A 144,179-nucleotide genomic window follows, 5' to 3' on the forward strand; every position below is an offset into this window, starting at 1 on the left:
TTTTCAACTGTTGCTTTTTCATCTACCTATGACGTTTTGCTTCTCAGGCACAGAGGTCATGAATATTTGCAATCTCTTGAAGGTGCCAAATATTTGACTTTTTCTTCTGGATCTGAAAGCAAATAATTTTCAGAAGTATTTCCTTTCTCTGAACTTTCCAACTATTTTTTATCCCAAACTATTTGTTTGTAGACCCCATGTTTTCTTTTCTTTATTCATACACAAGTAAGAGGAGACCCTTTCAGATTCAGTGTGCCAACAGAGTATGTAGGCTGCCTTTAGTCCCAACTTCTATTCACTGAGGTAGTGGCTCCACTCCCTTGATAAATCTGCAACTGGAAAGCGGGCAGGTTGATGGACCCAGCTTCCAGTTCACATTTCATTTTCTAATAGGCTTTCCCTTTTTTGTACTTGAATGTACTTTGCTGGTATCTCCTTACTTCTCTCATCTCATTCTCTGGTTCTGGAAACCAGTGGTGGTATGTGAAACTCCTTCCTATCTCTGTTCAGCTATAATGAATGAGGAAGGATATGCTTTATACTACGACCAGTCTACCCTTACTTCCTGCCCAGTTTATTACTGTGCTTTGTTCTGTCTCAGTGGAAAAAGTGGGGGGAGTGGATGTAGCTCAGTGGTTGAGCGCCTGCTTTCCATGTACAAAGTCCTGGGTTCGATCCCTGGTACCTCCTAAAAACGAAAAAAAACAACTTTCATTGGGAAATGGATGTAGCTCAGGGGTTTAGCACCTGCTTCTCATATATGAGGTCCTGGGTTCAATCCCCTCTACCTCCAAAAAAAAAAAGACAGTGGGTAGATGGGGACAAGGGGAAAATTCAGGAACAAAACTGCATGCCTTACAGTATAGTTCCTTGGAATTGAAGGGGAGGAATGCCCAGTTGCCCAGTAAAGGTCTGAATTTCAGAGTCAGGACACAGATGGTGGAGCAGAAACAGTGTCCCATTTAAAAATTTTTCTCCAGCTGCTTTCTTTCATGAAGGGAAGCCCGAGTATTCCATAAGGTGAAGTATGGATATGCTTTTCTCCGTCTAACTCCATTTGCCTTAAAATATTTTTCAAGGTTGCTTATATGGTCTGTCAAACTCTCGTTGTTTTAATGGGTTTTTATTTTTTTCCAGTAAGGTCATGGGGTATTTGAGTGGAAAGTTGGGAGGAGTTTCACTGGGAGCTATAAGATCCAATTTTTCCTCTTATCCTCTCTTAACAAAGAAATCTGCAGATCCACAGAATATTTATGAATATAATTTTTTTTCACTTGACATCTGCTTCCATACTCTGTCAGTGAGGAATTCATCATTCCCAAAGCATTCCATATGCTTTTCCACTCTGCATTTACCCATGCAATTTCCCCTGGCAGAGCTCCTCTTCATTTTTTGCCTCTAGCAACTCAAGAACAGGATGTTTCAACCCTCCCTTGTTTTGAGCCCAAGGACACTGTGCCTCCATGTTTGTGAGGACAAACATTTAAATCAGAATTATACCAACATTCATGAAATTTGATGAAGAACATATTTTCCTGAGCTAACTCAAATCAACTTAATTTCTTGATATCAGTTTTCTACATAATTCAGGTAAAATGTTTCTGGTATTTTTTTCATTTTCTGTTTTACTGAAATTATTGTCATCTGGACTTTTCTTACTCATATAAATGTCACCATGAAGATTTGTTTCAAAATGTGTCCAGGTACATTCTTGTATTTGTTTTAACTTTCTTACAAGTGAGTTGGCTTTTATGGCAATTATTTCTACCAGGTCAATTTCCCTTGCAAATTCTACAGGTCTAAATTTTGTCCAAAAGATATGACTCTTCTTGTAGTTTTTAGTTAATAACAAATGGAGCAGTCAGTAGTGGTGCCCATTCAGGGTGAGGGTGGTGGCTGGCATACCAGTGCAAACAGCTGCACCTCTTCACCTGAAGGCTCTCTCAGTCAGCCAGCTTGGGCCAGGAGTGCCAGGGAGATAATGTCCCTGGAACAGCCCTGAGCTAATGACAGATGGGAGTTGAGGGATACCCCAGCTTCCTCATCCCTCTGGTGCCATGACTCTGAGGCAGGTTCTACACTGTCTTTCTGACTTCCCCAGGGAGACTGAACCCCATTGCCCCCAGTGGAACCCTGCTTGAGTACTGGCTTCATTCCTATCCCTGTCTTAGTTCCTCCCTCCCCTACTGATGCTTCCTGAAATTACCTCAAATAAATTACTTGTACTCTGTCACTGCAGGGTCAACTTCCAGGGGAGCTGAACCTAAGACTACAAATTAAAAGTTTTTGCCATTGCTGGTTATACTGTGTGGGTTATTTTTATCAAGTCTAATTTGTCCATGCTCGGTAGGTTTTTTTTAATTCTGAGAGTTAAAGAAAGTTTAAATGAGTTTAAAACGAGTCTTCAGCCTTGGTTTCATTCATAACATATTTTACGATGCAGTGTTGTGTTGATTGTTTCTACCAGTACTAGTCATTATACGTTGAATAGAAGATTGATGGAGTTTTAACAGAAGCAGAAAGGCATGGGATCTGGGCGCATGCCTGGGTTAGAATGCCCTGCCTCATGTGACCTCCCTGTGCTTTTGCACATCCTCTCTTGACAACCCTTTTCTATATTCTCTATGCAGAGAAATCCTACTTAATCTCCATGACCAAGTAGACATGTTAATTCTGCCACGAAACTTTTCCTGATTCTCAGTAGTAATTGTAACTTTCTAAAGCTCTTAACGCATCCTACTTTTTCCTCCAAATTTAGCACCCTGTTCTGCCTTGAGTTTGAGTTATGTTTCCTCATTCGGTTGAGAGCAGAGTAGATCTTATGGGGTCTTTTGTTGTTGTTTTTAAGAGGCACTGGGGATTGAACCCAGGACCTTGTACATGAGAAGCAGGTGCTCAACCACTGAGCGACACCCGCTCCCCACTTTTATGGGGTCTTTTTCTACTCCCACCTAACTTCACTCCCACTTAATTAGATATTCAATCAATTCAAATGTATGCTTCACTACAAAGAAACTTCTCATACCCCAGATCTAAGTAAAATGCTTTAATTTTTGAATAGGATTTCTTTTGAATCTGTAATGTATTCCATGACTTTCTCACTCTCTTCATCAGTTTGCCCTAGCTCTCAATTTATTTATTAATCACTTTGCTCCATCAGTAAAATTCCATCCTCTTTCATATTTCACTTTCCACAAAGAATAAAATTTAAGTATACAATTTTTTTAAATTGCCACAGCAACTAAAGATACCTAGTCATTGTTTAGAATAGTATATGCAAGTGTGATAAAGCATAGAATGATGAAGAATCCTTAAAACTCCATAAAGAAACACCAAAATACTGTTGAAAAAGGCCTAACTGACATGAACAGGAATTCACAGAACATGGCAGAGATGTGAAAAATTACTCAACACTGACTATAATCAAAGAAATAAAAATTAAAATACCATTTTCACCCATTAGATGGCTAATGATTTATTTCTTAAGTATAACACCCAGTACTAGTGAGAGTGTCTACCAATAAACTTTTCCTCACTGCTGATGTGCATATAAAACTACCATTCCCTGGACCTTAAACCAGCAATGTCTGTAAGGGACTTTGAATAGTTTATATATTAAACTCAAAACTGCAGTTTTAGAAAATTACACTAAGGATATAACCAGAAGTGTGGACACTAGATATATAATGAAAAAGGAACTTTAAAAATATAGTAAGTCTCACAATAAGGGCATGGTTAGAGAATTTAAATTATGCTATAGTCCTATTATGGATTGCTTAGTAATCACCAAGAATATTTTCAAAGAAATTTTAATGACTTGTGAAATTGCTTACAATAAAGTTTCATGTGAAAATCACATGATACAAAACTATAATTACACTATGATCTCAGTTACACTCTGATTCCTCTGACAGTTTTCTATTGACTGTTTATTTTCCTGTGTATGGGTCACACTTTTCTGTTTCTTTGCATGTCTCATACTTCTTGTTGAAAACTGGACATTTTAGGTAATATATTGTAGCAACTCTGGATTCTGACCATCTCCCCCCAATCCAGGGGTGGTGGTTCTAGCTGTTTTTTTGGCTTGTTGCTTTTTAGTGATTTGCCTGGACTAATTCTGTGGGGTCTGCCCCCTCCCCCCACACACACACAATGCAGTGTACAGCCACTGATGTCTCTGCTGTTTTTGTTGTTGTTATTGTATTTCTAAGCCTGGATTCCCAGGGATCACCCGAGTTAGCATAGCTTAGTGGTCAGCCAATGATTGGTCAGAAGTTGTGCTTATGCGCTTTGAGCCAGTAAGGCTTCCACCCTTTGCTGATTAATCTATGTGGCTTGGGGAATGCATTCAAAATTTGGGCAGTTTCCAAGTTGATTCTGGCTTTTTTTTTTTCCTCCCTGGTTTGTAAGGCCTCACATTCAGCCTGGGGCAAGTAGCATACTAGGGCCCTCTTTGGTCTCAGGTATACATCGCCTTGTGCAGGAGCACAGCCTTCCAGACCCCAGGGGTTAAATAGATCTTTCCAAGGCCCACTTTGGCTGCCTCATTCCCAAGATCTCCCTGTTAAATTTTGTCTGCCAGTCCAGTCTATTACTAACCCCAGTCAGTATTGAGGCCTTGGGCTTGTTACAATGTTGGCCTTTTCTTATTTCTTGCCATGACATTTGGAATTTTACAGACTCTACTCCAAATAAAGTCAGCCCCCTCCGATGGCCCTAGTAGAACTTCTGCACCACAGAGCTGGGGGCGGGGAGTTGGGATGGGAGCAGCCCCTGGCTAAAACACTGCAGACCCCGCTGTCCTCATTGAGGTCCAGTAGCTTTTCTTGAATAAACACTTTTGAAAATTTGTTGTATTCCTTTGGTCAATGTCCAGAGTCTTTAGATGCTCCTTAAATCATACAAAAGTTGTACAAAATAATTATACAAATTCATCCTGCTCCGTAGGACCTTCCTAATAGCAGGACTTCTCAAAAGCTTGTTAGTTGAGATTCTCTAAGAAAGAGAAATGATATGTAGCATTTCCCAAGATTATTGTGACCACTGACCACTCCATCCCCGTACATTTTGTGGGATTCATGTTCTGCAAAATACCCTGGGGTCTATTTTACTTGAAAATTTCAGCCTGGATCATAAATATGGGAAGAGGTATGTGTTGACAACTGTGATAGCTATATGGATCAACCTTCTAGGTATGGGAGTAGTGGTACTGGAAATGACTGGAAGGAAATCCCCCAGGGAGGTCAATTTTGGTGGACCATCAAGACTCTCTAAAACAGGTGCCCGTCCTCCTCAGGCACATTTTATTGGTAACCTTCCAAGTTTCAGAGTTTTACTTTTATCAAGGAGGACTTACCATGTGCCAGACATTAAGTCAGATTCTTGGGGAATAAAGACACAGAGTTTGCCCTTCAAGAAGTACAGTTAAGAGTGGGATATAGAAGACAATTAAAAACAAGTGTCAGAGGAGGTATAGTCTAGGCATCCATGAGGTGCTAGGGTCTAGGAGACAGAGTTAACCTAGCCCGAGAGATTAAGAAAGACTTGATAGAGGCCATGCTGCCTGGGCCAGTTATTGAAGGCCAGGAAAGGGTTAGCCAGGAAAGGAAAAGGGGAAGAGCATGTAAAAAGGCACAGAGGCTTGAAAAAACATGATATATTCAGAGCACTCTAAATAGCTTGCATAGTTAGAGGACAGGGTATAAATGGGGCTGAGCAGGGACAAAGGCAGCAAATCATAAAGGATGACCTTGGATGACATGATAGTGAGTCTGGACTTTATTCTCACAGTGAAGAGGGATTATTAAAGGCTGTTGAACACAGAATGTCAGGACCAGATTTGTCTCTGGCAGCAGTGTAGAAAATGGATTGTGGAGGTAGAGGATCAGAAAGAAAGCTTTGGGAGGAATCCGGCAAGAATGATGAGGCCTGAACTAGGGCAGTATGGAGGAAGAAGAGAGGGAAGCTGAGGGTTGAGAAACTGATAGGACTCGATGAACTCAGATGTTGGGATGAAGGGAGAATTACAAGTACACAATTCCCAGGTTTCTGACTTGAACAACCCCCAGGCAATGGTGATGCCACTTACTCAGAGAGGAAATACAGGACGAGGGGCAGGCAGGATTTTTCGTGGCTGGGGGAGGTTAGGTAATGTATTCAGGTTTGTACTTGTTCAGTTTGAGATTCCAATGAAACACGTGAGAGATGGAGAGATGACTAGAAGTCTGGGTTGAGAAATACAGATTTGACAGGTATTGGAATAAAAGTTGTAGGTGAAGCCATAGGTGTGGATGAGAATGCAAGGAAGGTACAGACTGAGAAGACAGCATGGACAAAAACTGTGGGGAATGGTAATATCTCCCTTTTCTGAATAACTACAGCATTTGTTGCAACTCATATGGAGTAAACATTTAGCTCAGTGCCTATTGTGTACAAACATCATGCTAGGTATGAGGGTACACATTAGAATAAAGAAGTTCCTTTCATACAAGGAGACTATAATCTAGTTGTGAAGAAATAGTCTCAACTATTATGAAAATGAAAGGCAGTAAGAGCTATAAATGTGGCGAATGTAGAAGAGGCAATTAATTCAATGGGACATAGGTTTCATGAGGAGAGAATGTGAGCTGGGCTTTGCAAAGTAAGTGGATTGTGGTAAGCAGGGAAGGAGAAGGCAAGGCAAGTAATTTGATGTGGCTTCGGAATGGAGTGTAGGAAGTGATAGAACAAGATGAAGCTGGAAAGGGAGCTTGAGAACAGGATCTAGCAGGTCTGGAATCCCTCTGAGGTTTCTTAGGAGTTCATTTTAAAGAAGGCATGTGCCTATGTATATCCAAATCCCCACAGTGCAACAAATTAATTTCTGCCTAACTTCAGGAATTCTTTTAAGAACAATGAGTCAAAAATGCTAAAGACAATTTAAAAGCCACCAAACGAAAGCCTGAGGTTTGAAAATGTGTTTTCTTGATTCTTTATTTTAATCATGCAAAATTCTGTCAGTGGAACCTCAATTATTTGGGTTCATTATAAAACTGCCACTGCCTATAAGGGTATAAACTAAACAATTTCACTCCCATGCTCTCATTTAAATCTGTGGCTGAAAGCATCAGGAGAAATCATTTTCATGGCATTTCCCTGGCATGTTGAAGGAAAACAAAATGTATACTGCTAAACAAGTCATTAACGACTTTGAAAGTAATGGATTATATAAAGATAGCAAATAATAGAGATAAAGTATATTTTAAAGATTAAAAATATTTTATTTAAACTTTTCTTCATAAACACTTTTAACATTTTTTTTCAATTTAAAAACAGAATGGATAGCATAAACATGTTTGAATAGATTATATCCACGGCTTGGGAAAAATTACCTGACAAAAATGTAAAGGCTTTCAAAACAGGTATAAAAGGCAAACCTTAAATTATTCTAAGATTTTTATATTGGCCCAAGGATTACTTGACTACTGGCCCAAAAATGTACCTAAAAGGTCAAAATATTTTTCTATAGACAAAGTATGCCCAAGAGGTATAGAGCATATACAAGTTAGGTAGAAAATAACTTCTCTGATCACCTCACTGGAACATTCCTTCAGAAAGCAAACATCCAATCCTTACTGGTATACTGATTAATAAAAGTATTTAATGTAATTGTCCCCAAAGATGTAAAAAGAAAATCCAAGAATATTAGGGGGAACAAAGCTGATGGCATTTTCTCAATGTTACATGTATAATATTGAAGTTATACTGGTATACTGAAAGGACCTGACTTCCATGAGTTTACCTACTCCAGTCTATGCCTATTGAAAATTGACTTTATAAGCTCTTGATAAACTAAATTTTTCAGGAATTTCATTTTTTAAGATAAATCTCTTTTTAGAAGATAGTTATTCCCAAACCAACTCTAATCCAATTGAACTTATGATCCCTAAAAATGTTCAGAGTACAAAAAAAGGTCAAAAATGTATAATAGGCAAACAAGAAACTGGCACTAGCAGTTTTACTGCCATATAGCCCTCAATTATATCTAATTTACACTATTATCTATGTTGTGTTTTACTTCAGTCTAAAACTTTAAATTATGTATTCTCAGAAGAGCTAGTCTTTTCTGAGAAATAGCTTATAAACTGAAACAATTTATATTATAAACTGAAATGTTATGACCTACCGCAACATATACATATATAAAAATAGTCCCACTGAACGTTTAACATGTTTAGATTATGCAGCTCAAATAATTTGTTATAAAATATTTTAAAGCTTAGTTTCATGTAATTAAGACAAAACTCTCCATTTTTACTACTTCTCCCCACACAACTGTGTGTCCTCCTTTACTATGACTCGAGCAGGCTTCCTAGAATGAGGTGTCCAAAGGTGCTGCTTTAGAAAGGATAAATGAAGGGCTCAGTCATTATTTCACAAATTGTTATAGTAACACTCACATAGAGCAGAGTAATGAGGACACAGAGAAAGCTGTCTCAAGAAAAGCTAATATTTCTATTAATTAAGCTTTGTTTTTTAAAAACCAGTAGTATTTCTTCCAATACAAAACCTTCAATGTGAGAATTTATGAAAAGGTTGTAGTGCAAGGAGTTTTTTAAGAAGATTAAAACCAAAATTTTTATGGTCAAAGACATGGAAAGAAAGAGAGCAAACATTTCTAATTAATATGCAATTAATAAAGATCAGTTATTTTTGTAAAGTCTGGCATTTAAAAATGTTAAGCAAAAATTAATATATACAAAGATCACAACAGTTACACTGTATAGTTTTGAACTGCCTAAATGAATTTTTAAAAACGACTTTGAGCACGTACAATGTATATAAACAAAAATTGTGCCAAATAAAGCACACAGAAAATAAACTTGAAAAAAATTCTATGAAAAAAATTTCCATAGTTTAGTATAACAAAAATAAATCTCTTTTAGCAATTAAATCATAATTTTAAAAGGGAATGTAGGTTAAGCATGGATTTAAAATAACCTAATTAGAACTATGTATAAACAGAAGATTTTTCTCATACATTCAGAACCCAAGCAAAGAGCAACTATTCTTAAAGCTCAAAATTGATTACAGCTAACATCAGGTCAGACATGACTTAGGTGAAGCTGAACCCAGAGTTAGTTCAAGTTAAGATTTCACAAAAGTTTACAAAAATTGAACTTTGACCTTGGCCTTGTATCTTTAAAATGTAAGACCAAGAATAATCAATTGTTTGCCCAACTCTTATCCTAACTAGGACCATGAAGTCATGTTTTAGCATTAAAAGAGAACCACCACTGAAGCATAAAAGTCTTTAATTAGCGGATTCCCTCTCTGATGATGAATCTTTCAGTCTTTTCCAGCAAAAGACATCAAAAAGGAAAATGATGATGATGCTATTTTCTCTGAAGCAAAACAGCACACATAAACACCAAATCAACTAACACTGGTTTTAAAAAAAAGGCTAACCTAATTCCTAGTTTTCAAAACTAAAATAAAGATATTCTTAAAATGTAGAAAAGACCTTTATCCATATTTGAAAATAAAAAATTTCATTTTTAGCAACTGAAAGTAGATGGGTCCCCTTAATGAAAATTAAGTCACTTATAAAAAAGAATAATTACATAACCTGATTTCTAAAACCAATGCCATCTTTTTTTTCAAAACCTAATTGTACACCTGTTTCTTAAACTCAAATGCCTCCAGTTGTGGTGTTTAAAATCAGGTTTTACTTCATACTACTAATTGAACTGCACAAAAAAAAAGGCTTCACATTTCCATGACTTCATTTTTCCATTTTCTATTCAGTTCAGTGGTGGCAGCAGCAAAAAAAAAAAAAAAAAAAAAAGTGAGACTAGAAAATTTATACAACAGCCATACAGAAGGCTTTGCAATATTGCACCAATATCCTAAGACCTGGCAAGTTCTGCCAGTTTAGCTCTAGTCTGTATCAGACAGCCTCTACTCATGAGAAAATGGCATCAATGTGAATGATCTGCTCCCTGGTTATTACTCAATTTTGTCAACTGTATTTTTGACTTTGAGTTCAAAGAGCTGAAAGGTGCAGTTAATCCTAAAACACTTACTATAAATGCTTTTCAATGACTATTTTTGACCCATTCTGAACTTTGGGGTTAGTATCCTTCATGCTAGTAGCTTTCAGTAAGTAAAACCAAAGCTGAGGGCTTACATACCCAATGCTGCTGCAGTATTCTGCATTCAATGAACAAGTAGATATGACCAGCAGTATTACAATTCTATTCCTTACCTCTAAGTCAAAAACGGAGTTCAAATTTTCTAAGGATTGCTACCTTCCATTCAGTAACAGATGCAGCAGCCTTCCTTAATGCAAAGAATGGGAGTTGCACTTACTTTTAGGGGGCTCTTTATTTAGGAGTCTGATATTACCTAAATTCTCTTTAAAAGTGCTTGCACGCTGCAGGGTCAGGGCTTGTCATATGCCACTCCAATTCCCACTAAAAACAGGGCGACATTAAACAGACTGCAATGAAAAACATTTTAAAAAGGAAAAGACACACATCGATAAGAAACATTAATGCTTACTTTTGAAAATAAAATATAAACTGTTAGTTTTTCATAAATCCATACATGTTTCAGGAATATAAAGAATTAAAATATTACTGAATCTGTATGGACTGAAGATAGGCTTTTGATACCAAATGAGAACTCCAGTCATTTTAACTTTCTAAAAATATTAATACATGAAAAGATGTTACATCTAAAATTCAACAAGTATGGCGAACCGTGTGTGCAAGTGCACTAGCTTAAAAATATAGAATCCTAGCAACACATAAAAGGGGATGTGCCTTATATATTTATAGGATGTATGCAAGTATGGATATGCTCTCACTAACACAATGCGGATAAGAGAAGGCAGCTTAGAAATAGTGTTTTGAATATAAAAAGTTAATTTAGTAGAAAATTTATATTTTTGCATTTTCAGCAAAAAGCCATGCAAAAAAGGTCAAGAGTTTTAAACTTCTAAATAATAAAACCAAAAAGTCTTAAAAGACTGAAAAACACTGAAATAAATGTCCAAAAAGATTTCATATAGAGATAGAAACTGATATCACATCCAGTAACACTTATCGGGTCTTCTCTCAGAAGATTCATGAATCCTACACTGACATCTTAAAGAAATGTTTAAAGCGTAAAATCAACTTCCCAGATAAGTGGATCATTCTATTTAACTGCTTCTGGAAGTAGTTTCAAGAGCTAGCACTTAGAATTAACTTATTGCATGAGTTTGAGGCCACTAAAAAAGAAGGGGAAAAAAAAGATGCTAGCACAAAATGAAAATTTCTTACAATATTAGACCAATGGCTTTGATAATAAAACTGGTGAGGCTCTTCTTTATGTTTTTAAATTAACTACTATATCACAAACAAATGCTTTGTTTGCCTTTTTTAGAGAGGAAGATGTCCTTAATTGCACCGTCTAACCTCATCCAGAACATATTCAGGGAAATGCAGGTTGCACACTTGTAAACCATCCAGCTTGCAGGGCATCCGAGGGTACTCATCTTCCTTCCATTTATTTTCTTCCGGATCAAAAGTGAGGATGGAATCGCTGTAATGACCATTATAGCAAAGGCCTCCAAGAACCATTATTTGTTTGTCCAGCACAGTCACACCATGACCACTTCTACCAATTGGCATGGATGCCAAGATGGTCCACTGATCAGTCTCTGGGTTGTACATTTCTGTGGAAGGGCATCCCTGAGATTCAAAAGAGGCCCTCAAGATCACACAGACACCACCGAAGACATAAAGCTTGCCGTTGTAAGAAATCATCTTGTGAAAGCATCTTGCGTAATTCATTTTGCTCTTATTCTCCCAACAGTTGGTAACTACTTGAGTTCTCCTGGTCCGCTGTTCCACAGTCCCTTCTTTACTGGGGTCAAACACGCACACTTGTTTGGAAGTGGAAGACGAGGTGATTCCACCAGTGATAAACAGCTTGTTATTGAGCACTGTCCCCTCATGTCCGTATTTGTTGACGGGATAAGGATCTACGAATTCCCACTTGTCACTGGTAATGTCATATCTCTCAGTTGAATAGAAGGTCTCATCTCTGGTTCTTCCTGCCACAGCATAGATGAACTTCCCAATAACGCCAACTGCAAATTCGGAACGTGGTACAGACATGTCTGCCATCCGCAGCCAAGAATTCTGTCTTGGGTCATACCTGAACACTTTGGAAGAAGCATGGAATTCACCATCTGGCCCCAGTTCTTCCCCACCCAACAAAAACACAAAGTTATTGACAATAGCCAGGCAGTCTGGTCGTAGAGGTACTTGTGGGCCCTCCAGCTCCCACCAGACTCTTGGTTTCTTTAAGAGGAGTATTTTACTGTTTACCATGCTATGTCCAATCATTCCTCGGAATACTGTAGTTTGGGGTTTGGCAGAACGGATGCGGCTGGATTTTGTTTCCATCAAAGGTTGCTGGTGAACATTCTGAAAGTAATTCAATGCTTGGTCAACTTCATACCGCAGCTGTCGGGAGTATCTATAAAATTCTGATGTCTTAACCTAAGAATACAAGTAAAAGAATTTAACCAAAGGAAAAAGCATCAATGGCAAACAAAGTATTAAAGCCCACTAAGATGATTAGTTTATTATTTTAGGCACAATTTACTAAAACTTCTTTTCCTGTTAAGATCACATGCTCTTTTTTTAAACAAAGCTTGTTTTAAAAAATCATATTTGCATTTGTAATTTGTATTTATTATAATCTGTACACATTCTCAAGCTTTTTAAAGTAAGTAAATTATTTTCCACACCCAAATGGTTCTTCCAGGCTTAAGAAAATGCATTTAACAAAATGTATTAAACAGCTATTATGTCAGATCGTGGACTACAAGTGGGGGTATATGAGGACAAATATGTTGCTTCACACTAGAGGAAACCATGTCCATGGTTTTCTTAACCAAAAGTAACACTGTAAAAATAACCATGACTGAATAATTTGGAGAAAACTTAGGGAAAATTTAAGTATATGCAAAATTCCCAGTAGGTTTCTGACACAGAAACTTAGTCTGACATCATCCACTCCTACAGTAACAATTCAGTAAAACAAGAATAAGTAAAAAATTTTCACATTTCTTTATGGAACCAGAACTATCAAGTTATGATTAATGTTACTAAGATCTTATAAAACACTTTTAAGTCTTGCCCTAAATTCTGAGAGGAGATACAAGATGTTGTCCATTTCCTCAAAGAACTTAGAATATATTTGGGGAAACGAAAACAAATACAAATTGATAAGTAAATGAGTCAGTTGAAAATTAGGTCTGAAGCTGTTTGGCACATCTATGAATGCTGCAAAACTTTACAGAACTGATCAAAGTGGCCTCAAAAACTCAAGAGAGAACTCTGAAAGAGGCAGGAAGTCAGAGACCAAGCAGAAAAAACCTGCAGCATAACATGGCAAGGATGAGATAAGAGGGTCTTAAATTTGGATAGTATAAATGAGAAACTGTAGAGATAAAATCTACAGAATCCCCTGATTTGAAGTAGGGAAAGGGTGAAAACATGAGGATTTTAGGATTTAGATTCAGGTGATAAAGTGATATTATCATTAAGGGAAACAGGGGAGACAAGCTGGTTTGGGAGAGGTATTCAACTTCACTGGTGATGAATCTGAGTTGCTGGTAGGATGCTGAGGTAGAAACATCTAGGAACCAGTTGGAAATCTGGGATGACAGCTTGGGACAGAGTCAAGACCTGGCATATATACTTATAAGCTTTCTTTCCTTCCTTTCTCCCCTCTTTCCTTCCCTTCTTCATTTCTATCTCTTATTCATTCATTCCTTTATTCCCTGCTTTAGTCCAAAAAATACCGGAAACAGAAAGCACCACAAATTTATTTTTAAAGTATTTTGTTAACTGTACTTCAGTATAATTGGTTTCCTTTATAATCCTACGCATTTTATTTTATGCATTTAAAATTATTATTCCAAGAAGGGGTCTTTCATGGGTTTCACCAGCCTAGCAAAGGGGTAAACAGCACAAAAACGTTTTAGAATGCCTTGTATAAACTACATAAAAGAGAGAAAACTGACATTATTAGTGCATGGACTGGGTGTTTTACATGTGTATCTCATATTAAATTATTCTTCCTGTGAGATAGCAATAACCATCCTGTTTTCCTGGTAAGAAAACTGAGGTTTAAAAAACATCAAGGGGGAAGCAGATTTGGCTCAATGGATAGAGCGTCTGCCTACCAAATGGGAGGTCTAAGGTTCAAACCCAGGGCCTCCTGACCTGGGTGGTGAGCTGGCCCATGTACAGTGCTGATGTGCTCAGGGAGTGCCATGCCATGCAGGGGTGTACCCCACGTAGGGGAGCCTCACGCGTAAGGATTACGCCCGTAAAGAGAGCTGTCCCATGCGAGAAAAGTGGAGTCTGCCCAGGAGTGGTGCCGCACACACGGAGAGCTGATGCAGCAAGATGACACAACAAAGAAAGACACAGATTCCCAGTGCCACTGACAAGAATACAAGCGGACGCAGAATACACAGCGAATGGACATGGAGAGCAGATAACTGGGGGGGGGGGGGGGGAATAAATAAAAATAAATCTTTAAAAAAACAAAAAACAAAACATCAAGGAATTTGCCCAAGGTGTTCACCTGACTAAAACCAGTAGAGCCAGGATCTGAACCTTGAACCAGGACAATCTACCCCAAAGCTCATGAAATTTCCAATATGTTACAACAGTTTCCATTATTCTTTAGAAAAGTCTTTAAATGACGTACTCATTTATTAAAAACACTTTGTGTCTAACAAATGAGCCTAATGACCCCTCTCCAAAAAAAGATGATATAGTTGCACTTATATCAACAATAAGAATCAATCATATAGGTCACAATGATTAGGCATCCAGCCAAGCAAAATAATAACTGTGGGAGAAATCATAGCAAATAATGACTAAAGGTAAACAAGTAATTCCAATAAAAATAATAATGACATAAGAATAAAGCAAAAATACGAAGAAGATCTGAGGTCTTAACCTTTACTACTTTTACTTCACATATAAAGTATGAACAAAGGAAACAAACTGAAGTCAATCTCTTATAAGAAACAATGGAATGCTAGACAGCCGTTAAGGATAACATTATTGAATATTTATTAACATGAAATGATGTTCACAATATATTGTTTTTATGCATGTAATTTGTATTTTTATTGTATTAACAGTACCTTTTCAGTGAGTAAAATTTTAATAATAAAATCCACTTTATCAATTTCAAAAAAAAATCAACAGTACTCTAGTATCCCGATAAAATAAAATATTTTGTGTGTTTGCTTATGTTAGTATGGGATCATCTCTGGAATTTCACAAACATTTTTACATTCTTTGTTTTCCACATATCATAGTTCTAAATAAAAAAACAGAGTTCTTGCCATTTAAAAAACAGGTCTCCTAAAACCATCAAAAATATATTTGGTGTGGAGTGGGTGTAGCTCAGTGGTTGAGTGCCTGCTTTGCATATAAGGTCCTGGGTTCGATCCCTGGTACCTTAAAAAAAGAATATATATATATGTATGTATGTATGTGATTGGTGAAAATGAGCATCTTTTCATACTTTCATTTTCCATTCATTTCTTAATGAATTGCCTATTATATGCCTACCCATTTTTTTCATCTTTTTCTTACTGATTTGTAAGAGCTAAGAGGCAACATCCTAGAAATCGAGGAGAAACATAAACCTCAAATTAAATATTTAAGTGCCTACTGTGCACAGCCAGTGGTCTGAGAGCTGCACAAGTTTTGAAGCAAAAGAATCTTGTCCAACATAGTAATTAAGTACCACATCAAACAGCACAGTAGAGTGATTAAGAATCCGATTTAGGAAATGCCTGACTTTGCCACTCACAAGCTGTGATCTCGGGCATGTGACTCAACAGCCTAAAGCATGTTTCCTCATCTGTATTATTGGGATAACAAGAGCACCTCCACCTCATAGCCCGATGGAAGGAGTCAAGTGAGATAACCTATGTGTAAAGGACCTCGTAAGGTGCCTGTCAGATGGTAGTGCATAAAAAATATTAGCTGTTATTAGCTATTATTATTGACCAGGAGACAGCTGTGGAAGTCAATCAGCTTAAACTGGTATATCTGATGACATGCTTTTTTCAGTCTGTGCAAAAATTCTGTCTCTCAGAAAGCAGAAGAGAAATGAAACTGTTACTTTGGACCTAATAATCCTCACCAGTAAAACTTGATAGGGAATGTGCAAATAGAAACCTTTAGAGAAAGCCACAATGTTATTTGGAAATCAAGAAAGGAAGAGGAATGCTGCACATATTGGAGAAACAGATTTCAAGATTTTCAAAGAAAAATTAGGATGGATTCCAAGATCAGAAACTGTAAAAAAGCTTGAGAAGGCTTGGAGGCTCTCAGAAGCATAATACTGATGGTGTAACTGAAAAATACACTGACGAGGGGGCAAAAAGGGAAAAGTATGTAAAAAATTGGATGTGGCTGTAGAGCGCTTTCTGGAATTCAGATATTAAGAAACTGTTTACAACACATGGTTTTAGAAAAACAAAAGGCACATAAATCAAGTATAAAGAATGAAATTGAGCTATAAGAATATTGTAAATAAGGCTAAAGCCTTGGGATGAACTGTGGCTTTACAAAGTACCCAATATTGAATAAATGGCATTTTAGAGGTTAAAGTTAAAAAGTAGAGAAAAAAGCAAAGTTTTCCCCCTCCTTGCTCCCCACCCATGGGGGAGGTTACTGTAATATTAACAAGTGACAAAGAAAAACAGCCTTACTCCTAGTTTATTTCCATTCTTGGCTAAAAAGGTTTTATTCTTTCCAATCTGAACATCAAATACAATTATTAGAAACAAACGAATCCAAAATGGCTGAGAAAAAATAAAAAACCAGCATCTAGTTATTCTAACAGAGTTCAAGTCATTCGATCTCACGAATCACGTCCTGGTATACTGAGAGGCTCTACAGATAAGGTGGCTTAATTGCTTTCTGTAATCGGTGTGAATAGTGAAGAATGGGAGAGGACTAGAAGCCAGAAAGATTTCTGAGCTACAGACCGGACAGCTTGAGGTTGATCCTGGACTGCTAAAAAATATAATGAACCCTTTAGAATAAGAAAGTGCTAAACACTAGGAGGCAGCACAGACTCACTAAGTAATGCCAACACCAACCCCGTTTCCTGTTTCATTTCTGACGATGTAACAGCTCTGGTAGAGAAAGAGAAAGCCCATGACTTCAGCAGAGTAATGAACAAAGGCTAATCATAAAGAAAAGAGAACCAGGACCCATGAACCACCTGAAATTGCAGCAATATTTGTGTATTAGTGCATTGATGAGGTGTAAGTTGGGGTGGTGATGAATCCACTTCTTTTATCAGATGTTCAAGGGATCCACGAACTCCATATGTAAAGCTTTAACTGACTGGCTCCTCACTGTGAACTAACAATGAATGTGATATGGCACCCTTAAAAGCTAATAAAATCATAGACTAAATTAAAAGAATACAATGTCCCACCCTCCCTACTCAAGTGAAAGCACAACTGAGACCTATTGTCAGTTCTATCACTACACTTTAAAGTAGACAAAGTGGACCATGTCCAAAAGATGGTGAAAGGATCCCCAATCTAAGAATGGGAATGAGGAATGTTTCAACCCAAGAGAACTCAGGAGAAAAATAGCTACTGTTTTCAGAACCAGTAAGTGGAAGTTAGAAAGATTTTAGGCCAGTGTAAGGAAAAGTTTTTTAATTAGAACTGTCAAGGCAATGGATGCTCATTTTATTATTATTTGTAATAGCATAAAAACTGGCAACAACTCAAATATCTATCAGTAAGACATTGGATAAATTGGTATATACTATATGCAGTCATCGAAAATAATGAGGTTAATCTATATGCACTATCTGATACTCGAAATGTTAAATGAGAAAAACTAGAGAGCAGTATATATAATATTCTAACAAATAAAAATGGACTGTTTTAAATAATCAGCAGTGTATACAGGGAAAAACTTTTGTATACATGTACAACATACAGTTACCAGTGAGCTCTTGGGGAATTCGCCCTTTTTAGGTTCTACATAGGTCTTTTGGTTTTACAAGGACCATGTATCTCTTTTGTAGTCAGAAAAAAAGGTCTGCCTCTGAAGTCAGTGAGCATGTCACCACTGGACATATTCCAGGTAGGTGAAGAAGTGCTGGAGAAGATTCCAGTGTCACACCAAGGACAGGGCTAAATGGCCTGACAGCCTCCCACCTTCCAACCCCAGGCTCTTGTAGATTCCATCAAATTGGTCCAGCTTAACTCTTAGACATTTTCTAGTCTTTCATTTTATACCTGATATTCTGGCTCCTTTGTTCTCTCCCTATTCATGCTATTGTGTTCCTTTGAAACCTGGATTCCAAAGAGTATAACAGAATCACTTCAAATCTTTGTTAAAGTCCAAATAAAAGCTAAATATCTTTATCTAATTTGTTCTAAGCCCCCACTAATTTGTGTCTTTGATAGCTCATTTTTCCATACTAGGTCTTCTAACCAAGAAATTTAGTTCCTATTTCTCTCCACCAAGCTGAGAAGTTCTAGATCTGCCTTGCCCTTTTTCCAGAACTATTTATTACTCTAATTCTCCTCTAAAACCATACATTATCAATGAGCATAACCAGTTTTTCCTTTCATTATAGAAATGGGGAATTAATGCCTAACAATTCTGGACAAAGTAACTATAGATACATTCTACTTGAAAGCAAAAAGATTGGGGCTAAAACTTTCCATGTAAACGGAATCATTTAAAACTCATTAATAAAAAAAAACAAGCAAACAAACAAACAAAAAACTAAAACAAAACTCATTAATGAAGGGAGCCATCCAAAAAGAAACCTGTGGCTCACTTTTTCATAGGAAAAGTATTTCTCCCATTCATATCACAGTTTAACTATCTGTGTATCAGGTGCTCACAAAAGAAAGCGATATGGAAAGAATGACATTTCTTTCATGTTCTGAATTACTTTCCTAATCCTTTCATAGAATTTTTTAAAAACCTGTCTTGTTTTAAAATTTGGAAAGAATATAGTCCTTCATCACTTTTTTTGCTTCGATACTTTTAAAAAGTTGTGTTATGAAAGCATTTTGTCTTATTCTGAATACCAATAGCCAGAAAGTGCATTACCTCTTAGAAACAGTGATCTGAAAATTTAAATCACCCATTTCCTGCTCTAATCTTTTTTTGGTTTAATGTAACTGTGTGCATGCACATATGCATGTAGTTAGCAAGGGAGAAAATATGAGAAATGATTAATTCTGAACGTGGTTCCTGTAAATATATATTAAATCAGAGAAATAATAGCATGAGCCCATTTCCACTGGGCAAAAATTCTGTTTCTCCATTCACCATCAAAATGTTATATAACTCATATATTAAACTCCTAAGTTATTAAAGGTAATCTTTATATATCACTCTTCATTTTGAGAGAATTCAAATGTAATTTGCAATGAAATTAAAAGAGTCACATTCACAGAGCTTACTACCTTTACTTGACAAAAAATCTGAAATTTAAAAAAATCTACTAAAATTGACTACAATCTAAAATTATTTTAGACTTTCAGCTAGCCAACTTAAAATATTATTGGCTATTTCATCTTTTAGAATGAGTTTTAAAATGCCCAATACACTTATACTATACAAAAAGGGGGGGAAAATGCCTCTTATTTATCCATCAATGTCAGGCAGGAGAGGAACAGTCCCTGAACTCAAGATACCCGGTCTTGGGCTTGACACTGTTTCTAAGTCACTGTGAAACCTTGGATAAGCCTCCAGTTTAGATATTTTCCCTTTTATGAAAGAAATTAGTTGTATAAGCAGACAACTTTCGGGCCCTTTTCATATCCAAAAGGCTAATTTAATTCTCAGAATGGTGAATGTAAGGTATCACGTAGAAGACTGAGTCCTAGTTGTCAGTTTTCATCATCCCTTCTTTACTGTGACCCAATCTTCTCAAAAGAAATATCCAGAAACAAAGCATTTAACTGTCATGGGGCTCCACTTAAACCTAAGTTCTAAAACAAATTTATATCTCTGGGAACCACAGCTACATTCGATATGATTTCTATATTCAGTAAAATGTGGAGCAGGTCTTTTTATGTTGTATTGTAAAAGCATCTACCCTGGTATGAGGAATCTTTATAAAATCACGCTAAAAAGTAAAGCTTACACTGACTTATGTAAAACAAAAATCACAAAAAAAGTACAAATTACCCTTAATTAATCCCTATGTCCTGAAAAATTGAGTTAATGATCAGGAATCAGGCTATGAAAAAATTAGTTCATGCTAAACACAAATCCTTTCAGTAATATTGTAATCAGTCAAACACCAAAAGGTAAAGACAAAATTTAATAAGAATTTACCCATCTTCTCTTCTCCAAGCAGGCAAGAGGCTAAAATATTGAATTGAATCTCAGAGGTAAAGTGACAAGGGTGAAAGGCCTCTCAGGACAACACTCTAATAATTAGAATTTCAGCACAATTTGGTTAGTCCCTCTATACCTTCAACATTTACATAAAGTAAAAAATACGTAATTGAAATATAAATGTACTTAGAAAATCTAATTTCCTTCCAATTTTGGTGTAATAGTAATAGAGTACTATTAGAAATTAACAGTTTACAAGCCCAAAAAGGTAGAAAAGAAAGTAATTTTTGGGGAAGTGGATTTGGCTCAACTGATAAGAGCATCTGCCTTCCACATGGGAGGTCCAGGGTTCAAACCCAGGGCGTCCTGACCCGTGTGGTGAGCTGGCCCACGTGCAGTGCTAATGCATGCAAGGAGTGCTGTGCCATGCAGGGGTGTCACCTGCATAGGGAAGCCCTATGCGCAAGGAGTGCACCCCATTAAGGAGAGCCGCCCCGCACAAAAAAAATGCAGCCTGCCTAGGAATGGCGCCACACACACGGAGAGCTGACACAGCAAGATGACTCAACAAAAAGAGACACAGACTCCAGGTGCCGCTGAGAAGTGGACACAGAAAGCAGACAACTGGGGGGGAGGGGAAGGGAAGAGAAATAAATTAAAAAATTATAATAATAAATAAGTCTTTTTAAAAAATGTATTTTTTAAAAAAGATTTAAGACCACCTTTTATTATCTGATTATGCCAGTAATTAGATGGTACAACTTACTTTTTGAATTCACAGTTTATAGGGAGTTTTCCCTCCTATTTATGGAAATAATCTCAACTATGTAAATAATTTTATTTATAAAAATGGTAGGGCAGAAGGAAAGTCAAATAAAAGGCTTAATCATAAGACTAACTTCTGAAGATTCTCTAACAATGTTTACCTATGACAAGTGGAGTTCTCTGGATAAAGAATAAATTTGAGACTTCAGAATTTAAACTACTTTCTTAATAGCTAAAGAAAAATCAACTATAAAATCTTAAATGCAAAGCTGATCTAATGTATTGTTTTTTATTTTTATAGGATTTTAAAGACTTTTCCCTTTGGAAAAATGATTTTTATTATAATTTGACGATACTTTACATATTAATACAATTTCTAAGGAGATCATTGGTATGCTGAGTCTTACCTTATGCATATTTATGACACTGAAGATGCCCTGGGTTCAAAAATATTAAAATGTCACTGTACTAAAGAATCAACATATGGATATTTTAATGAATAATTTAATTTTGCAAACATTTTTTCTGCACTAAAGTCAAGTGTAATACGCATTTTGCCAAATACATATTTACTTCATAAAATGTTTTCAATAAAGCAATAATTGTCTTTTAAAAACCAAAATACCAAAGAGAGCAAAGTTTAAACTATTTAAATCTTCATATCACTGAAATTTAGAATGACAAATGTCAAGCCTTATCTCTGCAAAGAACATCAGAGCTAGTATAAAAACATGCCACAGATACCTGCATAAGTAAAAACTGAAACTGTGGTCTAGTTTTCAAACTAGGACTCTACTACAGATTAAAAAAATGAATCATAGGAAGAATTTTTTTATATCAAAACATATTGAAATGATTTTTATTTTTATTTTTTTAATTTTTTTTGTGGGCTGAGAGTTTATTTTTTTATTCATCTTTTAAAAATATTAATAGGAAGAATTTTTAAACTACATCAAAAGACAAGATCCTTCAAAAATTTATTTTCAGATTTGATTATTACAGTGAAAACCTCAGAATTATGCTTTTGCATCTTAAAAATTTCCCCACATCTTATACTTTTCTCAATGCCATTAAATTGTTCAGGCTATAATATTTCGTTCAATGCAAACACATTAGAATTTTTACAACTCTAACAACTTCTAAACCAAGCAGGCTGAGCCCCAGGATAACTACACGCTTCCTGCATCTGACATCTGCAAAAGGAAGCCCCCAGGATCAGGAAGCAAGCAGACTTGGGGTCCAGTATGGACAGTGCCATTTGTTCTGGGGTAAGATTCCTAGCCTTTCTGAGCATGTTTTCTTATCTATAAAATGGACATAATATATAAACTTTACTTATGCAGGCAGCATTCAGTGCATACCTGGCACATACATAGATATTTCAGATAAATGCTCTCACTGCCTCTAAAGAAGTCTATGAGAACATTTGGAAGCCCTGGTCTCCCTGATGGTTCCAGAAAGTACTCAGTGTAAGAGTCAAGACATCTGTTTTCAGCTGGGGAGAAAGTCCAGTAGAGGACTAGGAGAAAAGATAGTGCAAAAGAATAAACCCAAAGTTTTCAGCACAGCTACAGGGCATGATGTAGATCCCTGCAATCAGTGGGGACTCTTCCTTAGCAAGAGGCAAGACACTCTCTTTTGCCTTACTCTGATGCCCCTGCTCAGATCTGATCATTACCACCAAAGGAAGAATTAAAATATCCACCATGGATATATGTACAGTGGATATTTGTACAGTGGCTTTTTATTTTCCTGAGGCCAGAAAAAGGATTCTGAGAAAGATACTATATTCAAATAATGGGTATCTTTATCAGAAACTCCATGGAACAGTTTAAGTTCATTTAACAGTAATTGTAAGGAACATTTCAAAAGATAGAGACCCAGGAGAGAAGTTACATATGTAAAAAAGGCTGTTTACTATATGCATATGCAGAGTTTCTAACAAACAGCTCACAGGAAGCAGATTTGGCTCAACTGATAGAGCATCCGCCTTCCACATGGGAGGTCCAGGGTTCAAACCCAGGGCCTCCTGACCTGTGTGGTGAACTGGCCCACATGCAGTGCTGATGAGCACAAGGAGTGCTGTGCCATGCAGGGGTGTACCCCGCATAGGGAAACCCCATGTGCAAGGAGTGCACCTGCAAGGAGAGCCACCCCACGTGAGAAAAGCGCGGCCTGCCCAGGAGTGGCGCCGTACACAGAGAGAGCTGTCACAGCAAGATGACATAACAAAAAAGACACTGATTCCTGGTGCCCCTGACAAGAATGCAAGTGGACACAGAAGAACACACAGTGAATGGATACAGAGAAGAGACAATGGGGGGGGGGCGGGAATAAATAAAAATCTAAAAAAAAAAAACCCAGCTCATTTCCTGAACTTCTAGAGCAGCGCTGTGCAATAGAAATATAACTTGAACAATACATGCAAGCCAAGGTGTAATTTTAAATTTTCTAGTAGCCACAATTAAAAAATTAAAAAGGTAAAATTGAATAATATCTTTTATTTAACCCAAAATATTATCATTTCAACACATAATCAATATAAAAATTAGTAAAGTAATTTACAACCTTTTTGTCATTTCAGTCTTCAAAAATCTCAATAGCCACAAGTGGTAACCGTATTGGACAGCGCAGTTCCAGAGTCATAGACACACACTAATTTTTTATAAGAAATAAGCTTTCAATTTAATACTTTAGCTAGTTTTAATCCCAACAAACAGAAATAAAAGGGCTCTAAATTTTTTAAAAAGTGGGGAGGGAAATTTTATGAATCTCAAACATACACAGAGCAGTGTGAATAAAATTCTTAATGATTTTAGCCATATGACTGCACTACTCAGCTTCCTAATATGAAAGAATTTGAAGTTTGAACAGAGAGATGCTGTGTGGTTTTCTTCTGCCATTACAATATTTCTCCTATAATTGTTCCTAAAACACTTTGTCTCATAGCAATAATAAAACACAATGCTAAAAAAGTAGATGTGCTAACATAACAGGACACAAAAGGAATAGAGGACCTAAGTTAACACCTACATAAGGAAGTACTCAGATAAATCCAGAATGTGGGACACACCATGAGATGACTGGTGGGCTGGTCTTTTTTCAGAAGAAGGGAAAAAAAAAGGTGGGGAACTATTCTTTAGATTAAGAAAGACTAAATAGACATGATAACTAAAAGCAATACATAAACCTTCACTGGATTCTGGTACAATTTGGGGATAACTGGGAAAATTTTAATATGGGCTAGCTAGTATGAGTCTTACTGTTACTTTTACTAGGTGGAATGTTGGTATAGTTAGGTAGGGGAAAGTCCATATCCTTAGGAGAGGGATGCTTAAGTATTTATGGGTAAGGTGTCATGTTACAAAGGTTCAGGAAAGAAAAACAATTCTATTGAAAGCAAGTATGGCAAAAAATTAAGAGTTCTTCAATCTGGTGTTTGTTACACAAGTGTCTGTTATACTATTCTTTCCATTTTTTGTATGTTTGAACATCCTCATGACAAATGGAAAAAAGGAGACAATTCTGGATTAAGAGGGACATAACGTGTTGTGTGAATCCTGATTAAATCCTGGTTCATGAATTACAGCTAAAAAAAAAGGTTTCTCAGGACAACTGAGAAAATTCTACAAATTGGCTATTACATGACATTAAAGAATTACCATTAATTTTCCTAGTGTGACAATGGCATTATGGTTATGTAGGAGAATATCCTTACTCTTGGAGATGCTTGCTGAAGTATTTAGGGGTGAAGTGTCATACTGTCTACAACTTTCTTTGAAAGGGTTTAACAAAAAACAAAACTAATTATGCATACAGACATACATACCCCCTACCGGTCTAGCTAGCTAAAGCAAATATGGCAAAATATTAACAACTAGTAACCTACATGGAGATTTCTGGGTGATCATTTTACTATTCTTTCAACTTTTCTGTATGTTCAGAAAATCTCATAATAGGAAATTTTTAAAAGTTTAAAGCTAAAAATAAAGAAAAAGCACATACCAAAATTCCATTTTTCTAAATTTCAGCAAATGGGATAAAATCACAACTCAAAACTGCCTCCACTTTTCCCCAGGTAGATTCTCTTACTAAAAAAGGACCAGCAAAGATGTAACATATATCTTTATGCTACATGTGCCCTCTCTGGTGTGGTGCATATATAGTGGATGTTAAAATGTCCTCTTGTTTCTGCAGTGTGCTGAGTATAGGAGGAGAAAAGAGAGAGAAAAAAAAAATGGGCCCTATTTTCAAGGAGCTCAAAACAGTATGGTGTAAAATATTCTAAATTCTCCCCTTTTCCTAACCAAATTTTCCTTTTTTTTTTTTTGGTAAATGAGTTTTTGAAGTTTTATTTCTAGAGATGATCTATAAGTCCCAAATCTGCCTCAGTGTTTTTCGTTACTTAGAATACAATAGATTCCTTTGATAAACATTAAAATCTCACATATCACTAAGGCAAGAATATTTACTATCTTCTGTATTTGTCTTATTAGGATTTGATTACTAAAAACTGAACTATTTATATTACATTACAAAAAAATTCAGATTTCTCTATGGCCTGATCCTTATAAGTTTTCCTAAGAAATTAACTCAAGAAGGACACCTTAACAACATTTTTATTCTGATGAGACTCCCAATACCTGGCCAATGGACAATAAATATGCCTGAGGCTGAATATGCAAAAGCAATCCATCAGTGGTACCAGTGATATTTTATACAATTTACAAAATTACCCGACAGTATTAACTTTCAACCAACTGTCACAATCTTCTGCCTTAATCTGATAATTGGAATATAAAAAGTTTCTTCCTGATCACTTAAAAATCATTTACTGCTATCAATTATCCAAAATATTTTCCCACAAGGGGGGAAATATTATTTTCTATTTCACGAGTACTTCCATCTAGACTGAAGTTGCAGGGGTTTTGTTTGTTTTGGTAGTAGGAAAGCATTTGCATTAAATGTATAAAGACAAAACAGGGCTCCCCAGGGAAAGAGAGCAATAAAAACAATAGTAAGAAACAAAATCAAAACATCACGTACAAATGATTTACATAGTTGATGTGGGGCTGATTATCACTGAACAAAGAATAATTAAGAAATGTATTTAGTTTCAATTACTTCTACCAAATCAATACATCGCTAGAATAAAGACAAAATCCCATAAAACTGAGTTCTCTATGAAAAATATTAAGTTGACATTTCACAGCATTTCAGAGGGGAGAAAAAAAACCAAACATGCCAAACTGCTGGGTGTTACTCAACGGTGCAAATTTGTTTATTTTTCAAATGGTGTAAACAACTCTCCTCTGTAAATATTATATTTTTATCACCAGGTCTGGTAACTAAAGTTGAGGAATTGTTTAACATAAAGGGTATCTATACCAAAGTTTTAAATGTGCTTTCTAGAAAGAAGAAAAGATGTAAGAGGTAAACAGAGCCCCAGAGGTAACCATGTGATTAGAAACCAATTAAGTTAAGCAATTACTGAAACTGCTTTCTCTCCTTTGGGCAAGAAAAGATCACAAGTGAGACTGATATAAAAATGAAAATGCTTACATGTAAAAAGGCCAAGGCTGTCTTGGAGAGAGACTATTTAAGATAGCAGAACTATGAAAATGGTAAAATATGTGCAGGGATGTTTGATCAGTTTAGACAGAGGATTTATAGTCTATTGGTTTAGAAAGGACAAACAATGTTTTCAGACATATCAAATAGGTTTTCATGGTCAAAGTTAGTTAGCATTCACAGTGAAATGGGGAAAAACAGAACTAGGTGGAAAGTAGGAAGGAAAATTGCTACTGGTGCCTAATGGTTTTCAAGAGCTATTTCATACATCCTTACTCAGTCATTTTAGAGGAATAAGAAATTGTATTAAGGTACATTATTCAGAACTATAAAACTCCTCTCAACTTCAATTTCAGCATGTATTATTCAAATTTGTTTTTACAAAAAGGGACAGCTAGCCTGATCCGGTTCAGATTTAATTACTTTGTGAAAAGAAAAGCTGAAGCAAACTTTCAATAGTTTGGGTTAAATAATAACCCTTCAACTTTAAAAGTACTTTAAAATGAAACTACACTACCACCTACCTGGTTCATTTTTCACCCACAAAACGTGTTTTAAAAACCTAAATGCACGAACTACAACAAGTTAGTCTTCTTATACATAAACTATTCTTACTATTTCATTCTCTTTTTGGCTCCTGACCAGTCTGAGAATCTTATCTATAAAGACATACTACTGCCTTAACTAAATGACGAGTCCTGTCTATTGCTTTCAAATGCACTAACCTTCTCAAAAACACTGGATGGTGTCATCAAACAAAACCTGATGTTCTGAATGATGGTATCGGTATGTCTCCAGCGTCTTCTATCATGCCGCAGCCAAGACTGCACAGCCTCGTACAGCTCTATCTCTGGGAACCTGCTCAGATGATCATTATCCAAATAAGACATGAGCTTCTCAAAACTTAGATAGGACAAGAAGTCAGGCCTGGACATGAGTGGCACAAAGTTGTCTAGCAGAAAGGCGTCCAACTTCTCCCTGACTCCCTCGATGTTTACACCGAAATCATCTAAGAGTCTCATAATTTCTGCACAATTTTCTAAGCAGATTTTCGCTAATAGGAAAGAGCAGCAGAACTTCACCACTTCTATAAGTTGGACATACATGGCAGCCTGTAGAATCTCATGAACAGTATTCATACTCAGTTCTATAGTTCCATAGTACATAAATTGCAGGACGTGGCTGAAACCAGTAGCAGTTAGACCTTTTAAATGGATTTTGTCCTGATCTCGCTCCCTCATGTCAGCAGTAAACATAATCCTGAAGTAATCACTCTGGGTGGCCAGGAGTGCTTTATGGGCCTGGAACTGATGATCTTCAATGACCAGAGTGACATCAAGAAGCAATCCCTCCTCATACAGTGCTCTGAACCCAGCAGAGACACTGGTGTCATGGATGGACGAACAGAATCCTTCCACGTCCCCTGCCATGAATCACCTGGAAAAAAAGTAATCAAAGAAAACCGTGTTAATCATTTCCATCCGTTCTGAAGACATGATTAACCTAGAGCTTAAACAATTTTTATAATTATCTCATTTCCACTGCCTAAGTCCTAAATGTACAAGCCCTTTGGGAGAAGTCAACATAAAGGTTTGCAGGGTAATGTTTTTGGCTTCCGTATCTGGGGGGAAAATCTGTGAAATATCTACCAAACAATGGCAAATTGTTAACTTACAAACCATATATATCTTATGGATCTCAAAGTGTTCATCGAACTTAAACATGACCCCAAACTTGTGACACAAAAAAGGTCTCACAGCTAAATGCTAAATTTTAAGAGACAAAAAAGGAATTAAACCACACTGACCTCAAAACTCCTTCTAGAAATTTATCCAAAGGAAAAATCAGATAAATATGCAAAACTGTACCTACATAAGAGTTTTTTCTTTGTAGCTTTATAATAAAAATTGGAAAATATTCAAAAGCCCAACAATAGATTATTAAATATGCACGGTCCTATAATGTACTACTTACTATAACTGTTAAAAATGATGGCAATAATCAACCTTTATGACAGAGAATATCAGATGTTACTATGTGAAAAAACAAGCAGGCAACCACAGTATATCCAGTATATTTTCAAAAACACGCTTACATAAGAAAAAGTCTGGATGAATATATACCAAAATGATGTCTCTGGATAGTGGGATTTCAGGAGATTTTGAGGTTCTTCTTTTCCTTTTTACTTATCCCATTAGCTTTACTTTTAAAAACAATGATTATGTATTACTTATATATTTAAAATATAAACATAGTTTTTAAAGGAAATTAAACTACATATTTGCATATCAAAGAAAAGAGGCTAAGATAGTGGAATTGTAATTATATCTCTTAAGTAAAGCAAAATAAACTAATTCAATCTATTAGACTATTTATGAAGCAAAGTAATTTTCTCCTTTTCACACGATACCGCCCCCTAGACCATCTATCCTCTCTCAGTTCTCATCCTCATACAGCACCAAGCTTCCTCCCTGATGACCTCCCCCATCCTCCAATTCCCTCCCAACCTTTTCCACTGTGCCCTGTGGAACCTTGTTCCAATGTAAACAAACTCCCCTATATGCTCATGTTAGACACAGAAAGGACCCTCCACCCCGATTTAAGTAAGACAGAGTTTTCCTCAAAGTCACAACTTCCAGGCCTCCTGCTTCCTATCCCTATCCCCAGCAGCACCTATCCTAGGGGGTAAAAAACCCCACTCTTCTATAGCTTACAGACCTACTTTCTAACCTTCTCTTAGCTTTCTATTTTCTAAAACTTGCCCTTTTGCTCAGAAAAAATTCCCATCTTTTATTCCCCCTTATCACTTATTATATATAGACCTCCTGATCAATTCCACATTTATAGTCATCTTCTTCACCTTTCAAATGTGCACATAAGATCACCCGTCCAACAACCAATCCAGTGTCCACATAGAAGAGGTGGCATTGGATTGGGAAAAGTGGACATAATGGACAAAGGGTATGGGGAAAGGCAGGAAGAGATGAGAGGTGGAGGCGTCTTCGGGACATGGAGCTGCCCTGGATGGTGCTTCAGAGGTAATCACCGGACATTGTAAATCCTCACAGGGCCTACATGATGGAATAGAGGAGAGTATGGGCCATGATGTGAACCAATGTATATGAGGTGCAGAGGTGCCCAAAGATGTACTTACCAAATCCAATGGATGTGTCATGATGATGGGAACGAGTGTTGTTGGGGGGGGGAGAGGGGGGGTGGGGGGGTGGGGTTGAATGGGACCTCACATATATATTTTTAATGTAATATTATTACAAAGTCAATAAAAAAAAAAAAAAAAAAAAAGATCACCCGTCCAAATCCCAAGAGTAACAGTTCCCTAATCACCTCAACTCGTGCAACTTTGCCCTTACTCCAGTTCTAAACCCTACTCCCAAACTCCTCAGACCTTGCCATGATCCAGAACTATTTTACTTTTTTTAACTTAGAGTACATAAATGCTACATAAAAATATAGGGGATTCCCATATTCTCCCTCTCCCCACACCTCCCACATTTTCCCACATTAACAACATCCTTCATTAGTGTGGTACATTCATTACAATTGATGAACACATTTTGGAGCATTGCCAATAAGCACGGATTAAAGTTTACATTGTAGTTTAAACTCTCTCCAGCACAATTTTGTAGGTTACGGCAAGATATGCAATGTCCTGTATCTGTCGTTGTAATGTCATTCAGGACAATTCCTAAGTTCTGAAAATCCCCCCATATTATACCTGTTTTTCCCTCTCCCTGTCCTCAGAACCTCCAGTGGCCACTGCCTCTACATCAATGATATAATTTCCTTCCAGAACTGGTCTTAACTACCAACTTCCTGCTCTGTGGCTTACCCTTCCTCCTCTCTTTTCACTTGGTCTATCATCTAACTCTCTCCCTCTCCAACCTAGATCTTCTGATACCTCAGAGCAACAACTCTCTTGCCAGGGCCTTCATTACCCTTGCCCCTTTGCCTGTCCTCTGTAACTGCCCTGCTAACCTAAAACTATATTAACTGGTATTGTTATAAACTTATGGGCCTTTAATCTCAGGTAGACCTTCAGTGCCTATTGGCATTTTTTTCCCTTTCAACACTTATGAGGGAATTCCCTGCTGATATACGCTGATGCACAATGAGAAATGTTCCAAACTGAGGACAAGTCTCTGGGATACTACAGCCATTTTTAAAGTATTATCTGGAATACCTTGAAACCATGTGTTTGAGTTATTTGATGACGTGCTATCTAGACTGTGCCAGCCTAGAAAAAGGCAATCGAAGGATGTGGCAGCCAACATCTATAGCTCTTAATCCTGTTGGTGAAAATGCTGGGACCAAATCTCCTAAATTCACTCCTTTCCTTGGCTGGGCCTTTGGATGGACATTACAGCAACTGGCAGCGTGGCTGACTACAGTCACATACTCTACCTCCTTCATCGGGGAGGCTGTCACTGCCAATCTCACCACTCTAATTACCAATGCCTCCTCCCTTATTTAATAGAAGGATGAGTACTTCTGTGTGCCAGGCACTATGGTAGGTGTGTAGGTATGTGCCTTTCAGGAATGCCCTCTGTATCTTGGATTTGGAAGAGCCCTCTGTAACTGAGAGGAAAATGCAGCTGCTAAAGGCATCACATCTCCACTCTTGTGAGTAGGTTATCGCTAGTTTTCACTATTTTATTTCATCAATATGTTGCCATATTAACTCATTAACTCAGCAGTTATCCCAGTCTGAGATTATCTCAGAAAACCATGTTAATAAATAAGAAAAAAGTCTGAGAGGACAATATACCAAAATGTTAAAAATGGCTATCTTTGGATAGTAGAATATCAGGCAGTTTTACTTTTTTTCCTTTTCTGCTGATGTGTTTTCTAATTTATCTACAATCAAAGTGCATTCTTGTTTTAAAAAAAAGGGAGAAAGAAAGAAAGAAAAGAAAAAGTTCATGAAAAAAATATGTAAAGAGCCCCTACTTGCCAAATTCAACAGTTAAATTCTAGTCCCTTTTTTCTCTGGATCTTTCTGCAGCATAATTTACTTCCTTGGCTCATTGTGCTCTCGGCTTCATGACACCATTCTCTCCTAATTCTCCTCCTGTTCTTGGACTGCTTCGTGAACTCATTTTTCTTGTTTAAGGGGTACCTTAAACACTGGTTTTCCCTGGGGTTCTGTTCTTGCCCACTTTCTCTTACCATCAAAACAATGTGCTCTCCTTAAAGGATCTCATCTAAACCGATGGTTTGTACCAATGCCTACTTCTATCAATACTTGGACAATCTCTATTAAATCTCTATCCTTATTACAGTCCTATCTACATCGAACTGCCTATTAGACATGTCTCCTGGATGCCCCACAGGGCAAAAACTGATGTCTGAAACAGAATCATAATTCTACCCTCCCCCCAAACAGTTTTTTCTTTTGTATTCCCCATCTTATCAAGGGCATACTAGGTGTATAGACATCCATTTGTCCCTAACCTGGCTTTAAGTCCTATTGATTCTAACACATATTATGTTCACTTATCTGAGACAGCATATACACAAGACGAAATTAATATCAAATTTTTATTAGTACTCCATTCATCAAAAAGCAATCTATGGGAACTCTATTTTTCTGTAAACCTACAACTTTTCTATTTTAAAAATACTTTAAAAAAGTGATCTACTTTCAATCTACTTTCATTTCATTTCAATTACAGACGAGGGCTGTCTATAATTCAAAAAATAAACTTAAAATCTATTTGAGACACTGTAATCAATGCTTGGCAGAACTACTTTACTAACACATTCAAAATTAAAGTGAGCTATTCATTTGGTCTTATTTATCTGAATTATTTTTAAAGGTAAAATTAACGAGCTTAGAATTTTCCAAGTGATAGAAGGCATATGTACACAAATAAATGTACTGGGAACAAAAGAACACTATACACAATGTAGTGTTCTGATTAATCAAGCATTCTGGTTAGAAGAGGGCTATTAACATCACACTAATTATCAATTTTCAAAATAATCAGAAAAAACACAAATTAAACTGTATGAAAATTTTGCTATTTTATCATTTTTTCTCAACATCTTGGATACCAATTATCACTCTGACTGTCAAGATACATTGGTCACATGTACTGGAGATTTAATAATAGAAGGCTGAACATAAGTGTTCATATACTTGAGAGTAGTACTGCTTTGTGTTTCATTAATCTGTTATTTTGACAGTGCCTAAAACACCATATATTTCACTTCTTGTCAAAGCATCCCTCTCTATTCAACAGTTATCACAGACATCTGAAAATACCTCAAACAGCTAATATTCACCTTTCTGAAAAACACACCATGTAAAGGAAATTTTGTAAAGGAGCTACTAGGCTCTCTTGCACTCTCTCTCTCTCAAAAAAAAAAAAAAAAGCAATTCAGGATCCAGATACTCACTATGGTGAAAACATCATACAGCAAAGAAGGGGGATGGGGTGGGGTATTGGTAAACTGTAAGTCAAAAGACCCCAAAGATGTAAGGACAGCTCCTGCCTGAGTGCCCAAATGATCTTCGGTGGACTCCCAGCCCACCAAGGTAGATTCCTAGCAGGCAGACTTCCAGTGTGATCCTTTCCCCGGTCACGTATGGTCAGACTGGATAGGAAATATGAATCACGATGAACACCCTTTTCTCAAAAATTTAGAAATGCAGAGGGGAGAGAAAGGGAGACATGCGCTCACTGTGTATGGCTGGAACCGGAAGTGGAACATGTTAAAGAGAAGCCGTGGGCACCAACTTCTGCCATGTGGGCTGAGTATCAGGGAAAGCCAGTCAACTGAGAAAGAAGAATAATGCAGTTGTGCAGAGAGAAGCCAAGAAAGGATAGGGAGTGCTCCCTAAGGCCTGCATTTTGCCAGTGCTTAGACCTAGCTCTATTCCTACCTTTGGGTTCAGAGAGAAGAAATGCCCCCTTTTTATTACCTTAGATCCGGGGTTCTTAAAACATTTTTTCTTCCACAGACCCCTTTGCCAGTCAGGTGAAAACCACGAACCCCTTACTAAGTCCACATATAATGTGTATTACTTAAGAAATATATCACATCCACACCAACATGTCCCCATAAGAATAATCCTTTTTTGAATTTCAATTCAAGCTCACGGACCCTTTGTTAAGAACTCCTGTCTTAGATTGAATTTTCCTTCTAATAATCAAGGGTCCTAACTAATACAATTTTGAAACAGAAATAGCTACACTTTGATTATATTACTCAAATTTTCTTGGTCATGTCTTTGTACCTGTAAAGTGATGGCATTAAACATGACCTCAAAACTCTTTTTAGCATAAAATTCTCATTTTTTTCTCCTACCTTTTATATGATTTTACAGATGTGTATATCTACTTATATAGTATGCAGAGTAAATAAACTATTACTAATTTTTAGTCTCAGCAGTGCATTGATGTTTACCTGATCTAAACTGACTTCTAAAACTAATGTGACAGCTGAGACATAAACAGTAATTTCTTACCTATATGAAAAAGCTTAGTGCATCTATCAACAATAGCTTTAGAGCTACAGCAGTATTTTAATAGTTTTATGGGAAGCATGTATGAAAGTAGAAAAAAATGAAATACTCAAGGATTAACGGACCAATATGATACAGTCTTTAGACAGAAGCAGTGAGGTAAGAGTACAAGTGAGGAGTCAGATGCCTAGGTTTGAATCCTGGTTCTGCCTCTTATTAGCTGTGTGACCCTGGAACACACTTTTTAGCTTCTCTGTGCTTTAATGTCTTCGTCTGTGAAATGGGGATACTAATATTAGGAAAACCTATCTCATAGATAGCCATTAGGAGTAAATGAGTTAATACAGGTAAAGCACTTAAAAAAATACAGGGCCCTTAAGTACTCCATGATATTAAGCCTTATCATCCCTTTGCTTGGTGCTAAGGGAGCCAATATCATAAATTTGACCCTTTAATGGTCAAGTTAACTTCTAAGAACCCCTTCTCCCTAGTAACAGCACTTTTAATCCTAGCCCACACCTTCTCATATAAAGTCTTTTTCGGGACCCAGCCCAACTTTAATTTGACAGATGAAGAACTTTAAGGTCCAGAGAACTGACTTTTTATTCAAGATCACACAACTAGTTAGAAACAGAGTTTAAGTCTAGAATCTGATTTGTGGAACATACAAAATAGTGTGGTTGGAAAGAGCAAAGCCTTTGAAATCAGCGCACATACTAATACTTAGCACCTGTATGACCTGGAAAAAATTAGTTAACTTCCTAAACTGGGTTTCTACCCATATATTAAACACCATCACTATCATCCCCTTACTAAATTGGGTGCTGACTAAATGGATTAATGCAAGTAAAACATCTAGCCCAAAGCAAGGCACCCTACCAGAGTTCAATCAATGCTGGCTTCCCTCAGCTCCTACACTTTGATTTATTGGACTTACTCCACTCAGCTAACATGGAGTTGAAGAAGGTCAACCACCACAACATGGAGCCTAGAGTGTCTACAACTGGAAGCGGGAGGAGTGCATCCAGTACCCATATGGAATCTAAGCCCTCACTTGACATAGATGTGCAATGGACACAACCAATCCAATGCCCACAGAGAAAATGTGGAATGGGTGTGGGAACGGTAGCCATGGTGGCTGCTGGGTGTGGGGAACGGGAGGAAGAGATGAGATGTGGAGGTGTTTTCGGGACGTGGAGTTGTCCTGGATAGTGCTTCACGGACAATTACGGGACATTATAGATCCCCCCAGGGCCCACTGGATGGAACGTGAGAGAGTCTGGGCTATGATGTGGACCATTGACTATGGGGTGCAATGATGCTCAGAGATGAACTTACCAGGTGCAATGGATGTGTCATGATGATGGGAGAGAGTGTTGCTGTGGGGGGAGTGGGGGGCGGGGGCGGTGGGGTTGAATGGGACCTCATATTTTTCATAATGTAATTTTAAAAAATAAATAAATAAATGATTTTTTAAAAAATGCTGGCTTCCCTGGTTCAATTCTTATCTAATGTTTTTCACCCACAAGACCGCAGGGATTTGAGACCCCTCAATATCCTCTTTACAGACCCCACTCCTCCCTAGTGGTTTATTACAATGCAGGTATAAGAGATCAGGAGATGTACTGGTAGTTAAAACACTTGACTTCATTTCACAATGGCACTGTTCTCCATTTTTTCTCTCTTTGCACAAGTATAATTTTCTAGCCTTGGAAATGGGCTTCTCAGACTTTTTTTGAATTAACCAGAGTACAGAGCTACTCTATACCTGTGCTGTTCAAAATGGAAGCCACTAGCTATGGGGCTATTAAGCACCTGAAATGTGACTAGGCCAAATCGAGGTGGGCCTTAAGTGTAAAATAAACACCAAAGCTTGAAGACTCAGTACAAAAAAAAGAATATAAAATATCCATTATATATATATTTTATATTGATTGTTGAAATCACATTTTAGATATACTGGGTTAAATAAAATTAATCTCACCTGTCTTTTTTTACTTTTTTTTTCCTGCACTACTAGAAAATTTTAAATTACATATGTGGCTTGCATTGTATTTCTATATATTCTGTATTTCTGATCTATAACATCAATGTTAAAGGCATCAAACAACCAAACTTACAGATGAACACGTGAAACAAAACCAGGTTTGTTCACAAACCATACCCTGGAAGTTACAAAGAAAAGAAAAACAATGACTTAGAATGAGGCTTAAATTAAAACAAAACAAAAACACACGTAAATAAATAAAAAATAACTAGAAAAAGGAAAGTGTAGGAAGAAAACAAAAAGCATAAAAAAATCTTATGCATAAGAATTCTCTAAATACAGAATGATACCAATTTAAGGAAGAATTAATAATTATGAGAACTAATCATTGTACAACTAACAGAGAATTTAAATAAGAACTTTATAAATCAATGAGGAATGGGGAAAAAAATCCTTTAAGAGACTTAAAGACATTTACTGACATACAAAATGTGCAATGTATAGAAATTCTGTATCCTCACTTTTCAAAATGGATTATCAGATTAAGGAAAACTGTGGCTTATAAACCTGTATATAAATATGGAAAACTTCTACACTTGGCCTTCAGAATTTCAAAGAGAAGGTTTTTTCGAAACGGTAACAACCTCAATTAGACTAAATGACAAGGCAAAGTTATACTACTAGGAAAGAAGTATTTAAGAGTGTCTTGTTTTGTAAGCTTGGCACTGACTAAAGAAAAAAGAAAGACTTATATTTTCAATGCATAAAAATGATTACTATAGTAATTCTCAAAGTGTGGTCCAGGGACAACTGAGGTCCCAATCCCCTAAAAGGGCCATTGTGAGGTCAAAACTATTTTCATAAGAATAAAAAAAGTTATTTGTCTTCCTCTCATGAGTAGAGGCTACATGATATAGGATATTGCGACAGACTGAATACAGAAGCCGATGAGAAGCCCACTGTCTTTTATTAAGCCAGACCATAACAAAAAGATGTAAAATGATGCCACTTTTCTCGCCAAGTTTTTATTGCTTTGGAAAATAGCTATTTTTTTACTAAAATGTTACCCTGTAATGGGATTATTATTACTTTCTAAAATGAATTTTTAAAATTTCCCAGTTTTAATTTCTAAGATGGTAAGTAGAAGTAGATATAACCCACATAAAACACAAACTCTTTGGAAGCCCAGTAATTTTTAAGCGTATAAAGAAGTCGAGAGAACGAAAGGCTTAAGTATCACTGAAAGTATGGTAAGAGATAAATGGCAACATGCACACGCACACACATATACCTACACAAAACAACCTCTTCTCATCTCTGTCCTAGAAGACTATTGCTACTATCACAGAAATTTCTAACAGTCCAAACTCTCTGGTGACCAGTAATGGAAGATGTCTGGTGGGGGTAAAATTGGACAGGAAATTAAAGGCAAAGAAATTAAATATTTCCTTTTCAGTTAGAAGGCAGTCATTTGGACATGAAGGCAAAAATCTAAGAAATTAAATAGAAGATGTTCCAAAATTAACTAGCCTCCATGTTTATGCCATAAGCAATAATCTGATGCTTTCACATTCCTCCCACAGCTACTTGAAAATTCATACAAAACCCTAAGCTATTCAGTACAAAAGCTAGATTCTCAGAGGTTGCTATAATACACTGATTTTCAGTTTTTAAAAAATTTATTTCATACTAGCTTCATCCTCAAACTGTTATCCTACTAAAAGTGATGACTATGCAGAAAATGACATACTTGCTTATTAAAGAGAATGCAAGGCTTACTACGGATAAAAATAGAATGATTTCTGAGTCATAAAATTTCTCATAATTTCTGTAACGTATAAAGTAGAAAATTTAAATTCAACAGTCTCAAAGTGGCCAACTCCTCAAAGTGCCAATCTAAAGGGAAAGAAAATTTTGAAAGGAGACTATGAGCACACACTCAGATACACTACTCAAACTGAGAAACAACTGTTTAATATGAGAGAAAAGGCTGCATAAGTTAACTTTAATTTGTTTAATTCTGGAAATTCTTTCTTGTCCATCAAAATATTTTTATAATTCAGTACACCAAATTGCAAAATGACCATTTAACTAAGCTATTATGAAAGTTCTGGGTTCTCCAGCCTCCAGGTTGGCACCTATTATCCAAATTACTTCACTTTTCAGGTATGTTTAGCACTTAGTCATCCTATAATACAAGGCACCTTATAAGAAAAAGAAAACCTGCTTCGGTACTATTTTTCATCAGGCGACTTTTATCTAATTTAATATTTCTCTGCTTATTTCTCACTTCAAGTAGTAGTCGTCCAAGAGTGATGTCATGGAAAACAGCTTCCTTTGCCTTTAGAGATCGGATCCAGCGAGAATTCTAGGAAAAGCCTCTATTGGGGAATAAAACCCTAAATCTTTTAAGTTACATCCTAACATGAAATCACAAATACTGTAATGTTAGCATTTTCATTTTCCACAGCAATTATACAACAAAGCTAAGTCTTTTGGAAGGTCTTGATGTTATGATACAGATTTTTTTTTAAGTCCACAATGCAGAATTATAGTCAAGGATCTTAGAGATAAAGGATACATTTTTTTAATCCATTCTGATTTGCCTCAACAATTCAGCCAGATGAGCTTTAAGGTCTAATTTTGAAAACAGAAAATCTGAGGAAATATCTTGCCCTTTTCTAGTTTCTTTATTCCAAATTTAAATTTTCTAATTTTGAAAAGGGTCTTTCAGTTTTGGACCAGCAGCAACACAACATATACCCATGGCAGAGTCTTGTGGTTACAAGACTGTCCGATGATTCCCAAAATGGCAATAATAAATACCTGCCCCAGAAATACTGGCCTCTTTGCAGATGTTCCATGTAAACTAGCTACGCTCTCACCTCCAGGTTCTGCACTTGATATTCCTGCTGCCAGATGGCTCCATCCCCAGATATGTATGGTTCCCTTCAGGTCTTCCTTACTCTTTACTCCTGTCATCTTCTCAGTGAGGCCTTCCCTTAACTCGATTTAAAATTGCAAATCCCACCCCATCAACCAGATAATCCCCCTCTTCCTTCTCTGCCTTATTTTTCTCCACAGAATATTAAGTGGCGATATATACTATCTATTCTACTTAATTTACTTTCTGCTTCCAAAAATATGGGTGGTGTTTCGTTGACTATATTATATCCCCAGCACTCAGAAGAGGGCTTAGCTCGTAAGTGCTTAATAAATATTTGTTGGGTAAATTAAGATTTAATCCTCACGACCCTTCATATTGTAATCATCCTTGATTTAAAGAAGAGGAAATCCAAGCTCACAGGTTAAGTAACTTGCCCAAGGTGATGATTCATAAGTGGTGGAGTTGGGGTCTGCCTGATTTCAGAGTTTTCACACTTAACCACTATACTACACTGCCTCACCACTAACTTTCATTTCTCTTCAATAAAAAAGTCCACACGAGCTACAGCACTCCAATTCAAAGGAGATATATACTAATGCCCTAATACAACAGCCCTTCCCCTGCCCCCAGTAATGTAAAGAGTCATTCTCCTCATAAATTCACTCTCAAAACATTTACAACAGGAAAGGGCAGCTACATAATTTGTGGGGTCCAATGTGAAAAGAAAACACGGGGTCCCATGTTCAAAAAGCAGGGAAAAGTGTCATTAAAAGTACTAAAATATAAAGCTTTTTCCTTTCTCCAGAGGTTTCTTTCAACTTGCCATGTTTTTTAATTGGCTGACTGTCATTCTAAGAAAAATTAAAAATTTAAATTACTAGTATTGTTTAAATTATGAGCAATTTCACCAAATCACCAAATCATCTTTTTTTGTGCAATGCTGGTTTTAAATTCAGACTATTAAACCAAACGTGGGACCCTTATGAACATTCACAGAGCTGGCCCTGATTCTGAGATTTGAGCCCCAGATACCCCAAATGAAGGCAGAGAGAAGGTCAAACCTTGAAATTCCCAATTAAGCAGTGATTTGCCAAAATTTTATCTTCAGAGCAAATGGTAAGTCCAATGTGTAAAAGCTGCCATATTAAAGTAGGTTCTTCCTTTTGTTATATTAATCCTGACCGCCTTACATTATTCTATCTTTTCGCAAAACAAAAATGTGTAGCCCGAAAGACAACTGGTATTCAACTAGAGGATTATAAATTTAATAAAACATCTAATTACTCAGTAAACCATATTAGCTAGAAATAATAATGTACTAGAAAATGCTTCTCTTTCACATTTCGTGGACCATTTTTTTCAAAGTCAAACCACACTACATTTTTGAAGTCCAAGTATAGAATGATTCCATATTGACCTGTTATGCATGTAAAATATAAAATTGGTAAATAAACTCAATTTTTAAACCAGAAATGTTTGCTATCCTATTTTCTCCCCAAGTTAATCAACAATAAAGGGAGCAAATTATGATCCTCTACCACTAAAAAACTGTGACTCTAAGCACCTACTAAGTATTGCAATGATTAAAAATTGGGAATTACATTACATAAATATATTAAGTGCCAAAAAGTTGAAATCTTTACACATTTCCAGACCTCTTAAGAATTACAAAAATATGACTGCATTTACAGGCTCTTTAAAATCAACTTTCGAATTAGTAGAGGTATTCAGGCACTCTGTTCCCTAGATATGAAAGATAGCCAATAAAACTAGGATGCACCTAAAAAGCATTTTCTAAATTCGAATTTAACCAGCCTAACCAAGGTGAAATTACATCGGAAAATATAAGAAACCAGGCAAATATAAGGTGCTAAATAAATATTCTGAGTAAGAAAAACGGCAGAAGTGGCCTAGAAAGATGAATAGTACAGCACTACAGTAATGTTAAATTTGAATTAAAGAATACCGTTATTTAAATAACCAGTTAGCATTTCATAGGAGGAAAGCCAAGCAAAGGGACTATTATATATCTAGTCGATTCACAGCACTGCTTTGCTCTTCCGTACTTACTGCTTATAGTTATCATACAGAAATTTAAAAAGCAACAGTTAGCCACTACAACATTAAACACTCTGGCAAAGATTACTTTAACAATTGCCTCGCATTTGTATAATGCTTTACGACTATGGATTATTTTCACACGTATGACCTCATATAGTCCTCACTACCCTGTGATGTGGGTACTACTGACTAGATTTCATAGATAAGGAAACCCAGACTCGGTAAGGGGTTTTCTGAGAATCACACGGTCGAACCCCAGACCTTCCGATTCCACATTTCACGCCTCGAATTTCCTATAGTTCTATTTCAGGCAAAAAGAGAATTTTCAAAGGAGCGAAACGGGTTAGGGAAAAAAATAATCATGGTACCTGCAGCTGTGTGCTGCAAAAAATGGCTGAATTATGCTTTTTTTTTTTTTTTGTCCTTTCTCTGAAAAAAAAAGATTAAATTTCAAACAATTTAAATCAGCTCAAAAGAAGACAGATTAGGTACCGGCGTCTACCAAACGTTTTTCACCTCAGGTCTGTGGAGATCGGGATGAGACTCCGCAGAGGCCACGGAATCGGTGCCTAGTACGGGGCCGCGGACGAAGCCCGGGTCCCCGAGGCCGGCCGGGCAGGGGCGGGTACGCACCTCGGGGGTCCTGTCCAGCCTCTAGTGGACGGCAGCAAGCATGAGGAAGAAGCGGGCCGGTCGGTGGGCGGGCGGGGTGCCGGAACGGCACGCGACAGGCTCCTCGCACCTCTACAAGGGGCCGCTCCCGGGTCGGACCCGGGCGCTCCAGCGGGGGGAGAGTCTGCGCGCCTGCGGTCCCCTCCGAACCAGTCCTGAGAAAGAAGACAGCGCTGAGTGGCAAGTCGAGACGGTCGGACTCGACGAGGGAGGGAGGCGCGGCGTCGGGGCCGGGCCCAGCCTCGCCAACGCCGAGGGCCTAGCAGGGCTCGGAGGGAGGGCCGATTCGGGGCTGCGGGGGGAAGGCAGAGGTTCAGGGGCCGGGGGGAAGCGGCAGAAACGCCGGCGGCGACGGCGTCGACGACGGCGTCTCCGGGCTTCTGCCCCGAAGCGCGCCGAGCCTCACGATCACCCACGCCGGGGGTGGAGGAAGGCGGGAAAGGGGCGGGAAAGGGGCGGGGCTTGTGGGGCCACGAGCCAGGGGCCGCTCCAGGCCGCGCGCCCCCTGTGGGCCGCGGGAGCCGCTCGGGGCCCGCCCAGGGAGGCGGGGCCGTCCGACCGGGGGCTCCAGGCGCCGGACTCGCGACGCGGAAGTCCGCCACGCGGGGAGGGAGGCGGCCGTGCGGGGCTCCGGGGGGTGGGGAGCGGGCCGGGGAGGCGCCTTCGGCCCCCGCCGGCGCCTCCAGGGGGCCCAGGCGCTCGCGGGCCGCAGCCCAGAGGGTGTTTACCTTGCCCCTGGTCGAGCGCCAGTACCGCCATCTTTCAGCCCGGCGTTGGCTAGGCGGGCGTCACTTCCGGCGCCGCGGGAGCGGGAGCGGGGTGGGGGGAGGGCTGTCCCGCGCCTCTGGCGTCCCACGCCGTCCGGCCCGCCAAGTCCCGACGGGCGGCCCGCCGCGCCAGCGGTCCCCGGCGGCCCCGCCGTCGGGGCGAGGGACGCTGGGCTGGGCTCGTGCCCTGGCAGCGGTCTCTGTCCGCCTGCACGAGCGATGGGTCGAGCCCCTGCGGGCCGCCCGCCCGCCACCAGATGAGGGTTTGGAAGCCCGGAAAATGTCTGTCTGCCTCTTGGACACGGTGGGGGTGGGGACTCGAGGACAACGTGGAGGGAGCTTTGCAAATATCGTCGTTATTAAAGTGACTGCCTCTGCGCCAAATGACATCATTTTTGCAAGGCAACTTGCAGTGGATTATTGCGTCATAGTTCCACTTGCCTTATTGCACAACAGTTACATGGTTCAGACGTACATTTCCCAGAGGTGGAAAAATTCATAGAAAATGGCATGTCTGCACCACACAGAGAAATGCCGGATCTAAAAAAGCTGTTCCGTTTCTATTTGCGTCAAAATAAGATGGCAAGAGCAGTCGGAGGACTGGTGATGCGTTCAACCAGCTATCGAATTCTGGTTAATGCTTTGCGAATATCACATTTTCCTGGCCTAGAAATATAGCACTAAAGCATAGGGCTGTTTTGTAAATGTCGTGTTGTGAAAGCCCTGTGGAAAAAGTGGAGATGACAGAAATAAAAGAGTTGGAGGCCAGTGGTTCTGCAACTAACCTTAAATTAGGGTGTCCATTTTCTGATCCTAAATGGAGGTATCATAGCATTTCTGCTCACCGCACCCCCACCCCTGCCGCCATTTCTCACTAGACCATTCTCCAGATAAACTTTGAGTGAGATGTGAAGTTAAAAGCAATCATCCCTTTCTAGCCAACTTGAACATGCCATATTTCCCAAGAGGCTAAAAAAGCACATTACTTGCTTGGTGGGGAAAATAAGGAGAAGCACCTTAATCTTTTGGGAAAAAAGATCCCCTTCTCGGATTTAAACTATAAAATAAGCTTTAAACTAACACATGCACACACCACTGTAAACCCTAAAGTAAACTTAAAAATTGTGTACATTAACTGTTGAACATTTGAATTTTCATACATTATTCTTGGACATTTGTAAATCACTGAATTTTTACTTTCCTACGTTAGTCGACCGAAGTACATTTTGAGCTGTACATTACATGGTGTGTCACTGACCTGTCAGAAGAGAGGCTTCTGTCCTTCGTTCAAGTAGGAACTGAAATGTGTGTGTTCCCTGAAGCAAGCAGAATTCTCCAGTGAGTGATGCCTTGAGTCATAAAGATCAGTGTTAACCCTTTAATATGACATTCCATATATGGCATTTCATTGTGACTTAAGATGCTTTCTTTTGAAACTTTACTGTTTCTGGAACTGGGATGGGTCTTACAATCAATCTACATATTTAATAGGTACAGATTACTCCCCCCACCAAAACTGTCATTAAATCAATGACGCCGCTTACACTCATAGTAAAAAAAAAAAAAAAAAAAAAAAAAGTGTTTCACGGAGGGTCTAGTACCGTACAGAGACATTTTGTTCCTCCAAGACCAAGAAAAGTAAAACCATGTCATTTAAATAAACTAACCCTTCTAGATATTTCCTGTCTTCAATCACTTTTCTTGCCAATTTCTGGAAAGCAGTGGAGGCTCCTAAATACTCTGAGGGCATCCTTTCACCCTGGTAGAGCCCCAAAGAGCAGATGGAAGCTGTCTTTCCCTAGGCCGCTAGCCTAAGTATTTGAGAATACACATTCCTCAAATCCACTCTCTATTCAGCAGCAGCGGATGTTCAGAAGCGTGCTCTAAGTTAAGCGCCCCAGGAGTGGTGGTGGAGGTGGAGGAAGGGTTTCATCAGAGATACTGAGGATATAGGATACGGTGTGCTCCCGCCCCGCTCCCCCACCCCCGTTAAAAAAAAAAGAAAAGAAAAGGAAGTTGAGGCTTTTCGGAATTCCAGTGCCTCAGGTAGTTATTTACCTCGGTAATCGTTTTTCATGAAACTAACCCCGATCTCTGGGCACCAAAGAGTAATATCCTTAGCAAATTCTAAGAAAGTCCGTTACTTCCTGTTCCCTATCCCAGACGGAACCTCCAAAATGTAACCTCAGGGTCCCCAAATTGTTCAGCTTCTTAAGTTCATGTTCTAACAACCTTGAGCCTTTATGCTGGATGACTAACGGGAAACCGGTGCCTTCGTGAATGCTGGAGGAATCCCGGCTAACTATGACACATCTTGGTCGTCGCGGGTCACCTTTGACTTGGAATGCCTCCTCTTGGCCTCTCTCCTATTGTCTGTGGCGTTCTGGTCTGACACCAGCTCTCCATGTTTCTCCAGCTCCCTCGGTCCACTTCTTCACAATTCATAAACCCAACTCTCCCTCCACTTCCCTAGGCAAAGCGAAAAACGAAGACTATCACAAGGCAACTCCGATGCAGAAAAGAAAATGACTCTGTAAACAGGTTGTGGCCTCTAGAGATCCTCACATAGGGATTTCTGCGCTGGCCATCTCTAAATCATGTCTGTAGTCATATTGGTGCGTAGCAATTGCTTCTCCCATCTCTCTTCTTTTCCAATCCTGTGAGCCCCAAACCCATCCCTTTGGCCCAGCTGGAGGGATACCAAATCCCTAAACACCCAAAAGGAATGGGGGTGCAAAAAACAAAACAAAGCAAAACAAACTTCCAGGGATACCCCTCGCACAAAACAGAACGTGTCTGAAGTATTGACCTTTGTATTATTTCACCAACATTGGGGGCGGGGAGGGTTACGTCAAGGAAAATGAATTGATAACTTGATATATCTACATGACTAAGAGGACTGAAGGACGTGATTCCTCCCGGCAAAAAAATGCCTGGCCACAATTTCCCTTCCACCCTTAAAGCCCTAGCAAGCAAATATCCACTGGCAGTTTTAGAATAACTGCTTTGCTCCTGCGGTTCGCCATGGAGAATTCAGAAACACTAAGGTTTGGTTTCAGAGACCCCCCCATCCCACCCCCAAGGTTTAAGCAACATGGGATGCTGTGTGAGTGACCACAAAGAAATGGGACCTAATCTAGGCCAAATCAAGGAAGGCTTCTCAGAGGTGGTGATCTCTGACTTCAGTCCAAAGGGAAGAAGAGGGGGAAAGGGAGAGAGTAAAGGGCACTCACAGGGCAGTGTGCTACAAGCCTGGGAGAGGCAGCAAGAGACCTTTAGAAAACCGGTGATAATTCAGTACGGTTGCAGCACAGAGTTGCAGGGTAGGACAAAAAGGAAGGGAGTGGGGAAAGAAAGAAAAGATCAGGAAGGCTGCTAAGTGTGGACTGTGGCAGTGTGTACTTCTACCCTCCTGCCTGGCCTCTCATCTCATGTTCTTTCCACTGTACCATGTTATTATGCTGGTATAAAATGATCTTCACACTGTTGCATTTTTGTTCACACTTAATTCCATAAATTGTTAATTTTTAATCTACTGCATTATTTTACTTTTTCATCCCATCGGTATCTATGAGTTCCCACTACATGCCAAGTCCTGTTCTAAGCACTGGGGATCTATCAGTGAAAAAGCATTTAAAAAAATCCTTTCCCTCTTAAAGATTGCATTCTGGTGGTGGGAGTTAGGTAATAAACAAATAAGCAAATTACATAGCCTATTAGAATGTGATAACTGCTATGAAACTAAGAGTAAGGGGAGTAGCAGTGTGGAGAGGGAGGGGTGTTCCAATTTTAACTGAGATGATCACGGTAGAAGATGTCACTTGAGCATCGACTTGAAAGAGATGAGGGGCCAGACTGTGTAAAGTCTTGGAAGCCATTGTAAGGACCTCGGCCTTGGAAAAATGGGCAACCATTGGAAGTTTCGAGAAGAGGAGCAATATGATTTCACACACTTAGGCTGCTGCATTAAATAATAGAAGGTAGGCAGAGAGCAAGGATACGGGTAAGAAAGCTATTACAACAATCCAGATGAGAGGTGACGGTGGCTGTAGCCGGGATGGTGTGAAGTGGTCAGGCTGTGGAAACATTTGGAAGGTAGAGCCAACAGGATTTCCCCGGTGTAGGTCTAAAGGGGAAAAAAGGAGTCAAGAATGATCCCCAGGTTTCTGACCTGAGCAATTGAAAATTTGTGATTTCTTGAGATTGGAAAAACTGCAAGAGGAGCAGGCTTGAAGGGGTGGGGGAGATAAGAGAAGTTGCAAGGACTGGGCCCTAGGGGCATGCCATCATTAGGGGGTCATCTGGGAGAACACAGGGGACTGCTCAATCATACCAGACCAAGAGTGTGGCATGCTAGATGTCAGATAGAAAGATACATTAAGCTGTTAAATATCCACGATCAAAGAAAGCTGCCACGAATGTCGTCCTTTTAAATGAACATATTTACTTTGAAACCAAGTGTAGACAATACCCCCCTGTAAAAGACAATGTTAAAAAGAACAAATCCCCCTAAAAGTTCATCATGTTTGTGTTCTTTATGAACTAATGGAAAGTAACACTGGGCTCCAGAAACCTCATGATGCATGAGGTATTTATGAGATTACCAAGGCGCTGAGTGTAAATGGAGCAAGGACTGAGCTCTGGGGCCTGCCAATGTTAGGGAGTCATCCGGGAGAAAAGAGGCGGCAGAGAAGGGGTAGCCAGTGAGATAAGGGAGAAACAAAGCGTGTGGTGTGCTAACAGCCAGATAGGAAAACACCGTAAATTGCTAAACATCCACTATCAACAAAAGCTGAACTTGTCACCATTTTAACGGAATAGATTTACTTTGCAACAGTGTAGACAATGCCCTCTTGTGAATCAGAACGTTAAAAAGAACAAATACCCCAAAAGGTTAATCATTTTTATGCTGTTTATGAACCAATGAAAAATAACACTCTACTTTAGAAGCCTCGAGATACAAGCCACATATTCATAAGTACTGCACTTCAGAAGATGTACATACGAACACCCACACATCCTAAGTGTGGGGGCCAGAGTTGAGGTGAGTGGTGGTGAAGAAGAGCTACTATATGGTATTTGTGAGATGAAAGAAGTGGAAAAAGCCACCAGTGATGGCTGTTGCCAGAAGCACAGCTTTAAGGTTTGGAGAATTGGTTAAGGATAGAAACAGGATTGAATTTAGACTCGGGGGTCATTTACTGGTTCTGAAACTAATTCTTGAAAACAGAGCGATCACATAACTATCTTGATAGGGACAAAATTTCTTTGTAAATATAGGGCAGAGAGGAACCTCAGGTAAGTCAGTTCTGGACTCCTCAGCTTTGGGTGGGGAGATCTGAAGGAGAAGCAGAGGTATAGCCTCACATGTGAATAGCTGGGCTCAGATCTGGCCGAAAGGAGAGCTGAGTTTCACGCTCAACAGTGCCTTGGGAGTAGAAGAAGCATTGCCGTGATGAGGGCTATTAGCCTGCCAACACATAGCGTTAGGTAAAATAGCACTCTAGGACTGCAAGTCTTGATATTGTTAAGATAGCAGATCTCCCCAAGTTGAGCTACAGATTCAAAACAGTCCCTATCAGGGAAGCAGATGTGGCTCAAGCAACTGAGCTCCCACCTACCACATGGGAGGTCTATGGTTCAGTTCCTGGTGCCTCCTAAAGAAGACAGTGAGCTGCCATGATGGGCAGGCGTGGCAAGTTGACACAACGAGCTGATGCAACAAGAGACATAAGAAGAAAAACATAATGAAAGACACAACAAAGCAGGGAACAGAGGTTCCTGGTGCTTCCTAGAGAAGATGGGCAAGACAGCGAGCTGACATGACAGGCAGGTGCAGCAAGCTGATGCAACAGATGATGCAGCAAGAGACACAGAAGGAAGAACATAATGAGAAACTGAGCAAAGCAGGGAGGGGAGGTGTCTTAAGCGAGTGGGCACCTCCCTCCCACACAGGAGGGCCCAGGTTTGGCTCCTGGTGCCTCCTAAAGAAACAAGGAAGACGAACAGACACAGCAAGTACAAACAACCAGGGGATGGGGAGATACAAATAAATCTTTTTAAAAAAACGCAACAGGGAAGTAGATTTGGCTCAACTGATAGAGCATCCACCTACCACACAGGAGGTTCAGGGTGCAAACCCAGAGCCTCCTGACCCATGTGGCAAGTTGGCCCATGCGCAGTGCTGATGCGTGCAAGGAGTACCATGCCACGCAGGGGTGTTCCCTGCGTAGGGGAGCCCCATGCCCAAGGAGTGCTCCCCGTAAGGAGAGCTGCCCAGCGCAAAAGAAAGTACAGCCTGCCCAGGAGTGGCACCGCGCACAGAGAGAGCTGAGGCAGCAAGATGATGCAACAGAAAAACACAGATTCCCAGTGCTGCTGACAAGCATGAAAGTGGACACAGAAGAACACACAGTGAATGGACACAGAGAGCAGACAGCAAGCAAGCCACAAGGGAGGGGGGATAAAAAAAAAAACCAACACAGGGAAACGGACTTGACCCAGTCCGTCTACCACATGGGAGGTCCGCGGTTCAAACCCCGGGCCTCCTTGACCCGTGTGGAGCTGGTCCATGCGCAGTGCTGATGCGCGCAAGGAGTGCCCTGCCACGCAGGGGTGTCCCCGCGTAGGGGAGCCCCACGCGCAAGGAGTGCGCCCAGCGCGAAAGAAAGTGCAGCCTGCCCAGGAATGGCGCCGCCCACACTTCCCGTGCCGCTGACGACAACAGAAGCAGACAAAGAAACAAGACGCAGCAAATAGACACAGAGAACAGACAACCGGGGGAGGGGGGGAGGAATTAAATAAATAAATAAATCTTAAAAAAAAAAAAACACACACACACACACAACAGAAGAGTCCCTTTCAAAATCCCAGCAAGTGTTTTCTGCAGAAATTGACAAGCTGGTCCTAAAATTTATGTAGAAATGCAAAGGTCCTAGAATAGCCAAAAGAATTTTGAAGAAGAACAAAGTTAGAGAACTTACCCTTTCCAATTTCAAAACATACTATAAAACTGCAGAAACCAAGACAGAATGGTGTTGGCAAAAGGATGCCCATATACATCAATGGAAAAGAATTGAGAGCCCAAAAATAAACCCTTACGTTTATGGTCAATTGATTTTGATAAAGGTGCCAAGGCTATTCAATAGGCAAAGTATATTCTTTTCAATGAGTGGTACTGGGAAAATTGGATATTTACATGCAAAAAGATGAATTTAAAACCTCATCACACACCGTAGACAAAAATTAACTCAAAATGGATCATAGATCTAAATATAAGAACTAAAACTATAAATATTTAAGAAGAAAACCTAGGAGTAAATCTTTGTGACCTTGTATGCCAGTTTGAAGCTGGGTGGACCCTAGAAGATCATGTCTTTAGAGCTAAACCCTTTCTGTGCATGTAAACCTGTTGTAGGTGGGACCTTTAATTAAATTACTTCAGTTAAGGGCCTTTGATGAGATTGTGTGAACCAGGGTGGGCCTTATCCTCTCACTGGAGTCCTTTACAAATGGGAGAAACAACTGGCAACAGAGAGGAACCCAGAAGCTGAAAGAGAAGACCCTGGGAGCCAGAAGCTGAAATCAATGGAACACAGAAGCTGAGAGGAAGCCCCATTAGCCAGAAGCTGAAGGCAACGAGGCCCCAGTGGAGAGGGGAGAGATGGGCAGATGCCACAATGTACCCGATGGCCCACAGCTATAGCTTGGGGAGAAGGCATCTGATGATGATGCCTTGATTTGGACACCTTCATGGCCTCAGAATTGTATGTAAACTTCTAAGTTAATAAATCTCCATTGTAAAAGCTAACCCATTTCTGGTATATCGCTTTGGCAGCCTTTAGCAAACTAAAATACCTTGGTTAGGCAACGTGTTCTTAGATATGACACCAAAAGCATGATCCATTAAAGAAAAAATTAATCAATTGGATTCCATAAAAATTTAAAACTTTTGCTCTTCAAAGATACCATTAAGAAAATGAAACAGCAACAAAAATGGAATTTATTTCAAGCTGAGTAGTCTGAGAGCCGAGGACACAGCCATGTATTATTGTGCCAGTGAGAGGAAGTCAAGGTTAGCCTAGACACAAGCCTCTTCTCAGTGTACAGGAGGGGGCTGGGCTGCAAGGGGCGCCCAAGACCACCAGGCAGCACTCAGGGTCTAAACCCAGGGGCAGGTGCAGATAGGAGCTGGGGAGGAGTTTCCTGGCCTTATCTAGGGTTCCCCCTTCTTATTTCACAACATGTAACCTCCAGAGAACCCCATTTGCATCATTTCTAAGAAAAGCAGGGAGATATCCAAGATTCAAACACAGAGTATATTTCTAATGATATTCCTGCTTTTTGTGTAAGTATGAACACACACACACGTGAAAATATGTGAAAATGGTGGGGGATATTTTTTGTCACCTTCTTGTGAATTTGCCTGAAAGCAGGAACAAAACTTGCATTTAAAAAAAAAACGGGGAGTGGATGTGGCTCAAGTGGTTGAGTGCCTGCTTCCTACATGGGAGGTCCTGGGTTTAGTCCCTGGTGCCTCCTAAAAACAAAGCAACAACAACAGAAAAACCCACAAGCAAACAAAGAAACGAACAAAAAAACAACTCAGGGGAGCTGATGTGGCTCAGTGGTTGAGCACCGGCTTCCCACATACGAGGTCCTGGGTTCAATTCCCAGCCCCAGTAACTAAAAAAGGAAAGAAAATGAAAGACAAGCTAGACTGAAAAAAAATTGCAAATTATACACCTGATAAAGGACTTGTATCCAGAATATAGAAAGAACTCTTGCAACTCAATAATAAAGAACTCAATTTAAAAATGGGTAAAAGAGGGAAGCAGCTGTGGCTCAATCAGGTGGGCTCCCATCTACCGTATGGAAGACCCTGGGTTCGCGTCCCAGGCCTCCTTGTGAAGGCAGGCTCGCCCACACCCTGCGGAGAGCCACCGGTCTGTGACAGCCAGTGGCCCGCAAGTGCTGCAGAGTGTTGCCCGGCCTGCTAGTGCAGTGGATAGTCAACTCAGCAAGGTGACCCAACAAAAAGGGAGACAAAAAAAACAACACAGAAGAGCACATAGTGAATGGACACGGAGAGCAGAAAACAAGCAAGCCGCAGTGGGGGGGGGGGGGGATAAATAAAATAAATACAGACACACAGAAGAACGCACAGCAAATGGACACAGAGAGCAGACAATAAGCAAGCCCAAGGCAGGGGGAGTTTTAAAAAATGGGCAAAGGATATGAATAGACATTTTACCAAAGAAGATATGTGAATAGCTAATAAGTATATGAAAAGAGGCTCAACATCATTCATCGTTAAGGAAATGCAAATTAAAAGCACACGGACTAGAATGGCTATAATGAAAAAGACAGGTAAATAACGTGTTGGCAAGGATGTTGAGGAACTGGAGCCCTCATACATTGCTGATGTGAAGGTAAAATGGTGCAGTCTCTTTGGAAAAACAGTTTATCTTTTTCTCAAAATGGTAAACATACCTTTACCCTAGGAGTCGGCAATTGCACTAGATATTTGCCAAGAGAAATGAAAACTTATGCCCACAAAAAACTTGTACATGAATGTTCATAGCAGCATTATTCATAATAGTTAAAAAGTGGAAACAGTCCAAATATTCAACTGGTGAATGGTAAACAAAATGTGGAATGTCCATACAATGGAATTGTATTAAGCAATAAAAAGGAATGAATTACTGCTGATACATACTATAACATGGGTGAACCTTGGAAACACTATGCTAAGGGAAAGAAGTCAGATGCAAAAGACTGCATATTTTGTGATTCCATTTCCGTGAAATGTCCAGAAAAGACTATATAGACAGAAAGTTGATTAGTGGTAGCCTGGGCTGGGGGTGGGGGTGGGAACTGAGATTGAGTGAAAAGGGACACTGCGGATCTCTTTGGTTTGATGGAAATGTTCTAAAACTGGATTGTGGTGATGGTTGCACAACTCTAAAATTACTAAAACTCATTAAATTGCACACGTAAAACAGGTGAATTTTTAAAAAAAGAAAAACAGGTGAATTTTATGGTATGTAAATTCTACCTCAATAAAGCTGATTAAAAAAGAGAGATAATAATCGAGAAAATGTGGCATTGATGTGGAAAAAGTGGCCATGGTGGCTGCTGGGTGCGGGGAAGGGGAGGAAGAGATGTGGAGGCATTCTCAGGACTTGGAGTTGTCCTGGGTGGTGGTGCCCCAGGGACAATTGCCGGATGTTTTATGTCCTCCCATGGGCCACTGGATGGAACGTGGGAAAGTGTGGGCTATGGTGTGGAACACGGGACATGGGGTGCAGCGATGCCCGGAGACGTACTCACCTGACGCAATGGATGTGACATGATGATGGGGGAGAGTGTTATTGTGCGGGGAGTGGTGGGGTGGGGGTGGTGGGGGCGAATGGGGACCTCATATTTTTTTAATGTAATATCTTTTTTAAAAAATGAATGAGTAGATTTTGGAAAATAAAAAGAGAGAGAGAGAGCATTTACTCATAATTGGCTATGAATCCCAGCTCTGCTACTTATTATCTGTGGAATCTAGGGCGTAAATTATCTAATCTTTCTGGTATTCAGTTCCCTTACTGTTCAATGGGAATAATAGTATCTACCTTATCGGATTGCTGTGAGGATTAAATAAAACTAGTACGTGTTAAGTAGGTGTCAATAAATGTTAATTATCTTATTAAAAAGTGTATTAATGTTCCGTGTTGTTTCTACTTCTGATCAAAGGTTCTGATAATGAAGCATATTATTGAATTATATTTTATTAGTGGGTTTAATTTTCTTATTGAGATCTATAATTCACATAGCATAACATTTATCATTTCACTGTTCAATTTAGTAGTTTTCAGTATTTTCACCGAGTTGTGCTATTATCATCACTATCTCATTCCAGAACATTTTTATCACCGCAATGGGTTTATGTAGTTGGCTGGATAGAACTGTGTTCCCTAGAAAGATATGTTCAAGTCATAACCCCCAGTCCCATGAATGTGATTCTATGTGGAAACAAGATCTTCCAACATGTTACTAGTTGAGGCCAAAATGGATTAGAGTGGATCCTAATCCAATATGACAGTCATGCTTACAAAAAGAAATATGGAGAGAGTGAGAGAGAGGGTGAGAGTGAGAGCGAAACACTATGAATTACTGGCAAACCACCGCCAAAAACTAGAAGAGGCATGAAACAGATTCTTCCCTATGGCCCTACCTACGACTTGATTTCATACTTAGCTTCCAAAACTGTGAGACAAAATATTTCTGTTGTTTTAAGCCGCCCAGTTTATGGTACTTTGCTATGGCAGCCCTGGGAAACTAAGACAGCTGGTGCAACTATTTACAATGTAAGATAAATAGGAACTAAATCTCTCCACCCAAGTACAATATATTGTATGGTTTCCACCGTCACTTAACCAATGAATATACTTATCGAAGTATAACTTCCCACTTTAAGTAACCTGATGTACCTAAAATTTATGTGATATTTTAATCTCAAATACTCAGGGTGGGGTGTGGGGTATATGAGAATCTCTTATATTTTTTTAATGTAACATGTTTTTGTGATTTATATATCTTAAAAAAATTAAAAATAAATCTTTAAAAAAGGAGCACAGATAATCTAAATTCTTATTTATCTCTTTTTACATTTTTTTCTGGTTAGAAATGAAAACCTGTTTATGACAGAAGATTTGTAAAGTATAGAAATACATGGAGAAAAACAAAAATAATTCAACTTTAAAAAAACACGATAAAAAGCGTTAAGAAAGTCTCAAAAATCTTTTTAAAATCTAAAATTCTGATTTATTGGTAATCTTTCCACTAAAGAAGTGGATTTTCTTGGATCTGATTAAAAAACAAAAAAAAAAAACCAAAAAACCCGACTTGTAACTTCGGGCGCTCTTAGGACACCTAGCTCTTCCCTTAAGCTCTATCCATTTGGAATGCAGTCTAGCGCCACCACGGACAACCTCCCTGGCCCCGGAAATGTCTTTCTGGGAACGAGTTAGGATTTTGCTTTTGCCATCCGTGTGCCGCTGAGCCCTATCCCAAACTTCCGCGAGAGGGCGCCCTCCCCGCCGTCCCTCAGGGGACGCACAGCGCCGTAAGCACGGCTGGCTCAACACGCGGCCTCCTTCCGGCCAAATCCCGTCACAGGCGGATGCGAACTCCGAGCCGACCTCGCCTTATTAAATTATGGGAATCGGTAGAACAAGGTCATTTCCTCTTTTTTCTGTTCTCACACCCCAGATGAAATTCCCAGGTTCCGGGGAACTCTTTTGGCCCAACCCCCCGGAAGCGGAAATGGCTTCGCCCTAGCCAACGCGCGCGTCGTATTGCATCATCCGCTCTCAGGGAGTCTTTTCTGGGGCTGCCCGCAGCGTTGCCTGCAAAAATATCCAACAGGTCTGCGATTCATAGAGTCCGAAAATTTGCAGTGTGCTTCCTAGTAAGCCGGCCGGCACATAAGTGGGCCCGAGCGGAGAGAAGCCCAAGCAGTGAGTCCCGCTTTGCACTGGCCTCCCGCCTTCCCCAGACCTGGGCCCTCGTCTGCTTTCCCCGCCGCTGCTGCCCCGCCCTCCAGGAGGGGGCCTGCGTTAGACCAGGCGGGAGCCCGGGCGATTTCCTTCCTCTCTGGGCAAGATGGCGGGAGGTGAGGCTGGTGTTACTCTAGGGCAGCCGCACCTTTCTCGTCAGGATCTCGCTACCTTGGTGAGGTTTCGCTTGGGTGGGACGTGCAGCGGGTTCGGGAGTGGGGGGTAGCTGAGCTCCCGGGAGGCGTTGGGATGAGGCATGCTGCGCCGTCGGGAGCTTAGGAGGGGGCCCTGGAACCGGGAGCTCTGACCCATGCTTGCGCCGCCGCCTGTACCTCGGCCAGTCCGCGAGTTGGGCGTGGAGATGTGCTCTCGTGGGAACTCGAGCTCCCTGAATGATTCGGCCGGAAAGTCACTGTGTAGTATGTCATTAAGGCTTCGTCTGGAAAGGGAACCTCTACACTGTCCTTGGTGCTAATGTTTTCAACTTTGGGGACCTCGTGCTTCCAAATCTCCAGTAGTGATTGGAGGTGTTGTCTTCATTTTTTTAACCATGATAGAAAGACTCTTAACGTTTCCTAGCCGTCGGAAAAGGATTGCTTGTAAAGGGGAAAAGCGTTTTAGTAGTAAAAGAGCGCTGTACAGATAATGGCGAGTTATATTTGGCAAACGTGAAGTCAAAGGAAAAGGCCAGAATTGTTTTACGTGCGGTGGTTTAAAATAAAATGTTTCATTGCAGGATGTTACCAAATTGACGCCACTTTCGCACGAAGTTATCAGCAGACAAGCCACAATTAATATAGGTAAGAATAACTTGGAGTCCTGACTTGCTTGATCTCTAGTCAGTAATTTTAACCTCTCCCTTTGTGTGATTAACTGAATTATAAGAGAATTCAGGTATTCAAGATAAAGATATTGAGCCCTTGTGAGCAAAGCACCTGCTAGCTTTTTGGGGGAAACACAGAGAATGTTGTCCATTCCTAGCTTACAGGCTAGGTGAAAAGGAAAGATATAGGCCTATGAAAAGTTAAATAGTAAAGCAGTATTTAGTCATATGTAGCAGACGTTTAAGAAAGATGAAAATGTGACTGTAGTTGCTAAGAAGGTTATTGCGTGAGCAAACTTTATGAAAGTTTTGTTTGACATAATAAGCTGTTATTAAATAGAGTATGCCTTTTTCTTTAATTGGCACCTTTAGAGAAGTTATGTTGACTGAGTGTAAATTTTGAATATTTGAGAGCCTACAAACAGCATAGTAAAACTTAGTTAAACGTAAGATTCTACCATGAGGCCATTAAAAAGTTTATGGAATATGTTACCCTTGACAGCATTGTTGTAATTAAACTTGGGTTGGTTTATTTTCATGGATTTTTGTTGTGTCAGGGTTTGTCATGCCTATTTATCTCACTTTGAAAATGCTGGGGAGTTTCTTACTGTACAGGATTTGATTTTATACACTTTTTAGTAAGTGTTTAAATGAAGGCAGTGTTTTCTCTAATAACAGTACATGAATTATTTTAATGCTGACTATGGTTTTTGAACAAAGTTGTCAGTTACTTGGGAAATTCTGTCTTGTGTCAGATGAGTTTTTAGTAGGAAAGGATATACAGAAGGAAAAATTGAAGTCACTATTGGTTTTACATTGATATTTACAGTGAGTTTTGGCTTTGGGTTTACTACTTTACCACTAGTTGGAGAAATATTTGGTGTAATTAGATGCATATGAATTAATTTCGTATACTTTGTCTATAGGTACAATTGGTCATGTAGCTCATGGAAAATCTACAGTTGTAAAAGCTATTTCAGGAGTTCATACTGTCAGGTTCAAAAATGAATTAGAAAGAAATATTACTATCAAGCTTGGATATGCTAATGCTAAGGTGAGCTATTATACTGTGAACTAGAAGCCGTTTAACATTTGTTGAATATGCAGGTAACAAATCTAAACTTTTTTTTTAAATCAAAACTTTTAGATTTATAAACTTGATGACCCAAGTTGTCCTCGGCCAGAATGTTACAGATCCTGTGGAAGTAGTACACCTGATGAGTTTCCTACAGACATTCCGGGGACCAAAGGGAACTTCAAATTAGTCAGGTGACCTCTTTTGTGCTAAATTTTATTGTCTTGTTCTTTTTGAAATATTTGAGATATTAAACAGTGATTTGTGCCTAACTGCTGACTGGTTTTGTTATACATTTTATGTTTTTATTGCCTATAAAAAGTGATTTTGAGAAGTCAAGCATTTAAACCCAAGTTAAAATACTTTCGTACAAGTTCTCCAAAGAAAAGATATCACATTAGCAGGATGGAATGGCATGAGCTTTGAGGGATTCATTTTGCCAAGCTTCCTAAATTTCTTTTGCTTTAAACAGCATTGTTTCTTTTTCTTAGATGGAAGAGAAACAAAGTCATTCTTAAGGGAACAAAGCTTGTTACCCGCCTATTTTCCGAATATGATTGCTTGTCCTGGTTTTGCATCAGAGAATACTGACGTTTACTGAGTAATGTTTATGGGACTTGGGGATGCCTTGCAAGGAAATTTTAGATCAGGGGCGGGGTTGGGACTAGGGAGAGGTGAGTGAGATGCTTGCTTTGAGTGCAGAATTGAAGGGGGTACCAAAAACTGAGTAATCAAGATATGCTTTTTTAATACAGTGGTTTTTGGAAATTAATGCCAAAATAACCATAATTAACAGAATAAAGACAGGATCAATATTAGTGATTTTTTTTCTCTCTTCAGTATTACTGGTTTTTCTTCTTGTCTTGGCATGGCATTGTTACTGATCCCTGTCTTCGTGTAAAGTTTTGACATTTTATTCATCGTGGATTTTACGTGTTAATCCCTTCCCTCCCCCATGCCTCTCTTGTCTGTTTTGCTTGATGGTTTTTGCTTGTCTGCTAGTTGTCTGTTTCTTTTGGAGGCACTGGAAACCGAATCTGGGACCTCCCATGTGGGAGGTCTGAATTTAAGTACTTACCTTGATCACAGAGATTTTTTTTGGCATCCCCTTAAATATTGCACCAGATGTGAGTACTTCACTTGCCTCACCGTAGACCTGGCCCTTACCAGGAATCAGCAAATTTTTTCTGTAAAGGGCCAGAGAGTAAATATTTTTGGCTTTGCAGGCTGTAGGATCCCTGTTGGAACTACTCAGTTCTGCCCTTGTACCACTAAAGCAGATGTAGACGTTAGGTCAATGGAATGGGTGTAGCCTTAGGTCAGATTGACCTAAAAGCTATTGGTTGTTGACCCCTGTTTTACATCATGACATTGTGAGCATACAATTTTTAAAAAGAGTGATGATTCTGAATGAGTACTTCGGTTTTATTAAAATAGTGCTCTCCTCTCCACTTCAAATTGGCAATTCTAGTTTTTCAAGGTGCTTAAAGATACTTTTGGCAAATTAATTTTCAGATGACAATCCCCAATCTATTATTTCAGTTTTTAAGAGTTTATTAGGTTTTTAGCTTTCAAATGAATGGCATTCCCAATATGTATTCTTACCATATTCAGTTGGATTGGATTTGGGAGTTTCTGTCTTTTTAGGTAAGTTATTTCTACACATAGCTAATTTCACTTTCTTTGTAATGATCTACAGTGAATTTACTCTTAGCTTATAATCTTATTTCCAAGTTCTGAAAGCAACAAGTCGTATAACTACTTTACAGCAGTAAGAATTATTTCCTAAGTGATTTAACTTTAGGAAATTTATGACTTGCATGTTTAAGCATTGATTCATCTTAAGGCTAATTGTTATTTCTTAACTGTTAGACATGTTTCCTTTGTTGACTGTCCTGGCCACGATATTTTGATGGCTACTATGCTGAACGGTGCAGCAGTGATGGATGCAGCTCTTCTGTTGATAGGTAAACAATATCAGAATTGGTTTGGACAAATCATGGTGAAGTAAACCCAAGATGACATATTTAAAGGGAAACTAGGACTTTTGGGTCATATCCATTACCTCCTAAGGATGACATAAATGGGAACTAACAGGTGATCCAGGATGACATCCCTGCCTGCCAGCTTTCACAAAATATTAAAAAAGGTGGACCTGGGGCTTATGTGAGAATTTTTATGGTAGTGTGCAAAAAAAAGTAAACAGTAATTTTTCCTGCTAAAATCACATGAGGTGATTTATTATTTTAGTTTCAAACTTAACGTATAAAAGTATATATATATGTTTTTATGTACCTGAGCTGCCTACTGCAGCATTGAGTAATGGTTTTATTTAAATGCAAATCTCATTCATATGAAGTGTTGAGGTCTAGTCCTATGTAGCAGTTTTCAAGGCTAAGATTGTGCTTCCTTATGTGAGCTGTCAAGAGATTTAATTGCTATGGGGTATAATTTTCCAAAAGCATGCTGGTGGGTTTAGTACAGGACCTCTGATCATCACAGCTCAGGGAGGTTGATTGTGGAGTGCTAACCAAAATATGCCTATTTATTTATAATATACCATTGGTTACCTTCACAAGGTAGTGTTCTTCACCCCTTTGCTAAGGAGTAGCTTCTGATAGTTGTACTTCATAGACTATGTTAGGTGTCTTTATCTCTTAACTACTTTCTGCCTCTCAGGATCTTGGCTGGGCCAGAACATCTCTAAGGCTGGATAGAGCCAGAGGACTGTATCTGACATCTGAGTAAAAGCTAAGGGCAGACCCTGAGAAGCCAAACTTCCTGATTTTGAGCTTTTTGCTTAGGACCAGAAATGGGAGCCAAAAGAGCAGGAGGATCCAGTGAATGCAGGCTCAGAGGATGAAGCAGGGGCATAAGGTGGACGCTTGGCAATGATATCCAGGACTTTTGCTTTGAGTAGGGCTAGAACATCCAAAGGTCTCCTTTATTAGGTGCTACCTACTTCTTTTTATTGTGATGGGGTGTAAAATAGAATGTAAAATTTACCATTTTATTAACCATTTGAAGTGTACAATTCATTGGAATTAAATAACATTCACGATTTTATACAACTCTCACAACTGTCTAGTTCTAAGACATTACCATCACCTCAAAAGGAAACTCTGTACCCATTAAGCAATAATCCCCCATTTTCCCCTTTCCCCAGCCCTTGGCAACCACTAATCTGCTCTGTGTCTTGATGGATTTGCCTATTTTGGATATTTCCAGCTAATTCTTATGCCTCTTTTATTTTTCATCATCCAGCTGGTAATGAATCTTGTCCTCAACCTCAGACTTCTGAACACCTGGCTGCTATAGAAATCATGAAGCTGAAGCATATTTTGATTCTACAAAATAAAATTGATTTGGTAAAAGAAAGTCAGGCTAAAGAACAATATGAGCAGATCCTTGCATTTGTACAAGGTAAGACGCTGTAATACCACTTTGAGAATATTTAATCCAGATATGAGATGTTAGATTAATTTTTAATGTAAATTATATTAAACATAGTACAGCATAGTAAACTTAAGGGTCATAAGCCTTATGTCTTCAACTACTACTTGTTACCATCTGATATAAGTAGTAAAATCTTTCTTTTTTTTTTTAAAAAAAAGATTTATTTATTTCTCTCCCCACCCCTCCCACCCCCCAGTTGTCTGCTTCCTGTGTCCGTTTGCTGTGTGTTCTTCTGTGACCGCTTCTATCCTTATCAGCGGGAATCTGTCTTTCTTTTCATTGAGTCATCTTGTGTCAGCTCTCCGTGTGTGTGGCGCCATTCTTGGGGAGGCTGCACTTCGTTTCGCGCTGGGCGGCTCTCCTAATGGGGCGCATTCCTTGCACGTGGGACTCCCCTACGCGGTGGGGGACACCCCAGCATGGCAGGGCACTCCTTGCATACATCAGCACTGTGCATGGGCCAGCTCTACACGGGTCAAGGGGACCTGGGGTTTGAACCGCAGACCTCCCATATGGTAGGCAGACGCCCTATCCATTGGGCCAAGTCCGCTTCCTCTTTGTTTCTTAATTTGATGTACTAAAGTACATTTTTGCTGGCTTAAAATTGAAACTGAAGTTATATCATAGAAACTATCAATCAGGCTTTAAAAAAAAAATCCTCCCCAGTGAAAATAAAAATAAATAAAACAGCCTATTTAATGTAACATTTTTTGTGATCTATGTATCTTTTTAAAAAAAGACAATTTAATAAACAATAAAAATAAACAGAAGACAGCCTAGGAGGGAAGTGGATTTGGCTCAATGGATAGAGCGTCTGCCTACCACACGGGAGGTCCAGGGTTCAAACCCAGGGCCTCCTGACCGTGTGATAAGCTGGCCCATGCGCAGTGCTGATGCGCGCAAGGAGTGCCTTGTCACGCAGGGGTGTCTCCCGTGTAGGGGAGCCCCACACGCAAGGAGTGTGCCCCATAAGGAGAGCTGCGCAGTGTGAAAAAAGCACAGGCTGCCCAGGAGTAGTGCTGCACACATGGAGAGCTGACGCAGCAAGATGACTCAACGAAAAGAGACACAGGTTCCCCGTGCCGCTGACAAGAATACAAGCAGACACAGAACACACAGCGAATAGACACAGAGAGCAGGGAACGGGGGGGTGGGGGGCAGAAGGGGAGAGAAATAAATAAAAAAATTAAACTTAAAAACAAAAAAGCCTAGGGAAGCGGATGTGGTTCAAGCGATTGGGCTCCCTTCCACCATATGGGAGGTCCTGGGTTCATTTCCTGGGGCCTCCTAGTGAAGGTGGCTCGCGTGGCGAGCTGGTGCAACAAAAGAGACAGGAGAGACACAACAAACCAGGGAGCTGAGGTGGCTCAAGCGATTGCGTGCCTCTTTCCCACATCGGAGATCCTAGGATTGGTTCCCAGTGCCTCCTAAAGAGAAGACAAGAAAAGAAGGCTAGCAAGCACAGAGAGCACTCAGCAAATGGACACAGAGAGCAGACAGTGAGCACAGACAATAAGGGGGGAGGGAATAAATAAATAAAATAAGTATATTTGAAAAAAAAACAGGGAAGTGGACATGGCTCGACTGATAGAATGTCCGTCTACTATGTGGAGGGTCCAGGGTTCAGTCCCTAGGGCCTCCTGACCCATGTGGTAAGCTGGCCTATGCGCAGTGCTGCCACGCGCAAGGGTGCCCTGTGTAGGGGTGCCCCACGTGCAAGAAGTGCGCCACACAAGGAGACCTGCCCCGCATGTAAAAAGGGCAGCCACCCAGGAGTGGCACTGCACACATGGAGAGCTGACACAGCAAAATGATGGAACAAAAAAGAGATGCAGTTTCCCAGTGCCACCTGATAATGCAAGCGGACGCAGAAGAACACATAGTGAATGGACACAGAGAACATACAACGGGGGGAGAGAATAAATAAATAAGCAAACAAAACAGTTAACCTAGGGGGAAGGGGTGAAGTATATGGGAATCCCCTGTGTTTTTGATGTAACGCTTATGTAATCTAAAGCTTCTTTGAAATAATTTAAAAATTTTTAAAAAGCTAAACGTAAACGACCAAAAAGCAGTTAACCTGACACTAGTCTTACTGAGTAGCTATTTTAGAATTGTAACTGACAGTGATTGATTTAATCAACTTTTTTAATTTTAAAAACAATTTCTTAAAGTATATCATTCATCCATGAACATACGTCAACAATAAATGTATAGTAAAAGTTGTGAACAAAGATGCATAACATCATATAGGGATCCTACACAAATACCTTGCATTGTTGTCAGACATTTGTAACAAATTATGAAAGCATCACCGAAGTGTTACTAACTATAGTCCATATCTTTGTATTTGGTGTATTTTTACCCGAATCTACCCTATAATTTTTTTGTTCATAAATCATAATTTGTCTAAAGTGTACAATCAGTGGCATTTGGTATAATCACTGAGTTGTGCACTCATCATTTCAATCAATATTAGAGCATTTTCATTACACCAAAAAAAAAGCCGAAAAAACAAACCACTATCATATCCGTATGTTAGAGCTACTAATTATAAATCTTATGATGTGCTTTCACTATTTGTATTCATTTCCAAACATTTACAACAAACTTTTACCAATTCTGCACAGATTAAACCTCAGCTTTCCATTCTGTAATGATATTCTGTGGTGGTTTATATTCTAGCTATTAACTCCATGAGTTTGTTCATTATATTAATTTATAATAACAAAGTTATGCAATATTTGTCCTTTTGTGCTTGATTTGCTTCACTCAACAATGTCCTCCAGGTTCACCCATGTTGTCATATGCTTCACGACTTTGTTTCTTCTTATAGCTGAATAATATTCCATCGTGTGTATATACCACAGTTAGTTTATCCGTTCGTCAGTTAATGGACATTTGGGTTGTTTCCATCTTTTGGCAATTGTGAATAACGTCGCTATGAACATCAGTGTGCAGATAGCTATTCGTGTCACTGCTCTCAGTTCCTTTGAGTATATATCTAGTAGCGGTATTGCTGGGTCACATGCAGATCATTAACTCCTTTAGGAACCGCCAGACAGACTTTCACAGTGGCTGTACCATTCTGCATTCCCACCAACAGTGATGTGTTCCTAATTCTCTGCATCCTCTCCAACACTTGTAGTTTCTGTTTTGTTGATGGTCATTCTAGTAGGTATGAAATGATACCTCATTGTAGGTTGATTTGCATTTCCCTAATAGTGATGTTGAACATTTTTTCATGTGTTTTTTCACCATTTGTATTTTTTCTTTAGAAAAATATCTTTTTGGGTCTTTAGCCCAGTTTTTAATTGAATCATTTGTCTGTTTATTGAGTTGTAGAGCCTCTGTATATCATGGATATAATACCCTTGTTGGATGTGTGATTTCCATATATTGTCTCCATTGAGTAGGCTGCCTTTTTACTTTCTTCATGAAGTCCTTTGAGGTATAGAAGTGTTTAATTTTGAGGAGGTCTCATCTTTGAGGTATAGAAGTGTTTAATTTTGAGGAGGTCTCATTTATCTATTTTTTTGTTGCTCATACTTTGGGTAACTACAAGGTCTTGTAGATGTTTTCCTACATTTATCTTTTTTTTTTTTTTAAAGATACATAGATCACTCTACATTATCTTATAGATGTTTTATGGTCCTGATTTTCATGTTTGTTTGATCCGTTTTGAGTTGATTCTTATATAGAGAGTGAGGTAGGGGTCATTTTTTATTCTTTTGGTTATGGAGATTTATTTAATCTTCATAGTGTCCTTTTTTCTAACAGCATAGTGTTTTTCATTTCAGGGAAGGCATGATACATCTTATTGTTGACATTCAGTTTTTTCTTAGCCTTGGTTGTACGCCCCCTTCCCCCTTAATTAATTCACTATTTTTTTGGGGGTAAAAACCCTACATGATACCCACAACGGGGGCCTGGGTCCTTTGCACAGAGACTTTGGCCTGAGTCTTTTCAATATGGTTGGTAAATTCCTGATAGAGAGACTAGGTGAGCATGGTCTCTTTCCTGTAGGTCTTGGATATGCTGCCAAAGGTGGCCTTGGCAGAGTTGCCCAGGTTGGCCTTGGCGAAGTTGCTCCTGGCCAAGGAGTAGCAGTCATCAATACCAACCATTAACAGCAGCAGTGAGGGCACAAGAGCCAGGACAGTCAGTGCCTCTGGGGGTGGGCATGAGGAACACCAGCACAGAGCTACCATGTCCTTTCACCTTTCAAGGGACAGGCTTGTTGCTTAGCCTTGTTTTTCTTGTTAAAAAGATTGAATGTCTGTGAGTCCATTTCTCAAAGAATAAAGTCATTTTTCTAAAAATCTCATGTTTGGCCCAATTCTTTGGCCAGCCTATTTGACATATAATTAATAAGGAGCAAATATTCTACATGTCAGCAGTCTTTGATTAGTAAGGAGTCTGTAATTTTATCATGACATTTATTGGGAGGTGGATTACATCCTATTGAAAATCTTTTCAATTAGTAGAGTACTCTTTCCCAGGAGTGCTAGTATCTTATTCCTTTAAACAGTTTTACCATTTTACTATTAAATATGTCTATTAATACAATTTAATAATTTTTCCTTTAAAGGGAATAGTATACATTTTCAGGAGTAAAAGCAAGTTTAGAAACTGAATACTTTCCACCTGTTGCTGGTACTTGCATGGGATATACAGGCATTAATTGTAGTAATCTTAACATTGTTTTATGTGATATATAGAATAAGTTCTTCAAAACTGAAGGATTTGATCTTTCTGAATTTTGACTTGTAGGTACAGTAGCAGAAGGAGCTCCTATTATTCCAATTTCTGCTCAGCTGAAATACAATATTGAAGTTGTCTGTGAGTACATAGTAAAGAAAATTCCAGTGCCCCCAAGAGACTTTACTTCAGAACCCCGACTTATTGGTAAGTGATAGGATTTGCCACTTAATTTGTCTTTTCCACATTGGTGATCTGCCTTTAAGAGGTCCTCTTTGCATGGGGTGATAATAAATTACAGTCTCTGTAAAGAAATTTTGAATTTTAAAAATGGGGATGGATTTATGAAATCTGAGAGCAGTATTCCATTTTGAATTCAGTGGAGTTAAATTAAAATTTACATATAAATTGAAATGAATGAATGCTGAGATTGTAGTGGCAATGCTAGAATACATTACTAGATGAAAGTCGAGAGCCCTTACTACAGGAGGAACTGCTAACCTTTTTGTGCTAAGCATATAGTATGCTCTGTGATCATGATGGAGTAATATACTAGTCACTCTGAAATTAGAATGTTTTGGTCAGGTACAGGATGTTAGACCTTCCACACAGATGATTTCAGTGTACAGTAATGAAGATTTTCATGTCCCTTCCATCTTAATTTAAATTTGCAGTACTGATATTGGATAACTCAGTCATCTAATTTTGTGGCTACTACACAGGGATATAGGAGCCTTTTCAGAACAGACATTTGACCCCTATGGGCCTTCATCCAGGCTTCCTCTGTGGTTGTGGGAAATGTTCTCTTGAGTAATTGTGATGTACACCCTTTGTTAAGGATCATAGATCTAAGCACTTAAGTGTTGGTTAAGCTGTTTTGTATTTTTAGAACTAGATTTTTATTACAGAAGTCAAATTATAAGTATATAAAGAAGTCTACCGTCTCCCTGTCTCCCATTTCTAGCCTCTTAGCCCTGAAATAAGCAAAGTTGACAGTTGATATGTATAGTCCCTCACCTCTTTTTATGTTATCATATAAATATATACATGCATTTACTTTTTTATTACTTTGTTTTATTTTTATTTTTATTTTTGAGGTCCTGAGGGCCAGGGATTGAACCCAGGACCTCATATATGGGAAGCTGGCACTCAACCACTGAGCCACATCAGCCTCCCTAAGTTGGTTTTTTTTTTTTTCCATTTGTTTTTTTCAGTAGGCACTGGGAACTGAACCCGGGACCTCCCATGTAGGAGGTGGGCACTCATCCGCTTGAGCCACATCTGCTTCCTTAATATTTTTCTTTTCATAGGTGGGATCATACTTTGCATGCTACTTTAAAAAACAACTAGTTTTATTTGCTCTTAACAACATCTGAAGGTCATCCTTCCAGATCATTACATATTGTTTTAAGATTGTTTTTTAATATCTTCATAATACTCCATAGTATGGTTACACCATACCATGCCTCCTGTTAATGAACTTTCTTTCGGGTTATTTCCATTTTTTTCACTAAGGCTACAAGTATTGAATTAATAATTGATACTGGATTTTGTCACAAAGTCACCCTGTGGTATAAATCACATGGCTACTATTTTTGGAAAGTTAACTTGGAAAAAAAGTTAATTTTAAATTCAAGGTATGTTAAAGTTTCTTCTGAAGTTAAAGGATTACTTTTAATTTTTTCTGTTTTCTATTAGTTATTAGGTCCTTTGATGTCAACAAACCTGGCTGTGAAGTTGATGACCTTAAGGGCGGTGTAGCTGGTGGCAGTATTCTAAAAGGAGTATTAAAGGTAAACTGGGTTTGGGTTTGGGTTTTGGGTTTTGTTTTGGGTTTTTGGCCTTTGTCTTAATCAAGAAAAAGTATGGAAAATCCAAATTAAAAAACATATTTTTCATGGTGTCTGGGTCTTGATAGACATTTCTTTGTTTATTATTATGTTGTTTGATTGTCTGACTTCCACACTTTTAGGCTCCTTGTGAATATGGAGCACATTTTATGTGGTGATAGGCTTGTGTATTAGGTATTTACTAACAGATAAAGGGTTCTGGTTTTGTTTATTTTTTAATCGGTAGTATTTTTATTAGCATGATTGAATCTCTATTTTCATACGTCTTGTAATTATGATTCATGTAATGAACAAGTTTGAAAGAAATATGTAGCTGCATCTACATTATTCTCTAACTGTTACGGATGACTCTGGTTTTAAAGATCTCTTCCTAATAGTGATCTTTGAAATAGAGGAAGGATTGCCCTTTGAGTTTTGTGGTCTTCTTGATATGTAAAGGTAATTGTGTTGTCCCAAATATTTCTAATTGGTAATTTATATATTTACAGGTGGGCCAGGAGATAGAAGTCAGACCTGGTATTGTTTCCAAAGATAGTGAAGGAAAACTCATGTGTAAACCAATCTTTTCCAAAATTGTATCACTTTTTGCAGAACATAATGATCTTCAGTATGCTGCTCCAGGGGGTCTTATTGGTAAGCTCTTGTCTCTGAGCTTTTGTAATTTGTAGATATTTATGGTACTGTTTGTGGTAAGTGGATTGCCCAAGGAGATATGTTAATGGTAAATTTTTAATTAGGTAGTTTAATGATTGAGGTAGAAAAACATTCATACAACTAAGCTGTTGATTTTGTTATAGGATAATTTCATGTGTTTGTAAAACTGTTTTGACACATAAAGAAGAATATAGTTTCTTTCTATAGAGTAACTCCTTTTCAGCAATAACAATAAGTTTTATGACCTTACATTCAAAATAGCTAATAATTTCAAACTTATAGAGTAGTTGCAAAAATAATACAAACCCCATACAGAGAACTTCAACATAGTCACACCACTCCCAGATACCCAGATCCACCAATTTTAACATTTTGCCTCCTTTGCCATATCACTCTATCAGTCATCCATCTATTTATGTTTATCTTCTGAACATTTGAGAGCAGGTTATGCTTCATACTCTGAACATGTAATGCTTCCACATACATTTCCTATAAACGTGGCTATATTTATAGATAACCTGAAGAACCAGTTATCGGGGGGTGGGGAGTATATGGGAACCTCATGTTCTTTGAATGTAACATTTAAAAAAAAATAAAAAACAGTTATCAAGTTCAAAAAGTTTAGTGTTGATATAAAGCTTATAGTTTCTATTCCAGTTTTTTCTTCTGTCCCATTAACATCCTTTTGAGCCTTTTCTCCTCCATTCTTGGAGCCGATTCAGTATCATGTATTGCATTCGCTTGTCATTATCTATTTAGTTTTTTTTTAAGTTGTGTAAGCATATACACAACTTAAATCTTCTCAATTCAGTCCCTCCTAAGCATACCACTCAGTGGGATTAATCACATTCACAATGTTGCGGTGCCCTTACTACCTTCCATTTCTAGAAATTTCCTTTCAACCCAAACAGAAACACTACACTGATTTTACATTAACTCCCCATTGCCCCTGTCCTTCCCCCAACTCCTGGTAACCTGTACTCTACTTTTTGTCTATAAATTTTCATATCCTTTGGTATTTTCTTTGTGGTTACCGTGGGGCTTAAATTTAACATCCTAAATCTGTAACAGTCTTGTTTGCTTTGATACCAATTTAACTTCAATGATACACATTACACTATGTTCCTATAACCCTCCATCCCTCCACATTTATGTAGTTCTTGTCACAAATTACATGTTTATACATTATGAGTTCGAAACCACTACTTTATGATTGCATTTTGTGCATTTGCCTTTTAAATCCATTAAGAAGTGAAAAGGAATTAGAAACCAAAAATATAATAATATTGGCATTTATATATACTCTGTCATCATGTCATTGATGGTGTCCCATGGGTGCTCAGGCTCTGTTCATTTTCTTGGTTCTTTAGTCTTCTCAGACTGAATGATTTCAATTGTGCTGCCTTCAAGTTGTCTTATTCTTTCTTCTGTTAGCTCCAAATCTGCTGTGTTGAACTCCTCTAGGAAATTTTAAATTTCTGTTACTGTGGTTTTTACTGTGGTTTTCAGCTCTGTTTGGTTCCTTTTCATACTTTCCATCTCTCTCTTGATATTCTCTTGGTGTTCATCTACCGTTTTCCTGATTCTCTTCAGTTCTTTGTCCATATTTTCCTTTAGCTCTTTGAGGTATTTAGAACCATTTTTTAAAAAGTCTTTGTTTGGAATGTCCCAGGTCTGATTCTCCTCACCTGATAGTTTCTAATGTTTTAATCTTCTCCTTCACCTGGGCCATCACTTCCTGTTACTTTTTATGTTTTGTAGTCTTTTGCTGATACCTGGACATTTTGATGTTTTACTGTGTTATTGCTGGAGTTTATACTCTGAGGCGTCTGTTCCTTGTGCTTGTACCCAGCTAGGCTTATGTAAGAACTTTCCTTGAATACTAGGAGCTAACAAAAGAAAGAAAGTACCTTTCCCAGTCTCTGCAGATTCACCTGAGCAGGCGCTCTCTTTTAGAACTTACCTGTACAAAGAGTTTAGAGAATAGCTCCATACCAAAGCCTGGAGTCTCCCTGATCCTTTCTGCGCATGCACCTTTTCTTAGTCGTGCATGTGTGGCCTTAGGAATTTCCCTTTTTACCAATAGGAATATCACCTCTACCCTAGGAAACAATTTCCTCTTGGTCCAGGCACTGTACTGCAAGTCCTACAGCCTTGATGCAGGCAGCATGACTTGACTGCTCTAGCATTTGGCAGGAGAACTCTCTGAGCTGCCTTCTACACACAGGGCAATTTCTGGGACAGTTAGTCCCTCAGGCCACCACCAGATTGGGTCAGACTTACTTGTTCTTAGTATGTGCACAGGGATTACTCTGTTCCTGCTGGAACTGGGACCAACGATCCACTCTGGGAATTTGGGCCGGCTGCATGCCTAGCTGCTTACAGGTGGGGAAGGGGCCAGTAGGGCGCTAAGAGATCCTTCCACTTTTAAGAAGCTTGTTTCTGGGAAGTGGACGTGGCTCAAGTGATAAGGCCTCCGCCTACCATACAGGAGTACCTGGGTTTGATCCCTGGGGCCTCCTGGTGAAAAAGAAGAAGAGATAGTGTGCCTGTGCGGCAAGCAAGTGCCCGCATGGTGAGTGCTTGTGCAGTGAGCCAGTGCCCGTGCAAGTGAGTTACGCAGCAAGATGATGACACAAAAAAGAGACGAAGGGGAGAGTCAAGGTGAAGCACATCAGAGACCAGGAACTGAGGTGGCACAACTGACGGAACCTCTCTCCACATCAGCGGTCCCCAGGATTGAATCCTAGATGAGAAAAAATGAGAGGACCAAAAAGAGAAGTAGATAACAGAAGATCACACAGCGAATGGATACAAACAGCAAAAATAACAGGGCCGGGGTGGGGGGGGGGGAGAAGGAGAGGGAGGGGGAAATAAAATATGTAAATAAATAAATCTTTAAAAAAAGTAAAACATGTTTCTTGATTCCATGCTTGCCCTGTTACTGTAGTCCTTCAACTGTTTCTGGAGCTTTGAGAAAGATGCTTCTGCAAGTCCTTTCAGGTTTTTCACAGCTTCTGTGGGAGATGGGGGGAACCCTGAAGCTTTCCACTTTATCTTGATCTCTTACATTTAATCCACACACTTTTGGGGGTAGAAAGCAGTTGATTTTTATGTATACTTTTGCAATTGGAAAGTTACCTACAAATGTAGCTGAATCATGCCACACTATTTGCTGGCATGGGAATAAAAGATGATAACTTGGTGGAAATTGCAGGCGTAATTTATGGATTTTCTAGTCCCTTACAACTTTGTGCATTGCCACATATCCAGGGAAAGGCAAGATTCAGTGAGAATTAGTCCAAGGTGCTGTTGGGCCTTAGAGTAAAGAAAATATTTGGTGAAGAAGGAATATTTGGTGAAGAAGGGTCACTGATTTTTTGACTATATAACTCATCTTTCTATCCTAATAATTGAAGAGGTTATTGTCTATGATTTTGTCTGATTATTTTTTTATTTTTTGTAAACTGGGATTTTTAAAAATTTAATTTATGGAAATTTTCAAACATAAAAGTAAAGAGAATAGTGTAATAACAGCCCCCATGTAGCTACCACCCAGCTTCAGCTTCAACAGTTATTATTTTACCAATCTTGATTTATCTATATATCTTGCTTTCCTTACTCCCTCAAAGACACATACCTAAAATACTTTGAAGGGGATTCCAAGATTCACATGAAACCTTTTTTAAGGTAGTTTTTTTATTAGCATTCTAGGGGGAAAATGGAGACAGATTCTGCAAGTTTCTTCAGATGAAATAGGTGTTTTTGTCACACCAGTATAGCTGGTACATGAGTAGGAAAATAAAAGTTGTGTTAAAATGCACAGATATATGCTGTACTTAAGTTTTGGGGTAAGCATTTAACTCTATAGGTATTATAAGAAAGAAGATGTTGAACTATGTACATCTTATTTTACATTAGGAGTTGGAACAAAAATTGATCCTACTTTGTGCCGGGCTGATAGAATGGTGGGACAGGTGCTTGGGGCAGTTGGAGCACTACCTGAGATCTTCACAGAATTGGAAATTTCCTATTTTCTACTTAGACGGCTTCTAGGTGTCCGCACTGAAGGAGATAAGAAAGCAGCAAAGGTAAATGCTTTTTGTGATTCTTGTTTTCATAAAAAAGGGATAAAGAGTGATGTTACAACCACTTTTGAATTTTGTTTATGGTTAATATGAGATTAAGACAACAGAATTACAGAGTTATAAAAGTCACGAGAAATACATGCAGCACGAAGTGCCATAATAAACTAAAAATAAATCTGTGTGATGGCCACCCTCAAATAAAATTCTGTTCTCCAGTTTTTCTTCAGGTGTTAATACTGTTTGACTTGGTGCATCAGGGGAAGGTTATTTTTATGAGAAAGCTATAAAACATTTTGGGTGTGAGCCACATGCTTATAAAACTAATAAATTTGTCATGTTTGTCAGAATTCTTTTAATGAAGGCTTTTTTTTCATGTGGCTTTTAATAAAAACATGAAGCTGTTGAAAACAATCATCTGAATTTGTGAATTAAGTGGGGAAAAAACAGCAATAGTGGGAATAATAGATAATGATTAACTTAGTTCTCACAACAACTGTATGTGCTAGGTGTTACCCAATTTTAGAGTCTCAAAGAGTTTCTATAACCAGTTTAGGGTACAGGAGTGGAATTGGAGCTCCAGAACACATATCGTTAACTCATATTTAACTGTTCTTGTGTCGTGTCCTTCCCACCCCCATAGGAATTTAAGAACTTCTATATGCCAGTTCCTAGTTTATTTTAAAGGTAGCTCTTGTATAAATTCAGTGAGTGCTAAATAAACCTTCTGTTTTCCACCTTTATATATAGTTCAGATCCCATTACAGTGAATTCTGTAGAATTTTTTCTCTTTTATGGTTCACTTATTTCCAAAAATAATTGATAATTTCCTACTCATTTTTGGAAAGCATGTGCTTGATTTTGGTGTTTATTTTTCTCCAATTTATTTCCCTAGGTGCAAAAACTGTCTAAGAATGAAGTGCTCATGGTGAACATAGGATCTCTGTCAACCGGAGGAAGAGTTAGTGCAGTCAAGGCTGATTTGGGCAAAATTGTTTTGACTAATCCTGTGTGCACAGAAGTGGGAGAAAAAATAGCCCTTAGCCGAAGAGTTGAGAAACACTGGCGGTGAGTTTATTTATTAGCTTTAGCCTCTTTGTAATGAAAAAGAATACAATATTTCCTTGTGGGGCTTAGTTCTTGATGCACACTTGAATACACTTTTCCTTAAGTGCAACCATTCTTGTGGCTTTAATCCTGAACTGCTTTTTTGTATGATTTTGAAATCTTTATTTCTAGCCCTGATTTGTATTGGCCTTTATCTCAGACACAACCATGTAAACACTAGTGAATTTAGGTTCAATATTTCAGCTTTTTTATTTAAAAAATTTGTATTTTGAAATAATTTGAAATTTAGCAGGAAAACGTCAAGAATTGTACAGGGAACTTCTCTATATCCTTTATCCAATTCTTTATATATATCTAATATTTTTTCTGAACAGTTTGTGGATTAGATTGCATATATCATGCCCTTGACCTCTTAATACTGAAGTGTATTTCCTAAAAACAGATATTCTCTTATAACCACTTCAAGAAATTTAACATTGATAAAATACTAAAATTTTTATAGTCCATATCCAATTTTATTGCTTGTCTCAATATGGCATTATTCTCCCACCAGTCTAGGATCATACATTGTATTTAGTGTTCATGTCTCTGTGATCTCTAATATGGAACTTTCTTAGCCTTTCTTTATTGTTGACCATTTTAAAGAATACAAGCTAGTTACTTTATAGAATATCCCTCAATTTGGGTTCATCTATGTTTCCTAAAATTAGATTCAGGTTATATACATTCTTTGGTTTTTATATCTAGAGGCAAATGGTATTTGATTGCTTCATATTGGTGAGAGGTTCAGTTTGATCATACAGTATATGTATACAGGTCATATATGTCTGCCCACCAATATTTTAAGGGGATTCTTATCCAAATGAAATTTCAGATTTTGCTTGAAAATTGTCAAATATGTTAAAATTCTTAAAGGAAATAAGGGGACATCTGAATGATTCTCATGTTTTTTAGAATTGTGGGTGTGTTTTTTTGTTTTTTTTTTTAAGATTTATTTTTATTTATTTAATTCCCCTCCCCTCCCCTGGTTGTCTGTTTTCTGTGTCTTTGCTGCGTCTTGTTTTTCTTTGTCTGCTTCTGTTGTTGTCAGCGGCACAGGAAGTGTGGGCGGCGCCATTCCTTGGCAGGCTGCACTTTCTTTCGCACTGGGCGTCTCTCCTTACGGGTGCACTCCTTGCGCGTGGGGCTTCCCTACGCGGGGGACACCCCTGCTTGGCAGGGCACTCCCTGCGCGCATCAGCACTGCGCATGGGCCAGCTCCACACGGGTCAAGGAGGCCCGGGGTTTGAACCGCGGACCTCCCATGTGGTAGACAGACGCCCTAACCACTGGGCCAAAGTCCGTTTCCCTGTGTGTGTGTTTTTAAATCCATGTTTAGGTGGAGTTTGTTTTAAAAGCTACAGTTGAGGTAGCAATTGTTGTACATTAAGTACAACAGACATTGAAAGAGAGCAGAGCTCCATCTTCTACTGAGAATAATTTGCGTATAGACTGTATGTTCCACTAGTTCTCTTATTTTCTTTACTAGCTAAGTGCTATGAAAGGTAGGAAAATGTTTTTCCATTGGGCCAAGTCCACTTCCCAAGGAAAGTGTTTTTCAAGGAGAAATGGGTAAAAGATGAGATTTTTTAAAGAAATTAGACCGAGGTGGTTTGTGTATCAGCATGGTTCCTTAGGTGGGCCTTAAGAACTCTTTTTTGGTGGTTCTGAAGAGGTAGGTATATTTTATTAGAGTAAAGATGAGCGTATTTATAGTAGCAACATTTTGCTGGCTTTTCCTGTCATTCATGCTGACCAGAGCACATCTGTAGATTCTAGGTATCTCAGTACATAGTGTGGGCTTTCTTTATGGAGGAGCTATGTTATGGGAACAACTTTGAATTTAGAAGAGAGGCGAGTAAAACTAGTTATGTCATATGATTATGTGGAAATAATAATAAAATGGATATGAAATTCATGATTTATTTTTCATTTTACAGTTTAATTGGTTGGGGCCAGATAAGAAGAGGAGTGACAATCAAGCCAACAGTAGATGATGACTGAAGAATCCCAGTTAAATACATTTGGATCAAGTCAGAATTTCTCTTAACAGCCTTGGGGTATATTTTCAAAGCAATACTGGGGAATTAATTTCATAGCTCATTACCTCAGTAGTAGCTGTAAGGTTATTCTCATTATTTAGTGATGAAAATTTAACCTCTAGTACTCAAATAGGGTCTACACAAAAGTAAAAATTGGCCTATTGTTGGATTTAATCATTTTAGCATTTTAGCAGAAATTAATCATTCCCAAATAATGCCTAATTTAAACATCAATGCAGGTTTGAAATAAAACTGTTTGCTACAGTCAGCTTTTGCTGTAGCATACATTCCATTGAACCTGTTCCAAATAAACTTTTTCTTCTTAGTTTTTCATGATTCATTTTTTGACTAGTTCCAGGCTTAAAGGATTGTTGCATCAGTAAAAACTTGGACACAGATTCTCCTTGAAGACCAGCTCCTTTTCTGCCCCATTTCTTCTTTTTTCATGTTGCTTTATCTTTGAGATTTAAAGTAAAAAGGAATTAATAGGCTTAAATTATACTTTAGTGCATGAGTGCTTGTTTATATAAGAAAGGACCTTTCTTTCCTGTTACTCTGGTCTTGGACTAGAATACAGGAAACTAGAGTCATTTCTACTCCCTTTCCCTGCGCTGCTGTGTGATTTGGCATTGGTTACTCTAAAACACGACAGTCTTCCCTTATTGCAAGTACTGTTAGACCAAATAATTCTAGATGAGTAACAAAGCTTTCTAGGCCTTATTTTATGTTTTTTCTTAACTGTTTAACTGATACAGTTATATCATACGATCTAATGTTAGTAATCTTTGGACCTTTAAAGAGGTACAACATGTTAGAAGGCAAAGGGTCAACCCGTTCATTTTAAACTTGTTCTCTATGTTCTTTCATTTTTCCTGTGCTGGATTTTTTTATTTTCAATTATTATTCTTTGTTCAATAAGAGATTCTCTTAGGGCAGTGGTTCCCAACTCTAGCTGATATTAAAATTGCTGGGGATGCTTTAAAAAAAAATAGACGCCCCGCACAGATTCTGACTTACTTGACGTGAGGTAGAGCCTCAGGCATTGATATTCTTAAAAATTCCCCATGGTTAAGAAACAAGTTTAGAGTTGAGAAGTAGGTATACTGAAAAACAGAATCTTGATGAGTTTTGGTAGTCTGACAATACTTTTGCTTTTCTTAAATTTGCATTTAAGAAGAGTTTTGATGCCACAGTCATGATATTCTTTTGGGCATTAAAACTGCCTTGTAGGAATTGAGAAGCTATGGCTGTGTCCTTATTAAGTTTATCACAAGGCATTGAATCTGCCTTGGAATTTAGAAGCTATGGCTATGTGTTGTTATTTAAGGAAGCATATTAATGTTACATACTTGGTTGACTTTGAAGGGTTGTGTTTTATGGCATGAGGAGTACATTTAAATAAAGCAAGGTTCTAATCTAAACATTAATTTTATGTCTACTTCCCCATGTGTTTTGTAAACATCTCTACCAGAAATTCAGGAATAATAGTAGTTGACTAATTTATTGTGACTAATCTCATATCAGCTGAAACCAGAAGCCTATTGTAATAATTTTCATACATCCACATGGATTTCAACATGTTATTTGCAGAGCACTATGCTAGTGTTGTGGGTATACACAGATGTGAAAACAGTGGACCTTATTTGTGCAGAACTTGAAATCTGCAGTGATTCTCAACAAAAGACATACTTGGTTGATAATCACTGCCTGTAACAGGTTGTTACTGATGAGAGACTATTGCATATATAAATCTCGTTGGTTCTAAAGTCAGGACATTTTCAGAATATGACCAAACTGCACCTCCACTGCTGCCACCCTGGTCAAAGCCACCAAAGGACTTTTACCCGGAATAGCCTTCTAACTTCCCTTTTCCCCCCCTGCCCTATTGCAGACTTTTCCCAACATAGTAGCCAGAGTTAGCCTTTTGAAATACAGATCACATTATGTCACTCCACTGCTAAAAACATTTCAGTGGCTCCCCTTTTACTTAAAAAGCTCAAGTTCTTACAGTGGTCCAAAGACCCTACATGATCTCATCTCACTTAAAAAAAAATAGCTGTTTATGAACACTGAAAAGAAATCAGAAAAAAATTAATTTGCAATCAAGAGCAAAATAGATGAAACCTTTTTATTTTATTTTTTGATGAAATCTTTTAAACATTTATAAAATAGTAGAACAGATCAACCTCTGGCAAGTCTAAGTTTAAAAAGGCGACATTAAGGGAAGTAGACATGGCTCAACTGATAGAGCATCCGTGTACTATATAGAGGGTCCAGGGTTCAATCCCCAGGGCCTCCTGAACCATGTGGTAAGCTGGCCCACACGCAGTGGTGCAACACGCAAGGAGTGCCCTGCCACACGGGCTCCCCCGTGTAGGGGTGCCCCACGCTCAAGGAGTGCACCCCTCAAGGAGAACCACCCCATGTGAAAAAAGCACAGCCAGCCCAGGAGTGGCACTGCACTCACGGAGAGCTGATGCAGCAAGATGACGCAACAAACAAGAGATGCAGTTTCCCAGTGCTGCTGGAAAATGCAAGCGGATGCAGAACACCAGGGAATGGACAGAGAGCAGACGGGGGGGGGGGGGGGAAGGGGAGAGAAAGAAAAAAAAATCTTAAAAAAAGACATTAAGAAACTGGGCTGAGGAAGGGGCTGTAATAAGGATGGTGAAGTATTGTAAGAGAATGCTATTATCTACTGCTTATGATAATAAATTGTAATGTTAAGTCTCACATAAATGGAGGATATAAAGACAGTCTAATTGTGACATCATTCAAATGAATTCCATGATCTAGGAAGCTCTCCTCCTATTTCACATACATAATCTCTAAATCTGATGTGAGTGTTTTGCTTTTTGAATTTTTTTTGGCAGAGGGAAAAAATAACTTTTCTGAAGAGTGTGCAAGTAACTGTACTCTTTGTAAAACTTGCGAAATCCCAGATCTAGAAAAACTTGATAGGGTGAAGATTCCAGTGAAATGGATGCTTTTCTGGAAATAGAGGAAGTTTTTAAAAAATTATAAAAATGAAGCCTATACTCTTTAAACAATTGATAAGAAACTTGGAATGGTTATTCAAAAATTGCTCTGAAAAGTCTCCACAGACACATGTTCTGCCAACGTTTTAAGCAATAGATAATTCCTATGCTATTTGAACTATTCTAGAACATAGAAAAAGACAGTGGAGTGATGTCACGATAATGGCATAAGACATCCCTGGAAGTTTCCTCTCAGAAACAACTAATAATAGTTCAGATTCCACTGCTTGGAACTCTGGAGGAAGACAGACTGGAGAAAGATCACAAATCCTAAATTGCATGGAAAAAAGAGATCGACTTTGGTGTGCAAGTATGGATCTCACCCTTTCAACTGGCTTAAAGTACGCTGGCCTCAGTGCCACTCACAGCGGCAAATTAGAACTCCACACACCTTCAGGCACAGGGACCCAAGCAGTTGGCGAGCAGGTGGATACAAAAGCATCCCCAGGAAAGACGTGTGGAACTGTTGGCAAGTGGGTGTACACAGCCAACCACTGTAATTGTTGAAGCACCTAAATGAAAAAATGGGCAATTTTGAATACTGACCCTTTCAGGCTGCCTGGGGCAGGAAACTGACATGGAAGTTACTGGAGGCCTAAAATCCTCATGGAAAAAAAGGGAAAACAGCTTGCTGTAAGGCAGGGCAGACCCAAGGATTGAAAATTGTAATGATAAAAAGGGACATTGAGTATGGGAAAGCAATTAGGCAAATCATAACCGCCATTAGGCAAGTCTGCACAGAAACAACAGCGCAGGACCACTGGAGAAAGAACAGAGGAAATCTCCCCTGGAGGTGAAACAATTGCAAATAAAAGGGCAATCTTAAAAGTTATACTGCGTGTGCAAAGTAAGAAATAGTTGGAGAAGACCTGAGAGTATCTGAACAGTTAATCATGGGCTGCTTTAAAGGTGCAGTATAAACTGGACCAAGTGCTGAAGCCTTAACACAGCCAATCTACAGTAAAACCCTAGGAAAGAGTAAGAAACTGACTTTCAGAGTTAGCACATCAAAGTGATCACGTGCCCAGACATGAGCAAAAAATCACATCATACTGAAACGGAAAGATATGGCTCAAACGGGAACAAATTAAAGTGTCAGAGGAAACAGACTGGAAAAGCTATTCAGGTTCACACAAATCTATATAAAGGAAAGTTTGGAGATAAACTGTGGATACAGCTAAAGGATAGTAACAAGATAATGTGAAAAAAAAGTTGAATTAGAAAGTTTAAAAAGAAGCCTAACATGGGGATGAAAAACAATGGATATTACAAGTACACTAGAGCAGGTCTCTTGTTAATGATCTCTTTAAGTTTCTGTTAAATCCTCCCTCATTTTTTAACTTTACTTTTTAAAATAAAATTTTATTGAAATATTCATACATGAACATAATAAATGTATAGTAAAATTTGTGAATTTACAAAATAAATGTGTATCTTCATCAAGGCTCCCAAACATCTCATTTTTACAGGACCTTGCATTTGTTACAAACTATGAAAGCATCATCAAGATGTTAATACTAACTATAGCCCCTAACTTACATTTGGTGTGTTCTCCCCCCAACCCACCTGATTAACACTGTATTAGTAGTATATATTTGTTATAGTTCATGAGAGAATGTTCTCATATTTGTTTTTAACCACAGTTCATCTTCCACCACTGGATTCCCTGTGCTATACAGTTCCATCCTTTGTACAGTCGTTCAAAGTGTGTATTTAATGACACTCATTTTCATCAGAGTTGTGTTGTCATCACCTCAATTTTAGAACATTTTTATTACTCCAAAAGGAAATACCCTATTGTCCCTCAGTATTGAAATCTTGCCATTGCTGCAAAATATTACTGTTAGCTATCATCCAATTAGTTGTAATTTTCCTGTGTATCACCATATCCTTAGCACTTTGTAAAAGAAGTGCATTCTTTTTTTTAAAAAAGATACTTAGATTACATAAATGTTACATAAAAGATATAGGGAATTCCCATATGCCCCACTTCCTACATCATTCGTATATTTATACTATTAATCGCAATCTTTATCTACCACCGAAATAACTGTTACATATTCCCTAGATTATTATCTAGATTCCTTTCAATTGACATTCATGTCCACAGACTACCCCTTTCAACCACAATCACATTTATAAATTAGCAGTGTTACTCTCATTATATACTCTCAACTCTTCATTTCCACACTTTTACAATTAACTTTATCAATAATGCTACATACATTAGGCATCAGCTCCCATTCTCAACCCACATTGCGTTCTAGTTTCCTATACTCTAGAAAATTTGCCTCTCTGAGCTTACTCATTGTATTTAGTTCTTTTAGTGACGCTATTTGTCCTTTTGTGTCTGACTTATTTCACTCAACATAATATCCTCTAGGTTCATCCATGTCATGTATCCCAATTTCATTTCTTACAACTGAATAGTATTCCATTGTGTACATACCACATTTTATCTATCCATCGATTGATGGACACTTGGGCTGGTTCCATATTATAGCAATTGTGAATAATGCTGCTGTGAACATTGGTGTGCAAATAGTCCACGTCATTGCTTTCAGTTCTTCTGAATGTATTTCTAGTAATGGGATTGCTGAATCATATGGCAGTTCTATACTTAGCTTCTTGAAGTACTGCCAAACTGTCTTCCACAGAAGCTGCACCATTCTACAATCCCACGAACCGTGAAAGAGTGTGCTTGTTTCTCCACATCCTTTCCAGCACTTGGAGTTTTCTCTGTGTGCGCGCGGGTTTTTTGTTGTTGCTTTTAAAAATAATGGCCATTTTGTAAGGTGTGAAATGGTATCTCATTGTAGTTTTGAGCTGCATTTCCCTAATAGGTGGTGATGTTGGACATCTTTTCATGTGCTTTTTGGTAATTTGTATTTTCTCTTTGGAGAAAAGTCTATTCTTTTGCTCATTTTAAAAATTGGGCTGCTTGTCTTTTTATTGTTGAGTTGTATGATCTCTTTATATAACATGTATATCAAACCCTTATCAGATATGTGGTTTCCAAATATTTTCTCTCATTGAGTAGACTGCCTTTTTACTTTTTTCTTCCTTCAAATTTTTATGTGTATATATTTTATTTAGATATCGCTTCCCCAGCCCAGAGACCATGGGGCAGGTCTCTAAAGTAGTACAGATGCAAGGTATTTCTCATGCCCCCCTCTCGATAATGTAGATGGAAGACCAGTCCAAAGAAACAAAAAGTACCATGATAATTGTGAAAAGCCTAGACTGTTATAAAGCACTTTGTTCAGATTTGTGGAAATAAAAATAAGGAAAAATGAAAGTGAGATTTTTAAAAAATTGTACTTCGGATAGATTGTATGCTTTATATTTTAAAAAAGCAATTTTATTGGGATATATCCACATGCCATAGAATCCAAAGTGTATAATCAATGGCTTTTAGTATAATATAATCACAGTGTTGTGCATTCATCATCACAAAAAAATTTAGGACAATTTCATTACTCCAGAAAAGAAAAACTCCACACCCTTTAGCAGTCACCTCTCAATCTATCCATCCTTCCTCAGCCCCACAGAACCACTAATTTAATCCCATTTTTATAAATTGATTTATATTTATAGCTTATATAAATGGAATCACAATACGTAGTACTTTGTGTTTGATTTCTTTCACTTAGCATACATAATGTGTTTTGTGTTTTTTTGCTTGATATTAACACCTTGTAACATTAATATACATTTGTTCAGCTTCAAAGAAAAACAGCCTTATATGTGCCATATTACCCATATTCATGTTTCACATGAGGTTTTGCTATGCTATACAGTCCTATGTTACATTTTTTAGCTTTCTTCCCAGTAATATACCTGACCTTAGACTTTCCCTTTCAACCACTATCATACCCATATAATAGCACTGCTAGTTTCAAACACTGTAATGTACTTTCACCATTTCTATTCATTTCCAAAGATTAGTCTTTTTTTTTTTCTTTACCATTTCTGCACAGATTAACCCTTAGCTTTCCCTTCTCTACCCTCATTCTATTCTCTGGTGATCTATGTTCTAATTATTAACTCCATGAGTTTACACAATATATTTAATTCAAAATAGCACAATCATACAGGATTTGTCCTTTTGTGTCTGGCTTATTTCACTCAACATAATGTCTTCCAGTTTCACCCATGTTGTCATATGCTTCACGACTTCCATTTCTTCTTAACAGCTGCATGATATTCCATTGTGTATATACACCACAATTTGTTTATCCATCCATTGGTTGATGGACACCTGGGTTGTTTCCATCTTTTGGCAATCATGAGTAACACCACTATGAACATGAGTGTGCAGATGTCTGTGTCACTGTTCTCAGTTATTCTGGGTATATGCCCAATAGCGGTATTGCTGGGTCACGTGGCAAATCTATATTCAACTTCTTAGGAACTGCCAAACAGTCCTCAACAGTGGCTATATCATTCTGCATTCTCACTAACTGAATAAGCATTTTTCTCTCTCCACATCCTTCCCAACACTTATAGTTCTCTGTCTTTTTAATAGTGGCCATTCTAAAAGTTGTGAAATGATATCTCATTGTAGCTTTGATTTGCATTTCCCTAATCACTAGTGATATTGAACATTTTTTCATGTTTTTTTTTTCTGTCATTTGTATTTCTTAGACAAAAGTGTTCAAGATTTCTGCCCTTTTTAAAATTGGGTCATTTGTCTTTACTGTTGAGTTGTAGCATCTCTTTCTATATATAATCATGAATATTAAAACCTTATCGAATATATGATTTCCAAATATTTTCTCCCATTGCTTTGGCTGCCATTTTACTTTCTTGATAATTGTTTTTATTGTATTTTTTGTTTTATTTAAAAAAAAATTAAAGATACTTAGATTACATAAATGTTACTTGAAAAATGTAGGGAGGAAAGCAGATGTGGCTCAAGTGATAAGGCCTCCACCTACCATATGGGAGGACTCAGGTTCGATCCCTGGGGGGCTTCCTGGTGAAAAAGAAGAAAAAGTGTGCCTGTGCAGCGAGCCAGTGCCCACGTGGCGAGCTGAATGCCCATGCGGTGAGCTATGTGTCCATGTGGGTGCCTGTATGGTGAGCTAAGTGCCCACACAAGTGCCCGCTTAGCAAGCCAAGTGCCCAAGTGGTGGGCCAAGTGCCCATGCGGTGAGCCAAGTGCCTGCATGAGTGTCTGTGTGGCGAGCCGAGTGCCCACATGAGTGCCTGCATGGTGAGCCAGTGCCTGCGTGGTGAGCTGAGTGCCACACAAGTGCCTGCGTGGCAAGCTGAGTACCCAAGTGAGTGCCTGTGTGGTGAGCCAAGTGCCACACAAGTGTCTGTGTGGCAAGCTGAGTGCCCACATGAGTGCCCGTGTGGTGAACCAGTGCCCATGCTGCAAGCTGAGTGTCCATGTGGTTAGCCAGTGCCCACACAAGTGAGTCATGCAGCAAGATGATGATACAACAAAAGAGAGACGAAGGGAAGATTCAAGGTGAAGCACAGCAGAGACCAGGAACTGAGGTGGTGCAATTGACAGGGAACCTCTCTCCATATCAGAGGTCCCCAGGATCAAATCCTGGTGAATCCTAGAGGAGAAAGAGGAGAAGAGAAGACAAAAAGAGAAATAGATACAGAGGATCACATGCGAATGGACACAGCAAAAACAACAGGGTGAGGGAGGGAGAGAGGGAGGGGGAGAAAAATGTAGGGGATTCCCATATGCCCCACTTCCTACCCCTCCCACACTTCCCCACATTAACCACAGTGTTTTGAAAAACAAAAATGTTTAATTTTGAGTCCATCCCATTTATTTCTACCTTTGTTACTCTTGCTTTGCGTGTAGGGTTTAATGAACTATCACCTACCACAAGATCTTGAAGATGTTTTCCTACATTTTTTTCTACGAGCTTTATGTCTGTAGCTTTTATATTTATATCCTTGATCCATTTTGAGTTAATTTTTTGTAAGGTGTGAAATAAGGGTCCTCTTTCTTTCTTTTGGATGTTGATATCCAGTTCTCCCAGCACCATTTGTCAAATAGACTGCTCTGGCCCTGCTGAGTGACCTTGACAGCCTTGTCAAAAATCACTTATTCATAGATAGTGAGAGTCTATTTCTGAGTTCTTGACTTGGTTCCATTGATCAGTCTGTCTGTCTTTAAGCCAGTACCATGCTGTTGTGTGGGTTTTTTGTTTGTTTGTTTTTTAACCACTGTAGCTAAGTAATCTACTTTGCATTCAGGAAGTGAGAGTCCTCCATCTTTGTTCTTCCCTTTAAAGATATTTTTGGCTATCCTTCCAAGTAAATTTGATAATTGGCTTTTCCATTTCTGCAAAAAAGGCTGTTGGGATTTTGATCGGAACTGCATTGAATCTGTAAATCAGTTTGGGTAGAACTGATATCTTAACAATATTTTGTCTTCCAATCTATGAACACAGAATGTCCTTCCAATTTAAGTCTTTTTTTTTGGTTTCTTTTAGCAATGTTTTGTAATTTTCAGAATTCAGGTCCTTTATTTCCTTGGTTAAGTTTATTCCTAAATATTTGATACTTTTAGTTTCTATTATAAATGGAATTTTCCCCCCTGATTTCCTCCTCAGATTGCTCATCAATAGTGTATAGAAATACTACCGATTTTTGTGTATTAGTCTTGTATCCCACTGCTTTGCTGAACTTGTCTTATTAGTTCTAGTAGTTTTTTTGTGGATTTTTCAGGATTTTGTAGATATAGGATCATATCATCAGCAGATAGTGAAAGTTTTACTTCTTCCTTTCCTACGTGGGTGCCTTTTATTTCTTTTTTTTTTTTTTTTTTTTTTTTTAAAGATTTATTTATTTATTTAGTTTCCCCCCTCCCCTGGTTGTCTGTTCTTGGTGTCTATTTGCTGCGTCTTGTTTCTTTGTCTGCTTTTGTTTCTTTGTCCGCTTCTGTTGTCGTCAGCGGCACAGGAAGTGTGGGCGGCGCCATTCCTGGGCAGGCTGCTCTTTCTTTTCACGCTGGGCGGCTTTCCTCACGGGCGCACTCCTTGCGCGTGGGGGCTCCCCCACGCGGGGGACACCCTTGCGTGGCACGGCACTCCTTGCGCGCATCAGCACTGCGCATGGCCAGCTCCACACGGGTCAAGGAGGCCCGGGGTTTGAACCACGGACCTCCCATATGGTAGACGGACGCCCTAACCACTGGGCCAAAGTCCGTTTCCCCCTTTTATTTCTTTATCTAGCCTAAGTGTTCTAGTAGAACTTCTAGCACAATATTGAGTAACAGGGAAGCAGATGTGGCTCAAGCAATTGAGTCCCCATCTACCACATGGGAGGTCCTGGGTTCAGTTTCCAGTGCCTCCTGGAGAAGACGAGCAAGACAGTGAGATGGTGTGATGGGGGGGTGCGTGGGCTGATGCAACAAGATGATGCAACAAAGACGGAAGACAATGAGAGACCCAATAAACCAGGGAGCTGAGGTGGCTCAAGTTATTGAGTGCCTCTCTCCCACATGGGAGGTCCCAGGTTCAGTTCTTGATGCCTTCTAAAGAGAAGATGAGCAGACACAGATAGCATACAACAAATGGACACAGAGAGTAGACAGTGAGGGTAAAACAATGAGGGGGGGAGTAACTAAAATCTTAAAAAAATTCAATAACAGCGGTTACAGTGGGCATGCTTGTCTTATTCCTGATCTCAGCGGGCATACTTTCAGTCTTTCACTGTTGAGTACAATGGTACCTGTGGGTTTTTCATAAAGGCACTTTACCATGTTGAGAAAACTTCCTTCTAGTCCCATCTTTTGGAGTATTTTTTTATCAAGAAAGGCTGCTGTGTTTTGTGAAATGGCTTTTCTGCATCAATTGAGAGGAACGTGATTTTTTCTACTTCAATTTATTAATGTGGTTCATTACACTAATTGATTTTCTTGTAGTGGAAAACCCCTGCATCCCTGAGATAAAACCCATTTGATTGTGGTGCATAGTTCTTTTAATGTGCTTTTGAATTTGGTTTGCAAGTATTTTGTTGAGGATTTTTGCTCTATATTCATTAGAGAAATTGGTCTGTAATTTTCTTTTTTCATTGTGTCTTTATCTGGTTTTGGTATTAAGGTGATGTTGGCTTCCTAGAGTGAGTTTGGTAGAGTTCCTTCCTGTTCAGGTTTTTGGAGGAGCTTGAGCAGGATTGGTATTAGGTCGTCTGAATGATTGGTAGAAATCACTTGTAAGCCATCTGGTTCTGGACTTTTCCTCTTTGGGAGTTTTTTTCCCCCACTTTGATATATATTGTAATTTGGGAGGTTTTTGATGACAGTTTCAATCTCTTTACTTGTGATTGGTTTGTTGAGGTCTTCTAATTCTTCTAGGGGCAGTGAAAGCTGTTTTTGTGTTTCTAGGAGTTTGTCCATTTTGTCTATGTTGTCTAGTTTGTTGGTGTACAGTTGTTTCTAATATCCACTTATGATTTCTCTTATTTCTTCAGGGTCAGTGGTAATAGGATCCCTCCTCTTATTTCTGATTTTATTTGCATCTTCTCTCCCCTTTTCTTTGTCAGTCTAGCTACGGGTTTGTTGACTTTGTTGATTTCCTCAAAGAACCAACTTTTAGTTTTGTTAATTCTCTCAATTGTTTTTGTTGTTCTCAATTTCTTTTACTTCTGTTCTGATCTTTATAAATTTCTTTCCTTCAGTTTAGTTTGGGATTAGTTCTGTTCTTTTTCTAGTTCCTCCAGGTGTACAGTTAGGTCTTCGATTTTAGCTCTTCTTTTTTAATGTAAAAAAGGCTGAGGGCTATGAATTTCCTGCTCAGCACCACTGCCTTTGCTGTGTATTCCATAGGTTGTTTTTTTTTTTTTTTCAATTTTATCCCTCCACCTTGTGGCTTGCTTGCTGTCTGCTCTGTGTCTATTCACTGTGCGTTCTTCTGTGTGTCTTTATTTTTAATTCCTCCCCCCCCCTGCAGCTTGCTTGTTGTCTGCTCTCTGTGTCCGTTTGCTGTGTGCTCTTCTGTATTTTTTAACTTCTCTCCCTTTTTGTTGTGTCACCTTGCTGAGTTGGCTCTCTGTGGCGCTTGCGGGCCGGGCGGCACTCTGCAGGCGAGGCTACCTTCACAACGAGGCCCCGGGAAGCGAACCCAGGGCCTTCCATATGGTAGACGGGAGCCCAACTGATTGAGCCACAGCTGCTTCCCTCCATAGGTTTTTTTTTTTTAAGATTTATTTATTTATTTATTTCTCTCCCCTTCCCCTCCACCCCGGTTGTCTGTTCTGTGTCTATTTGCTGCGTCGTCTTTGTCCGCTTCTGTTGTCAGCGGCACGGGAATCTGTGTTTCTTTTGGCTGTGTCATCTTGTTGTGTCATTTCTCGGTGTGGGTGGCACCATTCTTAGGCAGGCTGCACTTTCTTTGGCACTGGGCGGCTCTCCTTACAGGGCGCACTCCTTGCGCGTGGGGCTCCCCTACCCAGGGGACACCCTTGTGTGGCAGGGCACTCCTTGCACACATCAGCACTGCGCATGGGCCAGCTCCACACGGGTCAAGGAGGCCCGGGGTTTGAACCGTGGACCTCCCATGTGGTAGACGAACGCCCTAACCACTGGGCCAAGTCCGTTTCCCCCCCTCCATAGGTTTTGATATATTATGTTCTTGTTTTCATTGTTCTCAAGATACTTACTGAATTCTCTTGCAATTTCTTCTTTGACCCGCTGATTATTTGAGTGTGTCATTTAAACTCCATATACTTGTGATTTTCCCTTTTTCTGTCTGTTATTGATTTCCACCTTCATTCCATTATTATCAGAGAAAGTGTTTTGTATAATTTCAGTCTTTTAAAATTTATTGAGACCTGTCTTGTGACCCAACATATGGTCTATCCTGGTGAAGAATCAATGAATGCTTGAAAAGAATGTATATCCTGCTGTTTTGGGGTGTAATGCTCTATAAACATCTGTTAGGTCTAGTTCATTTATCATAGTATTCAGGCTCTCTGTTTTCTTATTTAGTCTCTGTCCATATATTCTAGCCAATGCTGAGGGTGGTGTATTGAAATGTCAGACTATTATTGTAGATAAATCTATTTCTCCCTTCAGTTTTGCCAGCGTGTGCCTCATATGTCTTGGGGCACCCAGCTTAGGTGCATAAATACTTATTATAGTTATTTATTCTTGGTGAATTGCCCCTTTTACTAATATATAATGACCTTCTTCATCCCTTATAACAGTTTTGTATTTAAAATCTATTTTGTCTGATATTAGTATTCCTGCTCCAGCTCTTTTTTGTTACTATTTGCTTGGAATATCTTTTTCCATCATTTTACTTTTAACCTGGTTATGTCCTTACATCTGAGGTGAGTCTCTTGTAGACAGCATTTAGATGGCTCATATTTTTTTTACCCATTCTGTCAGTCTGTGTCTTGATTGGGGAGTTCAAGCCATTAACATTCAGTGTTAGTACTGTGAAGGCATTACATTCTTTGTCTATTTTATCCGTTGACTTTCTGTTTTTATATCTTACAGTTGTTCGTCTTTTTACCCTTTAAGTTACCCTTCTTAATAATCTTCATTTGTACACTCTTCTCCAAGTCCCTTGCCCTTGTTTTTTCCTTTCAGGCTGAAGCATTCCCTTTTGTATCTCTTTTTCTCTCTTTCTTTTTTAAGATTTATTTTTTATTTATTCCTCCCCTCATTGTTTATGCTTGCCATGTCTGTTTGTTTTATGCACATCTTCCTTTTGGAGACACTGGAACCAAACCCAGGACCTCCCATATGGGAGGGAGGTGCCTCATTGCTTGAGTCACCTCCGCTCTCTGCCTTGTTGTGTCTCTCATTATGTTTTCCTCCTTGTGTCTCTTTGTTGCATCATGTTGCGTCAGCTCGCTGCACCTGCCCATCGTGTCAGCTCTCTGTCTTGCCTGTCATCTTTAGGAGGCACTGGCAACCGAACCCAGGACCTCCAATGTGATAGGCAGGAGCTCAGTCACTTGAGCCACATCTGCTTCCCTAGTATTTCTTGTAGATCTGGTCTTTTGGTAACATACTCTCAAGGTTTTTGTTTGTCTGTGAAAACTTTAAACTCACCCTAATTTTTGAAGGACAGTTTTGCCAGGTACAGAATTCTTGGCTGGCAGTTTTTCTCTTTCAGTTCCTTGAATACATCATACCACTTTCTTCTCATCTCCATAATTTCCAATGAGAGGTTGGCACTTAATCTTATTGAGGTTCCCTTGTATATAATGCTTTGTTTTTCTCTTGCTGCTTTCAGAATCCTGTCTTTATCTCTGATATTTGTCATCCTGAATAGTAAGTAGGTCTATTTGGATTAATTCTGTTTGGGGTGCATTGTCTTTCTTGGATATTGATATTTATGTCTGTCATAAGGGTTGGGAAGTTTTTGGCTATTACATCCTCAAGTATTCTTTCTGCCCCTTTTCCATTCTGTTCACCTTCTCAAACACTGATAACATGTATGTTTGTGTGTTTCTCATAGTCATTCAATTCCCTGAGATCCTGTACCATTTTTTCCATTCTTTTCTCTTTCTGCTCTCCTGTCTTTTCATTTCTTTTTATCTATCTATCTATCTATCTATCTATCTATCTATCTATCTATCTATCTATCTATCTATCTGTCTGTCTATCTATCTATCTATTTTTATTTCTCTCTCTCCTGTCTTTTCAAATTCAGATGTTCTGTCCTTGATATCACTAATTTTGTGCTCCATCAATTCAAATTGCTGTTATATACCTCTGCTTTTTAAAGATTTATTTAATTAATTTATTCCCCCCTCATTGTTTGCAATTGCTGTCCGCTCTCTGTGTCCATTTTCTCTGTGCTTTCTGTGTCTGCTTGTCTTCTCTTTAGGAGGCACCAGAAACTGAACCCAGGACCTCCCATGTGGAAGAGAGGTGCTCAATTACCTGAGCCACCTCAGCTCCCTGGTTTGTTGTGTCTGTCATTGTCTTTCCTCTTTGTGTCTCTTTTGTTGCATCACCTTGTTGCGTCAGGTCACCGCACCTGCCCGCCATGCCAGCTTGCCTTCTCCAGAAGGCACTGGGAACCAAACCCAGGACCTACCATGTGGTAGGTGGAAGCCCAATCTCTTGAGCCACATCTGCTTTACCCTCTAATGTATTTTTTTAATTTTTTAATTTTTTAAAATCAATTAATTTATTTTTAAAGATTTATTTATTTCTCTCCCCTCCCCCCATTGTCTGCTCTCTGTGTCTCTTCACTGTGTGTTCTTCTGTGTCTGCTTGCATTATCAGGCAGCACTGGGAAACTGCATCTCTTTTTTGTTGCGTCATCTTGCTGTGCCAGCTCTCCATGTGCGGTGCCACTCCTGGGTGGGCTGAGCTTTTTTCATGCAGGGTGGCTCTCCTTGCAGGGGCGCACACCTTGCGAGTGGGGCACCCCTACATGGGGGCGCCCCTGCGTGATATGGCACTCCTTGCGTGTGGCAGCACTGCTCATGGGCCAGCTTATCACATGGTTCAGGAGGCACTGGGGATAGAACCCTAGACCCTCCATATGATAGGCAGATGCTCTATCAGTTGAACCATGTCCGCTTCTCTTTTCTAATGTATTTTTAATCTCACCCATTATATCTTTCATTCCCATAAGCTCTGTTACTTTTCTGTACAGGCTTTCAATTTGTTTTTATGCCCACCCAGTGTCTTCTTAATATCCTTTATCTCTTTAATATGTTTTCCTTCAACTCTTTGAATTGATTTAGGAGATTTGTATGATTATCATTGATTAGTTGTCTTAAATCCTGTATATCAGGATATTTTGTTTGTTCCTTTGACTGGGTCATTTCTTCCTGTTTCTTAGCATGGCTTCTAATTTTTTTGCTGATGACTAAGCATCTGAATATGTTGGTGAATTTACTTTGATGGTCAATTTCTATCGCCAAATTTACTCTGATGGTCAATTTCTCTCTCTTGCCTAGTGGGTTTTTTTTCACAGCTCTTTTTTTTTTAATATTTATTTATTATTATTATTATTATTTTTAATTACATTAAAAAAAATATATGAGGTCCCATTCAACCCCACCGCCCCTGCCCCCATTTCACAGCTCTTTGATTTTTGGTTCAGTTTATTCTGAGTCTTTAAAATTTCCTAGCTTAAGTTATCAGAATCAGGCCAGGGTCTAACTAATGGGGTGCAGTTATTCTCCCAGGGGTTCAGTACAAGAGAAGCCTAAAACAGTTTTTCTCTTGAAGTTTTCCAGCTGGCCAACAGATGCCACTCATTGGCAAACCTTTCCATGGAGGTGACTCAGCCTCTGCTTGCTTGTGCTTCTGGTCTGTCCAGAGCCAAGGATCAACGTGGGCTCTGCTGGCCAAATACCCTGAAGAGAAACCACTCTCCACCCTCCGTTGTACCCTTTCTCTTCCCAGGGAGGACATCTGTTCCCCTCTCAGTTGGCTGCAGTGAGCCACAGGTTTTATCCAGGCTGCATGCCTTGAGGGTGGGGGGGGGGGTGAGTGCCATTCCTGGCCACTATGGGGGTTTAGTAACTCATGGTTTTAGTTTTGGGTTCTTTGTCTCTGTCCCTCGCCCTCCTGGGGCACTGTCCTGGTCTGATGACCCACAAATCAGGTCCCTCAGACAGCTTTTTGCCTGTTTTCCTTTGTTATTGTGAGAGATTTGAGCTCTGCCTTCCTCCTCTGATACCATTTTCCCAGAAGTCCTCTCCCTCATTTTTTTTTTAAGATTTATTTTTTATTTCTCTGCCCTTCCCTGCTTCCCCCTCCAGTTGTCTGCTCTCTGTGTCCATTTGCTGTGTGTGTTGTTCTGTGTCCGCTTGTATTCTTGTCAGTGGCACCCAGAATCTGTGTCTCTTTTCATTGCGTCATCTTGCTGCGTCAGCTCTCTGTGTGTGCGGCACCTCTCCTGGGCAGGCTGCACTTTTTTCGCGCTGGGCAGCTCTCCTTACCGGGCACACTCCTTGCACGTGGGGCACGGCACTCCTTGTGTGCATCAGCACTGCTCACATGGGTCAGGATGCCCTAGGTTTGAACGCTGGACCTCCCCCCCAGTGTGGTAGGCAGACGCTCTATCCATTGAGCCAAATCTGCTTCCTCTCCCTCATTTTTGAAGAACAGTTTGGCTGGATATAGAATTCTTAGACGCCAGTTTTTCTCTTTGAGTATCTTAAGTATATCCTACCACTGCCTTCTTGCCTCCAAGGTTTCTGATGAGAAATCAGCACTTAAGTCTTATTGGACATCCCTCATATGTGATGAATCACTTTTCTGTTGCTGCTTTCAGAATTCTCTCAACTTTGGCATTTGACATTCTGCTTAGTATGTGTCTCAGAGAAGGTCTATTTGGCTTTAGTTGGTTTGTACTTTTTGGACATGGATATCAGTGTCTTTCAAAGAGTTGGGAAATTTTTGACCATTATTTCCTCAAATATTCTGTCCCTTTGCCTTTCTTTTCTTCTTCTGGGACACCCATGATATGTATGTTTGTGAGCTTCATTCTGTCATTCAGTTCTCTGACACCCTACTCAATTTTTCCCATTCTTTTCTCTATCTGTTCAATTTCAGAAGCCCTGTCTTCTAGCTCATTCATCCTGTCTTCTGCTTCTTCAAATCTGATGTTTTATGCCTCTAGTGTATTTTATTTACTGTTGTATTTTTAATTTCATCTATTGTGCCTTTCATTCCCGTAAGAGCTGTTATTTTTCTTTGCATGCTTTCAAATTCCTTTATAAGCTCACCCAGTGTCTTTTTTTTTAAGTAAATTTTTCTTTATTTCAAAGTTACTGATATAACATATTCTTCCCCCACCCAGAGATGGCTCCCTTGTCTGTTTGCTCATTGTTTCTGCTCATTGTTTGTGCTAGTGTCTTCTCTTTGTTTTAGCTCGTTGTCTGCTCATTACTTTATTTTTTTGCTTGTCGTCTGTTTTAAACTTTATTTTGTACATTTAATAATTGAAAATATAAATAAAAAAAAGAAAACACAGTTGAATAAAAACATATTTCTCAATTAAATATATTGGATATATGTAATTTTTGTTTTAAATCATACAATGTGATACAAAATATGTTTGATTCATAGTAATGCAATCTTACAGTATTTGTCCTTTTGTGTTTGGGATGCTTCGGTCAACATAGTGTCCTCCAGGTTCATCCATATTGTCATATGTTTTATGACTTCATTTCTTCTTATAGCTGCATAATACTCCATCATGTGACTACACCAGTTTGTTTATCCAGTCGTCTGTTGATGGATACCTGGATTGTTTCCAACTTCTGGCAATTGTGAATAATGCCGCTATGAACATCGGTGTGCAGATGTCTGTTCGTGTCACTGCTCTCAGTTATTCTGGGTATATACCCAGTAGTGGTACTGCAGGGTCATGTGGCAGGTCTATATAATTCAACCTCTTTAGGAACTGCCAGACAGTCCTCCACAGTGGCTGTACCATTCTACATTCCCACCAATAGTGGATAAATGTTCCTGTCTCCACATCCTCTCCAACAGTTAGCCAGTGATGTAACTAGAAAAAGACATGGAATAAAAGGAGGAAATGGTAAAGACAAATGAGTCTATATGGCTAATAGTTCTCTGTCTTTTTAATAGTGGCCATTCTGATAGGTGTGAAATGGTGTATCATTGTAGTTTTATTTGCAGTTCCCTAATCATTAGTGGTGTTGACCGTTTTTTTATGTGTTTTTTTTTTTTACCATTTATATTTCTTCTTTGGATATATGTCTATTCATGTCTTTTGCACATTTTTAAATTGGGTCTTTTGTCTTTTTATTGTTGAGTTGTAACATCTCTTTATATATCCTAGATAGTAAACCCTTATTTGACATGTGATTTCAAAGTATTTTCTCCCATTGAGTTGACTGCGTTCTCACCATTTTGAGAAAGTCCTGGGATGTGTGAAAGTGTTTAATTTTGAGGAGGTCCCATTTTTCTATTTTTTCTTTTGTTGTGCATGCTTTGAGTGTAATGTCCAAGAAACACCACCTAGTACAAGGTCTTTTTTTTTTTATTCCCCCCCCCCTTCCCCTCCTCCCACCCTGCTGTTTTTGCTGTTTGTGTTGTCTTCTCATTTTCTCTCCTCTAGGATTCCCCGGGATTCGATCCTGGAGACCTCCCTGTCAGCTGCACCACCACAGTTCCTGGTTTCTGCTGCGCTTCACCTGGACTCTCTCTTTGTCTCTCTTTTTGGTGCATCATCATCTTATTGCGTGACTCACTTGTGTGGGGCACTGGCTCACATGTGGACACTTGCACAGGCACTGGCTCACCATGTGGGCACTCGTGCAGGCACTGGATTGCCACATGGGCATGCTTTCTCTTCTTCTTTATCACCAGGAGGCCCCAGGTCCTGGATTTTATATTTAGGTCTTTGATCCATTTTGAGTTGATTCTTGTATAGGGAGTGAGATAGGGCTCCTCTTTTCATTCTTTTGGTTATAGATATCCAGTTCTCCCAGTACCATTCATTGAAGAGATGTTTTATTTCTTTAAGAAGCATTGGAAACTGAACCCAGGACCTCCCATGTAGGAGGTGGGTGCTCAACTGCTTGAGCCACATCCGTTGCTCATTGTTTGTTCATTGTCTTGCTCATCTTTTGTCTTTTCTTTTTTTGTTTTTTTTGCTTGTTGTCTGCCAGTTGTTTGTCTTCTTTAGGAGGCACAAGGAACCGAACCTGGGACCACCCATGTTGGAGGTAGGTGCTCAACTGCTTGAGCCACTTCTGCTCCCCAGTGTCGTCGTCATCTTCTTTTTTTTAAAGATTTATTTCTCCCCTCCCCCTCATTGTTTTGCTCTTGATGTCTGCTCTCTGTGTCTATTTGCTGTGTGTTCTTCTGTGTCTGCTTGTCTTCAATTTAGGTGGCACTGGGAACTGATCCTGGGACCTTCTGCAGTGGGAGAGAAGTGCTGAATCTCTTTTACCACCTCAGCTCCCTGGTCTGCTGCATCTCTTATTGTTCTCTGTGTCTCTTTTTGTTGTATCATCTTGCTGTGCCAGCTCTCTGCACGGACCATCACTTCTGTGTGGGCCAGCACTCCATTGCAGGCCAGCTCTCTGTGTGGGCCAATTCTCCAATCGGGCCAGCTTGCTATGTGGGCCAGCTTGCCTTCACCAGGAGGCCCCAGGAATTGAACCCTGGGCCTCCTGTATGGTAGATGGGAGCCCAATCACTTGAGCCACATCTGCTTCCCCCATTATCTTCTTAATATCCTTAATCTATTTAGCCATGTCCTTGAAGTAATTAAAATGATTTGTTTGAGCATCTTTGATTAGTTGTTTTAAATCCTGTATCTCATCTGGAAGTATCTTTGTTCTTTTGAGCCATATCTTCCTGTTTCTTAGTATGGCTTGTAATTTTTTGCTGGTGTCTAGGCTTTGATTTTCTTGATGTGTTTACTCTGGGAGTCAGATTCTCTCTCTTTCCTAGGGTTTTCTTGTTGATTGGATTCGTGCTAAAGCTCCTCTTTTTTTAAGTTAAATTTAAATTTTTTTAAATTTATTTTTCTCCCCTTCTCCCCCCCCCCCCTCCCATTTCCCCGTTGTCTGCTCTCTCTGTCCATTTGCTGTGTGTTCTTCTGTGTCTGTTTGTATTCTCATTAGGCAGCTCTGGGAACCGATCCTGGGGCCTTCCTGAGTGGGAGAGAGGTGATTATTCTCGCACCACTTCAGCTCCCAGTTCAGTTCTGTTGCATCTTCTTCTTTTCTCTCCTCTGTGTCTTTTGTTTCATCATCTTGCTGTGACAGCTCTCCATGTTGGCTGGCACTCCTGCGTGGGGCAGCTTTCCTGCATGGGGTGGTATTCCCACGCAGGGCGGCACTCCTGCATGGGGCTGCATTCCTGTGTGGGCTGGCATGCTGCGTGGGTCAGCTTGCCCCATGGTCCAGCTTGCCCTCACCAGGAGGCCCTGGGCATCAAAGCCTGGACCTCCTATATGGTAGACAGGAGCCCAATTGGTTGAGCCACATCCATTTCCCTGAAGTTCCTCTTTTAACACTTGGTTCAACTTATTTTAAACCCCAAAATACCTTGTGATTAACTGATAAGATTTTTTCAGCTCTAATTTATCTGATTCTTGCCCTGGATATATGGTACAGCTATAGAGATTGTACCATTTATGTGATTGTTCCATACCGTAGGAGAGAGCTTCCTTTTCCATATTCCTCCCCTGGGAATGTTGACATGTTCTGTTTGGTTTTGATTTACCACTGTATATTTGGATCTTGCCCCCCCCCAATGACCTTCCCAAATCATTTTTTAAAAAAGATTTATTTATATATTTATTTCTCTCCCCTTCCCCCCCACCCTGGTTGTCTGTTCTCTGTGTCTATTTTGCTGCATCTTCTTCTTTGTCTGCTTCTGTTGTTGTCAGCAGCATGGGAATCTGTGTCTCTTTTTGTTGCATCATCTTGTTGTGTCAGTTCTCCGTGTGTGCGGCACCATTCCTGGGCAGGCTACACTTTCTTTCGTGCTGGGCGGCTCTCCTTACGGGGCGCACTCCTTGCGCGTGGGGCTCCCCTACACGGGGTACACCCCTGCGTGGCACAGCACTCCTTGCGCGCATCAGCACTGCGAATGGGCCAACTCCACACGGGTCAAGGAGGCCCGGGGTTTGAACCATGGACCTCCCACGTGATAGATGGATGCCCTAACCACTGGGCCAAGACCGCTGCCCCAAATCATTTTTCCCAACCAAAACAAGCCCAGGGATCCATGAAGGGGCTGTAGATTGCTTACAGTGTACTCTTGGCAAAAGATCCAAAACGCCACCAGTCTTCTCTTTGATGGTTCCCCAAATCTGTGCTTTCCTTACATGCCCAGCAGATGATGCTTTTCAGCAGCTGTTCCCTGCATTCCTAATGTGGTATGTGCCTTTAATTCTCATTTCACTTTGCACTCTAAGTACGGTTGTTGAAACAGAGGTTGCCAGCCCACCGGGGCAGAATGGAACTGTTGTTCAGATCCTAGACCCTGTGATTTGAATTCTCTAATCAACCACCACATCTATGCTGGGCCTCATCACTGCTCCCTTTTCTTGGGGAAGAACCAGCCTTCTGCAGGCTGTTCCCCAGTGCCCCAAAAGACACTGTGTCTCTAAATGAGCTTCAGTCCTTCCCCTTCCAGAGATGGAGTTGAAAGAGAGAGTGCAGGGTGAAACTGTTCCCTATTGCCCCGAGAGTTTACTGTGTCTCTAAATCAGCCCTCCTTCATACCCTGCTGGGGACAGGGTTGGAGCAGTGATGCTGGCAGTAAAGAGTGATAAAAAGGATATGTGTCATATAAAAGCAAAAGGATAAAATGGGTGAAGTAAGTACTGCCTTTACAGTAATAACATTGAATATTAATGGATAAAACTCTCCAATCAAGAGACACAGCTGGTGGGATGTATAAAAAAATATTAGCCATCTATATGCTGTCTACAAGAGACTCATCTTAGACCCAAGGATACAAATAGGTTAAAAATGAAAGGCTGGAGAAAGAGATTCAACAACGTAATAAAAAAAAGTGAGGGTAGCTATACTTAAATTGGACAAAATAGACTTTAGAAGCAAAGTTGTGACAAGAGACAAGAAGGACATTATGTATTAATAAAAGGGGCAATCCACCAGAAAGAAATAACAATGATAAATATTTACACACCTAACAGGGGGCCCCCCAAAACATGAGACAAATATTGGCAAAACTGAAGGGAGAAATAGATGTCTCTACAATAATAGTTGACAACTTCAATACACCACTCACATTAATAGATTAAACAAGTTACAGAAGATCAGTAAGGAAATAGAGAACCTCAATAATTTTGCAAATGAACTTGATCTAACAGACATATATAGAACAAGCCACCCCAAAAGACTAGGTCATACATTCTTCTCAAGAGCTAGATAGATCATATGTTGTGTCACAAAACAAGTCTCAGTAAGTTTTAAAAGATTGAAATTATACAAAGGACTTTCTCTAATCATAATGGAATGAAGCTGGAAATTAATAATAGGTGGAGGACTGGAAAATTCACAAATTTATGAAGGTTAAACAACACACTCTTAATCAGTGGGTCGAAGAAATTGCAAGAGAAATCAGTAAATATCCCAAGATGAATGAAAATGAGGGCACAACATATCAAAACTTATGGGATGAGGGAAGCAGATTTGGCTCAACTGATAGAGCGTCTGCCTACCACATGGGAGGTCCAGGGTTCAAACCCGTGTGGTGAGCTGATGTGTGCAGGGAGTGCCGTGCCACGCAGGGGTGTCCCCTGCATAGGGGAGCCCCATGCACAAAGAATGTGGCCCATAAGGAGAGCTGCCCCACATAAAAAAAGTGCAACCTGCCCAGGAGTGGCACTGCACACACGGAGAGCTGACACAGCAAGATGATGCAACAAAAAGAGACACAGATTCCCAGTGCCACTGACAAGAATCTAAGCAGATGCAGAGCACACATAATGAATGGACAGAGAGCAGACAATGGGGGTGGGGGGGAAGGAGCAAGAAGTAAATAAAAAAAAATCTTTAAAGAAAAAGCAAAAACATACGGGATGGAGCAAAGGTAGTGCTGACAGGAAATGTATAGCCCTAAACACCAACCTTACAAAGGAAGAAAGGGAGGAGTGGTTGTAGTTCAGTTAGTTGAGCACCTGCTTCCCATGTATGAGGTCCCAGGTTCAATCCCCAGTGCCTCCTAAAAAAAAAAAGACCTACTGCACAGTGGGAGAAACTAGAAAAAGAACAGCAACTATGCCCAAAGCAAACAAAAGAAATAATAAAGTTTAGAACAGAAATAGAGAACAAAAAAACAATAGAATTAACAAAACCAAAGTTGATTCTTTGAGAAGATCAACAAAATTGACAAACCCTTAGCTAGACTGACAAAGAGAGAAAGAGAAGATAAATCAGAAGTGAAAGTGGAGACGTGACTACTGACACCACAGAAAGAAAAAAAATCATAAGAGGATATGCCAACAAACTACACAACAATCTACACTGACCCTAGAAGAAATAGAAGATCCCTCAACAAACCAATCTCAAGAAAGATATTGAATCAGTCATCAAAAAACCTCCCAAAATGGGCGGTGGGCTTGGCCCAGTGGTTAGGCTGTCCGTCTACCACATGGGAGGTCCACGGTTCAAATCCCGGGCCTCCTTGACCTGTGTGGAGCTGGCCCATGCTCAGTGCTGATGTGCGCAAGGAGTGCCATGCCACGCAGGGGTGTCCCCTGTGTAGGGGAGCACCATGCACGAGGAGTGCACTGCATAAGGAGAGACGCCCAGCACGAAAGAAAGTGCAGCCTGCCCAGGAATGGTGCCGCACACATGGAGAACTGACAGAACAAGATGACCCAACAAAAAGAAACACAGATTCCCATGCTGCTGACAACAACAGAAGCGGACAAAGAAGATGCAGCAAATAGACACAGAGAACAGACAACTGGGGGGGGGGGGGGGAAGAGGGGAGAAAAATAAATAAATTAAAAATCTTTAAAAAAAAAAAACCTCCCAAAGATGAAAAGTCCAGGACCAGATGGCTTCATGGGTGAATTCTACCAATCATTCCAAGAGGAATTAATACTAACCCTGCTCAAACTATTCACAAAAAATTGAAGAGGAGGGAACACTACCTAACTCATTCTATTAAGCCAACCCTATTAAGCCATATTAAGCCATATAAAGATACTACAAGAAAAGAAAATTACAGACCAATCTCTCTAATGAACACATGCAAAAATCCTCAAAAAATGCGCACAAAAGGAACTGAATAGCATATTAAAGGAATCATACACCATGATCAAGTGGGCTTTATCCCAGGTATGCAAGGGTAGGTCAACACAAGAAAAGCAGTTAATGTAGTACACCACATTAACAAATCAAAGTAGGAAAATCACTGGTCTTGATTGACACAGAAAAGGCATTTGACAAAATCCAGCATCCTTTTTCTTAAAGATTTATTTTTTATTTATTTCTCTCCCCTTCCTCCCCGCTGCCCCTGTCCATTGGCTGTGTGTTCTTCTGTGTCTGCTTCTATTCTTGTCCACACTGGGAATTTGTGTCTTTTTTTGTTGAGTCATCTTGCTGCGTCAGCTCTCCGTGTGTGTGGTGCCACTCCTGGGCAGCCTCAACTTTCTTTCGTGCTGGGCAACTCTCCTTATGGGGCATGCTCCTTGCGTGTGGGGCTCCCGTACACGGGGGATACCCCTGCGTGGCATGTCACTCCTTGCGTGCATCAGCACTGCGTGTGGGCCAGCTCCACACGGGTGAAGGAGGTCCTGGGTTTGAACTGTGGACCTCCCAAGTGGTAGGCAGATGCTCTGTCCGACGAGCCAAGTCTGCTTCCCAGCATCCTTTCTTGGTTAAATATGCTCGGAAAAATAGGAATAGAAGGAAACTTCCTCAACATGATAAAGGGCATATATGAAAAACCCACAGCCAACTTCATACTCAATGGTGAAAGACAAAGTTTTTCCTCTAAGGTCTGGAACAAGACAAGAATGTCCACTGTCAGCACTGTTATTCAACATTGTACTGGAAGTGGTAAAAATAACATGGTACTGGCGTAAAGATAGACATTTGAACAATGGAACAGAAATAGACCCTCACATCTATGCTCAAGTAAGTTTTGACAAGGCCGTCAAGCCCACCCAGTTGAGGCCAAACAGTCTATTCAACAAATGGTGCTGGAAGAACTGGATATCCATATCCAAAAGAAAGAAGACACCTATCTCACACCTTATAGAAAAATTAACTCAAAATGGATCAAAGACCTAAATACATAAGCCAGAACCATAACTCTCTGTTGGTTTCTCATGCAGGAAACGGGTCAAAGCCATCAGATAGTAAGACTTGCCACAGATCCTTCCTGGATACCTGCATTTCCAATCCTGATTTACACTGAAATGACTGGGTGGTTCCAAGCTCAGTAAATCCTCACATGGGGCACTATTCTCTGGTGACTCATTTTCCAGAAGCTCAGAATTTCTCAAACCATCAATTTCTGGATTAGTTGTGCCCAAGAGTTCAGTTCTCAGTTTATCCCTATCCTCTCACATTTTACTCTATGCCGCAAGGAGAAACCAGGCTGCACTCTCCAAATTTAGTTTGGAAGTCTTCTCAGTTAAATATTCAAACTCATCACTTTCAAATTTTGCCTTCCATCTAACATCAGGAATCAATTTTGTCTGCTTTTCTGCCACTTTTTTTTAAAGATTTATTTATTTTTATTTATTTCTCTGCCCTTCCCTCCCCCACCCCGGTTGTCTGTTCTCTGTGTCTATTTGCTGCATCGTCTTCTTTATCTGCTTCTGTTGTCAGCGGCACAAGAATCTGTTTCTTTTTGTTGTGTCATCTTGTCATCTTGTTGTGTCAGCTCTCCATGTGTGAGGCACCATTCCTGGGCAGGCTGCACTTTCTTTCGCGCTGGGCGGCTCTCCTTATGGGGTGCATTCCTCGTGCGTGGGGCTCCCCTATGCAGGGACACCCCTGCGTGGCATGGCACTCCTTGAGTGCATCAGCACCGTGCATGGGCCAGTTCCACATGGGTCAAGGAGGCCCAGGGTTTGAACCACGGACCTCCCATGTGGTAGGCGGATGCCCTAACCACTGGGCCAAGTCTGCCATCCATTTTCTGCCACTTTAAAGCAAGGATCACCTTCCTTCCAGTTTGCAATGACACATTCTCCATTTCTGTCTAAGTCTTCATCAGAAGTATCTTTAGCATCCATATTTTTACCAACTGTCTCTTCAAAGCAATCTAGGCGTTTTCTATCAAGCATCTTACAATTCTTCCAGAATCTACACCTTACCCATTTATAAAACTGTTCCAACTTTTTTTTTAATATGCCATTTTTTAAAAATTTCTTTCCCCTTCCCCCACCCCCCCGCCCCAGTTGTCTGTTCTCTGTGTCTATCTGCTGCGTGTTCTTTGTCTGCTTCTGTTACTGTCAGCGGCTCGGGAATCTGTGTTTCTTTTTGTTGCGTCATCTTCTGTGTCAGCTCTCAGTGTGTGCGGTGCCATTCCTGGGCAGGCTGCACTTTTTTTCACTCTGGGCAACTCTGCTTATGGGGTGCACTCCTTGTGCGTGGGGCTCCCCTATGCAGGGACACCCCTGCGTGGCACGGCACTCCTTGTGCACATCAGCACTGCTCATAGGCCAGCTGCACACGGGTCAAGGAGGCCCGGGGTTTGAACCATGGACCTCCCATGTGGTAAACAGATGCCCTAACCAATGGGCAAAGTCCGCTTCCCAATTCCAACATTTTTGATATCTCCATAGCAGCACATATCCCACTCTTCTGGTACCAATTTCTGTTTTAGTGTGCTAAAAGCTGCTGGGAGCAATATACCAGAAATATGTTGGCTTTTAGAATGGGAATTTATTAGGTTTAAGGCTCATAGTTCTGAGGCTGTGAAAGTGTCTAAATCAAGGCATCATCAGAGATGGTATCTCACTGAGCTCCAGCTGTGGGTGATTAGGCACATGGCTCATTTCTCCCTTCTCCCTCATGGGAAATGAACAAGTTTTTTTGCAAGATTTGTAGGAATGGAACCATTGCCAGCCTGGACTAAAAGGGAGAGATTAAAGAAAAAATGACTTCAGAGGCAGAACTGTGGAAGCTGAGATTTGGACTAAAAACATCTTCTTGGGCCAAGAGAGGAACCCCACCTATGTGTGCATTAAGGGTGAGTAAGCTCTGAAGCTTAAAGAGGGTCAGCCTTCCACCCCATTGTTCAGGGTGAGTGTTATCACCCCCAGGCTTCATAGAGGGCGGTGCAAAATCCTCAGGGATTGGGGAGAGTTTGAATGTCACCCCAGTGTTCTTAGAGGGTGGGACCTAGAGTTTGACCATCATCCCACTGTTTTGAAGGGTTGAGCCTGTGCCCCAGAGATTGGGGAGATTTTGGCTGCCACCCCACTGTGCTAAGGGGATTGAGCCCGGAGATCTCAGAGAGTGTGGCCTTTACCCCAGTATTGTTGGAGGGTGGGGCCTAGAGTTCAGTGGGAACCCAGATGCTTGATGAAGGTAGAACTGAGAACATGGCTCCTGGGCAAGACGTGGGAAAGGATTGTACTACCACTCCTTCAGGTCCTGATGACAAGAAATCATTGTTCTATAGATGACTCTCAGACTTTGAAATCTAATGGAGTATTCCCTGCAGGTTTTCAGAACTGTGACCCCTGTTTTCCTTCCAATTTCACCCTATGGCAATGGGAATGTTTATTCTGACTGTCCCTCCTATATATACTGGAAGAAGAGAACTTCTTTTGTAAGTTTCACAGTTTCACAGCTGGAGGGGAATTTTCCTTCAAGACAGACTTCATGCCTATAAGTGATTTTGATGAGATTTTGTACTTAATATTGTTACTGAATTGATTTAAGTCTTTTGAGATACTGTGATGGAATGAATATATTTTGCATATTGAAAGAATGGAGGAAAAAACAAAAAAAGAAATTAAAAAAAGAAAGAATGGGTATTTTTTTTTTAAAAAAGAAAGAATGGAATGTATTCAGTCTTTTGTGGACCCCAGAAAATTAACTTATTTTGAACATTTAATTAGATTAGATCAGTTAAGGGCCATTTGATTAGATTGCTCCAGTAGGACATAGCCCAGGGTGGGTCTTAATCATCTTTCTGGAGTCCTTTATAAACAGAGGAATAAAAAACCACACATAAAAAAGCTGCAGAGATAGAGAAGAACCCAGAAGCTAAGAGAGAAGGCACTGGGGGCCAGGAACTGGAATCAGTGTAACTCAGAGGCTAAGAAGAAGCCACGTTAGCCAGAAGCTGAAAGAGATGAGGCATGGAGGAGAAGGGAGAAATGAACCACATGCCTGATCTCCAATGCTTGCACATCTGATGCCACCACCATGTGCCTGATCATCTAGAGCTGCACTTGGTGAGACAGCGTCTCTGTTAATGCCTCGATTTGGATACTTTCTGGGCCTCAGTACTGTAAGCTTTTCATTCATTTATTTATTTATTCATTCATTCATTTGTAGAAGTTGTGAGCTTATAAAACAGTCATGCATAATGTGTAGGATTCTCATATAAAACCCTTCCACCAACACCTTATATTGTTGTGGAACATTTGTTAGAGATTATGAAAGAACATGATCATACTATTACCATTAACTATGATTCATAGTGTACACTTGGTGTATTTTTTCCATCCACCCCCATTATTAACCCTATGTATTAATATTGTATATTTGCTATAGTTCAAGAGAGAACCACAGTCCTCAGCCACCTCTGGGTTTACTGTTTTATTCGGTCTCTAGATTATTCTCTAGTTTTCTTTCAATTGACATTTACATCCCTAGACTACCATTTTCAGTTACAATCCCTTTATAAACCAGCCATGCTAGTTATACTCACTATAAAAAATGTTATTATCAAATCTATCCATTTCCACACTTTTACAGTCATGCTAATTGAAAATTCTACATACTTTAAGCATCAGTACCCCTTCTCAGTCCTCATCCTATCTCCTACTAACCTCTAGTCTAGGTTTTAACTCCATATGTTTATTCTTTATATTAAGTTCATATTAGTGAGATCATACAATATTTGTCCCTTTGTGTCTGACTTATTTCGCTTAGCATAATGTCCTCAAAGTTCATCCATATTGCTATATGTGTCCCAATTTCATTTCTTCTTACAGTAGCATAGTATTCCATCATATGTATATTCCACATTTTGTTTATACATTCATTGGTTGAGTATACTTGGGTTATTTCCATATTTTGGCAATTGTGAATAATGCCACTATGAACATTGGTGTCTGTTTGTTTCACTGTTTTCAGTTCTTCTGGGTATGTTAATAGTGGAGGGATTGCCAGATCATATGGCAGTTCTATATTTAGCTTCCTGAGGAACCACCAAAATGTCTTCCACAGAGGCCCCAACATTCTACATTCATACCAACATGAAGGAGTGTCCTATTTCTCCGCATCCTCTCTAGCACTTACTGTTTTCTGTTTTTTAAATAATGGCCATTCTATAAGATGTGAGATGATATTTCATTGTAGTTTTGATTTGTATTTCCCTAATGCTAGTGATATTGAACTTTTTTTTCATGTGCTTTTTTCCCATTCGTGTTTGTGTTTCCAGATATTTTCTCCCATTGAATGGGTTGGCTTTTCACCTTTTTAACAAAGTCCTTTGAAGCACAAAAGTGTTTAAGTTTGAGGAGGTCCCATTTATCCATTTTTTTTTCTTTTGTTGCTCATGCTTTCAGTTTAAGGTTGAAGAAACCACCACTAACCACCAGGTCTTGAAGATGTTTTCCTACATTGTCTTCTAGGAGTTTTATTGTTCTTACTTTTATATTTAGGTCTTTGATTTATTTTGAATTAGTTTTTGTATAAGATGTGAGATAGGGGTCTCTTTATTTGGATATCCAGTTCTTGCAGCACCATTTGTTGAATAGAGTGTTCTGCCCCAGCTGGGTGGGTTTGACAGCCTTGTCAAAAATCACTCGGGAAGTGGATGTGGCTCAAGTAGTTGATAGCCTGCTTCCCACATGGGAGGTCCTAGGTTTGCTTCCCAGTGCCTCCTAAAAACAGAAACAAATGAAGAAACCAATTCAGGGGAACTGGTGTGGCTTAGTGGTTGAGCACCGGCTTCCTACTTATGAGTTGCCAGGTTCAATCCCCAGCCCTGGTATCTCAAAAGAAAAAAAAAAATCACTTGACCATAGACATGAGGGTCTGTTTCTGAACCATCAGTTCTATATGTCTATCTTTATGCCAGTGCTGTTCTGTTTTTACCACTGTAGCTAGGAAATATGACTTAAAGTCTATAATGAGAGTCCTCCAACTTCATTTTTCTTTTTTCAGATGTTTCTGGCTATTCAGGGCCCCTTACTCTTCCAAATAAATTTTTTAAAAGAAATTTATTTTATTTATTTATATCTCCCACTCTCTCATTGTTTGCACTTTCTGTGTCTGTCTTCCTTGTTTCTTTAGGAGGCACTGCAAACCGAATCCGGGACCTCTGATATGAGAAGGAGGTGCCTAATCACTTGAACCACCTCTGTTCCCTGCTTTATTGGGTCTTTCATTGTTTTTTTTCTTCTTACGTCTCTTGTTGCATCAGCTTGCCATGCCAGTCCATCGCATCAGCTTGCTGTCTTGCTTGTCCTCTTTAGGAGGCACCAGGATCCTCCACTCCATGCTGTATTGTGTCTCTCATTATGCTTTTCTTCTTGTGTCTCTTATTGGATCAACTCGTTGTGTAAGCTTGCCATGTCTGCCCATTAGACCAGCTCACTGTCTTCTTTAGGACACATTGGGAACTGAAACTTGGACCTCCCATGTGGTAGCTCATTCACTTGAGCCACATCTACTTCCCCCAAATAAATCTGATAACCAGGTTTTCCATTTCTTTAAAAAAGGCTGTTGGAATTTTTATCAGGATTGCATTGAATGTGTATATTAATTTGGGTAGAATTGACATCTTAATGATATTTATCTTCCCATCCATGCACAGAGAATGCTTTTCCATTTATTTAGGTCTTTTAAAATTTCTTTTAGCAATGCCTTAGAGTTTTCTGAAGACATATGTTTTATATCCTTAGTTAAGTTTATTACTAAATATTTAATTCTTTTTGTTACTATTGTAAATGGATTTTTTCCCTGACTTCCTCCTCAGATTGTGCATTACTAGTGTATATAAACACCACTGATTTTTGCATATTAGTCTTGTATCCTGACACTTTACTGAATTCATATATTAGCTCTAGTAGCCTTGTTGTAGATTTTTCAGGATTTTCTAGGTATAGGATTATATCATCCATGAATAGCAAAAGTTTTACTCTTTCCTTTCCAATTTGGATGCCTTTTATTTCTTGTTCTTACCTGATTGCTCCAGTTGAAACCTCTAGCACTATATTGAACAACAGTGGTGACAGTGAGCATCCTTGTCTTATTCCTGATCTCAATGAGAAAGCTTTCAGTCTTTCACCATTGAGTACAATATTAGCTGTGGGTTTTCCTTTTCTTGTTTATTTCTCTTCCCCTCCCCACCTCATTGTCTGCTCTCTTGTGTCCATTCACTGTGTGTTCTTCTGTGTCCACTTGCATTCTCAGTGGCACCGGGAATCTGTGTCTCTTTTTTTGTTGTGTCATCTCTCCATTTGTGTGGTGCCACTCCTGGGCGGGCTGCACTTTTTTTTGCATGGGGTGGATCTCCTTGTGGGGTGGCATGGCACTCCTTGCATGCAGCAGCACTGCTCATGGGCCAGCTCACCACATGGGCCAGGAAGCCCTGGGTTTGAACCCTGGATCTCCTATATGGTAGGTGGACACTCTTATCAGTTGAGCCACATCTGCTTCCCTGGGTTTTTCATATATGCCCTTTGTCATGTTGAGAAAGTTTCCTTTGATTCCTATCTTTTGGAGCACTTTTATCAAGAAAGGATGCTGGATTTTGTCAAATCCCTTTTCTGCATCAATCAAGATGATCATGTGATTTTTCTTATTTGATTTATTAATGTGGTGTATTACAGGACTTTTAACATGTTCAATGTCTCTCTGCATTATTTAGAATAGAAAAGATATTACCATAATCATTAGGCTTATATCTAGTGCACTACTCAATGCATAAGTTTTTCTTTGAGCTACAATTAATAGATTTAAGTTCCAGATTTGCAATACTGTACATGTTATCTCTTCATGGGAGCAGGCCATAATGCCAATTGTGTTTAAGTCCTACTCACAGTACTCTGGTGATTATTGCTCCACTAGGTATGTTTTTTACACAGCCAGCAAGCTGCAACACCATTGACCCTAGAGAGAAGCTAGGAAAGTAGGTTCCAGTATTCTACTGGCCTGGTGTATAGTGCCCTTTGGCACTATGAAACAGTGCCAGTCTGGAGGCAATATCCATTGTACATCTGGCTATGAGCCATCACTGGCTGCTGCAGGAGTTTGAAACTGCAATGTAGTCTCCACTGACTTCAGGAGCATAGTTAGAGATGTATTAGATACCTTTATTATAGGAGTAAGTGACCAACCTAACCAATAACTCAAATGGAGAGGCAACGTGAAGTGTATTGAAGGCCTGGTTTGAATGCACAAGAGTGTTTGACAATGCTTATCTCTTGATTTTCATACACTTTTTAAACATTTCCAATACAGTGTATTACATATCAAATGAACTTTTTAGTACTTTGCTTTTTACTTTTACACTTTTACCATGAAGAAGTTAATAAGCAGGTATTTTACTTTAGTAGTAGGGGAAAAAATACTTCAATTTTTTAAAAATGAAAACTGAAGATTCCTAATGGAATCAAGGTAGCTTTTCATTACTACTACTTGAATATGCACATTGAGGTGACTTCCAGACAGGTTTCACTGCTATGAAGTTACTTTTTGCCATTAATATCAATTTAGGTTTCTAGTTAATAATGGCTTCTTAGAGCTAGCCATTTAAATGCTTCAGTTTAGAGGATGCTTTTACAAATTCTTTATAATTGACCACAACCACATAACTGGTTAATTTACCTTAGATTACAATTAGCAACTAATGGAATTTACTTTCTGCACTTAAAAGAGGGCAGATCTACATTTCTTTAACTTAATTTCATTAGATATGAACTTAGAATTTTCATTTGTTAACTTGATATTATCTTGATGTATGAAGTTATATATTGAACAATTTAGGCAGACATGAATAGAGTTTGACAGAAACACAGGACTTACTGTTATAATTTTCATTCTCTTACAAAATAACTTTAACTGTAAGATAACATTTAAAAGTTTTCTTTGAAGTCTCCTTTTAATTACTCTAATTTGCACTGTACCTATGCAGTTTTGCACAAGAATTTTTTTCCTTAATTAATGGCTTATAATCACAATGTCTCTAATGCTTTAATACAATTTTCCTTGCTTTAGAACTTTGTTTTTTTACTTTGACTTTAGCAGATCTTGGATAAGCAAGACTAATTATATGTATATTCACTGAGGTATCAAAGCCTTAGGGAAACTGGTTTCTCTCATGAATTGCCACTTCCAGGAACCCTGACAGTCAAGGCAGGAGGCCTCCTTCACTTCCCAGTCCTCAGAGTTTACAGGACTCCAGCAGCCACTGGACTGGAAGAGTAGATGTTCAACCCCAAGGGTCAAGAATTCCACCAGGCAGCAATTTAGTCCACACTTGGAGCCATGAGACAAAGCAGTGTCACTAATACCAGTAGGAAAGGAGACAGGGATGTCAAGTTTGCTTTCCCCCAAGCCATAGGGGCAGAAGCTGTTATGAAATAACCATAAGCAAAGGCAAGGGGTGAGGCTAAGTTTGAAGTGACTATAAACAAAGGTAAGGTCAGTTTAGAATTTACACTTAAAATAGTAAGTTTAGGCTAAATCTACCCAATTACATTTTTAGTTATTATCTTTCTGTTGTTTTATGATATAAGGCATCTATAAATGATCTTAACTCTTAGTTACAGATTCTAGTAAGTTTTTACTTTAAGGTGAACTGGGTACCTTTATTAACTAAGTCACAAGAATTTTATTAGTAATAACTTTGTGAAGTTTCTCTGCTTTTCTAGCAATTGAATTAATTCCAGTTTAATTAATTTATACATTAAATCCCACTAGCAAGATAGTATTGACGTTTAAAGACTCATTTTTAGGTTACCTTTCACTGTTACCCAATTTGTAACAGGTGAACCCCAAATATGATTTCCTAGGCACAAGCAAACCGATAAAGTTAAATGCAGCTTTCAAAGTTGAACACAAAGTTAAGCACAGATTAAAACAGAAGAGAGAATTTTATACCTTTAGCATTTTTAGGAACTCTTTAATGTTAATTGATGGCACATGAGGCTTCTTATTTTCCAGGAGAGGTTTAGTAACTAGTCTGGATCTTGATCTCTATTCACACCTTTTATAGGCACAACTGAATTTAGACTGAGAATTTTGAGGTATATTTCCTCATTTCTTTAAGGAGACACAACATGAGGTTTCTGGGTCTTGGATGTATCTGTTCTCTTTTCTTACACTGGTTTAACTGGAATTCAGGGTTTCATACAGAGGCTGCTCTTGGCTATATTGTGGCCATGTAGACCAGACCAGTAGTAAGCAGAATTTCCTGATTCCTGAGAAGAGACCCCTATGAGGAGTTTGCTGGTATGCTAGAGGCTGCATCCATTATTTTAGGAAGAAAGAAGAAGCACCTTTTAGTCAACTGATCTGTCATCCCAGAGTCCTAGTCTGACTAAAATGTTCACTGTTCCACATAATTTGGAGCTGAAGCTCTGTCTCAGCATCCTGAGAATTTCAATTTTCAGAGCCTGCCTGGACCACAAGCATCCTTGTAGGCAACCTAGGTCTTGGGGGATATCTGATTCCAGATATCAGATCAAATCCTCCAAGCCAAACTGGGGAGAGACTGAGCAGTGGCCCCACATCAAAGTGCCTGAGACATCTGTCTCAGGGATATTTGGCTGATCTCTGAATGGATGGGCCCAAGGAATGGGGGCCATTCAGTTTACTGCTCTGGTTCCCATCACCCCTACATTCCAGGGTCTGAGACTGACTGCACTGTTACCCAAACAGAAGTTTCTGAGTTAAATCTCAGGAAACGTTTGGCTTCTCTCTGAATCAAAGCATCCAAGCCTTCAAAAGTCTTGGGGGACATTCAGAGTTACTTCTCTGGTTCCTGCCACCCTGGGAATCAGAGACCCTGTGGCTGGTCATTTCTGAGGCTGCCTGGACTTGGAAGACAGATCAAATAGATCAGATGCCCTCCAAGCTGAATACTGCTCCATTCTCAGAGAACAAGCAGAAAGCTTCTTCCTCTTATCCTTCCAGAAGTCTTAGACACTGTCTTAGTTTTATGACTTTACTGTCTGATAGTTTCCCAGTTAAACCAGCCATCAAAAGGCCATTAAGTGATTACAGATCAATTGTCCTAACTAACAGGACTTGGGGCCCTGAGGCAATAGCTTCCTTGCTAGCAAAGGTATTTTCCCAGTTTCACAGTTAAGACATTCCAAAGCATTCTAACACAAATCTGTAAAGAGAGATTCAGCAGCAGGAAGTAGGAAGGTAAAAACGTGGGTAAAAGGTTAACAGATGAGGGGTATCCTGACCTGTGACACCCCTGGGGAAGGGAACTCCCACAGCATCCATTTTGGCTTTGCCTGCTGCCTTTCCATTTTATCCCCCAGGTAGCTGGGTGTGGTCAGATAGAAAAGATGCTTGCCAAGGTGTGGACCTGCTGGGAGGGGCAAGCCCCTGGGGCTTTCTGCCATCACCATGCTGCCTCTGCAGGGAGAGGGCTGGAGAAGGAATGGTAGATTGGCCCAAGGGCAAAGCCTCTGACTGCTAAAAGGGCTTGAAAAAGAAGCATCACACCGGCCTTCCGCCAGGGAACCTCTGTCTTGGCAGGGCCATGATTTGAGCCACTGCCCTATGACCTAGCCATCCTGGCTGGGGTCAGATCTCGCAAGCCTGCGCATGCTGCACAAATGCAGAGAATTACCATGCCCCAACCTCTTCACTCCCGGGATTACATCCTGTGGGGGCTCGTAGGTGAACCTGTTTAAAATGGAGAGCCAAAGGAAGGCATTAAACAAGCTGTAGGCCGTAGTTTCACTCACCAATAAGCTCCTGGCTGGCTCACCAAATATGTTACCAGATTTTGTTTAGGTTCTTGACAATGCTGCAGAAATGAATTTCAAGAGCATATCGGGTGAATTAGGCCAGTACTTTATTCAGGTAGGGAGGAACAAGAAATTGGAGAAAATAACAGACTATGGGTCCTAGGTGAAGAGGATGGGGCTGAAAAGTGATTAAGAGGGCTGATTTATAGACTACAGTTTCCCATTATAGAGTATAAATGCCCAGGTTTACTTGTGTAGTGATCCAAGTGGGGGAGAAGGCAGCCAGAGTCAGGGTCCAGAGGAGAGAGAGAGAGCTCAGGCCTCGTGCCTGCTTTTTGAACTGTTGAAAATCCCACCCATTTGCTAATGGCAGGGCAGGAGTTGAAACTGTTTACCATTTTGATTGCTTATTTCTCCCATCAATCTCCCATGAGGGCCCAATGATAAAGTCCTTGGGGAATATCCAGGGCTTTTCCTGGCTTCCAGAGGAAGTCTTTTTCTGAGTGGCAGAATCTTGGGGAGGGTCTTCCAGCAGTCACCTTGGGGTTATTGATGTTCACATGGACTTCTTCCCAGGTTCCAGATCCATCTATTGATTCCCTATCTTACTAGTTTGTTTCAGGAACATGGAATAGGTAGTGGAAGAAGTTAGTGATAAATATGAACTTCAACTATGTGACCAGTTACAAAAACTATAATAGTCATGAATCTTTCTTCCTTGTTTTGAGTATGATTGTATATGTACACAAAATGAATTTCTTTTTCTTCCCCAACCTTTTCCCCTATCGTATGATAAGTTGTATTAGTTTCACGTCATAATATTTAAGGATATCAAGTTTAAGAGTGAATATTACCCAAGGACTTGCACCTTGTTCTGTAGGGAATTAATGCATTTCTGGATGGACATAAGAGAGTTGAACACTGTTAGGCAGAAATGTATATATATGCATGTCTGTTATTGTTTTTACTTAGAGATTATGTATGATTTAAGGTAATGTGTGTGGTTGCGAAGTGGATAAGGGGTGGACCGTGATGGTTAGACTAATGTGTCAGCTCAGCCAGGTAATTGTGCCCAGTTGTTTGGTCAAGCAAGCACTGGGCTAATTATAATACGAGGACACTTATGGACTTTAGTCACCAGTGAGTTTACTGCATAGAAGTTGATTACATCTACATCAGTCAGGGAGATTGCCTGTAGCAATGAGTGATGCTTTATCCAATCAGTTGAATGCCTTAAAAGGGGAAGTGATTTCAGCATTCAGGGAGAATTTTTCCCAGCTCCTCCTTTGACAGCCAGCATCTCCCAGAAACTCATCAAGGACCTTCATTAGACTTTTATTGGAGCCCTGATTTTGCAGCCTGCCTGCAGAACCTGTACTTATGCATCCCCATGATCACGTGAGAGACTCTTATAAAATCTTATACTATTGACAGATATCTCCTGTTGATTCTGTTTCCCTAGAGAACCCTGACTAATACAAACATCTATGATTAGTTGTTCCTTTGTCATCTGGAGGCTTAGTTTGTTCCTTTCGCTCAGCCATATCTTCCTATTTCTTGGAATGGATTATAACTCTTTGTTGGTGTCTCAGCATCTGATTTACAAGATATATTTATTCTTGGCCCTTTTCTCTCTTTAGTCTAGGGCTTTCTATTTGGCTTTGTGCTATAGCCCCTCTTTGATATTTGGTTCAACTTAATTTGGAACTTTATAGTGGTTTGTATTTAACCAATTTGAAAATTTCCATTTCTTTTTCATCTGTTTCTTGCACTTTCCCCCTTGCTGGTTGTGGAATAGGAACTGAAGATGCAGTTGGTACTGTAAGCCATGGAGGCTGAAGCTGCCTGCATTGCCCCAGGAAATGGTAAATCTTCCCCCATGTTTCTGCCCTGCCAGGGGTAGGGACAGAGCACAACTGTATGCAGTAATCCAAGTCATGCAGGCCAAGACCATCTGTAGTTGCCCAGAAAGACAGATGAAGCTCCATGTCCCTTCTTCCCTGTCTGGGGTGGGGATGGAGCCACAGGTGTGGGCAGCAAACTAAGCCGTAGGAGTCAAAACTGGCTACATCAGTACTTCCAGTTGCCCAGGTAGACTGTTGCCCAGTCTACCAGTTGCCCAGGTAGACTGATGAAGCACTGGGCTTCATGGAGCCTCTGGGAATGGAGCCTCTGGTGTGCCCAGCTATCTAGTCTGTGCAGGTTGAAAGCAAGTGCAGTTGCCCAGAGAGGGTGAGGGAGCATTGCCTCTCCTGTTCTGTTGAGAGGGGGAATGGGGCCTCAGATATGTCCACTAACCTAGTTCATGTGTGCTGAAAATGACTGCCAGTGCTCAGAGAGGCTGTAGGTACAATATTCCCCATCCTGCCCTGTCATGGGTGGGGGCGGAGTCAGAATTGTTTCCAACAGTCTAGTTCATGCAGGCTGAAAGCCTCTGCAGTTGCCTGGAGAAGCTGAGGGAGTACTGTCTCTTCTGCCCTGTCGGGGATGGGGAAAGATCCACAGGAGTGTCCAACACTCTAGTCCATGCAGGCCAAAAGTGCCTGTATCTGCCCTGAGAGGGCGAGGGACACTGACACTCCTGCTCAGTCAGGCATGGGGGACAGAGCCAGATATATGTCCAATAATCTAGTTCATGTGGGCTGAAAGCACCTGTAGTTGCCTGGAGAGGTTGAGGAAATACCACTCCACTTCTATCCTATTGGGGGCAGAGATGTATCCACAGGTTTGCCCACAAGTCTAGTCCATGCAGGCCAAAAGCTCCTGAAGTTGCCCAGAGGCTGAGGGTGCACTATCTCTCCTTCTGCCCTGTCAAGTGTGGGAATGGAGCCAGAGATGTGTCCAATAATGTAGGTCATGCAGGCCAAAAGTGGTTGCTGTTGCCCAGAGAGGCTGAGGAAGTACTGCCCCTTCTGCCCTGTCAAGAGTGCCCAATGCTCTGGTCCATGTGGGCCAAAAGCATCTGTAGTTGCCAGGAGAGGTTGAGGAAGCACCATCTCCCTCCTATCCTATTGGGGGCAGAGATGTATCCACAGGTTTGCCTCCCAATCTAGGCCATGTGGGCTGAAAGTGCCTGCGGTTGCCTGGAGAGGCTGGTGTAGGTTCTCCCCAGCTACCTCCTTCCTGGAGGCAGGGCTGGAGCCTAGGCTATGGCCACAATCTGACTGGGTGGAAAGAAGCTAGTCCCTACCTTCATTGTGATTTTCAATCAGCCCCACTTTCCCTCATGCCAGGGGTGAAGTTAAAATGGAGACTACCAGCCTCTTTCCGACTTCAACAGGCTCAAACGTTAGCTGTTCTTAGGATTGGACTTTAGCTAGCTGAATTTACTAATCAGTAGCTGAAATCAGTGCCCAACTGTCTCTTTCTGTCCCGTTTTTGGAAAATGGAGCTTCCAACTCCAGCCAGGGAATAGCTCCCAAGGTGGCTTGTGCTGCCAGTGGAGGACTTTAAATGCAAAAAGGTGATAAGAGATGCAGAAGACTATTATATACTAATAAAAGGGACAATTCATCAGGAAGGAGTAACAATCATAAGTATCTATGCATCTAATCAGGGTGCCCCAAAATACATGAGGTAAATCCTGGCAAAACTGAAAGGAAAAATAGATGTCTCTACAATAATAGTTGGAGACTTCAACATGCCACTCACATCAATAGATAGAACAATTAGACAGATGATCAACAAAGAAACAGAGAACTTGAAAAATATGATAATCCAGCTGGTCCTGAAAGACATATACAGAAAAACACACCCCAAATCAGCAGGTTATACATTTTTCTTAAGTGCTCATGAATCTTTATCCAGGATAGACCACATGTTGGGCCACAACACAGCTCTCCATAAATTTAAGAAGATTGAAATTATACAAAGCACTTTCTCTAATCATAATGGAATGAAGCTGGAAATCAATAATAGACAGGAAAGAGGAAAATTCACAAATATATGGAGGCTAAACAGCACACTCCTAAACAATCTGTGTGCCAAAGAAGAAATTGCAAGAGAAATTAGTAGATATCTCAAGATGAATGAAAACAAGAACACAATTTAACAAAACTTATGGCATACAGCAAAGGCAGTGCTGAGAGGGGAATTTATAGCCTTAAATGCCTGTAATTAAAAAGACAAAAGAGCTAAAATCAAAGACCTAACTGAACACCTGGAGGAACTAGAAAAAGAACAGCAAAGCAATCCCAAAAGAAAGAATGAAATAACCCAGATTAGAGCAGAAATAAATGAAATTGAGAATGACAACAACAACAAAACAATAGAGAAAATCAACAAAACCAAAAGCTGGTTCTTTGAGAAGATCAATAAAATTGACAAACCCTTAGCTAGACTGACAAAGAAAAAAAGAGAATATGCCAATAAATAAAATCATGAATGAAAGGGGGCCATTATGACTGACACCACAGAAATAAAAAGAATCATAGGAGGATATTATGAGAAACTGTATGCCAACAAATTAGGCAACCTAGATGAAATGGACAAATTCCTAGAAATGCACAAACAACCTTCATTGGCTCTACAAGAAATACAGGAACTCAACAAAGCAATCACAAGTAAAGAGATTGAATCAGTCATTAAAAATCTCTCAACAGGGAAGTGGATGTGGCTCAAGTGATTGGTCTTCTGTCTACCATATGGGAGGACCCAGATTTGATCCCCGGGGCCTCCTGGTAAAAGTGTGCCCACATGGTGAGCCAGGCCTGTGCGGTGAGCCAGGCAGTAAGATGATGGCACAACACAAGAGAGACAAAGGGGAAAGTCAAGGTGAGATGCAGCAGAAACCATGAACTGAGGTGGTGCAAGTGACAGGGAAACTCTCTCCACATCGGAGGTCCCTGGGATTCACTCCCAGTGAATCCTAGAGGAGAAAATGAGAAGAGAAGACAAAAATAAACAGACACAGAAGATCACACAGCAAATGGACACAGACAGCAAAACAACAGGGTGGGAATGGGGAGAAAGGGGGAGAAAAAAAACAGTGATTATAAGAAAAATCTCTCTAAAGTAGATACAACCCCAGGTATTGGTCCTTCTGAGGGCTACAGAGACCCACCAGGTTCTATGGACATGGCAGATGGAGTTCAATGCCATGTCAGTTGGCCCTTCTTCGGAGTTTGTGTTTCTGTGTGATGGAGCTGGACTCAGATGTGATCTTTTTTCACAAGCCTCTCCTGTTACTTTTACCAGAACTGTAGATGGTGCTGGGATTTAATATATACCCAGGGGACCTGAATCTCTGGACTAACCATATGATAGTCAGGCCCTGAGCCTCAACAGACTTCAGCTCCTACATTCTGGTTTATTGGACTTACCCCACTCAGCTAACATGGAGTTGAAGGTCAACCACCACACCATGGAGCCAAAAGTGCCTACAACTGAAAGCAGGAGGATTGCATCCAGCATCAATGTGGAATCTAAGCCCCCTCTTGATATAGATGTGGAGTGGACACAACCATTCCAAGGTCCACAGGATGGAGGAATAGAATATGGATTAGAGTGGACTTACTGATATTCTATTCATGAACTATTGTGATTAGTAATCGAAGAAAATGTGGCATTGGTGTGGAGAAAGTGGCCATGGTGGCTGCTGGATGTGGGGAATAGGAGGAAGAGATGAGATGTGGAGGCATTTTTGGGACTTGGAGTTGTCCTAGGTGATGCTGCAGGGACAGTTACCGGACACTGTATGTCCCCCGATGGCCCACTGGGTGGAATGTGGGAGAGTGTGGGCTATGATGTGGACCATTGACCATGATGTGCAGTGGTGCTCAGAGATGTATTCACCAAATGCAATGAATGTCTCATGATGATGGGGGAGATTGTTGCTATGGGGGGAGGAGTGGGGTGAAGGGGGTGGGGAGTATATGGGGACCTCGTATTTTTTTTTAATGTAATATTAAAAAAATAAGGACAAAAAAAAAAATAAGAAAAATCTCTCAACAAAGAAAAGTCCAAGACCAAATGGCTTTACAGCTATAAATGCTCTAATATTGATTAAAGTGATGAAGGCACAACTCTGTGATTATAACAAATGCCACTGATTGTATGGTTTATGAAAAAAATGGGGTGTGTTGGGGAAAAAAATACACCAAATGTAAGATATGGTCTATAGTTAGTAGTAATACTTTGATGATGCTCTTTCATAATTTGTTACAAATGTTCCACAACAATGCATGGTATAGCAGTCGGATGATGTATGGGAACCTTGTATGATGTTATGCATATTTGTTTTGTAAGTTCCCAACTTTTGCTAAACACTTATTATTTATGTATATTCATGTATGAATGATATACCTCAATAAAATTATTTTTAAATGAAAAACTTAAAACAATGTTAACTAATGACTGGATAAACAAAATGTGGTATATACATATGATGGAATACTATTTAACTGTAAGAAGAAATGAAGTTGGAATGCATATGACAATATGGATGAACCTTGTGGACATTATGTTGAGTGAAATGAACTAGACACAAAAGGACAAATATTATATGTTCTCACTAATATGAACTACGTGTGATGAGTAAACACACTGAGTTAAAATCTAAAGTTAGGTAACTGGGGGATAGAATGAGGGTTGGGAAGGGGTAGCTGATTCTTAATATAATTAATAAATATAGGGGAAGCAGCTGTGACTCTATCAGATGAGCTCCCGTCTACCATAGAGGATACCCTTGGTTCATATCCCAGGGCCTCCTTGTGAAGGTAGGCTCACCTACAGCTGAGGAATGCTGCCTGGCCTGCAAAGTGCCGTGGAGCACCACCCGGCCTGCAGACACCATGTAGAGCTGACTCAGCAAGGTGACACAACAAAAAGAAAGGAGACAAGAACACAGAAGAGCCGGCAGCCAATGGACACAGAGAGCAGAGAGCAAGCAAGCTGCAAGGAGAGAGGGGAAATTTAAAAATATATATATGTTTTAAAATTTCATTTATAGCACCTTTCATTCCCATATCTGCTATTTTTCTATGCATGCTTTCAACTTCTTTGTGCTCACCCAATGTCTTCTTAATATCCTTAATCTCTTTAGCCATCTCATTGAATTTATTAAGGAGATTTATTTGAACATCTATGATTAGTTGTCTCAACTCCTTTATGTGATCTGGAGGCTTATCTTGTTCTTTTTAAGTGGGCCATATCTTCCTGTTTCTTGATGTGGATTGTAATTTTTGGTTGGTGTCTTGGCATCTGGCTTACTAGAGTATTTATTCTCTTTAGTTTAGGGTTTCTGCCCTTTCTCCCTTCCTGGTTGTGCAGTAGGAGCCAAGGATATAGTTGGTGCTGTAAACTGTGGAAGCTCAATCTACCCTCATTGCCCCAGTGACTGATGAAGCTTCTCCCAACTTTCTCCTTTGCCAGCGGTAGGGACAGAGTTGCAGCTGTGTGAATAGTCCAAGTCATGTAGGCCTAGGCTGTCCTTGCCCAGAGAGACTGATAAAGCTTCACACCCGTTTCTCCCCTGCCTGGGGTGGGGATCGAGCTGCAGGTGTGAGCAGCAATCTATGCGATGCAGGTCCAAGATTGCTGCAGTTGTCCTGGTAGACTTCCAATTATTCAGTCTGTGCCAGTCAAAATTACCTGCAGTTACCTGGATAGGCTGGTGCAGGGCCTGCCAGCCTCTGTCCTGCCAGAGGTGGGGATGAAGCCTAGGCTAGGGCTACAGGCTGATCTGGATGAAAGAAACTGGTTCCTACCAGCACTATGATTTTTGGTCAGCCCAGCTTCCCCTCAGGCTAGGGGCAGAGTCAAAATGGCAGCCACTGGCCTCTTTCTGATCTGGACAGGTTCATACTTTAGCTGTTCTTAGGGTTATACTTTAGCCAGCTGAATTTACTAATCAGTAGCTGAAATCAGTGTTCGACCGTCTCTTCTTCCCCTGTTTTTGGGAAATGGAGCCTCCAATGCCAGCAACAGAATAGCTCCTGGGGCGGCTTGCGCTGCCTACATGGTATGACCTGTAATTTCCTAAAGAGCCTGGCGCAGGTCCCCCAGCTTCCTCCTTGCCGGAGGTGGGGCTGGGGCCTAGTCTAGAACTGCAGTCTGACCTGGATGGAAAGAAGCGGGTCCTCACCAGCACTGTGGTTTTCAGTCCACCCCACTTCCCCTCATGCCAGGTGTGGAGTTAAGATGGTGGCTCCTAACCTCTTTCTGGCTTGGACAGGCTCAAACTTTAGCTGTTCTCGGGTTTATACTTTAGCCCATTGAATTTATTCATCAGTAGCTGAAGTTGGTGCCCAACCGTCTCTTCCTTCCTCATTTTTGGGAAGTGGAGCTTCCAAATCCAGCCATGGAACAGCTCCTGAGGTAGCTTGTGCCTCCAGTGGAGAATGAGCACTGGCCTCCAGGGTGTGGGGTGCTCTACTTGTGAGTCCTCTCTGCAGATGGGCAGTCTCCTCCTTCCATTCCTTCAAGGATGAGGCAGGATGCTCTTCTGATCTCCTGGAGCCCCAAACAGGTGCTTCAGCCAGCTCTAGATAGCTCCAGGTGATTACTAACTGCCCTGTAGCAGGAGCTGACTCTAGGAGCTCCTTACTCTGCTGCCATCTTGCTGGTTGTCCAGCTGTGGGTTTTTCATATATCTTTTATCATATTGAGGAACTTTCCTTCTATTCCTATCTTTCAAAGTGTTTTCATCAGGAAAGTATGCTGAATTTTGTCAAATGCCTTTTCTGCCTCAATTGAAGATCATGTGTTTTTTCTTTTTTAATATTAATGTGATTCATAATACTAATTGATTTTCTTGTGTTGAAAAACCAGGGATAAATCCCTCTTGATAGTGGTGTATGCTTATTTTAATATGCTGTTAGATTCTATTTGCAAGTATTTTGTTGACAATTTTTCATACTTGTCTGTAATTTTCTTTTCTTGTATATCTTTATCTAGCTTTGGTATTAGGCTGATGCTGGATTCATAAAATATGGTGGGTAATTTTCCCTCCTCTTCAGTTTTTTGGAAGAGTTTAGACAGGATTGGTGTTAATTCTTCTCAAGATGCTTGGTAGAATACACTTGTCAAGCCATTTAGTCTTGTGATTTGTCGGTAGATTTTTGATGACTGTTTCAATCTCTTTACTTGTCACTGATTTGTTGAGTTTTTGTATTTCTTGTAGAGTCATGTAGGTTGTTCATTTCTAGGAATTTGTCCATTTCATCTAGGTTGTCTAATTTTTTGGCATACAATTTCTCATAATATCCAGGTCCTCGCATATGGTACATGGAAGCTCTATCACTTGAGCTACATCTGCTTCCCTATAAGGCTCCTTTTAATGCCTCCTGCAAAACCAAATTCTTTTTAAAGAATTCCCTTAGTTTCTATTTATTTGTGAATGTTTTAAACTCACCTTCATGTTTGAAGGCAATTTTGCTGGATAAAGAATTCTCAGCTGGCAATCTTTCTCTTTCAGTGTCCTAATTAAATCCTGTCACTGTCTTCTCACCTCCATGGTTTCTGATAAGAAATCTGCAGTAAATCTTATTGGACTTCCCTTGTATGTGATGGTTTGCTTCTCCCTTGCTGCTCTCAGGATTTTCTCTGTCTTTGACATTTGGCATTCTGAGTAGTATGTGTCTTGGAGTAGGTCTATTTGCATTTATTCTGATTGAAGTATGCTGCCCTTCTTGGACATGTAAGTTCATTTCTTTCATGAGTTGGGACATTTTCAGCCATTATTTCCTCAAGTACTCTTTCTGCCCCTTTTACCTTCTTTTCTCCTTCTGGAACTCCCATGACACTTATGTTGTTGAACTTTGTGTAATTATTCAATTCCCTGAGCCTCTGTTCAGTTTTTTCCATTCTTTTCTCAGTTCTCTTCAAGTTCAGCTGTTCTGTTTTCTGTATCAATTATTCTTTCTTCTATTATTTTGAGCCTGCTGTTGTATGCCTCTAATGTGTTTTTAATCTAACCTATTGTGCCCTCATACCCATAAATTGTTATTTTTCTATTCAGGTTCTCAAATTCTTCTTTGTGCTCACCCAGTGTCCTCTTGATGTCTTCTCTCTTTAGCCATATTGTCTTTCAACTCATTGATTTGATTTAGGAGATTTGTATGAACTTCACTGATTAGTTGTCTCAAATCCTGTGTCTCATCTGGGGCTTTGATATATTCCTTTGCTTGGACTATATCTTCCATTTTCTTAGTATGACTTGTAATTTTTTGGTGATGTCTAGGCATCTGATTATGATGGTGAGTTTGTTCTGATGCTCAATTTCTCTCTCTCACAAAGGAATTTAGTGGCTCAAGGCTGTATGTTACTGCCATTCTTTGGTTCTTGGTTCAACCTATACTAGTTCTTTAGGATTATCCCTGCTTAGTTGCTCAAATCCTGACCATGGGTCCAGGAATAGGTTGCAGACATGCTTCCAAGGGCCTTGGGGAAGGAGCCTGTAAAGTCCTGAAAGAGCCTCTCTTATTTATCTACTTTTAATTTCCTCACATGCATTTCCTTGGTGCAGCAGATGACACTCACAGCCCTCTCAATTCAAACCCTAGTCAGAATGTGTTTGCTGCAACACTGAGAGCAGCAGTGTGACCAAGGATCCTGCCTCAAGCCTATTCAGTCTTGCAAATCACTTTCTCAGAGGCTGTTCTCCAACCTTTGCCAGCAGCTCCCTTCCTTTTCCTGGGTAGGAAATAATTCCAATCCCTCTGTGTCCTCAACAAACAGAGCCAGTCTGTAGGGATGGTGTTTGTGATAATTGGATCTCTTTCATCCCCCGTTGTTTCACAGGGCAAACAATGGTGAGGCCCCACCCAACCTGGATGTGCTTGTGGGACATTACAGACCAAATTTGTTGGCCAAAAGCTGAATCAGCCTTAGACTGTGTCCCTCTTTCTCCCCTTTCCTGAGGAAGTGGACCCCTGTGACCCTCTCTTTCTGTAGCCACTGGCTAGAGGCCAGGGAATTCAAAGCTGTCTGCTTTGAAGGTAGGGGGATGGGCACCAGCAGCTGCAGCTGCATCTTTTACTTACAGAATTTTCCCATTTAAATTCTTTTCCTTTGCCCCTCTCTCTTCTAGTGGTGTCCAGCCTTACTCTGGAGACCTAAACCCTAAAACATTTTATTTTCATGTCATTTCTGCCTTTTATCTAGCTATTTTTCTGTGAGAAAAGTGATCCCTGTGTCTCTCTAATCCTCCATCTTCTCAGTAAATTTTTAAAAATTGAAATTATACAAAGCGCCTTCTCTGACAACAATGGAATGAAAGTAGAAATCAAAAACTAATGGAGAAATGGAAAATACACAAATACATGGAAGTTAAACAGCACATTAAAACAATCAGGGAGCAGATGTGGCTCAAGCAGTTAAGTGCTCACCTTCCACATGGGAAGTCCTGGGTTTGGTTCTCTGTGCCTCCTGGGAAAAAAAACAAAACAAAAACAAACAACAAGCAAAAAAAATGATAAAACTAACTCAGGGGAGCTGATGTGGCTCAATGGTTGAGTGCAGCTTCCCATATATGAGGTCCTAGGTTCAATCCCCAGCCCCCAGTACCTAAAAAAAAAAATCAATGGGTCAAGGAAAAAATCACAGTGGAAATCTGAAAATATCTTGAAATGAAAGAAAATGAGAACACAGCATGTCAAAACTTACGGAACATAGTGAAGGTAGTGCTCACAAGGAAATTTATAGCCCTAGATGCTTATATTAAAGAAGAAAAGAGTTCAAATCAGAGACCTAACAGCACACTTGGGGGAATTAGAAAAAGAACATAAAATTAAACCCAAATTGAGCAGCAGGAAGGAAATGACAAAGAATAGAATGGATAAATGAGATAGAGAATAAAAACCAAAACAACAGACTCAACAAAACCAAATGTTGGTTCTTTGAAAAAATCAATAAAATCGATAAACCTTTAGCTGGAATGACAAAGAAAAAAAGAGAGAGGTTGAAAATAATTAAAATCAGAAACAAATGGGGGACATTACTACTGATCCCACAGAAATAAAAAGGATTATATGAAGATACTATAAACAACTGTATACCAACAAATTGTATAACCTAGACGCAATGGACAAATTCCTAGAAGTGCCATAACTACCTACACTGACTCCAGAAGAAAGTCAGTGTTCAGCAAAGCAGTGGGGTACAAGATCAACATACAGAAATTAATTTTATTCCTACACACTAGTAATGAACAATCGAAAGAGAAAATTAAGAAAATAATTATATTTATAATAGCATCTTTAAAAGGTATCTAGGAATATAATTTAACCAAGGATACAAAAGACTTGTATACTGAAAACTGCAAAACACTGCTGAATCAAATTAAAGAACACTTAATAAATGGAAAGACATCCCACATTCTTTGACTGGACACATTAATATTGTTAATATGTCAAAATTACCTAAAGAAATACATAAATTCAATGCAATCCATAATAAAATTACAGCAGACTGTTTTGCAGAAATGAAAAATCTACGAAGCAGATGTGGCTCAAGCAGTTGGGTGCCCATCTACCACATGGGAGGTTCCAGGTTCGGTTCCCAGTGCCTCCTAAAGACGAGCAAGACAGCAAGATGACTAGATGGGCTGGCTCATCAAGCTGATGCAGTGAGATGACACAATGAAGAGACACAACGAGGAAGCACAATGAGAGACACAACAAGCAGGAGTGGAGGTAGCTCAAGCAATTGGGTGCCTCCCTCCCACATGGGAGGTCCCAGGTTTGGTTCCCAGTGCTTCCTATAAAGAAGATGAGCACACAATAGACACAGAGAGCAGACAGCTAGCAGAACAATGGGGGGAGGAAGAAATAAATAATAAGTCTTTTTTAAAAATATGATTCTCAAATTCATATAGAAATGCAAGGGACACTTAATAGCAAAGCTATCTTGTAAAAGAAGAACATGCACACTTCCCAAATTCAAATTGTACTACAAAGCTATAGTTATCAAACACATGTGGTACTGGCTTCAAAATAGACCAATCATGGATCAGGACTGAAAGTCCAGAAATAGATTCAAACATCCATGGCCAATTGATTTTTAAATATATTTTTAATTAGAGAAGTTGTGAGCTTTCAAAACAATTATGCATAATGTGGAGAATTTCCATACATCACCCCTCCACCAACACCCTGCATTGTTGTGGAACATTTGTTACAGATTATGAAAGAACATCATCAACATATTACTTCTAACAATGGTCTATAGCTTATATTAATATTTGGTATATTTTTCCATATACCTCTTATTATTATTATTTAAAGATTTATTTACTTTATTTTTCTTTATTTCCTCCCCCCCCCCCAGATGATTTTTCTCTCATCTGTCTGCTCATTGCTTGTTTGCCTTCTCCAGGAGGCACTGGGAACCAAACCCAGGAACTCCCACATGGGGGACAAGTGCCAAATGGCCTGAGCCACATTCACTCCCCACAGGCTGCGGCATCTGCTGACTTGTGGCATCTGCTCATTTAGCATCTGCTCTTTGCAGTGGGTGTGGCATCTAGCTTGTTGTGGTGGGTGCAGCATCTGCTCGTCTTCTTCAGGAGGCACTGGGACCTGAACCCAGGACCTTCCATGTGGTGAGTGAGTGCCCAACTGGTTAAGCCACATCCACTTCCCTCCCCCTTATTATTATTGTTGTTGTTGTTGTTATTTAAGATTTTTTATTTATTTCTCTCCCCTCCCTGCCCCCCCCTCCAGTTTTCTGTTCTCTGTGTCCATTCGCCAGGTGTTCTTCTGTGTCTGCTTGTATTCTTGTCAGTGGCACCCAGAATCTGTGTCTCGTTTTTTTGTTGCGTCATCTCTCCGTGTGTGTGGCGCCACTCCTGGGCAGTCTGCACTTTTTTCGCGCCGGTCAGCTCTCCTTACGGGGCGCACTCCTTGTGCATGGGGCTCCCCTGCGTGGCACGGGACTCCTTGCACGCATCAGCACTGCATGTGGGTCAGCTCATCACATGGGTCAGGAGGCCCTGGGTTTGAACCTTGGACCTCCCATGTGGTAGGCAGATGCCCTAACCATTGGGCCAAATCTACTCCCCTCCCCCTTATTATTAACACCATGTATTAATATTGTACATTTGTTATAGTTTATGAGAGAATGTTTTCATATTTGTACATAAACCACATTCCATCATCCACCACATGGTTCACTGTACTATACCGTCCCATGCCTTGTACAATCCATCCAAAGTGTACACTCAGAGGTTCTCAGTTTCATCACGGTTGTGCAGTCATTGCCTCTATTTTTTTATATAATAAACTTTATTTTTCAAGAGATTTTAGATTACAGAAAAGTTACATTGAAAGTATAAGGGATTCCCATATACCCCACACACACACATCTTCGCCTGTTAATAACATCTAACAATTTGTTACAATTGGCCTCAGTAAATTTTTGATCATTTTCCTTAGTCCAAAAGGAAAAAATCCCATGACCCTTAGCATTGATACAGTGTCTTCTTTGACATTGATGTAAAAATATTACAATATTGCTGTTAACTATAGTCCATAAGTTACATTAATTATACTTTTTCCCATTTATGACCATATTCTTACCACATTGTAATAGTCAACTGATTTTTTTACTAAGGCACCAAATACATGCCAAGGGGAAAGAATAGTCTCTTCAAAAAATGGTATTAGGAAAACTGGATAGCCACATGCAGAAGAAAGAAGTTAAATCCCTACCTCACATCATATAAAAATTAAAAATGGATCAAGTGCCTAAATATAAGAGCTAAAACTTTAAAGCTTTTTTAAAATATATTTTTTATTTATTTTTAAAAGATACTCAGACTACATAAAATGCTACACAGAAAAACACAAGGGATTCCCACATGCCCAACTCCCCACACCTCCCACATTTCCCCACACTAACAACTTCCTTCATTAGTGTGGTACATTCATTACAATTGATGAACACATTTTGGAGCATTTCCACACAGCATGGATTATAGTTCACATCATAGTTCACACTCTCTCCCACTCCATTCTGCAGGTTATGGCAGGATATATAATTTCCTGTATCTGTTTTTGCAATGCCATTCAGGACAATTCCAAGTCCCAAAAATGCCCCCATATTATACCTCTTTTTCCCTCTCCCTGCCTTCAGCAACTCCAGTGGCCACTATCTCCACATCAACAATATAATTTCTTCCATTGCTAGAGTTACAATTAAGTCTATAGTAGAATACCAGTAAGTCCTCTCTAGTCCACATTTTATTCCCCAATCCTGAGGATTCTGGGATGGTGATGCCCATTCTCCTTTAATTGAGAGGGGGCTTCGATCCCATATGGCTGATGGAGGTGACTCTCTTGCTTGCAGTTGTAGACTCTCGCTTCCTTGGTGTGGTAGTTGTCTATTCTCACCTTCCTGTTAGCTGTCCTGAGTGAGTTCAATGAACTGGAGAGTAGGTATTGCAACTCTGCTGAGGCTCAGGACCCAGCTGGCACATGGACAGCCCAGAATTCAAGTCTCTTGGACATATACCTCCAGCACCAACTATAGGTTCAATAAAAGGAAGGCACGTGTATAGAAGTCAACATCTGAGTCCAACTCTGTCACATTTGGGAGCACAAACTCCAAAGTAGGGCCCACTGGCAAGGCACCAAGCTTTGGCTGTCTATGAGATCCTGCTGAGATGTGCATAAGTGTTACCTCTCTGATGACCTCCTGACTCATTTTGAAGTATCTTAGCTGTATAAACTCATTTGTCTTTACCATTTCTCCCTGTCATTCAAGGTCTTTTTCCATTTGCATCACCAGCCGGTGCTTTGTCATAATCCCTCGGTGCCAAGGAGGCTCATCCCCAGGAATCATGTCCCACACTGGGGAGAAGGTAATGCATTTATATGCTGAGTTTGACTTAGAGAGGGGCCACATTTGAGTAACACAGAGGTTCTCAGGAGATAACTCTTAGGCACATACAACACTAGTTTAAAACTCTTAGAGGATCACATGGGGTATACCTTCATGACCTGGAATTTGGCAGTGGATTCTTAAATACAACCCCAAAAGTATGAGCAACAAAAGAAACAATAAGAGGAACGAACTTGCCCAGTGGATAGGGCATCCATCTACCACATGGGAGGTCCACAGTTCAAATCCCGGGCCTCCTTGACCCGTGTGGAGCTGGCCCACGCACAGTGCTGATGCACGCAAGGAGTGTCCTGCCATGCAGGGGTGTCCCCTGTGTAGAGGAGCCCCACGCGCAAGGAGTGCGCCCCATAAGGAAAGCCGCCCAGCGCAAAAGAAAGTGCAGCCTGCCCAGGAATGGCACCGCACACACGGGAGAGCTGACACAAGATGATGCAACAAAGAGAGACACAGATTCCCATGCTGCTGACAACAACAGAAGTGGACAAAAGAACACGCAGCAAATGGACACAGAGAACAGACAACCTGGGGTGGGGGGGAAGGGGAGAGAAACAAAAAATAATTTTTTTTTTAAAAAAAGAAACAATAGATAAAGTTGATGTGTCAAAATTAAAAATTCTTATGCATCTAAGGATATTATCAAGAAAGTAAAAAGACAAACAACAGAATGGGAGTAAATAGTTTCAAACCATATATCAGGTAAGGGCTTAATTTCCAGTATATATAAAGAACTTTTACAATGGAACACATGAAAAGATAAACAACCAAATTAAAAAATGAGCAAGGGAAGAGATGGAAGCAGCTCACGTGTCCATCAATAAACGAATGGATAAAGAAAATGTGTTATATTCACTCACTGGAATATTATTCAGTTATAAAAAGGGACAAAGTTCTGATACATGTGACAATATGGATGATTCTTGAAGACATCATTTCACTGTTGAGTGAAATCAACCAGACCCAAGGACAAATACTGTATGATCTCACTGATATGAATTAATTAGAATAAGAAAATTCATAGAGTCAGAAACTAGAATAGAGTTTACAAGGGGCCAGAGTGGTAGTAGGGAATGGGGAGATAATGTTTAATTGGTACCAAATTTCTGTTTGGAGTGATGGAAATGTTTTGATAATTGTTAGAGAAATCAGACACCTGTAAAGCATCCATCACCCAGACCTCACCTACCTCCACCTTCTTCTCTGGGGATGTGACAAACAAAGGCTAAACTGCCATCCTGTGGCCTTCTGCTATCCCCACCTCTTTTTCAATTGTGTAATGTTCCACAACCTGGGGGAAATGTTAAGTCTAATACCTGGGGAAGATGTTAAGTCTAATGAAAAGACTTGGCTAGACCTTAAACCCAGAAACTGGGAACAAGAACTTAAGATGCTTATCTGAACAGGAATTCTCAGTGGGAAGGCCCCTTCACCCCAAGTTGGATAAAACCCACATTCAAAACAGTATGGATTTATTTCTCTTTGAGACATGAAGTGGGGCATGTGGTGCTGCCATCTATCAATCCCATCAGGGAGCAGTTTTCTGATGGGATTTCTTCTCCTGCTCTTTGGGACTCGGTGCTGTGTAAGTGACAAAGATTATTTGCCCTTGCTGAACTCTTCATACTGGGCAACTAGTAACGGGGTCATTTGCTGAGAGTTTCTGTTGTGCTCTGATTCTGTGTTCCCATGATGAACCATTATCGCAACTCACTCGACAATAATGAATGGTAGGACAACATTGTGAATGTAATTAACAACACTGGATTATATATTTGAATGTGGTTTAAAGGGGACATTTTAGGTTGTATACATGTTAGTAGGATAAAATAAAATAAAAAACCCATAGATTTGTAGAACACAAATAGTGAACCCTAATGTAAGCTATGGACTATTGTTAATAGTATAGTTATAATAATATCCTTTCATCAATTGTAGCAAAGCTACCACACAAATGCAAAGTGTTAACAATAGGGAAAAATTGTGTGTGTGTGTGTGTATGGGAACTCTGTATTTTCTGTGTGACATTTCTGTAAGCCTACAACTACTCTAATTTTAAAAACATAACAAAAAACAAAAACAAAAAATATGTGTAAAGGCCTTGAATAGATATTTCTTGAAAGAAAATATACAAATGGCCAATAAACACCTGCAAATATGCTTATCATAATTAGCAGTTAGGGAAATTTAAGTCAAATCACATTGAGATAACACTTCACACCAAGGATGGCTCTTATTTAAAAAAAAAAAGAAAATAACAATTGTTGGACAGAATTGTGCAGCCAAGGTGGAAAGCAATATGGCGGTTCCTCAAAAAGTTAAATATAGAATTACTATATGTCCTGGCAATTCCACTTATAGGAATATGCTCAAAGAGAATGTAAACAGAGGTTCAAACAATACTTGTACACCAAAGTTTATAGCAGCATTATTGACAATGGTCAAATTGTGAAAACCACCCAAGTGTCCATAAATAAATGAATGGATAAATATCAAGTGGTACATACACAGAATGGATTATTATTCAGCTATAATAAAAGAATGAAGTTATGAACCATGCTGCTGCTGGGAGGTATCTTGAAATCATTATACTCAGTGAAATAAGCAAGGCACATAAGGCAGAAATTGTGTGGTATTACTTAGAGGAGATGATTAGAAATAGCAAATTTTCAGAGACAGAAAGCAGATTAGATGTTACTGAGGTGATGGGAGTAGGGGGGAATGGGGAGCATTTGTGGAAGGAAGGAAGGAAGGGAGGGAGGGAGGGAGGAAAGAAGGAAGGAAGGACCACCAACTTATGGCTAAAATCTGGGAGGAGACAGGAAAAAAAGTTTCCACATGCTCCAATGAGCACCATCTGCTGGCTGATTTGGAAATTGCATGGACAAAAACCACAATTAGGTCTCTGTTCTCTAACTTCTAGGAGAAAATTTGTGCACCATTAGTGAGTCCCTGGCATAATTCTGATAACTTAAGCTGGGCAATATTAAAGACTTAGGGGACTTCCGGCAAGATGGTGGCTGAGTGAGCTTGCCTTGCTGTCGCTCCTGGGAAGAGGCAGCTGGGCACCGCTGGAGGTTCTCCGGGACCAGGCTTTCTCAGGATTTTTTCAGGGCAGGAAGTGTCTGGACATCGATTTGGTGGGAAGGTCCTACAGGAAATACCTCACATTTGCTGGGTTTCCTCACCCTCCACTGCCTCATTTCTCTGTGAATAGATTTAGCCTATCTACACTATCCCCTTTCCCCTACAACTTGATATCCTCCACCATCTGCTATCTCTCCTATATTCCATCTCCCTTTCTTTGATCCACAAAGTGTCTAACTCTTAATTTCTAATACCTTTGTTTAGTTTTCCATCTGGTATTCGTCCCTGAAACTATTACCTTTCTTTTCTCTTTCCCTCTCTCACGAAAACAATAGCCTCTTAGTACGTACCACATTCCTCCCATATTCAATCGTCTACCTCATTATAGGTACTTTCCTACTACTATAACTCTACACAATTTACATGATCTAACCTCCATCCTCCCAGAACTCATATTGTTGCTTTGTAAACATATATCACCAATACTACTTCACACTTTTTCCTTCCTTACACAATTGACTTTCCCCAGCACTAATACTTTCCTTTAAAGTGAGCTTAACTAGCAATAAGAAATTGGAATAAGAAGAACAAAGTGACAAAGAGAAGATATAACACTTACACAAAAACAACAGCTAATTAATCTCCAAGACTAGACAAAGAAGCTAAGGAACTGATTAAACCCGTCAAGAAAAAATGTTGACAAGACAGCAACAAAAATCTACAAACCAAACCAGTAATCAGGAAAACATGGCTGAATCCAATCAACAAACTGAAAATCAGGAAGGGGGGCAGGACTTCGCACAAGCAATGAAAGATCTCAGAACATTTATCACCGACAAATTTGATGAAGTAATGAAAGAGGTTAACAGCGTGAAGACAACACTTGGAGGGGAAATTGCAGACATGCGTAAAAAAATAACAGATATGATGGAAATGAACACCACAATTCAAGAAATCAAAAATACACTTGCAGCAAATATCAGCAGACTAGAAGAGGCAGAGCAGAGAATTAGTGATGTGGAAGACAGTGCATTGGAAATCAAACAGATAGTAGAAGTGGTCAATAAAAAGGTAGAAAAAATCCAGATAGGACTTAGGGACCTGAATGATAACGCAAAACGCTCAAACATACGTATTATAGGCATTCCAGAAGGAGAAGAGAAGGGAAAGGGGTCAGAAGGAGTGTTGCAGGAAATAATGAATGAAAACTTCCCAAATCTACTGAAAGAGACAGATGTACATATCCAAGAAGCACAGCGCACTCCACTGGTCATAAACCCCAACAGGCCCACCCCAAGACATATACTTGTCAAATTATCCAATGCTCAAGACAAAGAAAAAATTCTAAAAGCAGCAAGAGAAAAGAAAACCATCACATACAAGGGAAACTCCATAAGATTAAGTGCTGATTTCTCATCTGAAACGATGAAGGCAAGAAGGCAGTGGTATGATATAGTCAAGGTACTAAAGGAAAAAAATCTCCAACCAAGAATACTCTATCCAGCTAAACTAGCATTCAAAAATGATGGAGAGTTCAAAATATTCACAGATAAACAGAAACTGAAAGAGTATATCAACAAGAAACCTCCCCTTCAAGAAATTCTTAAGGGAATTCTGCAGGAAGAAAGGAAAAAACAGGACAGTCAGAGATGGAGGAGAGTGTAAAAGCAACAAGAAAGACAAAAATAGAAGTGGAAAATAAAATAATACAAACAAAATATAACAAACACAAATCCAACCAAAATATGGCTACCATAAATAACTCTCTAAACGTAATAACACTGAATGTCAACGGATTAAACTCACCTATCAAAAGATTCAGACTGGGACACTGGATAAGGAAATACGACCCATCTATATGCTGCCTACAAGAGACACATCTTAGAGCCAGAGACTCATGGAGGTTGAAAGTGAATGGCTGGAAAACAATCATACAAGCAAACAACCACCAAAAAAAGGCAGGAGTAGCTATATTAATATCAGACAAAATAGACTTTAAATGCGAAACAATTGTGAGAGACAAAGAAGGATACTATATTTTAGTGAAAGGGACAATTTGTCAAGAAGATCGAACAATCATAAATATTTATGCTCCTAACAAGGGCGCCTCTAAATATGTGAGGCAAACGCTGGAAAAACTAAGTGAAAGAATAGATGCATCTACAATTATAGTGGGGGATTTTAATACACCACTATCAACTCTGGACAGAACATCTCAAAAGAGAATCACTAAAGAAACAAAACATTTGAACAGTATATTAGAAGAGCTGGATCTAATAGACATATATAGATCATTACACCCAAACACAGCAGGATATACATTTTTCTCAAGCGCACATGGAACATTCTCCAAGATTGACCATATGCTAGGCCACAAAGAAAGGCTTAATGAATTCAGAAAGATCGAAATCATACAAAACAATATCTCTGACCACAGTGGAGTCAAGCTGGAAATTTGCAAGGGACAGAGACCCAGACTTCACACGACAATTTGGAAATTAAACAGCACACTCTTAGAAAAACAGTGGGTCAAAGAGGAAATCTCAAAAGAAATCAATGACTACCTTGAAACAAATGATAATGATAACACAACATACCAAAATTTATGGGATGCAGCAAAAGCGGTACTGAGAGGGAAATTTATAGCCATAAATTCATATATCAAAAAAGAAGAGCAGAAATTGAAGAATTAACTGCACATTTGAAGGAATTAGAAAAACAACAACAAAGTAACCCAACAGGAAGAAGAAGGAAGGAAATAACAAAGATAAGAGCAGAACTAAATGAAATAGAAAATAAGAAAGCACTTGAAAAAATAAACAAGACCAAGAGCTGGTTTTTTGAGAAGATCAACAAAATTGACAAACCTTTAGCGAGACTAACAAAGAAAAAAAGAGAAAAGATGCAAATACACAAAATAAGAAATCAGAAAGGTGATATCACCACTGACCCCACAGAAATAAAGACTATCATAAGAGGATACTTTGAAAAACTATATTCCAACAAAAATGACAATTTAGAGGAAATGGACAAATTCCTAGAAATACATAAGCAGCCCATACTGACGAAAGAAGAAATTGATGATCTTAACAAACCAATCACAAGCAAAGAGATAGAATCAGTCATTAAAAATCTCCCAACTAAGAAGAGCCCAGGGCCAGACGGCTTCACAGGTGAATTCTACAAAACATTCCGGAAAGAACTAACACCAATCCTGTTGAAACTATTCCAAAAAATCGAAACAGAAGGAACACTGCCTAATTCCTTCTATGATGCCAACATTACCCTAGTACCAAAGCCAAACAAAGACACCACAAGAAAGGAAAATTACAGACCAATTTCTCTAATGAACCTAGACGCAAAAATACTTAACAAAATACTTGCGAATCGTATTCAACAACACATTAAACGAATTATACACCATGACCAAGTGGGATTTATCCCAGGTATGCAAGGATGGTTCAACATAAGAAAATCAATCAATGTAATACACCATATAAACAGATTGAGAGAAAAAAACCACATGATTATATCTATAGATGCAGAAAAGGCATTTGACAAAATACAGCACCCCTTCCTGATAAAAACACTCCAAAAGATCAGAATACAAGGAAACTTTTTGAACATGATAAAGAGTATATATGAAAAACCTAAAGCCAACATTGTTTACAATGGCGAAGTCCTGAAATCCTTCCCTCTAAAATCAGGAACAAGACAAGGATGCCCATTGTCTCCGCTCCTATTTAACATTGTCTTGGAAGTACTGGCTCGAGCACTGAGACAAGAACCAGATATAAAAGGCATTCAAATTGGAAGGGAAGAAGTCAAAATTTCATTATTTGCAGATGACATGATCCTATATATAGAAAACCCTGAGAGATCTTCAACAAAGCTCCTAGAACTCATAAATGAGTTTAGCAAAGTCGCAGGTTATAAGATCAATGCACAAAAATCAGTAGCATTTCTATACACCAATAATGAGCAAGATCAGGAGGAAATCAAGAAACAAATACCATTCACAATAGTAAATAAAAAAATCAAATACTTAGGAATAAATTTAACTAAAGAGGTAAAAAACTTATACATCGAGAACTATACAAGATTGTTCAAGGAAATCAAAGAAGACCTAAATAAATGGAAGAATATTCCCTGTTCATGGATAGGAAGACTGAATATTATTAAGATGTCTATCCTACCAAAACTGATCTACACATTCAATGCAATCCCAATAAAAATCAACACAGCCTTCTTTAAGGAACTAGAAAAACTAACTATGAAATTTATTTGGAATAAAAAGAGGCCCCGAATAGCCAAAGACATATTGAAAAAGAAAAACGAAATAGGAGGAATCACACTTCCTGACTTCAAAACATACTACAAAGCTACAGTAGTGAAAACAGCATGGTACTGGCATAAGGAGAGACACACAGACCAATGGAATCAAATTGAAAGTTCAGATATAGAACCTCATGTATATAGCCATATAATATTCGATAAAGCAACCAAACCCTCTCAACTGGGAGAGAATGGCCTATTCAACAAATGGTGCCTGGAGAACTGGATAGCCATATGTAGAAGAATGAAAGAGGATTACCATCTCACACCTTATACAAAGATCAACTCTAGATGGATCAAAGACCTAAAGATAAGAGCCAAGACCATAAAGACCTTAGAAAGCAGTGTAGGGAAACATCTACAGGACCTTGTAATAGGAAATGGCTTCATGAATATCACACCAAAAGCACGAGCAGCAAAAGAACAAATAGATAAATGGGACTACCTCAAAATTAAAGCCTTCTGCACCTCAAAGGAGTTTGTCAAGAAAGTAAAAAGGGAACCCACACAATGGGAGAAAATATTTGGCAACCATATATCTGATAAGAGACTTATAACTTGCATATATAAAGAACTCATATATCTCGAAAACAAAAAGATAAACAACCCATTTAAAAAATGGGAAAAAGATTTAAACAGACACTTCTCCAAAGAAGAAATACAAATGGCTAAAAAGCACATGAAAAAATGCTCCAAATCCCTAGCTATCAGGGAAATGCAAATCAAAACTACAATGAGATACCATCTTACTCCCATAAGATTGGCAGCCATGAAAAAAACAGTAGAATACAAATGCTGGAGAGGATGTGAAGAAAGGGGAACACTCATCCATTGCTGGTGGGAATGCAGAAGGATCCAACCATTCTGGAGGACAGTTTGGCAGTTTCTCAAAAAATTATCCATAGATTTCCCATATGACCCAGCAATACCACTGCTGGGTATATACCCATCAGATCTGAAAACAAGGACACAAACCGATATATGTACACCAATGTTCATAGCAGCATTGTTCACCATCGCCAAAAGTTGGAATCAATCCAAAAGTCCATCAGCAGATGAGTGGATCAATAAAATGTGGTATATACACACAATGGAATACTACTCAGCTGTAAGAACCAATACACTACAATCGCACGTGATAACATGGATGAACCTTGAGAATCTTATGTTAAGTGAAGCAACCCAGGCATTGAAGGACAAATACTATATGACCTCAATGATATGAAATAAGTTAACTGCCTCAGAGAGCTAGAGTCTGGAAAAGTGGCTTACTGGAAATCAGGGGGTGGAGGAAGGATGTGAGTTAATGTCTGTAGGGGTGGAATCTGTGATGAGCTGGGGGTAAGTATGAGCACAAAGAAGGGACAAAATGGGGGCAAGGGGTTACCTTCGGGTGGGGTTTTCTGGGTTTGAGGGGGGCTGGGGATGGGAAGAGGGGTAATATGGTCCAAGAAATAGGTGGGAGGGAGGGACAACATACAAACATGGGAGAGTGCCAGAAGTTCGTTGAGAACTAAATGTTGAGTAAAACGTATCAAAGTATAAATAGGAGGGTCACCTGGTTAGGACGCTCAGGGGGTATGGTCTGATGCGGGACAGACTCTGGAGGGAATAGCTGAAGGCTCATTTTGCCAAGGTGGGTTCTACCATTGGGTGGGGTGGACCCATATCCTGGGGAAGACTAATGCCATCGAATAGAGAGAACTGTATCTCTCGTGAGAAAGGACGGCTCCCAGGGCATTAGATTGGCAGGCGTTGTGGGCCCTAAGGGGAGGGGAAAATGGACGTGCAATGGATAGAACAAAGGTAAATAAGGGGGCAAAAGAGGAGATATGTGAGAGTACACGAGGATGAATATAAAACAGCTAATATTACACCAAAAACATATAGGGGACGACAGACTAATAATGAAAACCATAAGACAAAACATAGGATAACTAAAAAATTTAGAAAACTGTACAACCTAAAGTATGGACCACATAGTAAGCACAAATGTTACCTTGTTTGAAAACTATAGTTTCGGAATCTGTACATCAGTTTCAGGAAATATGATATGAATAAGTTAAAAGATTATTGCTGTGGAAGGGAAAAGGTTTTATGGTGGATCTGGGGAAATACTGTATATTGTATATATGAATTTTGGTGATCTAAGACTCTTCTGAAGCTGACATTATGTTGGGATTCACTTTACGGGAAGTTTTGGATCACAGAGTGGTTCAACAATGGCAGCGGAGGAATACTGATATGGGATGTTATTGACAGGATATATATGGTTGACAGGGAGTTATACAGGGCATATGCCCAGGGTATATGGTAATGTCTATATATACTCATAGTGGAAACAATTAAAAACAACAGCTGGGGGGGTACTGGGCTCCTGGCCGGGGGGTCACTGTTGTGGGCCCTGGGAGAGCAGCGGCAATCCTCCAGGTGCAACGGCAAGAACCAGGAAGGAAGGAGGGCCCAACAGTGGGCTCTTGATACTAATGGCTACACTTTTGAGCCTATGCACCTGCAATAAGAACAAGGCCTAGAGTAGCATTGTGCCTGGGGGTTTCCTCCTGACAGCCTTCATGTTACTCAAATGTGGCCACTCTCACAGCCAAACTCAGCGTGTAGATGTGATGCATTCCCCCCAGCGTGGGACACGACACCCGGGGATGAGCCTCCCTGGCACCGAGGGATCACTACCACATACCAGCTGAAGAAGCAACTAGAAAATGACCTTGAATTAAAGATTCAATGCGGAACAGCAGAATATACCTGTCTACATATAATAACATGACTTCGGGAAGCGGTTTGACCTAATGTAAGGGGGAAATGGAAAGGAGAAATGAGATTATAAGGCTGTGAGTCTCTAAAAAAGAGTCTGGAGGTTGTCAGAAGGAATACCCCTATGTACAACTGAACAGAGTCTAAGAGACAGATAAGGTAGATACAACCCCAGGTATTGGTTCTTTTGAGGGATAAAGAGACCCACGGGTTCTATGGTCATGGCAGAAGGGGTTCACTGCCATGACAGATGGCCCTTCTTTGGAGCTGGTGTTTCTGCGTGATGGAAATGGACTCAGAGGGGATCTCTTTTCACAAGACTTGCATGCTACTTTATTGGAATTGTAGTTGCTGCTGAGTTTAAGATATATGTAGGGGATTTGAATCTCTGGACTGATAATATGACACCCAGGCCCAGAGCCTCAACAGACTTCAGCTCCTACACTTTGACTTATTGGACTTACTCCACTCAGCTAACATGGAGTTGAAGAAGGTCAACCACCACAACATGGAGCCTAGAGTGTCTACAACTAGAAGCGGGAAGAGTGCATCCAGTACCCATGTGCAATCTAAGCCCTCACTTGACATAGGTGTGCAATGGACACAACCAATCCAATGTCCACAGAGGAAATGTGAAATGGGTGTGGGAACGGTAGCCATGGGGGCTGCTGGGTGTGGGGAACGGGAGGAAGAGATGAGATGTGGAGGCGTTTTCGGGACGTGGAGTTGTCCTGGATAGTGCTTCACGGACAATTACGGGACACTGTAGATCCCCCCAGGACCCACTGGATGGAACGTGAGAGAGTCTGGGCTATGATGTGGACCATTGACTATGGGGTGCAGTGATGCTCAGAGATGAACTTACCAGGTGCAATGGATGTATCACGATGATGGGAGAGAGTGTTGCTGTGGGGGGAGTGGGGGGCGGGGGCGGTGGGGTTGAATGGGACCTCATATATATTTTTTAATGTAATTAAAAAATAATAATAATAAATAAATATTTAAAAAAAAAGACTTAGGATAAGTTGAACCAAATATCAAAGAAGAACTTTGAAAAAATAATAACAATAGGCAAGAGAGAGATATTGGCCATCAGAGTGAATTCACCAACATATTCAGATGCCTAGACATCAACAAAAAAATTACAAGGCATACTACGAAACAGGAAGAGTTGGCCCAGCCAAATATCCTGAAGAGCTACAAGATTTAAGACAATTAATCAATGATAATCACACAACTCTCCTAAATCAATTAAAAGAATTGAAAGAAAATATGACTAAAGAGATAAAAGATATTAAGAAGATATTGGATGAACATAAAAGAACAATTTGAAAGTCTGCAAAGAAAAGTAACAGATCTTATGGGGATGAAAGGCATGATGGATGAGATGAAAAATACATTAGAGGCACGTAAGAGCAGATTTGAGTTGCCTGAAGACAGAATTAGTGATTTTGAAGACAGAATATCTGAACTGGAAAAGACAGGAGAACAGAAAGAGAAGAGAAAAGAAAAAAGGAACAGGGTCTCTGGGAATTGAATGACAATACAAAATATACAAACATAGGTATTATCAGTGTCCCAGAAGAAGAAGAAAATGGAAAATGGGCAGAAAGAATATTTGAGGAAATAACAAAAAATTTCCCAACCATTATGAAAGACATAAATATCAATATCCAAGAAGGACAGTGCACCCCAAACAGAATAAATCCAACTCACCCTGAGATACTTACTATTCAGAATGACAAATATCAGAGATAAAGAGAAGATTCTGAAAGCAGCAAGAGAAAAGCAAAGCATCACATACAAGGGAACCTTGAAAAAATTAAGTACTGACCTCTCTTCAGAAACTATGGAGAAGGGAAGAAAGTCGTATGATATATACATACATTTTTTAAAGATTTATTTATTTCTCTCCCCTTCCCCTCCCCCCACCCCGGTTGTCTGTTCTCTGTGTCTATTTGCTGCTCGTCTTCTTTGTCCGCTTCTGTTGTTGTCAGCAGCATGGGAAATTGTGTTTCTTTTTGTTGTGTCATCTTGTTGTGTCAGCTCTCTGTGTGTGTGGCACCATTCCTGGGCAGGCTGCACTTTCTCTCATGCTGGGTGGCTCTCCTTACGGGGCGCACTCCTTGCACGTGGGGCTCCCCTACACAGGGGACACCCCTGCATGGCACGGCACTCCTTGCATGCATCAGCACTGCGCATGGGCCAGCTGCACACAGGTCAAGGAGGCCCAGGGTTTGAACCGTGGACCTCCCATGTGGTAGATGGGCGCCCTAACCACTGGGCCAAGTCTGCTGCCCTGTATGATATATTTAAGGTACTGAAAGAGAAAATCTGCCAGCCAAGAATTCTGCATACAGCAAAGCTGTCCTTCAAAAATGGAGGGGAGTTTAAAGTCTTCACAGACAAACTGATAGAGTATGTTACCAAACAACCAGAATTACAAGAGATAGTAAAGGGAGTGCTGCAGCCTAAAAGGAAAGAACAAGTGTGAGAGACTTGGAGAAGAGTGTAGAAGTGACAATAATTAGAAAGTAAAAATTAAAGGGTAAAAAGATAAACAATAGTACAATATGACAACAGAAAGTCAACGGTCAAAAAGGATGAAGTAAATAATGCCTTTACAGTAATAACATTAAATGTTAATGGCTTGAACTCCCCAATAAAAAGACACAGAGTGATAGAATGGATAAAAAAATATAAGCCATCTGTATGTTGTCTAAAAGAGACTCACCTCAGATATAAGGACACAACCAGGTTAAAAGTGAAAGGTTGGAAAAAGATATTCCATGCAAAATCAAAAAAAAAGGAGCTGGAGTAGCAATACTAATACTGGAAAAAATAGATTTTAAATGTATAACTGTTATAAGGGATGAAGAAGGTCATTATATATTAATAAAAGGGACAATTCAGCAAGAAGAAGTAACTATACTAAATATTTATTCATCTAACCTCAGTGCCCAAGATATATGAGGCACATGTATCTTGGGCAAAACTGGCAAAACTGGCAAAACTGAAGGGAGAAATAGATGTCTCTACAATAATAGTTGGAGACTTTAATACACCTCTCTCAGTATTGGATAGAACATGTGGACAGAGAATAAATAAACAGATTGAATAATATGATAAATGAACTAGACCTAACGGACATCTATAGAGCACTGCACACCAAAACAGTAGGATATACATTCTTTTCAAGGGCTCATGGATCCTTCTCCAAAATAGACCATATATTGTGTCACAAGACAAGTCTCAATAAATTTTAAAAGATTGAAATTATACAAAACACTTTCTCTGATACAACAGAATAAAGCTGGAAATCAATAATGGATGGAAAAAGGGAAAATTCATAAATATATAGAGATTTAACAACACACTCTTAAATAATCAGTGGGTCAAAGAAGAAATTGCAAGAGAATTCAGCAAATATCTTGAGATAAATGGAAATAAGAACACAACATATCAAAACCTATGGAACCACCACAAGGGCAGTGCTGAGAAAGAAATTTATAGCCCTCAGTGCTTACATTAAAAAAGGAGAAAGGGCTTAAAATTGAAGATCTAACTGCACACCTGGAGGAACTAGAAAAACAGCAAACTAATTCCAAGCAAAGCCAATGGAAAGAAATAGTAAAGATCAGAGAAAAAATAAATGAAATCGAGAACAAACAAATGAACAAAAACAATAGAATCAACAAAAGTAAAAGTTTGTTCTTTGAGAGATCAACAAAATTGACAAACCCTTAGCTAAACTGACAAAGAAAAAAGAGAGCAGATACAAATAAATAAAATCATAAATGAGAGGGAGGACATTACCACTGATCCCACAGAAAGAAGAGAGATCATAAGAGGATACTATGAACAACCGTATGCCAAAAAAACTTGACAATGTAGAGGAGACGGACAAATTCCTAGAAACATGTGAAATACCTACACTGACCCCAGGAAAAAAAATAGAAGACCTCAAAAAACCAATCACAAGTGAAGAGATTGAAACAGTCATCAAAAATCTCCCAAAAGGCAAAAAGCCCAGGATCAGATGGCTTCAGAGGTGAATTCTACCATTCATTCAAAGACGATCTAATACTTATCTTGCTCAAGATCTTCCAAAATATTGAACAGGAAAGAATGCTACCAAATTCATTCTATGAAGCCAACATCACCCTAATATCAAAAACAGATAAAGATACTATCAAAAAAAGGAAATTGCAAACCAATATTTCTAATGAATATGACACAAAAATCCTCAACAAAATACTTGCAAACCAAATCCAAAAACACATTAAAAGAATTATATACCACGATCAAGTGTGGGTTTTATCTCAGGTATGTAAGGGTGGTTCAACAATAAAATCAATCAGTGTAATAAACCTCATTGATAAATTGAAGAATAAAAATCATGGTCTTCTTTATTGATGCAGAGAAGGCATTTGACAAAATACAGCACCCTTTCTTGATTTAAAAAAAAAAACACTCCAAAAGATAGGAATAGAAGGAAACTTTCTCAATATGATAAAGTGTATATATGAAAAACATACAGATAGCATTGCCCTCCATGGTGAAAGACTGAAAGCTTTTCCACTGAGATCAGGAAGAAGACAATGATGCCCACTGTCACCATTATTATTCAATATTGTGCTAGAAGTTCTAGCTAGAGAAATTAGGCTAGACAAAGAAATAAAAAGCACCCAAATAGGAAAGGAAGAAGTAAAACTTTCAATATTCACTTTTGACATGATCCTATATCTAGAAAATCCTGGAAAATCTACTACAATACTACTAAGAATTAATAGACAAGTTCAGCAAAGTGGCAGGATACAAGATTAATATGCAAAAAATCAATAGCATTTCTATCCACTACTGATGGGCAATCTGAGGAGGAAATCAGAAAAAAATTCCATTTTTAATAATGACTAAAACAATCAAATATTTAGGAATAAACTTTAAAAAAAAAACATAAAGGACCAGTATTCAGAAAACTACAAAGAACTCCTAAAAGAAACTGAAGAAGACTTAAATAAATGGAAGGATGTTCTGTGTTCATGGACTGAAAGACTAAATATTATTACAATGTCACTTCTACCCAAACTGATTTATAGATTCAACGCAATCCCAATAAAAATCCCAACAGCCTTTTTTGCAGAAATCGAAAAGCCAATAATGAAATTTATTTGTAAGGGTAAGGGGTCCTGAAGAGCCAAAAATGTCTTAATAAAGAAGAACAAAATTGGAGGACTCTCATTTCCTGACTTTAAAGGATATTACTTAGTTACAGTGGTAAAGACTGCATGGTGCTGGCATAAGGACAGACAGATTGATCAATGGAACCAAATTGAGAACTCAGAAATAGACCTTCACATCTACAGCCCACTGATTTTTGACAAGGCTGTTAAATCCACGCAGCTGGGCTGGAACAGTCTATTCAACAGTTGGTGCTGGATAAACTGGATAGCCATATCCAAAAGAAAGAAAGAAGATCCCTATCTCACACATTATACAAAAAATAACTCAAAATGGATCAAGGAGCTAGACATAAAAAGAACAACCATAAAACTTCTAGAAGAAAATGTAAAAAAATCTTCAAGATCTTGTGGTAGGCTGTAGTTTCTTAAACCTTATATCCAAAGCACAAGCAAAAAATGATAGATCAAATGGTATGTAAATATATCTCAATAAAATTGATTAATAAACAAATAAATAATTGTGCAAGAATAGCCAGAAATAGCAGCTATGTACAGCAGGAGAAACAGAGATTGAGAGGTGAGGAATTTTCTTTGTCTGTTTTTTGTTTATGATTATTACTGAAATAATGAAAATGCTCCAATAATGACTGAAGTGATGAATGCACAACTATGTGATTATACCAAATACCATTGACTGTACACTTTGGATGAATTGTGTATTTTATTAATATGTATCAATAAAATTAATTTGTTTTTAAAAAGTTTCCACAAAGTACTGATTTTGTTACACTGTCGGTATGTAGTATCTTCATTCCAGTTCAGCTCTATATATCTTATTTCTTTTTTTTTTTTTTAAAGATTTATATATTTATTTAATTCCGCCCCCCCCTCCCCTGGTTGTCTGTTCTTGGTGTCTATTTGCTGCGTCTTGTTTCTTTGTCCGCTTCTGTTGTCGTCAGCGGTACGGGAAGTGTGGGCGGCGCCATTCCTGGGCAGGCTGCTCTTTCTTTTCACGCTGGGTGGCTTTCCTCATGGCACTCCTTGCGCGTGGGGCTCCCCCGCGCGGGGGACACCCTTGCGTGGCACGGCACTCCTTGCACGCGTCAGTGCTGCGCATGGCCAGTTCCACACGGGTCAAGGAGGCCTGGGGTTTGAACTGCGGACCTCCCATATGGTAGACGGACGCCCTAACCACTGGGCCAAAGTCCGTTTCCCTATATATCTTATTTCTGTTGCGATTTACTTTTAAACCCATGAGTTTTTAGTAGAGCACTTTTATGTTTTAAATGTTTATTTTTTTAATTCTTTTTTTTAAAGATTTACTTATTCATTTATTTTATTTACCCTTCCCCTCCCCCATCCCCCCTCCCTGTTGTTTTTCTTGTCTGTTTCCATTCACTGTGCAATCTTCTATAC

General features: G+C 39.6%; 2 protein-coding genes across 2 annotated transcripts; one reads left to right on the top strand and one right to left on the bottom strand.

The window, feature by feature from the left end:
* Positions 1-7,238: 7,238 nt before the first annotated feature.
* Positions 7,239-42,645, bottom strand: KLHL15 (kelch like family member 15). The gene is made up of 4 exons (XM_058292172.1): positions 42,575-42,645; positions 41,808-42,001; positions 27,476-28,187; positions 7,239-12,533 (listed from the first exon to the last, which is right to left on the bottom strand). Exons 3-4 carry the CDS (start codon positions 28,178-28,180, stop codon positions 11,424-11,426), a joined length of 1,815 nt encoding a protein of 604 aa, XP_058148155.1. The 5' UTR covers positions 28,181-28,187; positions 41,808-42,001; positions 42,575-42,645; the 3' UTR covers positions 7,239-11,423.
* Positions 42,646-54,941: 12,296 nt separating this feature from the next.
* EIF2S3 (eukaryotic translation initiation factor 2 subunit gamma) lies at positions 54,942-75,279 on the top strand. Its single transcript, XM_058291722.2, has 12 exons — positions 54,942-55,336; positions 55,898-55,961; positions 56,911-57,038; positions 57,132-57,253; positions 58,932-59,026; positions 60,324-60,482; positions 65,289-65,423; positions 66,915-67,009; positions 67,555-67,699; positions 71,642-71,811; positions 72,701-72,873; positions 74,853-75,279. Exons 1-12 carry the CDS (start codon positions 55,268-55,270, stop codon positions 74,914-74,916), a joined length of 1,419 nt encoding a protein of 472 aa, XP_058147705.1. The 5' UTR covers positions 54,942-55,267; the 3' UTR covers positions 74,917-75,279.
* The last annotated feature ends 68,900 nt before the right edge of the window (positions 75,280-144,179 follow it).

The sequence above is a fragment of the Dasypus novemcinctus genome, chromosome X (genome assembly GCF_030445035.2).
Source record: "Dasypus novemcinctus isolate mDasNov1 chromosome X, mDasNov1.1.hap2, whole genome shotgun sequence".
Lineage (NCBI taxonomy): Eukaryota > Metazoa > Chordata > Mammalia > Cingulata > Dasypodidae > Dasypus > Dasypus novemcinctus.

Coding starts and splice junctions, on each gene's coding strand:
- EIF2S3 (XM_058291722.2), top strand. CDS start 55,268: ATGGCGGGAGGTGAGGCTGGTGTTACTCTAGGGCAGCCGCACCTTTCT. Junction 67,700..71,641: donor TGCTCCAGGGGGTCTTATTG/GTAAGCTCTTGT, acceptor ATTTTACATTAG/GAGTTGGAACAAAAATTGAT. Junction 71,812..72,700: donor GAGATAAGAAAGCAGCAAAG/GTAAATGCTTTT, acceptor TTATTTCCCTAG/GTGCAAAAACTGTCTAAGAA.
- KLHL15 (XM_058292172.1), bottom strand. CDS start 28,180: ATGGCAGGGGACGTGGAAGGATTCTGTTCGTCCATCCATGACACCAGT. Junction 12,534..27,475: donor CATCCAGTGTTTTTGAGAAG/GTTAGTGCATTT, acceptor TTGTATTCTTAG/GTTAAGACATCAGAATTTTA.